The sequence below is a fragment of the Argiope bruennichi genome, chromosome X2 (genome assembly GCF_947563725.1).
Source record: "Argiope bruennichi chromosome X2, qqArgBrue1.1, whole genome shotgun sequence".
NCBI lineage: Eukaryota > Metazoa > Arthropoda > Arachnida > Araneae > Araneidae > Argiope > Argiope bruennichi.
In genome coordinates, this window is record NC_079163.1 from 57494125 (window position 1) to 57618166 (window position 124042).

The 124042-nt window shown below is 29.4% G+C and overlaps 2 protein-coding genes across 2 annotated transcripts; one reads left to right on the plus strand and one right to left on the minus strand.

Moving 5' to 3' along the window:
* Positions 1–6084: 6084 nt before the first annotated feature.
* Positions 6085–99264, minus strand: LOC129959990 (ubiquitin carboxyl-terminal hydrolase 33-like). The gene is made up of 21 exons (XM_056072954.1): positions 99137–99264; positions 98686–98836; positions 78699–78815; positions 78412–78607; positions 77023–77092; positions 65278–65391; positions 60080–60158; positions 58155–58919; positions 56361–56530; positions 50291–50441; positions 50089–50203; positions 49652–49717; positions 48174–48300; positions 41883–41952; positions 23682–23787; positions 21762–21843; positions 19646–19754; positions 16938–17037; positions 13846–13914; positions 13506–13769; positions 6085–8953 (listed from the first exon to the last, which is right to left on the minus strand). Exons 2-21 carry the CDS (start codon positions 98764–98766, stop codon positions 8844–8846), a joined length of 2961 nt encoding a protein of 986 aa, XP_055928929.1. The 5' UTR covers positions 98767–98836; positions 99137–99264; the 3' UTR covers positions 6085–8843.
* A 14028-nt stretch (positions 99265–113292) lies between these two features.
* On the plus strand, positions 113293–119727 carry LOC129960824 (uncharacterized). The gene is made up of 3 exons (XM_056074486.1): positions 113293–113745; positions 115739–115912; positions 118247–119727. Exons 1-3 carry the CDS (start codon positions 113616–113618, stop codon positions 118399–118401), a joined length of 459 nt encoding a protein of 152 aa, XP_055930461.1. The 5' UTR covers positions 113293–113615; the 3' UTR covers positions 118402–119727.
* Positions 119728–124042: the final 4315 nt, after the last annotated feature.

Consider the following 124042-nt stretch of genomic DNA (forward strand, 5'->3'; position numbering starts at 1 on the left):
GACAAAGAAATCGGATATGCTCCGTTCAATTGTCTAGAACATCGCACAGAATGTCTATCTACCGGTATTATCCGTAGAAGCTTCAACTTGTGCAGGGGTTGCTTCCATAAGATTTCGAGATTTGATACCGATTCGTACTTTAGTTTGTTGCTCTCTTTGAGACTGATTCAGAACGGCCAAGGTGCACTTTCATTTGGATGGTTTGATGAATACTCATTCACAACTACCGAATTCGGGAACCAGAAAATCCATGTTCAATTTTACATTCATTTCAATTTTCATGTTTATTTTCAATTCACACGAGAAAGTAAACATTATCTAGATAAATACTTCTGATATGTTTGTTCTCAAATTACTCTTAAACAAATGAATTCTTTAATTCTGAAGATAGAACAAATAAGTTAAATACTAATTTTTGTTTTATATAAAGTCACAGTTTGCTTGTTGGATATTTCATTAAAACATTGAAAATGAACATAAATGTGAACTAAAAACTTTTTATTACAAAAAAAGTTTTCCTAAAGGGAGCGAGGAAGTTGTTCCGAAATGAAAAATCCGGGTTGCCTGCAGGTATCCCGAGGCCGCAGATACGGCAATCCTTGGGGATTTGGCGCAAGAGATGAAAGCCAGATGCCTTCGTTGAACCCTTTTACTACTGATTCGGACCAGTCGGCAGTGCATATTCTATTCCGTAGTTTTTGTTTTTAATGAGGGGTGCAGGATTGTAAGCAAAGTCATTCTCGGTAATAACTCGTTTTACATCCTATACCTCTCATTTGAAACCAAAACCGGCTTCTGGGATAGAATATGCATTACCGGTTGGGTCGGATCAGTAGTGAAAGGGTTAAAGATCTGGAATGTTTCGTCGAATGTTGAAGTTTGGATTGAATTGGAGAGAGAGCTGACAAAAGTTGTTCTCCCGGCACAGTCTCGGTGTTTTTGCTTATCCAGTTAATGGATAAGCGAAACTCTCTATTGTTGAAATGTCATGTCATATAAAATAGTTCCCTAGACATCATGAACCCCTCATTGGGAATTATTCAAACGTTTTATGTACATAGTGTAATTAAATTCTTTATTCTAGATATTAGCTGTACGTACTTGTGTGCTTCAAACTTAATTTCAATATGTTACAGGATTTTTTTTTTTTTTAACTTTTTAATTTCCAAAGAAGCCAAAGTGTTTTCATAGAGTTGTTATGAAAACACTTTGTGTGAATATTGAATGAAATTCTGTAGTTGGAAGTGAATGTCTAGATGCAATATTTAGAAAAATAATCACTTATTCCACTTTTTTGGAACTCCCTGTATTCACTAAATCTTCAAGCATTTTGGAAAATAAATAGCTACTAGAAAATAAATAGCTAAAATAAATCTTTTGGGAAAAAAAATAGCTACTAGAAAATAAATAGCTAAAATAAATCTTTTGGAAAAAAAATAGCTAAAATAAATAGCTAATAGTAACTCATGTACGAGTAGAAAAATATAGCTAGCAAAGATTTCCGAACTTGAATTTTGTGTGTTGCTCCATTATAGATATTAAATGAGATACTAAAAATCAATTTTGTATCTTCACAATAAAAATTTATTAAGCAATATATAACAATAAAATGACAGGTTAAATAAAATTTCACAGCCTTTTACAACTTTCAGCAACAATAACTCGCCAATTAAATATTCTGACAATTACAGGCTTAATCTATTCTTACACAAATGCGGATTCAGCAGATTAATATAAGCAGAATCAAAATACTTTAAAGAAAAAATATAAGATTCTTAAAGTATAAAAACTAGGTAAAATTTATTTATTTTAAAATTAATAGATCTTACTAGAGGCTAGGTATTCAAAAACACAATATTAAAAAGTTTTAGCGAAAGAAATGATTTGTATTTATAATCCCTTGAAATACTAATTTTTTTTTTTCACTTTCAAATCAAATGAGACATTTTTGTTTATATAATTTTTTTATTCACGCAAGAATCAAAAATACTTTAGATATTGATACAATTTTTGCCACTCCGATTAATAATTGGGGATTTTCTTTAATTTCTTCCGTTTACTAATTAATAAAAAAGGATGAATTAATAATAACTATTAAATACATAAAACGATCGGGTGATCCAAGTGATAGCACTACTTTCAATGCCAAATATATATATATATTATAAAAATTTCATCTATCAGATTACTTTTTCCCCTCAAAATGCCTTAAAAATTATTTCTGGTTAGAAAATATCTATGACATCATGGATATGTTATGAGTTTACAGCGAATGCAGTTTTTAAAACATGCTGTATCACGACAATCTATGTAAGTTATGAAAATAAAAAGAAGCACAGGATATTATTTAATAGCACACATTCTATTTATTTAATAGTACACAAATAGTTTCAGTGTGAACAAGTATTTAATGCCTTTATAGTTCTTGGTGAAATAAGTAGAGAAAGAAAAATGACATGTATGATATAATAATAATTACTGATTTTTTTGGAAAATTAGTAGACAGATCTTTCAACATTTGTTTTCAGATAATTAAAATTTATCCAAAATAACTTTATTCTCGGACATATCCCATGAAATTATTAGCTTCCTCTTATTTAATAAGCATGCAATATTATTCAGTTATATCAGCAGTATTATTCTAAGCAAAATTATTCAGTTATATATCACAGGCATAACTTAAATTCTAAACTACATTCAAAAGAATGCAATATGAAGTATTTCGAATATTTAGTGCTGAGCAGGGTGCTTTTGAAAACCCCTGATTTATATCCAATCACAGTAAGTTTAACATTTTATTTCATTTATCCAATTGAAGTGCTAAACTATTCTAAAATTAAAATCATGTTTAGTAATATGATTTTTCTCAACTTCAAATGTAACTTCTAATTCTTCTAACTTCAAATTCAACTTCAATGTAAATTTTAATATATTATAAATTATTTGAGATTCTGTAGGTCTCTAAATGCCCACATATAGAAATATAGTATTTTCCAAGAAATTTACACGAATTTACAAATTGATAAAATTCTGAATAGTGTTAAATCTCCCATTGCTTTAAAATTTACTTTAAAAACTCAATCAAACTTCCTACAAATTTCACTTGAAACTGTGTTGCATTTAATAAAATATAGCATATTTAATATTAATTTTAATAATTAACTTACAATACTTGGGGGATGTAGGGCTCAATTTGGCATTTTTATTACTGGCAAAATTTTAATGAAGCTCAAAATCAAAATTCTAAGTCAACTAAGCAATATTAACATGTTGCAAAATGCAATACTGATTTTTGATGAATTTCTTTTCCGCCTTAAGATTTCTCTGTCTAGACCTCTAAAAACAATCCAGATTTATTGTGCCATTTTCTCTTCTGTTTAGCAACTAATATCCACAGGATTAAAATTTCTGTGTTTCATATTGTGTTGTAAAATCATATATATGTACCAAAATGTTAACTATAAATGCTTTTAAAAACACGAAATGACATTCGTCTCAACTTGCAAAATCGAATCCTGACATGATGGCACTTGGGACTAATAAAAAAAATAAAATAAAAATAAGATCAAACAGCACTAATAGGATCAAATAGGACTTAGACCAAAATAGCAACAAAGTGTCCCTTTACATTAGGAGCTCTGAGTGCATTGATCTCTTAAAAAAAATCTTTATGATGCCGAAATATTATTTGTTCGCAAGACTCGTAACAGTGAGAAAGTATAGCATAATTCATGCCAGTGACAAACATTTATATATTGAATAAGGTGAATTGTATTGTCAATACATAGAAAATTCAAACAATTCTAAAACAAGGAGTCAAGACACCTTTGTACAAATGATATAGAAATATATCTACTGCAATAAAAAAAGAACAAATCTGAAATTTTTTACAGATAACTTTGTAAAAAATTTGAATGCTTAAGACAGAGGCACACGAAAATCGTTTAATTTCGCACAATACCATCAGAATGATTCTTCAGCAATTAATTGAACACAACAAAATTCAAAATAAATGTCAGTTTTGTCTTTTGCAGTTCAAACGCTTTTTAAAGATTATAATTTTACTATCGTCAAGGACAGATATAATGCCTTTAACTGAAGAATACTTATCTACCATTCTTAGATATATAAAATTAGTAATTTGATTGTGGGATGGATACTAAAAGTTTTCAGATAGAAACTTTGATCATGAAGGGTGAGCAACTGTTCTCCAAATTTTATAACAAAGGAATTAAAAACACTTCTTAACATTGAACCAGGATAGTCAAGAAATCAATATTTTAGTTTAAAATATTAAGAAACAAAACCAAAGCTCTAAAAAACAGAAAGCATAAATCTTGTCTCCATTTTTTTAATGTTTATAAAAGCCATATTTTTGAGACCGGTGTAATCAACAATACTATCTTGATGTGACCTGTATTTTGGAAGTTCAGGGAAAGAAAGTTTAATCTGAACAATCATATTTTATCAAATATTTCATTGCATTGACTTTACTTAAGAATATTAAATTACAATATAATTATAATAAGAGCTGTAAAAGAACTAGTACAGGAAATGCTAAGTAATAAAGCATAATTTTTAAGGTAAATTTTTAATCTTTAAATAATTTAACAGCAAACAAAAACAAAACAAAAAAAACCCAATAATGCACTAACTTAGGTGAAATTTCATAACAAAATGGACATTAAAGAGCATAAAAGGTATTGTCATGAACTTCCTATTGTATACCCAGAACCGGCCTTTAGTTAATTTTTTCCAACAGGAGTATTACAAAAAAATGTACTCATATAAAACAAAATCAGTATCGGTTTATTTTTAGATTATTACATTTAGGATTTTTTCATGTTTTAAATTAGTTAGCTGACCCATGTTTTTTCTTTTTTTTTACCGCCAGTAGTTTTATGGTCAAATGCAGCAGTGAAAAGAGAGAGAGAGCACATCAAGTACCACAGTTACCTGCATACTTTCTTTCATATCTGGTGCAGGTCCTCAGCAGCCCTAAAAAAATCTGCACTGAAGATGTTGTGTGTTTGTAACATAAAAGTTATTGCTATTTTTTTTTATTTGGTTTGGAAAAGGCGCAAGAAATTTTAGCAACTCTCTACATGAGCAAATTCTTCCTTTTGTCTCTCTCTCTCTCACACACACACACATACATACATTATTGGGGGCATACTGTCTTACGTGTAAAGGGCCTCACTTACCGTCCAGCAAGCTAGTAAAATAATTAGTCGGTAATTTAAAGATGCCTTCGAATTGCAACGTTTGTGAAAAAGGGGTTCGAAGTAGATGGATCTTAATAGATTTATGGGAGAAATAGGTACTTGACTAATTTGATATGTTTTTAATTTTAATTTGTCGGCGATTCGATTTGAATTCTTATTAATACTTGAATTTCTTATTAAAACAAAGCTAAAATACCATCTGCAAAACAAATTTATTTTATTTGAAGTCAAGTCTATAAATGATAGTTTTTCTTCAATTTCTGAGTCATTTTCATTAGTTAAATATAGCCATATTGTATGCCTATAGTAATCATGAATAAATAACTTTTTAAGGCCTATAATTTCTTTGCGCAGGGCATCCATTAAAAAAACACTACTATTCTCTTTACTTTACTTATTAATAATTTAAGTAAGTTTACTATTATAAATTATTATCAGTAAATATTATTTCATTGTTCTTGAAAATTTCATGGTTTATTTACGCAATATTATTTATAAAAACTGTTAAATATAATGAATGAAACGCTCTTTGTCTATTTAAGTTTAAAAATAATCATTTTCTCTTGCTGCATTTTTAGTGGAAGTTTTTCTTAATTCAAATTATTGGATAAATCAAGTTTTAGTGGCAGCTTCAAATTAGTCAAACTCCGCTCTTTTCATTATTTTGCAATATTTGCTCACAAAATTATGATTTGTTTTATTAGATCTGTAAATATATGTAGATATAAACTAGCATTGAATGTTCACAAAATAAATAAAAAGAAGGAAAGGTATCTTAACTATTGGGATAAGAAATAAAAGGTTTTTTTTTTTTTTTTTTTTTTTTTTTTTTTTTTTTTTACATTCATTCGAATGCCATAGACGTAATAATGACGAATGAAAATTCAAGTTGAGTTGAATTTTGAAACAGTTATTTTCTTTCATTTTTAACATCAAGATCTTTACTTTTTATCCTTTATAATAACTCTGATAGTGAATTTGGAAAAACATATATAATAATAATTAACGATTAGTAGAAAAAAAATCATATTTTTTAGTTCACAAATAAATGTGCTTTTTATGAAATTTATTTTATATTCTGGATGAAAGTTGGCTGAGAACCAGATACTATCGAAAATTGTTTCCAACTAGACCCCACACCTAAAAAAGCCGGCCCTGAGTATAACAGAATAAATTGGATGTCCATCTTTTTAAGCCAATTCTTGAATTTAGAATAAAAGTTTTATTATTACGTCCATCAATCAATTAATTATTTATCTTTAAAATGTCCATATTTTCATTAAAATGGGAATTTAAAAGCTAATGAAAAAACAAAACCTTATTAAAATAACAATAAAATTCCGATTAAAAATCTATCAAGATATAAACATATCAACAGTGCACAAGGCAATAATACCTTATAAGACAAAAATAATGCATTTTAACATTCATAAACAATAAAATATATGAATATGAAAAAATTAAATTTCGTGCTTGCGATCTTAGGCATAAAACAAATATTTCTCTGCTCTGAGCCTTTTTGTTTTCACATCACAAGAAATGTTTTCTTTAAAATGAATAAGAAATTTCGACGGAATAGCTTCTTAACACTTTTTGTCAATATAAATTTCGCCACACTTTGTAGTTTTAAAAATAATGTACACATACAGATTTTTTTGTAACATTTTTAATCAATAATTGGCACAAGTAAATCTGAAAAACAATTACACTGAGGAATAATAAGACTTTGTTATTAAAAATCGCGTTGTAAAACTTATTTTCATTTACACCGAAAACTGGGTTCACTGGTTTAATTTTTTTAAAGCCATTCTAAGTTAATAACATGGACAAAAATCAAGTTCATGAGAGAGAAAACTTATTTTTAGGGGTGTATTGAGAAAACAATTTATACCTACATTAAAATGTATTAACTAATAAAAAACAATTTTAACAAAAAAATAAATAAATAAATAAAGTGAATATTTAGTTTTATACAAAAATAAATTAAAGATGAAACAAACCATTTAAATGAAAAATATACAAATAATAAAACATGTCTCCAAAAAACAGTGTAATAAAAATGATTACACTTTTACATTATTAATCCGTTCATTATGTAATTTAGCATATGTGTAAAGAGTATTTTACAACTGAGTTGGACAGAAGCGTATGAAATGAGTAAAATTTTATGAAACTATGCTGTTTGACAAAATGATCAACAACAGATGATTCCATAATAAGTGGACAGAGCCGGATTATTAAATAGGCAACTGCTCAATGGCCCAACAACTTCAGAGTGCCCCCGAAGCTTCGTTACTTTTTATGGTATTTTCAAAATAATTTTGTATTTTACTGAGGTCATACCCTTGAACTTATTCAAATTAAAATGTCGGTTGAATTTTGGAATATTATTCTATTAAATTTTTAATTAATTGCCTTCTGTAAATTTTAAATTATGTAATTTTAGAATTAAAAAAATAGGATCCTATAATTAGATAAAATTTTGACAATGTTAAAAATTAATTATTTTTATTTCATATAAAATTACTTTTAAATCTTGCATTTTTTATACCTGAAATATTAAAATCAAATCTCTAAAAAATGATCTACAATTTAATGCTTTACTATTTGAGTTTGTAAAAATTTGCTACTTAAAACTGCTGAAACAGAAATTAAATTAAAATCAATAAAAATATATCTAGCTTTGGAAATTGGGGAATGGGAAGTCCGGCACTGTAAGTGAATTAAACAAAAATTTCCCTAACAAGCAGGAAGAAAAACCGAGTCACTACATTTAAAAAGGAATGTTCAAATTAAATGTTTTCACAGTAGTGCAAGTAATAGCAAAAACACAGTCCCAAGTGAACAGGAAACTGACACATCAATAAAATACATATGTAACAATTGATGAAATTGTATAATAATGGGTGTCCCGGAATTAACGCAAGATTTGAATTTGCCACCAATCGTACAGTAAAGTGTTGTCAACCCTATTAAAAAATTACTATTTCAAGGCTGATAGTTTAGGGTTAGTAAAATGGAGCGTTACACGATAGAACAACGTGCTTTCACTGTTGAACAATATTTTAAAAATAATGAAAATATGGTGGCCACAGTTTGAAAATTTGTGAATTGGCCCCCTAGATCGTGTGATTTTACAACATTGGATTTCTTTTTATGGGGTTATTCGTAGTCAAAGGTCTACGCCAACAAGCAAGCATTTAAGCAGGAGATGCAATGCTGCATCAATGAAATTCAGCCACATTTCTGCAAAATGGTCATAGAAAATTTCGACAAAAGATGTATGTGCCAGCAAAGCAATGGAGACGAGACCATTTTTCCTATGTGTTATTCCATACATAACCCTATCCTGTGCACTTTACGATTCAATAAAAAAAAAAAAAAAAATTAAAGAGAAAAAAAAACTGTGTTTTTTTATTTAATTTAAAACTTGCGTAACACATTGTCCTATCGTGTAATACTCCATTTTTACAAACCCTAAACTATCAGCTGTCAATTTTTTTTTTAATACGGTTGCCAACACTTTACTGCACAAATGTTGGCAATTTCAAATCTTGAGTTAATTTTGAGACACCCTTTATACACACACTCATCTTCAATAAAAAAATCTGTACATTTTTATATATTGGTATGCTTCAACGATGTAGAAACAGTCTCTTCTGAGCTCACAACTTCTTTCAATTCAGTAGAGACCGACCTTCTGCAACACTCTTGATCTGTAGAGCAACCTATTAATCAACCATGCAAGATTATCAGAATGAATAATAATCTGCTACATAAAATACAAATAATCATAAAAAGATTAAAATAAATATTGCTATCCATATGTAGCTTATTTTGATTTCCTCTTTCACGAAATATTCATTTAAGTAAAAAGTTATTAAATTCAAATACAATATAAGTACTAAATCATGACTTCAATTTGGAAAATCGGAAGAAGCCTTCAACAAAAACTTGCTAAATTCTTATCTCATTAAATATTGAGCTGAGACAAGACCGGATTATTAATAAGCATTGTAGGCAACGTCCTAGGTCTCCCCGCCCTCCCAAACTTCAGGGATGAGGAGACCACAACATTTTTTTGCAATCTTTTGATAGTTATTTAATTTCATGATATCATTTAATAATAAAGACCATGCAATGGAATTTATTCAAATTCAAATCAAGAATTGTTAAGGTTAACTTTGGAACATTATTCTAGTAACATTTCTATAATTACCATTTCCAAATTTTATAAAATGTTATTTCATAATTTTTAAGTTTTTTTATAATTTAAAAAATGTTTGATCCTATTATTAAATGTGTCTTTAGAGTATGTGAAGAAAAGTAGAGTCATTTTTTCCCCTGCTTTGTCCAGGATTATTTTTTAATTTCATTTGTGCATTTTTTTTATATGTGATATACTGAAATCAACTTTTTAGAAAGTGACCTGCAACTAAACGTTTTAACTAGATTTTTTCAGTTTATCAAAATTTGCTACTTAACGCTTCTTACATAAAAATTAAATGAAAATGGAGAAAAAAAAAATTTAGTTTATAAAGTTTATAGGGAAAATGGGTCCTCGTATTTTGTCTTGCCTAAGGGCTTCTAGAAGGTTTAAGCCAATCCTGGGCTGAGGAAACGTTTCTTTATATATTATTGTAAAATTAAAAATATTATTTTTTATATTTTAAGTAATATATTTATTACAAAATAAAGGATTATTTTATCCATAGCATTTTTCAATTTTTTTAAATAACCATAATTCCTATAATTAAAAAGTTCTCAGATTTTTCATCAAAATTCTAAATTAAATAATTTCCTCAAACTTGCTTTAATAATAGTAATGCTTCACTAAGAGAATACTGCAAAGAACAAACCATTTGATATTGTGGGCTGAGCTACATTTTACGGTACAACAATTATAAAAGGCAATGCGGTGCTAAAGATACGACTTTAATAATCTATAAGTAAAATTTTAAAACACTTGTCATTGAGTTGAATGGAAAATAAAATGTATCTAAAAAAATAAGATGATCATAAAACAAGTGAAATATCCGAAGAAATTACAAAGAGCATGTCGAAACGACTTAACATTACCAGCGGGAATGTCTCCCCGAAACTTTCTCGCATACAACCCAATAAAGTTATCCTTCTATTCTGCATAAAATCGTAGAACTTAGGTATGGCATTGGCGAAAATATAATACAAAAAATATAGATCTTTGAATAATAATTTTGAATCTACTGTCGGGTATTTATTTTGGACGTTTTTTTCCCTACTGATTAAAATCAAAATTTGGCACAGAACTGATCACATACGCAATTTCACTGATTTAAGCAATTACGCTTATAAGTTGTTGGACTTGCATATATGCAGAAGTACAAAACGACATACGGTCAACCCTTTGACAGATTTGGTTCAAAAGTTGACAAGGATCTATATTTTAGATGGTAAACTTATGTACAAAATTTTATTCATCTAGCCCTGGAATGATTATTTTTTTATTTAATACGATAAAAATCTATAACTTTGGGCTTAAGTCCATATACTAAATTTCATCCATCTAACTCAAAGCGTTTATGAGTTACCGTGTTCACAGATAAAGAGACAGGCATAATGCCATAAATGTGTTCTCCGAACTTAGAGAAATCTAAAACATGGTGATTCGTCGAAATCTTCAGTTTGAATTCTTTGACAATTACAATACTTTCTCTATACTTTATATGCAGGAAAGTAAAAAGCTAAGTCAATAAATAATACATTTTAGGAAAAGGATAAAAATAAATAAAATTACAAATCACTGTAAAGCCAAAACAACAAAAAACAGATTTTAACTAAAAACGCTACAGTTATATTATCAGTACAAATACAGGGTGATTCAAACTAAAGTATCTCTGTTTGGGACGCCTTGGCGAGAGAACTAGTCGACGTAATGCCTTCATATTTGGAGGATATACATTTCAGGCCATGGAAAATTGATTGGAACAATAATAATAAAAATTAGTTTAAAAAAGGGCCACTAGGTGAAATGTGAAGCTGCGATTAGTTTAAGGCAATGAATATGAAACATGACACCAACAATAAAGGTCAGAATACGAGTTATCTGTAATAGACTCCAATATTGCATAACTAACACACAAATTTCGCTAGCTATACTCTGTTTCACCCTAACTTGGCAGCATTGTAAAAGGTAGAAAATGTGACGCTCCGCGTTGGGAAAGAGTTCCCCATCAATTCCGATTTTAAAATAGTTAAAATGCTCAGAAATTTATCAAATAATATCATAAATTACAGAAATCCTTTTTCTATAAGTATGTATTTAAAATTATTCTCAAGTTAGAAGTGCTTATCTGTTAAGTATTTTGTAAATTAAGCGAACGAATAAAGCTAAAAGATTGAGATAATGAATTCCACTTTGGCTAGGACCGGTCTTCAAGGTCAAATATTTGGCGCGCTTTTCTGTTACGTCTCCGCCAACTCAGCTTCATTCAGTTCGCAACCATTATAATCTTTCGTACTTTTTTTATTCTCGCTTTTTTACCAGCTGATATTTTTGATACTATTAATCACATTAGTAGTTATTAGTTTTGATTGTTGAATATTTATTCGGTTCGTTATTTTTATTCACTTCTAAAATCTCTGAAAAAGAGAAAGTGTTATCACCGACTGCGCTGCGTACACCTTCAAGATGAGTGAAACCAACAAAAAGTGCAGCATGCAGAAACATATTAAACGTTTATTCTCGACTCCGAGGAAACCCTCAAGATTCTATCAATCAAATTGTCGATAAAGTTTCGAACCCCTGGAAAGAAATGACCAGGCTCAGTAGGTAAACATTCAGGTCTTGTAAAATATGATGATTTTACATTATCCTATATTTGACGAAAAATCCATGCATATTTTCGTAGAAATGAGATCCCAAAATTAGATAAAGTTTTAAAAGATGTGAACGATGATACAGATATCTTTTCGAAAAACATTAGCCGAACTACGCTTTACCGAATATTGAAAGATTTAGGGTTTTCTTTTGAGAAACGATGAAACGAAATGAAATAACATTAATGATTTATTAAAATAATGCATCAATAATACTGAAAAAATAATGAAAATAAGGAAACAATTAAATCTCTGATAAAGTGATAATATAATAAAGTAAATAAATATTTACTATTTGGCGAAAAATTTGCGAGATAAAGTTTCGCCAGCGATCTGCATTTCTAGTAACTTTGTACTTTAAAGTAACCCAGTTCCCCTGACAACGACTGTGATTCGACATGCCTAGAATATACACTACTGTCAAGTTAGGGTGAAACAGAGTATAGATGAAAATTCGAATGTCTGACGTTGCGAGCTGACAGGAGAAAAAAAAAAAAAATATTGCATCACAGGTGAACAGAAGTTCGTTCATAATAGATAAAAAGCTGGGCGTACAGGTTCCGAACATTCTTAGGCGACGACGATGGTGCTCTCTTTGCCGGACGTACGTTGTTACGAAAGTCATTTTATTAAAACAGCAATAACGCTGCCAAAGCGCTTCGCTAGCAACCGAGGGCAGAAATCGTTGCGTACGAGTCCAATAACACTTTGCGCTCTGCGGCGGATGATCAAACGTTTCGAGGAAACAGACAACTTTATTGTTAATACAGGCCGTGGACGTACAACACGGATACCACAGTGATTAACGACATCGCAACCTCTATCGCTGTGCAAGCCATTTCGAACTCAGGGGACATCTAGTGCTCGAGCAGTATCAAGGCACATGGAGTTACCATACACTACAGTTTGGAGGTGCATGTGGATAGCACTCGAAACACTGATTTGTTTAAGATCCATCGCTAGTAAGAGTTAAAATCTGCCGAAAACGATGTGCGTGAAACGTTCGCTTTAACTTCGCAACCTCTGTCGTTTAGCAACAATGCTGAGGAGGTACAGAGCCAATTAAGACAAATTTCGTATAGTGGATGATCAGAACCAATCTTTAAAAAATTAATATAAAATCAGGCAATAAAAATCAAACGCAACCGATTTCTAAACTGAACAGATTTTTCAATCTTTTAAATTATCTTTTTCTAGAATACGCACTTCTCAATATAAAGCACTCAGATTACTTAAAAGCATTTATTGAAACCTCGAAATGTTACACATGTAACAATTTTATTCTACCCCATGCAATTCATATTAAATCTTCTCACAACTTCATTCTAAGGACATGAAAAAAAAAATTTAAAAATACATTACAGTAAAAACATTTCAACATATAGGAATGATAGAAAAAAGAAAATTACAAAATATTCTTACTACATGAAACTTTATTTGAAGATGAGCATGTTGATGAGTGACTGTGACTAGATAAATTAACTTTCGAACTTGAATGCACTTCAGCATTTTGCACGTAACTAGATGCAGATTTACCATGAGTTTCGCTACTCATAAGTGAAGAAAACTGAGGGCAGCTGTTGGAATTTAGTTTTGCATTTGACTGAAGGGTAACATCTGGGCCGCCACCATAAATGCTGTGTAAATATCGGTACATTTCCTCAGATACGCTGCAGTAATCAGAAGCTAAAAGAAAGAAAAAAAAAATTAAATAAACGAAAAATTTCTGAATTGGCAAATAAGCAAGGAGAAAAATTCTCACCATGTTTTAATACGGGTTGATTATTTTTCAAATAACATATGGTACTATTATCAATGGGCCCTGGCAGTTCTACAAATAAAAAGGAAAACATGAGATGAGAATTTAGCATCAATGATTATATTAAAATTAATAGGAGCTAATATATGTTTAAAAATAATCACAGAATGTATAAGAATTATATAAGCAATCACACTGAAGTTGAATACCTTTTCGAAAGCATAATTTATTATATAGCAAACAAATCAATTTCTCTTGCTTTCAATTCAAACTGGTTCTGAACCCATCTCCTTTTTTATTTGGAATTTCAAATGTAAGAGTTATCATTTCGATTTTAATAAATTAAAGCATAACATATTCTATCTATTTTAACTCTTTATATATCAACGGTATTTAAAAAAAAATAAAGCTTAAATCATGTTGATATCTTCATAATATAACGTAGATATCAGTTAAAGGCAGAAATTAAAATTTTTTAGTTTAAAGCTTTTTCCTCTTTTCTCGGCTTATTCGGCACCAAAACTCATCTAGAAGTAAAAATAAAATTGAAAAACTGATCGAAATAATTCAGTAAATAAAAGAAAAAATTCAAATTTTATACCACTGCTTTTAAAAGCTATATAATTTACAGTGATCTAACAGATTTAGGCATAAAATCACTAAAATGTTCACATAATAATAAGACATATATATCCGAGAACTGCAGCACCTCCAGCTTTTTCCAATTTATAAATTTTTTTAATATTTAAATTTATCAACAAATGAATACTGGTTTGTGAAATGAATACTTGTTTTTCTTTTAGTCTTTTACGAAAACTACTGTAGAAAAGGATTCCCTTACTTACAACCTTGTGAAGAATATGTTATGAAAATATATATAAAAAAGAAGCTCTTATCAACCAGTTCTGATATCTTCCCACTGCATATGTGCAAAAAAAGAATTGTTTTATTTCTAGTATGTCTTTCAGCCCAGTCCCATGGTCATCAAGAACATGGCTTTAAATGCTTTTCCACAGAGACACCCCAAAACAAATAAGAAAATAAAGGCAAATTAATAATAATAAAAAAAAAATGAATTTAAAAGTTTTTTGACTATAGATAAAGAAATTTTTTTCTAATCCATTTCTTTTTTTTTTTCCAGTTGAAAATTTTTATTTACAAATGTTGAAAAAGCACATAAAAGTCATTTTCAAAATTTAGGCTGCCGAAATACTATTCCATACGATCCTATTTGGAATCACGATGCAAAATATAGGCCTCAGAATAAAATGTGGGCTTCAAGGAACACAGGGCCTAGTCAAGAAATCTTTCAGTTAAAAATCTTTTACAAAATCTAAATTAGAACTAAAGAAGATTTAAAAAAAAAAAAAAAAAAATTATTATTTTATTTATGTTAAAAATTAATCTATTTAAATTTAAAACAAAGCTCTTACTTTTCTTCTAACTCATAAACATGATTTAATTTCATTCTAAAAGGCTATGAAAGTATATAGGTAAAGATTATAACAAAATTGAAATGCAAGAAAAATGTGTGTTCACTTGCAAAGAAATTTTTCTTCAATTGAAGATAAGAGAAATTTTATATGACGCATACTCCGGTTGACTAGTCAACTGTTATAAAATGCGTAGTTTATTATTATAATGCAAATTTTGAACTTTTGGTAAGTTTTTGAAACTACTTCACTGTAAATCTTTTCCCTATCAAATGTAGATACAATCGAGTTCGACAAAGGTCAAGTGAGGTCTTGGTTAACAGCAAATTAATAGAAACATGGAACAGACAAATGCGATTTTTTTTCTTCATCTTTTCAGAATTTTATTGATGTGATCTTAACATCGAATTTGCAGGCTGTCAAGAAAGGTATCACCATCAAGTATATGACATTTTGAATAAGATGAAAATATATATCGAAATTCCCCAAATTCATATTCGGATCTCTTTATACAACGAAACATGATATTCTGCATTTACAGTACTGAAATGTTTTTATCATTCTTTAATCAATCTTTTACAAGAAATTACTTAACATAACAAAGAAAAATAAACGTTGTTGTTTTACGAAAATAGCGTTTTACACGAGCATGTGAAACAGTTTTGTCAATGCACTAGCATACACATAGACAGATGAAATTTAGTGCATGGCCTTTTAGATAAAATTTATTAAACGTAAATCAATCTGTATGTCTGTAAGCGCGTAAATGAATATAGCCCATAAAGACAGAGAGCTATTTGTATGAAATTCGATATGTAGCTCTATTACACTACATCTGTTTCAAATTTTGTCAAAGAACTGACTGCATGCCAATTTATTGATTATTTTTTATGTGAATATGATAAGCAAGATGAATGATAATTTTTACTTCAAAATTATAATTCTTTACCATATCCATCCATTAGGCAGAATGTGAACATGATGACACAATAAATGAAATTTGATACCAAAACGGCAAATGAATTGGCCCAAAATGCATACTCAGTTCTCTTGATTATACAAGGCCAAACATAAGATTGTATAAGCATTCGAGAAACTTGAATGTTAAGACAGATAATGTATTTTAGCCATTAAGAAATCCAGCACAGATGGATATTGAATTACGAGCCGCCACCAACATTGTCATAGGATTCGCCTCCTATGACAGTGAATATCTTAACACAGAATGAAAGTAACACGACTTTAATGTCTGTAATAATTCGATGCTTAAAAATACTTTATTGAAGAAATTATAATCATGGAGTTATGCATAAGAAATTTAATAAGAACTAAACTGCAGCTTAAAAAATCTTTTTTTGAAGGAAACTCTGTACATTAATTAGCGAATTTCTGATAAATGAAATCTCCATTTCCAATTTCTCATTTCTAATACAAAGTTAAATGTCTCTATTCCCAATTAATGCAGAGATTTATATAACACGCAATCTAATAGAGTAAAAATATGATATTTTAAAGAATACCTTCAAACATACTTTATTAATTAAATTTTTATTTGATCATTTACTATCACTACGGCTCAAATAGGTATTCCTCATATAAAGCTACAATAACTTTTTTACAATACTCCCAAATAGTAGAATAAGTACAGAAAAGTATTCTTACCTCCTCCTTTGCAAACGAAATTCTCCCAAACCTTAAACCAATTCATACTTATTGCATAAATAACAGATGGATTTTCTAAGCGTTGGAATGCAGCATTCATCTGAAATTTAAATCACAAGACATTTTTTTTAAGAGAGGAAATTCAATCCTGTATTGAAATAACAGCAACAAGAAAATGAACAAAGGAAAAAAAATATCAAGGAGATTTATCAAGTATGTTTAGCTAATATATAAAAATCTTCTATCACTTTATATGAAAATAGACTCTCGATTAGTCAGAATGAATCCGGATAAACCATTATATGCAGGAAATTGAAAGAGCTGATAGTATTTTTTTAAAAAAATTAACGTTTTATTATTGTTTGAAATAATAAACTTGTGTACTTTGTCCTTTCTATAGTCTTTTGCTGAATTGTGTAGTATAGAATTAATTTTTCCACATAGTTCTTGGTTTTTTAAGTAATCAAGAAGTAGACATAACACAGGCATGGAACAAAAAAAGCTGAATTTCGTAAATAAGGAATCATGCTAAATATTAATATCGAAAAGTAAAAAAAGTTTGCTTAAATTGAAGAACAAAATAAATGGATTTGTACAAAAAGTGCTTGGGATATTAATGATACTGGAGGATTATTATTTAAAAGAAAATTAATAAATGAAAAATGAATTATTTAGTTAAAAGGTTTTTAAAAATAAAAACTACAGGAAAAACTATGGAAGAAAAAAAACAAAGCCAAGAGATACATGTCGTTAAAAAAATACGTTAATGCAAAAACCTTTTTATTAATAAATTATTTTTAATTTCTTTATCTTTTATTTTTTGAAGTAACAGTTTAAGCTTTCTTTTATGCTTCAGTCCACTATTTCCCTCCATTTCCAAAACTTTTTTTATTACTCTCGTTCTCTGAGCCTTATTTCACCCCCCCCCCTCTATTTTCTCACTATCTTCATTCTGGTAGCATCAACTAAATAGTCTTAAATTTTTGCTCAAGCGATATAATACTATAATTAGAAATAATATTATAACGATAGCTCAAAGATCAGTTTATTTAGCAAGGCAAGGCACCTATGACCCCTATGACTATAGGAATAACCACAAGTTGGTCAACATTGATCCCCATGAGTATCAATGGGCTACATTATGCGGGCAAATTTCAAGAAAATGAAATATGTATAGCTTTGCAATTTAAATACTTCTTTTTAAAGTTATACTCATCATTGATGTAACGAAACTTTGCACAAAAGATGCAAGTTAAATCACAAGACCTTATATTTTAGATTGTTCAAAATTTAAAACGACGCAAAGAGTTTGAAATATATGCTTAAAATACATATTTCAATCTTTTTGCATTGCTTAACAAAGATGCACGTATACCTTAACTCAAGTTTCTCTAATACTATATTAGAACCGAATTTAAGAATTAGATGTTTTGTACCAAGAATTGCCAAGTTTTCCTTATTATGAGTCAATTGTTGATCTTGAAACTTTTTAGGTATTTCTCTAAAGGAGCATTAAGTAGTTCTCCACACAAAATAATTCCTCAGAATGAATTTAATTGGGGCCTTTTTCTAGCTATGATGACACCATCCATCACTGGATTCAAATGAAAACACTATGCCTTCTTGTGTTGATGCTATCCAGACCATATGGACTAGTTACTACCAGAGACATCTTGAATATGAAGACTCACAAAGTTATCTAGTGATGTGATCCTATGCACATTAAACACTTAATTGCAAATTCACCAGCCGATTGTTACATTGGGAACTATAATACTTCACCTACTAATATAGAAGAGGGATTGAAGATAGAACCTAGTATTCCCTTTCCCAGTTTGCAAAACACGTTAATATATGAGGACGGTTCCAAGAGAAACTGGAAGTAAAAATAGCAATAACAACTTTTAAATGAGGATCTTTTCTAACTAAAAAAAGAAACTAAAGAAAACATTTTGTCATGGGATTCCAAGACCATGAAGCCTGACGTAATAAATTACATCTCTGGATATATAATTTTAAGGAAAAGAACTATTTAAAATGTTGATTATTGACAAATGTAAAATTTAATGACTTTTCTCACCTCAGCCCCATCCTTTGGACAGTTCCAACAAATTTCTGTTTTTTATGAAACCTCATGATCTCTCCCCCAGATACATCATCGGTTGTCACCTACTCCCTTTCCATCATTTTTGAGAGAAATAAAAATATTACTTCAGTGTATATATACGGTGGAGAAATCCTAGACAGAATCTTCCAGTTACAAATTGCTGCACCAATTCTGCGAACTTTTATTTAACACGAAAGTTTATGTTTTTTTGATACATCAGCAGTGCTCGCCTGTTCCCCCTTTTATTCTCAAGAGAACGTTCTTTCATAATGCATTGCATATAGGAAACATTTTTATCATACTTAAAATTAATTTGTTGGAGAGAATATAGATATCAAGTTATGAAAAAAATTAATTGAAATAAAAGGAATTTAATATTCCCAGTAAACCAGACGGCTGCTAAAGGTGGCTAGTTATTAAATGTGAAAATGTAAAAGTAAACCGCCCCCTTAATATAAGAAACTAAATATAATTCTAATCCTAAAAAACGTAAATTATTGTTCAAACATAAGGATTATACAATATAGAAATTATAATACCAACTAAGTACAGCATTCAAATTTCAAAATTATATTGAGTTTGTCTCCATGTATAAACTTACAGCAGTAAACTCTTCTCGCTCCGTTTTTCTCTTTTCACTAATATTATTCTGTTCCGACTGACATATTGGACATATATATAAATGAGTACAAGGTGGGCCACCACTAAACCTAAAAAAAAAAAAAAAAAAAAAAAAAAAATCAAAAATCTTTTAAGATTTTTAGAGAACAGCAATTTTTCCAAGAAATATTACATGTAAAAATTCAAAACAATTAATTAATCACATCAGTGTAATATATAGTTAATCAATGTTTTAAATCCCCATGATACTGTTGTAATTTTCTACTTTTTTTAAATCGAAATATTTGTACTGAAATAACTCTTCAAAGTCACTCAAAAATAATCTTCCTACTACAATGGACTCAGGAGTGCGTTCTAGTGTGCTAAATGAAACAAAATTACGGTAACAGTGATTTCAGGTCATATACTTGACATGTTAAATAATTTTTAGTACCCAAATTTGCAAAAAATGATGTTGGAAACCAATTATAAATGGAACAAATAAAATACTATTCATTCATGGGATCAAAAGATGACAGGTTGTGCATTAACATTATTTAGTTATCTGATCATCATGACTACACAATACGAAAAAGCTTTACTAGCGAAAGTAGTTTACTAAAACAAAAGAACACTAATACTCTAAAAGAGTTCTGCTAAAGGAAACACAAACAGATATAATGTCTTCGCCTGATCTATGCAATATAATGAAATAAAATACAAAATATGGAGAAATAGGTCAACTTGGTATTTCGTCAGGTAATGGAAGAAGTTGTCACACTGCATTGGTAAAAGCCAACTGTCATTTGCCACATTATAATGTGAGTGTACTAGCTATATCTCATAGCTAGTATACTCACACTAGCTATATCTCATACTGCAAACGTGCCCATTATAAATTGGAATAATCATGCATTGGATTTTGTAGTTTTATTCTTACAAGATCAAGTGTATTTAACAACAGCTAGAGGAAGATTCAAGAGATTAATAAATCTTTAGTGCTTGAGCTCCTTGATCAAATGGCAGTTGATGTCACATGACTATGGGGCATTCTATGGGTTATTAAAGCTTACTTTTGCATCAGTGACCAAGTTAACATCTACAGTCGAAGTTGCAAAAAGAAAATCCCGAAGTCATCAAAAAATAAAATCTTGCAACCTAAAAAGGTAACAATATAGTGGAGATTTTGCAGCTTGTTCATCCTATGGCTGCTACTTTGTTTTCTGTCCCTCCTTTTTTAACTGGAATTTGAACTTATTCTGCTATTGAACAATAGCATCAAGCTAAAAGTAGTGATATTATTTAAGCCTGCAGCTTCCGTTTAGAACATTCATGCAAGATAGCACATCTCAGCATACTGATTTCTTGTATAATTTTTGGGACATCATTTTAGATTCACTAGTGATTAACTGCACTGTACAACAAATCTTGGTCTCCTCACTTGCCAGACATAATCTATATAACTTCCAGTTTCAGAATCTTATAAAGGGTAAAGTCTACTGCTCATGATCTGCACTTGTAAAAGATCTGAAGGAAAAGACTCATCACCATGTTTTGAATATTCAAACAGGAACAGCATTTTGTAGTGGAAAGTATTGTTTTGCATCAGGAACACATATGAACTTTTAAATGTGCTATAGTGTCCCCTACTCATGAATTTTTGTAGTTTTTTCAACATAATAAATGATATGTGCATCATTTTAAATTATCAATAGTATCCATTTGCTGCATTTCTATTATATTACAGATTAACTATTAAAATTTCAGAAAGATTTATGTTGACTTAAAAAATATAAGGGATTTTCTCAAATAATTTTTATAGGAATATTATTTTAATATATTTGTCTAGTTAAGGCTCCCACAGCAAAAAGGAGCAAAACCCCCGTAAAGATTATAAAAGGCAGAATAAAAAACATTAAACAGCAAAGAATTGTTATGATAATTGATCCGCATGATTTCAAAAAATAAAATTTTATATTATTTCTTGTTACTTAACTGTTGTATTAGAACTATAATAGTCTATTTAAAACAAAATTATTCTTATTCCACTTAGTTAACCGCCAAATGGATGAAATTCCATGCATATAACAGGTTATTTTAAAAATAAAATTACTCACGTGTCATAAAGATACTCCCACACAGCTTGAGGCAATACTGTACATAATTCATCAGCATATGCAGCTTTTTGGGGAGGAACTCCTAGAGGTAATTTAAAAATATTGAATTAACAGGAATTTTTTTTCCAAAAATGAATAAACATTTGAAAAAATAGCTGATATTATTTTAAAATTGACAATTGCCTGATAAGAGTTCTGTAGAAATTCTTACATATTTTTTTAAATCTGAATGCAGTCAGAACATAGATGTAAATGCAAACATTTGAATGCTGCACTTGTGCTCCAAGAAATAATTTGCCGACGTAAACTAACAGAAAACTCCTATAATATCGCCAATAAAGTCAAATAATGATGAGGACAAAGCATTGCAATTATTTGTACACTCTAACAGCATGAGTAATGTAGTTTTTATGATGGTCTTTCTCTTCTATAAGATACACAATGTATTGCAAGGTTAAATTGACACAGCACATATGACATATCGTTTGTCAGCGTTTGATGCTGCTTAACATTAATTTTTTTTTTTTCAAATGCGAGACAATAGTAGTATTGTTTTATTAATAGATTATTACATTTCTCACTTTAATCTTTGGATGGCTTCCACCAACTAGGCACTAAGGTGCTTGATTATGTACAGTCCATCAAAAAGATATCTGAAGACTTCTTAGTGCTCGTAATCTATACAAGTTAAATTCAAGGATCATATGTCATTTAACTTGGAACTATGTATTTTTCACACACACACACACAAGCACTTTCTATATAACTTTGCTCTACGAAAGATTAAAATTCATTTTTTTTTTTGTTAGGAGTGATGAAACAGAATTAAATAAGAATAAAAAAATGCAAAGGTGGATTTCAGACCAGGTAGCTGCCTAGGAACCACCAGATTGAAAGAGGGGGGGCACAAGCAGGGGGATTCAAAAAATTTTATTTCCTTATTGACAAATTAATTATTTTGTAAAAAAATATAGATTCTAACAACAAAATATTGCGATCATATCAAAACTTCATTAAGTATTATTGGTCCGACTCACTGCTTTCAATTAATTATTAAGATTATTTATTAACCCTGAACCTTTGATTCAATAATATTGAATACAAACATGGACGCCGGGCAGTCTAGTGTCAAAATAAATAAACAGAAACAAATACAACTTCACACACACAAAAAAAGATAACCTTAAAAAAATCATTACTATGTTACAAATGCGTTGAAATGTGAAATTCAGGTTATTAAAAGAGGGGCCCCCTAATATACACTGCCGCATAATACCAAAATTAAATAAATAACAGTATTCTCATGACATGCGGTTTAAAATAATTGACAATTCTGAACATGTTAAGCAATTAATATTAATAAAATAAGCTTAAATTAAAGAATTCTTCGAGCATCTAAACAAATAAAAGATAGATGTTTATTTTATGAAGTATTCCTTTACATTTGAAACACAAAGCATAACGCTGTTGATTTGCATGGTCAATCTTCCACCAAACAATATCATTTTGAAATTTCTTTTTATACTTAATCTCTATTTTTACATTAAAATTTTTTAAATAAGAACCATTAATTTTCCTAAATCTTTTTATGTAAATATTTTAAGTTTTTATTTCATTATTTAAAAAAAAACATTTTGTCAAAGTCTAATCACACTGCATTATCCATACACAAGGAATTGTTTTTGTATTTTATTCAATATTTTTTAAGTTGGGTATGAAAGAGTCAAGGAAAAATATGTGCCTTTCAAAAGGAGTGAAAGAAGGTCACACTATTAAAAGACCATAATGCTAAATACAAACTTATTGAATTCAAATCATATTATTTCACTAGCATTCAAAAATGAGACTTTAATTAGCATGCCAAAGAGAAAACTTGAAGAAAGTGATATATATAAACAATAATGAAAAGTAAAATTTTACCTCCATGAATGCACAGAAAATCTGTATTAGTAATAGGCCCAGGCTCAGCAAAATTATTGAATTTATTGATCCACTGTTTGGAAATGTGAAACTTGAGCAGACCATGCTGAAAAATAAATTAAAATTCTATAATAAAGCTACGAGAGAAAATTTCCTAAGAAAAATAGCTACTATGAAATAAACTTTTATTTATTTTTATATGCAATATAGTTTTTAAGATCAAACAGATCTATTTTCTTTTATAGTAGAAAATTCTCTATTGACAGAACTCCTCAGTATCTTTGTTTCTAGATTGTGAAACAAAAAAGTCCAATTTGAATTCAAAAAGAAGTATTGTAAGACCTGGAAAATCTGCATTTTTTAAGTAAATCATCACTACTAAGCAACGTCTTAGTTAAATTGAAGCATTACTTCTTATTACAATTCTTGACAAGTATAATTACTCACTTAAGCTAGTAGTTATAGAAATATGGCTGTTCAGTGATGATTGCCAATGACACCAATGGAAATCCAACCTTTCTTCAGGATATCAGAACAGGGTAGATCGGTCAAAGGAGTATTTCTTTAAATCTTTAATGTTTGTATGTGCATCTTTGAGATCACTTTTTTTTTTTTTTTTTTTTGCGTTTGATGTAATGCTTGCCGGTGTAGTGGTTCTGAAGAGAGCATCCACCATGAGTTTGAGTAATGATTAATAACAATGCAGTCTATTAATTTAAGAGTAAGGAGTCCACTTATATACCTAATTTAACTATTAATTCTATAAATGCCGAGATATGAATTTATAACTTTCTTTGACATTCTGGATGATAATCATGTGGATAATCTTCGAGTTTCAGTCAAAGTTGAATTATCATTGCAAGAGGTGAGTGACTAACATTACAGCAGCAATTGTAACTGTACGATGTGATTTTTTTTAATAAAACGCCAGTGAAGCGAGTTGTAAAAATATTATCACCGCATTTAAAAATGTTTAGAGAAGAAAAAGATCACTTTAGGGCTTGCTTCAGAACAGAATTAAATATTGACGATAAAAACAGTTTGTAGCTTATTATCGAGTTTATTAAAAACTTTGAAATGCAATGGGGAATTTCGAAATACGTAGAGTAAGTAGCTGGCTAGAAACGCAAGGCTGAGAATGGATAGCAAGCAGGTCGATTAAAAAAATTGTTTTCGTAATCGCCAAATAAAAAAAAATTATAAAAAAATTCTATGAATGATAAAATATTAAGATAATAACACTTTATCAAGTATAACTGGTTTAGTTCCCAACTGTTTCATCATGTACACTTAGTTATTAGAATATTTATCAAACCAAACATCTATTTTAATAATACTGTACAACAATGTGGATGCCAGGCAGTCTGGAATCATAATAGATAAATGAAAAAAAATAAAATATATTAACCTAAAATAAAACGTTAACATGATAAAACTACGCCGAAACATGAAACTAAATTGACCATTTTATTGAAATAAGCCTCATTCCATTACTTAGGGCCATAACTAAACCACTGCTGAAATATTGAGATAGTAAACGAAATTGACGATTTAGTAATTGAGAGGGGAGGGAAAGAAAGAGCGAGACATGATCTGTTTGAAGTTGAAAAATTAAAATTGGAGTTCGAACTAACGAAGGCTCTGCTGTTTTCCGGGTTCTTGAAATACGAGACCCATTTACCTTTATGAGTTACATGTACACGGTGCATAGACATTTATAGGAATAATATGATATCATTATCGACAGGTAAGCATCTGCTTTTACATCCCAGAAGACACAGTAAACGAAATTCTCATTAAATTCCACACACATTCAGCTATATGTAAAAATTCAGAATCCCGGTCGAATGGAACACTTTCATGCAGTCATCTGGCGACAATTTTAGAGTAAAAAAACACTTCTTTATAAAATATTATAATATACAAAATTCTTTTATCATTTAAAATATTTTTAAATGAAATGAGAATGTCAATTGGACAATTAGGCTATTTTAAAAAGGAATGAATCAGACGAATTTCAAAACCACCAATAAAATTCCTTACTTCAAAATCGCCAGCATTTACTTTACTACTTATTAAATGTGAATAAAATAATAGAAATTGAAGGTAGCATTGCATGGAAACGAAAGTGGTATAATTGAAAAGGAGCAAAATTTGAATTTTAAGATGGCATAAAAAATATTTCTTGTAGAATAATTTGCTTCGAAATAATTGTAAAAAAAAAAAAAATCTGGCATAGCTGCAGGTAATTTCTAATTTATGAATACATAATTAACTTTTTCGCTGTCAAAAGTTGACAATATTCTTTTTCTTGTCTAAAATAAGTGTGCAAAGTTAGGGTTATTTCGGCGCATTTGTTTAGAAGATTCGTAACATATACACATAGCTACAATGACTTTTTTACTGAATTTTTGAAAATGACCATAGTATAAATTAAGAATTGTACTGATTTCCGATTTATCGGAAAAAACATTCGATACTTTGAAAAATATATTTTTCGACATCAGTTTAAAAAAAAATATCGATTTACCGGTATTGTGACCATGAATGATGATGGTTCAAGATGAATCGCGATGCAGTAAACCGATGCTAAAAATTAATTTTCGGCTTCGTTTCGGTTAGTGTTTATTTTTGTTGCTCTTCATTGCTTTCCACCTTTGTACATAATTTTTGTCAATATTTCTATAAATACTGCCAAATTTTTATATATAAAAACATTTCCTTCAAGCGTGCATTATGAAATCAATAGTTTTTTCTTCCCTAAACTGAAAGATACCACAACGAGATTTCTATTTAAATATAATTAAAAAATTATCTTTTATTTTCAGATATAATTACAATTTAATCAAATTTCTTATGGTTCATATATTTAAAAATTCGAAATATCTCCCAGAAATAATAGTAAAGCAGTTTTACAATAATTTTTAATATCTTCCTGAATTAAGTTTAAAAATCAATAAAAAAATTACAAATCAATCTGTTTGGAAACAGATGTTAAACATTTCTTAATTTTAAATATATTTCATAGCATTTATCCAATTAATTAATTACGATATCCGACCCAAAGAAGTTATTAAGCAAGATATTAATTATTATTATCATTAAAAATATACTTATTTAAATTTGAAATTCAGAGCAGATATGCTTAACGAAGTATTAGAACATTGCCATCATTTTCCAAGCATTTTTTTTTGTTTGTTTAATTCTATCCATACAAGTTTTTATAATTCTAAATTTCGTAACACATTTCAAAAATTAACATACATTTTAAAGTATGAAACTAAATTTCTCATCAAATCATCAAATTTGATTTAAACGGAAGTCCCTTTTTCATTTTTGTTCTAATGATTTTTAATGACTGAAAAAAAATCTTAATTTACTATAATAAATTTTTTTAACATTTTAGCATCAAAATTGACATTTTTCATCTTTATATTTTTGCTCCAGACAGACAAGGGGAAGGAGGCCACAACCCAATATATAATCATTCTTATTAAATAAACATCCTTTTAACTTCTTATTAAATGAACATTCTAAGTACAAAATTCTTTAGTTAGGAATACGAATATTATAACTTACTGTAACACAATGCCTTATTAACAATTAAATATAGCCGCGATTTGGAGAGTGACTTCCACGGGAAGTGGGAAAAAAAAAAAAAAAAAAAAAAAAAAACGTTTTGCTTAAAATTAGTATCACCGATAAATTCTGAATTTTGTGTTTAAGATATGAACAAATATAAAAAGAGCAGCACAAAATTGAAATTTTCAGTACAGCATTGTAGTTAAATTTTTAATATATATATACGTTTAATGTTATTATGTTATTTCAAACAACCTGGAATAAAAAATGCGACAGCTTTTGATGTCTTTCAGATCTTCCTGCAATAATGCACTGAAAGGAAGTGCCATCTTTTTTAATGGAAGACAGAATTGCAATGCGAAAGCTTAATCCTCAACCATAAAATCATTTCCACACATATAACAAATGATATGCACTTGCTCTAACAAGGTTTTTTTTTTTTTTTTTTTTTTGCACAGATGGAAAACTAAAACTTTATGTAAATGCCCCTTTTTATGAATGGAAATCCCTTCTCCTCCACCTTAAGGGGCACAAGAATGGACAACGGGAAAGAATCCCTCCTAAAGCGCTGACTATTAGTGGCTCTCGGAAATTCCTTCAAAGTTCGAGTGCTTAGTCAGTCTTGATAGAACTTCCGATAATTAGAGTCTTCAATAATAATCAAATTTCCGATAATGATCGAATTTTCATGACTATCAAGAATCATTCAAGCCAATATTTTACTACAGGATTTCAAGGCGATATTTTTTATATCAGTAGAAATTCTGATAGTATCCTTTTTAATCCGCATACTCTTCTGTAGTATAGTATAGCGCTATATTTCTAAAAACGTATAATTTTTCTAGTTTTGTATCTTTAGAAAATACTCTTCTAAAATTTTATACTATATTTCTTTATTAAATTGTTTTATTTTGTATTTGAGTTAAAGGTTATTTTTAATGGGCAGATATTTATTACACCGTTTATTTCAGTCTATATGATTGGAATGTATGCACTTTTTTCAAATTTTCATGCAGTAAAAATGTTTTCTTTTCCTCCCTTCTTTCAGTCATTTGTTTTTATTTTCAAACATACAGTATTGTGAACTGATTTTAAAAAATCTTACATTCAACTGACTTAAGAAAATTTCTAGTCGCATTTTTATTTTTCTGTTTTTAAGATAAAGATTATTTTAGTGATAATTTTTCAATCTATAACTGTTTGTTATATAACTCTTTTACATTTCATTCCCCCTCTACATTTTAAATTTTCATATTTTATTTTAATTTTCAATTTTTCATTTCATTTTAAATTTTATAACATGCCAAAATGTTGATAAAATAATTTGAAATAACAAACAGAAAATTAGATAGAAATAATCAGACTGAATTTTAACATTCAGAAATATAGTGATTTATTTGAGTATTGGTCATTTTTTTCATTGAGTTTATACTAACGATAATATAAAATGGCGTGTTTTTCTTTTATTTGACTATGATGTTTCATACAAGAACGAACTTTGGTAGATCTTTTCTAAAATTTTTAATGTGTCGCATCATTCTTCCATAAATAAACTTATACTCTATAATACTTGTTATTCATGTTTTACTCATATCGGAATTACTATTTTTCGTGTACCTTTGTTTTTTGAAATAATAAATTATATGCCTCTTTAATTTGGAATACTTAATTTACCTATTTTAAAATTCTAGTGCATATTTAAATGAAATCTGACAATAATACTGTTGAAAAAAGGATAAAAATTTATGTAATCCATATACAGAATTAATTTTTCAAGACATTAAATTTTTGAATTCGAGTTTTATTAAAAACTACTTAATATTATCTGTTAAAGGCATTATTATATCGTTTTCTTTCTTTCTCTTCTTTCTTTGATGAAAATGAAAGAAATAGACGTTTTATAAATCAGCAGTAATAAAGGTAAAATTTTACACATTAATACGTTACGGGGAAGGGGAGAAGCGGACTCCGGAATATGGTAAATTGTACAATTGCTTCGACATCAACACACTTTATTTAAGGGGATCTAAGACAATTATTTTCTAATTATTTTTATTGAAAAAAAACACGAACATATTTAATTATATAAAATGAAAATTAATTTTATTTGGAGGCGTTCAAATTTAGATTAGTCAATATTTTAAGAGATGCTATTTATAACAGCAATAAATGAATAACGGAATAAAGATATATCAATATATGTTGGACGATACATCTCGACGATGAAGTTCGGTCATGGCCCAGCCCCAGTAGAGATATACACAAATGCAATTTTTTAAAATTAAGAATGCCCTTTTTCTCTTATCTAACACAAATCTTTATTAATTTTCTTTTTAGAATGGTATATAAGAATTCATCAGTTGCACATTTTCTTTGCATGTTCAAACTTTTTTTTTACAAAATAAATAAACAAATAATTATTAAAAAAAATTTGAAACATCGCAATTTATAACAAAAGGAATGTTAATTTTAATTTTCATATTAACTATCGACTTAATATTTTTGAATGCAAGAAATTCTTCATGAATATTTCTGAAAAATAAATCTATAACAAAGAAGGAATGCATAATTATTTGAAATCCCACAGGATGAAATTTCTGAAAACACACAAACAAGAAACTTTGAGAAGACATATTATTCTTAGGATATATTTCATGGATTAGTTACATCATAACAAAAAAAAATTATTTAATTTAACAGCTTTTATAAAATCTATATTAACTACTGTTTTTCTATTTTGGTAAGAAAAAAATCACGTGGATAATCTTTGTTAAAACTGATAAGTTTTACAATAGTTACGTATGGGACTGCAAGGAGGCATTTTTTTTTTTATTATTATTATTATTTTGAGAACATTAAAACACTAATCGCTATCGACGATAAAATATTCCCTGCTGCCACAGCTATACCAGAAAATGATCTTTACATGGATGATGTACTATTATTCGCCTTTGATTAGTTAGAAACTGCAAAATGGTTCCAACCAGAATTACTTGACTTACTATAGCATGAAGATATGCAGTGGCGGATTTCCAGCTGAGCAGACCAGGCATATGCATAGAGCCGCTGGCCTCAGGGGGAGGGCGCAGCAGGCAGGTCGATTAAAGAAATGTTATTACCTAGTTACCAAATAAATAAATTTGTAAAAAATTAAAATTTTATGAGTAATAAAATATTAAAACAATATTAACAATTTGTGAACTAAAATGGGCCAGTATTTTATTTATTCCATTATGGTCACTTACAGGGCGTCCTGAAATATACGATGATATTCAAAAATGTATAACAGGAAAACGGTTAAAGTAAAAAAAAAAAAAAAATATCTAGCAGCAAATTTATGCGACAAGTCATGCAATTTTTTTCGCATTTTTTCTGTTTTAGTTCAAAAAGTTGTCGATAGATAGCGCTGCGACTCCCTTTCATCGTTTTCCCCGCATGTACAACATCAAAATTCGCAGCTACTGTTTCGACTTTAAAAGGGGTGTTCTGCGACTGGACGAGCAATAGACAGCTGAACAGCAGATTTTGTAGGAAGAAAGTTTTGGAGGAAAGGATTTTTCTTGTATTGGAATTCCGCCATTTTGGGGGGAGAGTATTATTGGAACAAGAAGCTTTCAGTGCAAATTCCAAATTGCTAAGGGTCCGCAGTCGAACAGAATAAAGCAATTGCACGAGATATTCAAACGAACAGGTACTGTTGCGGATGAAAAAGTAATAGTTAAAAATAATTAAATTGAAAGATTGCACTTCATTTTAAGTTTGGATAAAAAAAAAAATTCCCAAAATAACGATATAATTTCAAAATATCAGTACGTTATATAACTATCAAAAACTAATTTAAAATTGAATAATCATTTGAATTTATATTTCTTACGTCCATAAATATAAGTTATATTTCTATATTATAATTAGTAATACATTCAACATATTTTTTTTAGACTGGGAATAAATTGTTAATGACCCCCCACCCGGTACCACCACTATTTTTAGATCTAGTCCGTCAGTCATCAGTCTTTCTTTCAGTCATCGTCTGAAAGAAAACAAAACACTAGGTATTTCTTGGAATTCTAAAATGGTCTCTTATTACTTCAAAGTAATGAAGAATGAACTTAATAAGACAAAACTATCAATATTAACAAGCAGGGCTGGCCCTGGAAATCTCTTCCCAAATAAAAACTAAATCAAAGTGCCACTTATTAATATCTTTCAAGTAAACGTCAAGGCATGTCTAGCCGGATTATCTTTAAATATTCTATACACTGTTCTTAGAGTAACATCTACTTTCCATTCAGTAGATTTATGTTCATATTGAAAAGCTCAAAGGATTATGGCAGTCTATATGCACCTAGATATAAAATTTTAGTCATTTTCACGGGGAAGTTCTTTGACACGTTTTACATTTGGTCCATCTATACAAATTTATGAATGCAACTGTATGTCCTAACTATATAACTTCTTCACGAAACGATAAAACTTTAAGATTCTTAAACATAAAGCAGTGGTATGATTTTAAAATATTGAATTCCAATATCTTACAATAAGATCCATTTGGTATTTTTGTGAAATGAGGTTTAAAGCTTTTTCATAGCGTATTACAACCTTTTTATCGTTTAAAGATTTCTTAAGAGACAATTGAAAACGGAGCTAATCTGTAATAAATAATGCATGATATTTTTGTACGACTTAAAGTATATTTTATTTTTTTAGTTATTTCATTGTCATTGAATATATATGAAAATATTTCCGATATATGAGTGAATGCATTTAAGGATGAATGTGACACAGCCAAGTTTCAATGCCCATAAAAGTTCAGCCTTAAAAGTTATTGCTCTTGAACTAAACAGTTCGAAATCGGCTTATTTTTGGATATCAAATTTGACGTTTTCGGACTTGTCATATCTTATCCTGCATTCCATTAAGATACAAAGTTCAATATTCATTACTTTTTCCCACAGGTAAGCAATTTTGTATGTTTTTTTTTTTCTTTTAGAACGCCAATAAGTACCTGATTTCCCATATTACTTAAGCTTATTATCTTCTGACAACGGGAGCCTATTCAGCAAAGTCAGAATTCATATTTTTATCGGTCCCATTTTAATTAAATACGAATTTTTACAGTTCATATACTAAAAAACCCATTAATAACCAAATAATAAACAAACCAATCAACAAACTCACGTGTGAGTGACTAAACACCGCGCTGCTTCCGCAAATTGAATGTTGCGCTTCTCGCTAGAGAAATTTATTCTATTCTTTAACACGGTTATAACAGTCTCGCACATCATTAGTTGCAATCCGGGAACCTCATGGAAAGAGAACAAATGTTTCTGAAATCGTCATCTGTACAGAAAAATGGGGGTGGGAGTAGAAAAGGGACGAGTTTCCCCGAATAAACAGTTGTTTCGTGTTTGGTGCTGTAGGCTACAATCTTAAACCTTGAAATGTTCAGTGATCGGCTTTTTTTATATGGAAGAAAAAGTAACAAAGAAACAAAATTCTTTTTATTTTCCCAGGTTTTATGAAAATTTTCACATCTGAATGTTTTTTTAAATGAATTTTTAAATTCTAAGTATTTTCCCGGTTTTTCTGGTGCTGTGGCAACCCTGTGGCTTATTTTATCATCTTCTGCCGCATAAAACTCTGCCATTTTAGGGTGAAAAGTGCATTTTAGGAAAAGCAAGCAAACGCCTGTAAATTCTGTTTGGAGTTAATATTAAGTTTTATTGTGAAATTAAAACCGCTTGTGATAGGTGAAAGCAAAATGTCATCCTCCTTTAAAAATGTTAAATCTCTTCCAGTTGAAAATCGATCAAATACAAAAAGTTACAACGATTTGGGAAAGATATATTCGTTGACGCGATTCTCAGTTTTTGCGTCAAAAAAGAAATGTTACCATTATTGTCGATAATTATACCATCCACAATCAACCCGAAAATTTAAAAGTGATTGAAACTGTCTTTCTTTCCCCATCTTCAAATGTAACTGCACTTCTTCAGCTTTAAATCAAAGGATAATTCGTGATTCTAAGTAAAAAAAAAAAAATGCTTGAAAAGCATTTTATAAAAGCACTGGATAGGCATGAAAAGAGTAACGGTTTTAGATGGGATTAACTATGCATACAAAAGTTGAAGACGCAGAATCAGAAGAAACCCTTAACGAATGCATCATAAACCCGGAACCATTAGAGACTTTGCTGCAAATCGTAAATGAAAAAGGGTGCAGCGGCAATGACGTTAATGTCTTTGTGAACATTTATAACTACAACGCAATCTGCTCACAAGCGATTGTAAAAGCTTTCACGTCTGAAATTTTAGATGAAAAAATAGTTCAAGTACAGATAGCGATGTTGAGCATATTGATCAAAGCCTACCCAACAAGACAGAAACAAACAAAGACCTGGTGAAAATTCGACAGTAATTTATATATGTTCAAGGAAAAGGAGATAAAGAATTTAAAGCCTGAAGTACATTAAAAAAAGTTATTTCTAGTAAGCAGCATCTTCACCAAACAATCCTGTTGGATTATTTTCATGTACCAAAGTAATTAAAATAAAATAAAATGTAGTAACCATAAAAAGTGGTTTATTTTCCACTCATTCATTTGCATGTATTGTTTTCTTGAAAATCTTGTTTTTACCACCAAATCTTATAAAAATTCATGAAAATATTTCAGCTCTCCCCTTTTTTTTTTTATAAATTCCCATTTCGGGTAAGTCGTCAAAAATATTTGGTCCCTTGAGTGATTGCTTAACCCTTTGACTACACATTTATTTGAACCGACTTTAATATTTGAAGCGCATTTAATTTTTTGAACATGTGAAGGCAGTAGCTTTTACGTAAGAATTAATTTATTTCTTATTATTCAGAATATATACTTCTGCATGATAATGAGATAACTAATTAGAATTACAAAAAAAAAAAAAATCAAACAAATAGGGAACGTTTTGATACGTCAAATGTACCCAAAGGGTTAACAAGATTTTAGTGCATGTTTGAAGATTAAACCGAACATATCAGAAAAATTTAAAAACATAAATTAAATATTTGCATTACAAGAGTAGTTATGATAATTTTAGCCAGATACAGGAACACAGATACATGAAACAAAGGAGCTGACTGCAGCAGCAGATAGTAAATACAGACCATAATTTTCATCCCGAACATTAAGCTATTAGGTTCGTGTTCAAACGCTAGAAAGTCAGTTTAGCAGCTTCTTTGGAAAAATAAGGCTGCTCCTTGATGTTACAACTGTATAATTAAGTTTTTATTGCCTTTAATGTTATAGACATCATAAGAAATTTATTAAAAAATACAGCCAATCAGAAAATATAGTGACTGGTCACTCATCAAAGACTATTGGAGCTTGATCTGAATAAGTAGTTTCCTCCCCCCTCCCCATTTCTGAACAAAACGCAGCGTCAGAAAAGAACAGTGCCGATGTCAAAGATACAAAGGGAACATACTAAAGGAACAGAGGGTCAGTGGAAACACGTTTAATGGGATGATGACGCTAAGAAATCATTATTTGGAAGTGATGGGAGAAAATTCCTGAGCTGTTGAATCGGACAAGTGCATCTAGACTGTATTAAAGTGGCAGCAAAGAACAATACAAATGTTATGATGAAAGCTTTTATATCAAATGCCTTATTCTAGCATTTATGGTTTGTCTTCATATCGCAGAACGCACCTTAAGTGCTAGTGAGTCCACTGACGTCATTCTAACACAAAAACTTCCATTTTCAATCAGGGAACTATTTCCAGATAAAAAAAACCATTATTTTACCAATACGATTCAGCTCCTTGTCACTTAACACTGAAATGCAAACAGTAGTTCTCATACAGAATGTCAGAATTTCTGAGATCGCTGGGATAAACAATGCATCAATGCTGGGAATCTAAACAAATGCATCGAATAAAAAAAAAAAAAAAAAAAAAAAAAAATTGAAGTTATAATTGCCTTGTGGCATCCCATAATAAAGAAAGAGGATTTTGCAAGCTTTTGTAGGATCAATAAAACACTGCAATTGCAATTTTCACACATTTTTCATTAAATAGACACACTTTGGGCAGAGCAATAAATGACGTAACATTTTTTAATATATGTCTGACTGCAATTTTGATCACTGGGATAAAAATAAAATTTCTTTAACATTTATATTGAAAATATGCTTATTGCCGATTAAAAAATTACACAATATATATTGTGTAGAAATGTAGTATAGAAATGTTATATATGTGTAGAAATGTATTTATCATTTTGTTTGTTACATTGACATAAAAATCTTTTTTTTTTCCATTTGTAGATAAGTGCGATACTGATAACTAATTTGAATTTATGTACAAGAATTTATATCTTTATTTTAAACTAAATATTGAACAATTAATTGAATGTAAACATATTAGGGGCTGGTGGTGTGTTTAGTGATGATGACTAATGTCATGTTATTTTATATCACAGAATATAGTCTTTATGATACAAGAAGTAAAATGTTGGACTCCTGCGATTAGTCAAAAGAGTATCTGCAGGACATTTTTTTTCACTGCTTTTTTATGATGTAATTTTTACTTCCTGTTTTCCTGCATAAATGAAATAAAAATTATTCGATCAGAACTTTAGTTTTGATCTTTTATTTTGAAAGCATATTTTAATTTTTTAATATATAAAAGTTGCATTTGGTTTAAAGAATTTTTTTAAATGATCTGCAACCACACCGCTTAGCCAAGCTTCCCTTTTTTTCCAGAAACATACAAAAAAATCCTTTTCTTTAGATCGATCGTGATTTATAATCATGTTTTCACTACGTTGTAAAATCTCCCTGGCAAGCTTTAAATTCTTGTCCTTATTTTTTTACAAACACTGCGCCTCCTGTTCTCATTTAATATTGATGTGCGCTGGCATGCTACACGTTAATATTTTAAAATTTTGTAAATAACTTTTCCTTAATAAATTAATAATCATATTTTTATATTACTGAGGAAATATTATTCAAGGATCACATTTTTTTAAAGTATACACTTAATAAATAGGACAAATATATTTGCATAAGAAAAAAAGTTAAAACAATAGTATTCTTTATAGAAATACCATGTTGCTGTTAATTCCAGAATTTTAAGATTATTAAAAGGATTATTTCTTTTACAACATTCAGAGTGGATACAATGAGGCATTATTAGCTGCAAATACTTCAATTACTTGATAACTTGTTTCTGGATATGTTCTTTATACTATGCAAATAATTACTGTCTTTATTTTATAAAGAATGAAATGATATCTCAATAAAAGACGTATTTTCCAGTTCAAAACAGAACTCGGTTCATTTTTATAATGAACATTTTTTTTTTTTTTATGAACAAATTTCATCAGAAAATTCTTGCAATAAAAAGAATTGTCTATTTAGTCAATTATCTGAGGTTCTTTCTTTCTTTCTTTTTAATGTATGTGATCAAACCCAGAAGTGCCCATGGACACGAATATGTTTCTTTCTTTCCTTGAATTCAGCATTGTTTTTAAAGAATTGTATTGGTCAATGCATTTATTTTTCTGTTAGTTCATCCTTACTTGTTTCAATACGATTTTAATGATCATTTACAATTTGAATGTTCTTGATCATAAAGCAGTTATGAGATCGGAAGCTTTAAATTTTCTTTTAACTTTTTTATTTTGTATCTGGCAATATATCTAAGCGGAAATGTCGATTTTAGCGTTTTTGGAATCGACTTTTAACACTATGATCGATTAATTTTCTTTACTGTAAATTTATTCATTTTATAATTCATCAAATCATTTATTTTACTTCTCAGTGTTTTTGTATGGCAGAATTTATTACTTTATGAAGTTAAGTGTTCTTTTTTTTTTTTCCTTTTCTTTTTGTCCCAATCCTTATCATGTCTATTTCTGCCTGCTAAATGATCATTACATTTTTCAAATTGAATTTAGTAACTACTTTTTTATTTCAATGTTCGTGAACATTATAGATAAAGAAGATCCCACTGCAAGGAAACAAAATTTTTAATGTTACTATATAATTACATCTAAAGTGTACTACATAATTATATATTTCTTAAGCATGCTGCCAATGTGTGTGAGATTTTTTCACTACAACTACGTTAGTTAATCCGTGACAAGCATATCTCAGGTATTGAAACAGGATAACAGTCAATTTAGAAGGGTACAATTTTTAGCTATTTCATAGTATAGTTGGAAGAAACTGTCTAAATAAATAGACAAATAAAAATTAAATGAATACAACGCAAAATGACAGGAATTCAGATTTACTGAAGCATTGGTATCATTAAATAGTATCGAACCCCTAATAGAAGGATGGAACTCGTTTTTTCAGTCCTGAAAGTCAGGATAATACAAGTGGTTATGTGTCTACATAATCGCAAACCTCAGGTGGAAATACGCCACTGGTAATCATTCGCTACTACATTGGAAATAAAATTAAAGAACAAGGTAAAAATAATTATGAGTGATGAATTCATTATCGCCACCTACTTAAGTAGAAATATCGTTTCCATTCTGATGTCATGCCCAGACATGTTTGCATAATATGGATTCAATGTTAAATTTATATTATTATTTTACTAGTCACTTTTGGTGACCAGCTGGCTCATTTCAGGTTGCATTTAAATTTGATTAAATCTGATATGCACAACTTGATCCCTCATTAGATTGTGCTTCATTTGCTAGTGTTCCCACTTTATTTAATACCTCCGGGCATTATAAAAAATGTCGGCTACTTACCATAACGATTGTTAAAATTAATCTACTATGTTTGGAAAAAAGGCGATTCAACAAAAAAACATGGCAAGCAAAATATCACGGAATTTTTATAGAAATATATACCAGAGGGGGAAAATACTATTTTAAGTACAAAGATACTTTGTCATGAAGGGAAAACATAGATGTTTAGGTCTGGAAGTACACATTATCATAATATTTCTTGTATAAATTAAGTTTTATCCGAGTATAAATATGTAAGAAACAAAGATCTGAACTTTTCCTGCCATTTGTTGTTTTTATGATTTATCAGAAACTGTACCATCTTTATAATAATCTTTATAATATAAGAGTAATAAACAGAGGTTGGCTACAATTTGCAAAGAAGCTACTTAATTAGAAACCACTTACCATGAAAGATTAATGTTAATGTAAGAAGGATTAAAATAATTGTATACAAATATTATTATACAAATGTAATCAGTAACTACATCCATATCTATGAATTATTTTCCTTTAGTGCTACTAACATAATATTCTCAGAAATTAAAGTTTTTGATGGTACGATAATAAGAGAAAATATTATGTCATTTATCTTTGTTTTAAAATCATTTTTTTAATCTGCACTAAATTTTATCTGTTTTTAGCAGTAACTATAAATATTTATTAACCCCCTTAGTGACGGTGGTACGCGGAAACAAGTGCTCCTACAAGTGCTCCTTTATATTCATAGGCAGTGTTTCGTTCTTTATCTTGCTTCGAGCAAACTACGCATATTCTAAGTTTTTGATCATCTATTTTTACTCTAAATAATTTAATATTTTATTACTGTCATCGGAAATATCCATAGATTTATCATTATTAAATTTACATACACCCCCCCCCCTCCTCGGAAAGGTAAGCGGTGTAGTAGCCATGACTGCACAAATGAAACTGAGAGGAAAAAAATCCTTACCAGAATAACATCCTACCCCAAATTTGATATTTTCAAAAATCTTATTGTTTCACAGGAACTTTCCCAACCTTTATCTGACCTCGGAGAGATAGTAATGTATGAGATAAACCATTTATTAAAAACATGGAATAGTAACACTATCTAACAGAAATCACTGCATTCCGAAAGCCAGAAATAAGGATGTGGCATTCGCCTCAGGAGAATCCAGCGATGACGCACTTACGAGCGTTCATCTCGAGGAGATTAATGTGAGTCTACATTCGTATACAAATGAGCTTCTCAATAACACGTAGGGGTGAAAATGTGTAGAAAATGTCGAAAAGCGGAAATTTTTAGATGCTATTTAATTAAATTTAACTAGTTTTTTTAAATTTATCTATTTAAATAGAAGTCAAAATAAAAATAATCCAGGGCAAAAATTTAAAAAATGCATATCGCTTGACAAATCTGAGAAGTCAAATCACTTTATTCTTACCAAATATGGACGACCATATCATAAAATGAAATCTAAAATAACTGAAAGATTATAAATTCTTCAGGAGACAACTGTTTTAAATCAATTTTTTAAAAATATGATCTACATTTAAATTAATATTGAGACTTAAATTCGAAGCTTGAGGTCAAAGTCCCACTTCTTTTTGAGAAGGTCTAGTCACTTTATCGTATTTAAAGTAAAAAAAAAAAACGTAAGTACAGAGTATTCATAAATAACTTTTCCTGCTGTTCACATTTATTTCATATGCAAGCTCTAAAGGCACGGAAGATAAATCCATCAAAAAAAAAAAAAAATAGAGATTTTGTTGCAGGTTGAATGAAAATAGATTGGTAAATACAATGAAAATATCAGGTAAATACATAAAACCTATTTCGATATATGAGATCGTAACTACCATAGCATTCAAGGTATAAAATTTTGATAAGGGTATTTTGAGGTATGCATTCTTTTACGATTACAAAAACAAAATTTCAAAAGGCAACAAAAGCTTTTTTGTTGTTGTAATTGTTGGAAAGCGTTTGCCATAGCAAAAAACATTAAATAGCGTAGGAATGGTACCTGCCGAACGAAAATCAACACCTGCTAATCAGACTAAGAAGAAAAGAGAAAACAATTGTGGTGTGCCTCCCAGAGACTGTGAAGATCAACAGATTCCTTTCGGCATGGTGCGTACTTTGGTTCTAGAAGGTTGCCACTCAAAACTGGAAAAACATTCCCTGTACGTATATTCAAGATGAGGATATTAAGCTTATTATTTTCTAACCAATCAAGCAGTACGCAACAAATGGATTTTGCGGAACTCATCAAATTCATTCAGCAAATTCAGGAATGATTTTTTTATCCGTCTAATTCGTATTAAATACGGATTTTGAGCAGCTCATTGTTTTAAAAATAGTCCTTAATCTGCTTTGAATAAACTGAGTTTTTCATATAATAAACAAAATAATCAATAAAATCAAGTAAGGTCAACCACCGCGCTGCTTCCGCAGACTGAATATGCAAGCCAGAAAACCGTTTATATTCTTTCATGCAGTTACAGAAGTCTCGTACATGCTCATTAGCTGCAATTCGGGAATTTCATGGACAAAGAACAACAGTTTCGTAAATTTTTCTCAAAATATTTCTCTTACTCAATCCATGAGGCAAAATATTTCTCTTACTCAAATATATGCACCTCTTTATCTTTTCAAAAATATTAAAGCATGTTCGCAAACACAGATACCACTATCAGAGAACATATGTGAAAATATTTCCAATGTATCATTGAATGTATTAAAGGACAAATGTGACGCAACAAGTTTGAATGAAAGTTCAGTTTTATATGATTGTTCTTGAACTAAAAGTTTCGAATTTTCGGACATCAAATTTGACGTTTTCAAGTTGACATATTATCTTCTCCAGTATTCCTTTCAGATACAAAGTTCAATATCAATTAAAAAAAAAAATAGTAAGCAGCTTTCTCTATTTTCGTGTTTTGGCATGACTAAAAAGTGCTTGTTTTCCCATATTATTTAAACTTATTCTCTTCTTACAAAGCAGTACACAGCAAACGGATTTTGCGAAGCTTCTCTAACCCATTCAGCAAAGACAGGGATGATATATTTATCCATCCAATCCGTACTAAATACGGTTTTTGAACAACTCACTGTTTAAACAATTTTCGAATCTACACTGAATAAGCTCACAATATTTCAGATAATAAACTATTCAACAAATCCATGTGTGAGTAACTAAATACTACAGCAATGTTTCCACACATTAAATGTTACTCTTCCCGCCACAGAAATTTATTCTGTTCTCTCATGCAATTACAGCATTCATATTAGCTGCAATCCAGGAATCTCATGGAAAAAGGTTTCTAAAATCGAAATTCGACTGATTTAAACAGAAAAGAGTAGGAGGAGCGAGTAGAAAAGGAGAGAATTTCCACAGTCGCGAATGGTATCTCGTTATCGAAGCTATGACTACGATCTTTTATTCTTGCAAAGTTTAGAGATCGGCATTTTTTTTTTTTTTAGTTGAAAAAAAGGAATTAAAAAACTTAAATTTCCAAATACTTTCCCTGTTTTTTAGAAATTTTTTATATTCTTTTATTTTCCTGGTGCAGTGGCAACGCTGAAGATTTTTAGAAGGGCATATAATATGGGCTCGCACTTTTTCCAACAAAATGGTCACTACAACATTAATATAGAATTTATATTATGTTTAAATGGTTTTTTAAGGGAATAATATCTTTCCTCCCAGATAACTCATAGATTATGAAAAATAGTCGGTCACGTAATTTTTTTTTACAAAGAAAGGGGGGGGGAGGAGGTTGAAATGCGGAAGCAAGCACTCAAAAACGTCAGTATCAATTCATTTTTAATGATACCGAAATGCTATAACTATGGAATGGTGTAATAAAACTTTTGAAAATATGAAAATAAAATCTCAAAAATAATCTTACTTCATTTCGACTACGCTCCATAAGCTCAACAGCACACTGGCGCTTCTTAATCATCTCATCTCCACTTTTTCTATATACAAAAATCAAAAGTATTTTAAATTTAGAAATAAATCTCTCATAACTTATTTAATGTCAAATTATGATATTTTAAATATTTCCAGAAAAGTAAACAATTATAAACAGAGACAGTTAAATGAAAAAAACAAGAAGATTTCTTTATTATAACTTGACTATTCTAAAAAATATCTAATAATAAATCTAGTAACTAGTCACCAATAATATCCCTGCCTAGTAGAAACGAAAAGAAAATACAAATAATAAGGATAACATTTTAAAATATCTACAGGAATATCAGAGTTGGTGAATATCCAAAAGAATTAAATATCAAAAATAGGAATAAAAAGCATTCATTCATAGATGCACCCCATAAAATGATAACTGAAGGTTTTCCTTCCTTCTTTATGAAAAATTTATTAAATCAGCTCATCCAACAAGAGGGGGAAAAAATCTACATTAGAGAGTCATTTACTAATGTTTGATCAATTTAAAATTTTCAGTAAGAGGTTAAAAATTTTGATCTTTAATGCTGTGCCAGTTCACAGATGTTGAATTTAGGATGTGTGGATTCTATATGTAACTGTCTAGTTGAAAAGATGACTTTACACAGACACTGAGTTCTGTCGTTACATGAAAGATGAAAAACATATCAACAGAATTCAAGCTAGAACATGAATTTTGATGGCATACATTGCAAGAATTACCCAATATCCTAAAGCAGATTCCATTGAAACATAAAAATGTAGAATTCGAAAAATACAAGCTATCTATACTGGACATGAGACATTTTCCCTATTATTTTGTTTATTAAATCCTTAGGGAATTTGCCTGTTGAAACCACTGAGAATATCTTGTACAAATATTTTTGGTATGTGCTAAGAACAAAAAGTCGATTCCGTTAAGAAATGTTGAAACAGAACAACAGGCCTTTTCTTCACAATTTCTAGACCTTTGCACATCCTCCCTGAAAATGATTTAGATTAGAAAATGATATAGGCGACATGCTGCCATCAATATATACAAAGAAATCTCAGAAGGTTAATTTGCTCTTGCACAACAGAGCACTGTAATGGATTATCTAAGTATTAAGCAGATGTATAACGCATATTTACAGATGCTTTGTCGCATTCAACTGCCAAGACTCCATAGTCATATTTAATTCCCAGAAGAAATCAGTGAATGATTGTTCAGTGCATTCAGACATACCAAATTTGATACAATATAACTCAAGAAGCCTAACCCGGTTTCATTATCAATAAAATATACATGGAATTCAAGAATGCATTTTCAATATATTTTCCATCCATTTTCGATATGATTAAAATTTTATTTTGTTGACCCATCGAAATATAAAGCAGGTATTTGAAGGAATTTATCTTCTTCTGTGATCAATTTTGGAGAAACCTTGCATTTTCGGTGAAGCTTATTTTTATTAATTTCTGAAGTATGAGAAAGCATGAAGCAATAGTTATCTCAGCCGTGCCTGAAACTCATATCATATGTTTTTGAAATTAAAGTGCAGTTTATCATATTACTAACAGCAGTAGACTTATCGACAGGAGTCTCCAAGACTGCAGATTGCTACATTAGCTGGGAGGCATTGTCACAGTCCGATTAACTAGAATCACATGGAGTCGTCAAATAAAGCTTCATTATGAAACTGGGACAATTGCTGTAGCATTTTTCTTTACAAAGCCCTTTTATTCACTGTAATCATATCTACAATCCCACTCATGATTCTTCTAGTGGTTCGTTGGTTGATTAGAAAGTGGGAAATACATTCATTGATGCTCTATTTGTAGGATGAAATGTCACATGATATATCGTTGATACAACCCAACTCGTCTAATTTCTTTTTTAGTATTTTACGGTAAGAATATAAAAGATTTTTGCAACATTGTTTTAGTCAGGAGTTTTCATTACTAGCAAGTTAGGAAATGAAAACCCTTGACTATATCTTCAAATTCTGCAAAAGTGTTAAGGATGTTAGCAAGTAAAATAGATTTAGTTTCGAAAGCAGAGAATGCTTCGATCAAAAGATTGTACACTTTTTTTTATATAAATTTTGCAATCATTGTCAATATTTTTCAATTCTTTCTGTGAAAGAAGATAATCATAGAACAATTTCTTCGTGCCTTCGTACCTATGAATTCTAAATACTCTTAGTCTCAAAGCTTATCTTGGTGTTAGCTGGGACTTAAGAATCATATCAAAGGACATTGACCATCCTTAATGCAAAGCGAAAGATCCCTTTGAATTATCTCTTGCAGGTTAGCGAAGTGCTAGAATACCAGGTGAATCAGTACACCAGGAACCAGCTGTGCACCATTTGTATATATGAATTTTAACATATTAGGTCACCATGTACAGCCAACAAGTGGGATTTTTAAAATTCCTGAAAAGCAAACTTATTTGTCATCCAGGATGCGAAGGGGGGAAAAACACCAAAGGCAGAAATTCTGGGAAAGTATGAGCCTAAAACAGACCAGATTACTAGGATAACAAACGGTCATAACACCACCTGGTGATGTGCCCGCCCCTGAGGAATATAAACAAGAGTAAAAGTCTGACAGTGGATTCCTTGTTCAAGGAATAATCAGAGATAAGTAATATCTACTACGTCCGATTTGATGAAGATCAATATAATAAAAGTCATAAGTTTTCCAATAAGAAAATTTTTATGTTGAATATGGAGACATTTGTAGTTACTCTAAGCTTAATGCAGTTAAAATATTGTAAGCTCTTATTTAAAAAACAAAAAGGTTTATATGAATGATGTTCTAGCTTCTGCAAATATAATGTTGAAAGTTACGATATAAATATAATATCCTAAAATAATAACACACAAAAAAAGCATTTGCTCCAGCAGGTTAAGATCTTGCACATAAAAACAAAATGCATGTTCGTGATTAACTAAAAGTATCATTGTGAACTGGGTTTATTTCAGGAACATACTCTTCCTTGCAAAACCACAGATCATAGAGCCACAACCCATTTTAGAGATGACAGCATATCTGTAGATTTGGGATATAAAAACTGATTCTGCATCTTACAAACTGTAGTTGAAAAATCTGTCTGTCCAGAATTTAAGAATTCATTCATATTTTACATTGCATGCTATATTGGCAATCTGTAGAATTGCTCTAATTCCATTTTTTTTTGATACAATAAACCTTAACTGTTGACATTCATCAAAAATTTCTGTTTCTGAAGTATGTCAAACATTATCCACCTTATCAACCTACTATCAGTCAAACCTCGCCTAACCAGCACCTCTCACAAGGAGTAATTTGTGTAGCGAACACCTCCTATAACAAGTAAAACAAAATGTAAATACTCCCTTAACGAGTGATGAAGAGACACTGGGGTTAAGGAGAAAAGTTAATGCTGTTTTGAAAAACAAGTGACGAAGAGACATTGTGACTTCACAGCCAGAATATTGTCTGCTTCCCTTAACTATCTGTCTGTGTTTAATACTTGTTTGTTGATGCAGTTTTTTCTTTTCAAATTAAAAGCAGAATTGAAAAATATAAATTGAAGCATCAAAAAATGCGAGACATTTTGGTAAGCGTCATGGTTTCACAGTTCCATATTTGAGAAGTATTTCAATAGCATGCAAGCACAAATATAAACATGATTAAGGGCTGCATTATATGTCATAGCAAGATTTTGTGGAGGAGATTTCGTCCGGAATGGAGGAGATATAGAATAGCATCAGCCTACCAGTGAAAGGAAGAAGGTGCTGAAAGCGCGGAAATTGCTACACAGTAGATTGTGAAAAATCACTTTATTTAGACAGTACCTATGTCCACAATAAATTTATATAACGTAATACTGTCTCATTTTCATCAAAATTTGAAGCACAGGGCGAAAACTAATGTTTTCATACAACTTTCTCGATAAAAAGCCATTCATTATAAATTATCTTATTGTTAATCTGTGCGAATATTCTTTCAGGAATGGCACACATTGATCCTATGGAAAAAAACTGTTTCACTTAACAAGCAATATACTGGGGCAAATAATATTCGTCAAGCGAAGTTCCACTATATTTGGATGTTTATGTTACAGCAAAAGGCAACTGTAACAGGAATATCTATATCCTTTATTTCTGCAATGAGAAAATTTAGTTATATTCATGTATACTTGCAGATATAGTTTCTATCAGCAAGTCGTCAAATAAAAGGTTTTAATTGATCTGGATTCATAACCAATTCCTTAAGAAGTGTTTTTCAATAATAAACGGAAAGTATTTAGAAAAATTATCTATCCAGCAGAAATATAATATCAGTCATTATATTGTATCTGAAATCTTGATGTCAGTGATTTGAAAACCCATAAAAGTTTGATTCGAATTTGGGTTCCTACGACCCTAGTCATCTTGAAGGTTTATAAGGGATTACTGATTCAATTACTGATGCAGGATTTTTCAGCCTCGGAATTCATCTAAGTGCCAAGGACCGTTATGCTGAAGGTCATTTCCAAAACTGATCACTTTTAGTGCCAATCTCCAGAAGTTGACTACATAGTCTTAAACTAACAGATTAACCACTTAAATGACTAATTTACTAGTTGACCACAGTGTTCAACCACAAGAACAAGACCACACTGTTCAACCCACCTAAAGGAGTTAAACACATTGCAAACACATGGGAGTTTTAATTCACGATAAAAAGCAAGCACGCAGTAGGGCAGTAATTCTAACAGAGAGACCATCTCTGATGAAGGAAAAGGAAAAAAAAAAAAAAAAAAAGATGAGGGGGGATGCAAGCTTCAAAAGACACCAAATTACTAGGGTACCTCAGGATTGAGATGATTGTCACATCTGATGAAAATATGTCTTCGAAAGTTCTGTAAAGTGGAAGCAAAACTATGCCAAGCTGTTGGAAAAATTAACAAAAGCAGGAAAATGTTACTTTGCTACTTAATGTAATAGCTTCCTAAGCAAAAAGTAGTGAACCAAAATACAGACAATTTTAATTACAGACAGATACAGACAGACATACTTACAGACAGACATACTAACCCTTTTTAATGAGGAAAAGATAACAATAAATGCTTTTCAAATTTAAAATAAAAAAAATGCAAGAGAGTCAGCAAAATTCATTCACATAAGGCACCATTATTCAGATAATAACGAACACATTCATATTCAGATACTTATAACTTTTTTAATACTTCAAGGATATAAAACAAAAACTTATGTTATTGCAATGTTAAAATAAGTAGATTCAAACTGCTGCAATACAATTTCTGTCAACATTTTATGAATACAGATGCTATTGGAGGGAAAAAAAAAAAAAAATGCTGCCCTTAGGTCAGGATATAATATATGCTTAGTAAACTTTAATATTTTGATAAATGGATTCACTGGCAGACAATAAATTTTTCTCTATTTTCAAAACTGATACGGGTATAATGCAATCTGATGGTAATGATAATCATTTCCTCAAATCTATTAAATATACTTACAATGGTTTAAAAAGAAATTTAAAAAGTTTTTAAAAAGCAAAATATATTACTTTTTTTAAGTGCAATATAAAAAAAAATCTGGAGATCAAAGCACAACATGAGGCGCTAATTTAAATATTCTGTGTAAACTAAAAAATAAATAGCATTTGTTACATTTAATTTTAAATGTTTAAGATTTTTTCTTTTGATATTCATTTTATTGATATTCTTCACGATATTATTTTCAATACCTCATAATTTTAATTTTGACCTTATATATTTTTCAAATTATATTTCACAATTACAAACACATACAAAAAAAAGTTCAATTTTTAAAAGCTTCGGTTATTATTATCATTATTATTTTTTTTACTTCTTAGTCATTCATATATTTTAAAATTCATTATTATGATATCTATGATGGAATCTAACAATTAATTTTTCTCAAATTCTTTGTAGATCTCATGTTGCATCAAAACTAAACAAAATCAAGTGATTAAAAATTAAGTTGAGAAAACATTAAGTGATTGTACTGATAATAATAACACGCAACTGCACAGAATTTTATAACTCCAAAAGATCAGGAAATGAGCGAAAAAAACGATATTTTTTTAATAAACGATATAAATTCCAACATTGCAAAAACACGAAAATAATAAAATAAAAGCAGCAGTATTAATTACAAACATTTATATATTTCAAACTCTAAAAAATCATTTGAAATTTATGAATTCAAATTGAGAAAAATTCTTTTGAATAATATTTATATGCATGCAATCTTACCGATAAAATAGCACATAAGCTTCACAGTGTCTAACCATTTCAGCATCTACAGCTGTCACATACTGATCATCAAATTCATACCATTGATCATTCAGATAATTAAGGCAATAAGCTGTGTAATGTCCAGCTAAAATGAAACTCATAGGTTAAGTTGGATATTATATATGAAAATGTTAAATGAAAATAGGAGATAATTTATACCATATGTACTATATTACCTAAGTTGTATACAATACTATTCGTATAATAAATTCATAATAAAAGTAGTAATGCTAAGGAAAAAAATTTCTACTAGCACAATATTAGAGAAATATTTAATTTTTTCCATGTATAAAAAAATGATTCGAAAAGCAATTGAAAGAAGATGCTTATATATTGTACTGAGATATTTTAAGGAAATCGGGCTAAAAATAGACTCCTAGTTGGAAATGGATTTGTCCTTCGATCTTGGCAGCATGCTATCGAAAGTTGGTGATTAAATTTTTTTGCAAGAAAATGAATCCACAGCCAATACAATGCGTAACTTCCGGAAAGGACTAAAAGCTTAAAAAAAAAAAAAAAAAAAAAAAAAAAAAAAAATCCAATTTCGTTGGATAGGATGTTGAATTTAGTGCGACATTTCGAAGAAACTGTGAATTGGGAGAATCGTCCAAGAAGTGTCAGACCATCCTCTTGGACGAGGATCACGTTCATTTTGTAAGTGTTATGGAGGAATTAGCAGCTGAAACATCAATAGTAGTGCTCCTAAAGCTAGGAGAATAACGGGGATTTCCGGAATCGTAGATTCAATATATTCTGTATGAAATCTTCGATCTGTATCCATACAAGTTACAGGCACTTCTTCAGTTATTACTAGCAGATACAGATAAAAGATTAAACTAGACATATTATTTATAGAGAGAACAGATACTTCAAAGTCGCTCGTACAAATGGGACATGATCTACAATGATCGCTGACCGTCATGCGAATAAAATAACTCTCATTACATGGTGATGTCTATACGGAAAACAAACGTATCTGGTCGACTGCCCTTAGCTGTAACAGACGTAGCGAACGCATCACACATGTCAAACACTATATGGTGGTGGTCGTCCTGAAAACTTTCTTATTTAAAAATAAATGAGGAGTATCGTGTTATTGTAATCCGTTTCATTGCCTGTTTCAGTGTACTGATTTGCATAAAACGTCTCAGTATGACGGGTGAGTGCCCTCTGTCAATTACTTAAGGAATCAATATTTTTATACATGGAATAAAAAATTAGCCGTCTTTTTGATTATATACATGCAAATCAAAAAAATTTCCGAAGATTATGTCTTTTATTATGAATGTTTAAAGTTTGCGTGAATTCATGACGCACCCTATACATAGTAGTTTCATTTTTCATAATTATATTATTGCAAAACTTCTTCAAAAATCATAGATGGAATATATTATCTTAAAAAGAAAAACAATTTTATTAAAAGTAAATGCACTTACATCCGGCTGTTCCATGATGACAAATCACAGATGCCAAATCATAAGATGTAACTCCTCGAGGATAAGCTATTACAAAAATTAAATATTAAAAATTTAGCACATATCATAGAAATTAAATATTGTTAAAGTTAATACAGAAATTGAAGGAACGCCCAATAATTTGAAATAAATAGAAATTCAAAATTAGATAAAAGCACAAGATTTAATAAATCTGCTTACAAAAATAGCTTCTTCCTGAATATTTTTAAGATTTCTATTTCATTTTACAAACATTTAGCTGTGTGATGTAAATGTACAGACTTTAAACATTTTCATTTCCCAAAGTAAGATTTTATATGAATTACTACCCTCATAATAGAAATACATGCTACTGGTACTTGAATGAAATATTGATATCGAATGTTTACCAATCAACTAAAAAAAAATTCTATACTTACATTTATGGAGAAATGGAGACATATCTAAGCCTTCCAATGGGAAAGATACATAACTACCGATTTTCGAAGAAAACATCACTTCATGTCGAAAACGTTTCAGATGAATGCACAAAACCTACAGAGAGGGAGAAAAGAATGACAAGACACTATAAATACAGAAAATAACAGGCATCAAAAATAAGTAGCAGGAAAGTGTTGCAACCTCTGGAAGTTCTATCACTTTTGAATATTTTATTCCATTCCTAAGTTTTTTGCATTTTTCACAGCTGTACATATTATCACCTTTCAATTCGTCTGCAGAAAAAAAGGCAGCAAGACAGTCTTGTAACGTAACTGAAGGTCCCCAGAACCAGCTAAAAAATTAAAAATAAATAAATAAGACACATAAGTAATAAATAATTAGGAAAAAAGGATTTTATTATGCAAAAGGGTTGACAATTTTGATTTTCTGACACAGTGTTGAGCATGTACTTTAACCCCTAGTTTTCAACCTGATGATTGACTGCATGCTACCAGGTGTAATATATATATATATATATATATATATATATATATATATATATATATACACACACAAATACAAATTTAAATTATATATTTGTTACAATCTGAGCCCAAAATCAGCACTTACTTAAAAGTGACTGAGAAACACAGATACACCGCTTTCCAAAAATTAGAACATCTTCAAAGTTACGAAAATTGATTTTTTTTTATAAGTTCCTATTAAACTAATGTTTAAAACAATTTTTAATACTAAACAATTTTAAAAGTAAATTTGCTATAAATAAATGACAATACTCCATTATATGATCAATAATTCAATATATACAGTTGTTTAAGGAAAGAGGTTTTAAAAAATATCTACACAAGCACAATCGTTGTGCATTTAATTCACATTCCAACTGAAATTTATCATCAATACAACTTCACATCGTGAAACAATAGTCTTGAAAATATGCACTTTTAATATAAGTTAAATTTTGGACAATAGTTAGTTATCAGGCACAAATCAATAGTTTCAAGCTTTATTTAAGACATACAATTGATCAAAGACTATGTTGTGTTTATTGTCATCTTTCCACTCAGTAATTTAAGCCTTTTTCAAAAGTTGCTATAATCCCAAGAGACCAACATTGGTCGTCTGCTGGGCCAGGAAGAGGGTTGGTTGCCAGATCTGTACTTTCAAACTTTCTTATTGTCACTGTTTAGAAAACAGGGAATGCTGCAGGGGTTTAAATTTTCCGTATTTTCAGCATTTAAACTAAAGCTGATGCTATCTAAGGGAAAAATAACTCATAACTGTGCACTGAGATTACTTACTTCGAAAAGTTGTTTGGCAAAGAAATTTGTATTTTGCAGGCATTGCTAAAAATCATTTGACATACTTACAAGCACATTATGGCTTAAATGTTCTGCAATATTTTATGGATATCCTTTTGTTAAGACTAGGGATGATGAACATCAAAACTACACATTACATTTGAAAACAAAGTACATTTGACAAATTTGCAATCATCACTTAAAATCATCTTTAGCTCAAATTTTCGAAAACTTCTCAAGAACAATTTTTAGAAAATAAAAACAACGTGTGTTTGCAGATTAAAAAAAAAAAAAAAAAAAAAAGTCCAGCAAAAAAAACCAAATTATATCAGATTGTAGAATATGCAGATGTACTAATTTTTGAAACTGCTGGTTTTATTGGATCTCAGTATGTCTTATACTCCAACATTATTCAAATGCAAATGCAGGTGAATGATTTTGTACATTCACCTTTTTAATGGGGATGATATATGAAAAGTGCATCATTTCCTCAGGGGAATGCAAAATACTGAAGATAAAAACCAACACCTAGAAGAAAAATATATAAATATTCACAGTCTTGAAATATACCACGGAGTGAGTGGCTACAGCAGGCGAAGCTTTTTTTTTTTTATTATTATTATTATTTACAAGAAAATAGCCTCAGAGACTGAATGACTCAAGCTACCAACTTTCAATCCAGTCAACAATAAAAATAAGATCCAACTTAGTATGTTTACCTCCAATCGTGGATGTAAGAAACCTGCATGCTTGGAGTTATCTTCTGATACAGAAAAGATTAGAAAATGAAAAAAAAAAAAAAGTCAGAAGTGGCCTAGGTATCTGCCCGATTGGGCCTCTCCCCTGCAAGACGGAATGAAATGCAGTACATGATGTGCTTCCTCTTAAATAATATTTTGCAGATGTGACAAAGGATGCCAGAAAATAGGTCTTATAACTTATTCCTCTTTAATTGTTTCTTGAGAGAAGCTTATAAAAACTTGTCAGACATCACTAATTTTGAGGACAATATTGATGATAAACATACTAATAACAATAAACGAATTTTCAAATGAAAATAACTCATATTCATATTTACATCTACAACTGGATGTAGAGGACAAAGAGAAGCAGTCAAAACTTAATGTTGTCAGCCAAAGAGTGTGAACAGCATATATTATTACTTTTGACTAATAACTACCCCAAATTCTAGCTTTTGTCCTAAAAAAATTAGCACATATCTTTTAAGACTACAATATTTTCAATTGCTTTCAGACGTAAAAATTTTAAGTTGTAATCATAATGAATGCCAACTGGAAAATAAATGTAAGGCGAGTGTGTTTGTGCAGATAATTTCTGTACAAAATGCATATCATGAAAAGTTGATCAAATGCATACCCTGAAATGTTGATTGTATAAACGACTATTTTGCGCCATATTGTGGAAAACTAAATTATCTTTTAAATAGTTCTCTACGAGATTCGTTATATCGTTGTATAGGCCAAATTAGCAAAAAATTTATGAAGTCACAATTTTCACAACTCTTTGTGAAATTCAGAGTTTTTGGAAGCTTGTATCTATACAGAGTTTTGGTTTCATATTATAACAAATTAATTTTAGTTTAGATTTGTAGTGTTTTTTTTTTTTAACTAAACATTTAAAAACTATTCTTAAGAAAGGCAAAGGGGATTTTTTTTTCAACATTAGGCAGCATGTGGGCATGCACCAAGGTTGATATTTTTTTTTTTTCAAGTAACACTAACAACTTATCAGAAAATCAAAATTACATGACATTTTGTATATCAAAATGCACGTCTAACAAAAAAAAGAAAAAAAAAAAAAACTGAACATTTCTTATTGCTCATAATTTTATAAGCTAAATAATAAATTTCAAGGGAAATATGCCAATCAGTTTAGAAATACATCTTTAAAAAATTACAAACTGCATTAGTTCCAAATTTTTCAATTACTATCCCCTGTTTTCCGTCTTTTAAATGATATTTGCATAATGAGAAATTCCTAAATAAAAAATGTTAGGTAAGTGATTCAAAGTAATTAAAAATATACAAGAAAAGTTTAGAATATGCAAATTGGTCACTTTGTTAATAGTTTCCTTTGTTCAAGATTTTATTTCAATTGTTAATAAGTAACTCTGTTCTAAGAAATGTTAAGGTTTTTTTTAAATACAGTTTACTGTTAGGGCAATAAAACATGACAAATTAAGAAACAGATGCATTTTTTGTTTGCATATTAAAATTTAAACAAATAAACGGTGGATTAACGATATTTTAGAGGCATACTATCAAAAATAATAAAAAATTCCAAATAATTGCAGCAATTAACATTAAATGAAACAAGCATACACCAAAAAATTTTTTGAAGCAACTTAAAGAAAGACCCCAAAAACCTTTTAGTCCCAATTCTGCCCAAAAATATTTTAAAGAATCTTAAGACATTTTTTAAAGTTAATGTCTTTTTACTAGGAAGACTATTAAATAATAATAATTGCTGAATTATTAGTAACTTTAATTTCATTTTAAAAAAGGATTTCATCAAAATCTAGTGACACCATATTTACTCACTAACAAGAAATTCTTATCATTACATTCAATTATTGAATTAAATTTTTATCATTACATTAATCAATAGCATTAAATTCAATATCTATTTATTCATGTATTCAATATTATTAAATTTGTACTTTGTACAAAATTTTTTCTTAATGTGCTCTTTTTCATTTATATATCAAAGATTTAAAAAAATATTTCTACAAGACTAATAGAATGTTCTTTTACTAATTCAAATACAATTTCACGTAGAATCTTACACATATAAATGTTTCCCTCACCTCTATATTTATCTTAAAAACAAAACAAATCCAATGCAAAGCTGAAAGATGCGCTTTGTTTTCATTCCGTTTTAGTGAACTAACATGACAGAGAATTCCTTAATAAAGTTGAGAAGCTCTGCAGAGAAAATGAACTTTTAACAAATAAAGCTGTTCTTTCCGCAGCTTTCGTTTATTGCTACATAGCCGAATTGATTTCCCCGAAACCATTCTCGTACTTTCTAATAAAAGTGCTATTCCCCTAACCTCCTGCAAATAACTGCGGCGATTTTCTTTTTAGGCAATTAATTGCTAGAATGTGGTAAACTATAACTGTAGTAACAAGAGCAAATATCAAATTTCATTTATTTAAGTCACACCGTTAATGAATTATTGTGTTTATATGCACGCAAAAGTACAGGTCAAGAAATCGCCAATCCCTTCAGAGATTCGATATCAAATTTAATATAGATCTACACTGTAGATGCTAAACCTGAGCACCTAATTATATCTACATAGCTCTTCACGTTATTTAGTTACAGTGTTCACTTAAACACTCAGACGCACAGGTTTCCTCTCTGAATGGATTTCATTTAATAGATAATCTAATGTAATAATTTAATAGATTTCATAGAAATCTATAAATTAGGTGAAAAATAAAACCACATATCAAATTTCATTCGTATAATTCAAAGTGTTTTTGAGTTATCGTGTTCAGGGACGGATCAGAATGCAGAGACTTAATTCAAAAAATGCGTTCATAGAAATTCAGGGAGATCTGAAACAAATATTCCTGAAAAACTGAAGCTTAATTTTTTTTTTCTATTATAATACTTACTCTTTTTATATCTTGTATACGAGAAAGTAAAAAGCACTGGACGGATATGGATAAAATTTGGAACAGTGATGTTTTAGACCTTACTCCTTTGGTTGACATAAAAAAATTTTGTGCATTTCAATTCAGAAAAAAATTATAACTTCCTAATTCAAATATTAATGAAAAATTAATTTCAAATTTTTTGAAATATATTGGGGAAAAAACCCCACCTTATTTAACATTATAAATTTCAAATGTTTATAACTCACCAACTATTTACTCACAATTACAAATTTTAATATTAAAGCTATTTTAATCTCGAGAATTCTGCTATATATTCGAAACCGAATGTTGCTAGTTGAAAAAATTGAATTTTAGTAAATATAAATTTGAATACCACCCGTTGGATGAAAAAAATCACATTTGAGAACATACTTACAATTTTATTGCACGATAATTAGTTCCGGAATAACGAAAAGTGCTCGGATAATTTTTTTGATAGACTATACCATTTTACCGGACTACAATGATTAACTCAAAATATAGCAAGAAAAGTATTTTTATATTACACTTTTTAATTTCATCTGCAATTAAACTAAAAATAATTACTATTTATAAAGAAAAACAACGGTCATATTCGATATTTTATATTTTTAAATCTAAGTACGTCAACGTAAAATGCTATTTTATGTTGACGTACTTAAAATACTATTTTACGTTGACGTATTTCATATAATACGTAATTTACGAATTATATGAAAGTCGGACAATTTTCTGATGATCAGAAAATTTTGCAATCAAAAAGTAATAATCCTACATAATAGATTAATGGTATTTTCTTTCTTTTTGAATATTCTATTAACTGATTATGTAATAAAGATTAGCTATAATTGCTTAAAAGCTCAATCTTATAGTTTTTCTAAGATTATTAACTATAAAACTACAGATATTTCATAGTAAATATATATTTCATACAGAAAAATATTTATTATTATTTCGTAAAATATTTATTTAGTACAGTATATCCGAAACCTTCAGATTAAATTTCCAAAAGAATTCTTTGTAACTATAAAAGTCCATGATTAAAACTTTAATTGCTGATAGATACTAGGTATTATTATAACTCATATTTTATTTTAAAGTCATGTTAATGAAATTTTTAGCACATAGATGTTAAATTGATCAAGAGTAAAATTTAGCTTAATAATTTTTGGTACTTGCGTAAATTTACTAATTTCCTAAAAATTCACTAATCTATATCCTTCTGCCACTGATTCACTCATTAGTTACATATTTATTTATTTTTATATTAAGTAAATATCACAATACCTCAAAACCCAACCAAAAAAATTATTGAACCATCCTTGATGACTATAAACATCTGTACATGTTCCACCACTTTTTTGATGGCTTCCTTGTGATGCATGAAGCATATGCAAATGGTCTCTATTAGGAATAGGTAATGACAAATCTTGAAATGTTTCTTTTGTAGTTGAAACCTTTTGGAAATAGAGGTAAAATAAATAATTAAAAAAAACACAAAACATTTTAATACCTAATCCAAAGATATTTTAGTGTGCAAAAGCAAATTAAATTATATAAATCAAAAACGTTTAAATAAATTTCTCTAACAATTAGATGAACTCCTCTCCAAAAGTTAAGAATCGACCCGTTTTTTTCTTCTTACATCCGTTTGAAGAGGAAGTAAAGAGTATGGAGACAACTAATAGTTTGTGTAAAAAATTTGAGATACATTGATGGGGGGGGGGAAATGCAGAAATTAGAAACAAAAAAAGTCAAAACTTTTTTTAGTGAGTAAAGGTTTTATGTTAATAATATCTCTTTCACATAAGACCCTTTTTAAAATTGCACATGTTTTTGAATAATGATTATTTTCAATTTTGAGTATGAAACTGACATTGATTATGTCCAAGGAAAATTATTCGTCAAAAGTGCTTATCATAAGCAGATGCTGCAGGTGGAATAAGGTCTACAGACTTTGGAATTGATTCCAACAAGAAATTCTAATTACAAGGAAATCTGCTTCATGTCGGATACTTGTAACAACTCATCTCATGAACATTATCTGCTTCCTTCAGTCCAAAGGAGAAATGCTATCATGCCCCTACACAAACGCTACATTTTTCAGCAACTGCAAGAATATTTTACAATATAATAAAAAGAAACCATTATGTATGTCCATATGATGCACACAGACCATTTGTGTATGCTTCTTTTATCCTGCTTCAGACATTTGTGTAATTAAAATGGATTGAAAAAACAACAGTGATCGGTACTCTTTATTTACTTTAGAAAATTAATAAAATAACTCGCACCCTGATTCTAGAAATAATAAGGGGCCACGTACAACCAGTCTCACATTAGAGTTTGAGAGAACTGCAGAGGTTGAACCACGGTTTAGGTTAGAATGTCTTTGGGTGGCCACACTGACATGCATAAGCACCAGGGAGGATCTCAGACTGGAGTAGTATATCAAAATTAGAGCTGTGGTCCATATGTAAGGTCTCTATGTCGGCTTCAAGTAAATGGATGATAATGACCAGCCTCATTATACCATCTTTATCACCCAACAACTAGAGAAGCTGCGTTTGGAAAAAAATGGACAGGCAATTTGATCCTTAGATATTAATCTTATCAAAAACTGTTGAACAATCCAAAGAAGACCAGAATTTTCCTCCTGGAATTGTACCTCAACTTGGAAACAGGTTTGCTCCATATATAATCCTATCTTCCCATTCAGACGATAGATAACTTAAAACTTAGCATGGAAGACAATGCCAAGAGTGAATTTCAACTAGAGGAAGAAATATCTATTATTTAATACCCAGCCTATCATTCAATAATAATTTTCATTTTTTCGCTATTCTCTATCAACCAGCTTTAGAGAAGTATGGGAGTTCTGAATTTGTAACTCATGATATATTTACAATGTTATAATAAATTGAATAATAAATAATTCATCAAGATAACATGTGCAAATAAGAACTAGAAAACGGGTGGTTACTTTTGGAGTGGAGTGTAAAATCAGTTTTGCAAATCTTTATGAGATTAATCTTCTTGAATAATAGAAACAATTATACAATACAGTTTGGTAAAACCTACCGTGTCACAAGTCAGACACTGTACAGAACTCAGAAGTTTTCCATCAAAGATATCAGATATTATGCTTCGAAACTGAACACTTTTTTGTTTAGAAGCATTATAAATGGAATTCATTAATGCATGCGGATTCATATGCTTTAATTGAGGTCTTTGATTAGTAACACAAGATTCTTTGTTCCATGAAGAGGTGCCTGATTGACCAACCTGAGGAGTTGCATGTTTTTCTTCATGATAGTACTCGCATCTGATCGTCTCACAACCGTCTGGAATATCTTTAGACATGCAAACATCTTTAGCAAGTAAAGAAATATCACAATTTGCAGAAGATTGCTTTTCTTTAGCTGCTGCTAACACATCACCTTTACTTTGTACATTTATATCAGATACATGAGCTGAAATCATAGAGCAATGGATAGAAGGTTGAATACAACTTGTATTATATTTATTAGATTTAAAAGAGAGATGAGCTGTAGCTGTTGATAAAGCATCAACTGCATGTATAGATTCAATGTTACAATCCTGAGAATCAACCCCTTCATCAACACATGACGCCTTTTCACTACTTAAACCAGAATCACAAGTTTCATAATCAGCATCAGATTGACTAGAATCTTCAGAAGCTGGAATTCCAGAATCAGCACGAGCACTGTCGAGTTCTTCATGGCTATCAGGAGAAACGGTAGAAACAGCAGACATTTCAACAATTGGTTCTTTCAGTTCTTCATGTAACTGATCCATAAAACATCTTAGAAATTCTTGAGCATCCTACAATTATGATCAAAAGTTAATTTGACAATGAAATTTCATAAATGTATTTACAGAAAAAAAATTCAAATTCAATTAAAGAGAAACTTAAAAAAATATTAATATTTTCCAGTTTTAATAGAAATGTTTCAGAAATTCGATACTTACATTTCTGAATAATTAATATGCATAAACAAGAAATCAGTATATTTATTGAAAAGACACCCCCCCCCCAATTTAGATATACATATATAAAATGCTGGAAATTCTAAAAATACTAGCACTTCAAGGCAATAGTTTTTAAAAAAATTACAAACAAATAAAAAGAACAACAAAAAAAATTAAATAAATAAATAAAATAAAATAAAACAAATAGTTGCATGTTTCTTAGGAAAAAATATATATACCTTCAGTTAAAAAGTAAAATAAAATCATATCAATGTGATACAACTGCAATAAATAATTTAAAAGTTCTCATATACTCACAGAAATTTAAAGAAAAAATGTTAATGAATGTTAAGAAAAACTTATTTATTGTCTGATAATTGAATTCATGAATGGAAGACAACACAATAAACATTTGCAAATTCGTACTTTGGAAAGCCCCCCCCCCCTCCACACACACTACCGTACCCTATGTAATGTACTTCCTTTCAACAAGCGCAAGATTATCTAGATATTTCTAATAAACTATGCAACCAGTAAATTCAGGTTTATATATTATTGCTATTGTCTGACTGACTAGGGAAATTCACAGCCCGGCAAATTTTGTATTAGAAAATTTAAATTTTTTTTGAAAAAGTTTATTATTTTCTAAATTAAAATTTTAAACTTACATTAAATTTGTTTTTATACATGAGATACTTAAATCAATTCTCATGAAGGTAAATCAGATTAAAATGTTTTAATATTATAAGTCATGATATGTCATAATATTTTAAATTAAAAACTGCAATTCAATTAAAAGCTGATAAAAATTAAATTAAAATAATAATAAAAAAAATACTTGGTTTTGAAAACTGTGATGAGAAAAGGAGCCCCAAACACGCATTGCTTATGGACCCTTGTATGTTTGTCAAATCTGGCCTACAAGTCTACAATTGTCTAATCCGGCACTGGATTTGACAACTGTACATAGATAGATTATTCATAATAGAAACAAAATATATTACAATACTTACTTGCTGGGTATATCCACGGAAAACAGGGCACACAATTTTAATTCCATATGCAATTCCAGAGGGAACAACGTAACTTGGCCTAAAAATATTCACATAAAAATATCAAACAATCAAATATTTAAAAATTAAATGAGTAGAGAAAACTGTTGGAAATTTTTTATTATTATTTCTTTTTGTATAAGAATACTTAATTTAGATTTAGATACTTCAAGATGAATCAATTCCTCACAAAGGAATAAAACCTATATATGCTTAAAAAATTAAATTTAAAAAGGAGTAGCATTTAAGAGATTCCAAAAGTGCTCTTCAAAATATCAAACTTTTAAAAAAGTTTAATAAAATTCAACAATATTTCGCAAATCCTCAAAATATTTGTTACTAATTAACAGAGATTTTCCTGCAGAAAAATATCAATGATATTTTTCTAAAAATTTCTTTCACAATTCTTGAACTGGCAGTAAAAATTAAAAAAGTTTCACCATCTACAAATGCATTAGTCATAATTTTCCCTTCTAGATCTTCGATTAACCATACACCAACCATTTAAAAATTCCAATTATAATGCCTTAACAATGCAAATGTTTGCCACTTAAAGACATTTATAATAGAATTTCCCTTCTTATTCTCAATTTTTACTTAAATTCCTTTTATGTGCATATTTGCCCTTTATCATTTTAAATTTTTTGGTTACAAGCTTGTCAACAATGACTACTACTAATTAAAAATGTAAACATGTATTGTTTTGCTCTAATGTTACAGTAAAATTTATAACACTAACATTCACACTGCGTTTCATGTATATTCATACACACGTTTTTATGAGTGCACTTCAAGGGTGACTTGAGAAATAAATTCCATTATTTACTAAAAAGCTTCATTATTACAATATATATATATATATATATATATATAAAATTCTAATCTGAATAATATTTTCCATAATTGAAAGAGCTTTCATTTAACTCCACAATTTTCTATTAGAAATAACGTTATTTCTTCGTTTGAAAACATCATGCAAGCCTGGATGAACTGGTTCAAAAAATTTATTTTTTGGTAATCTTTTAATGTGTTATGAATTGAAAAGTTGTACAATAGAGATATGAAATCAATATTTTTTTTAATGTGTGTAGAATATCCCCCCTCCAATAAAAAAAAGCAAAACCAATTTTAGAATAATTGAAATTTGTCGAAGATAAAGCAACATATATTTTTTATATTAATAATTCAGCAATAACTTGCTAAACAAAATTATAAAGCTAATATATATCATGGGAAGCAATTTGATATCCAGATTTTTAACAGGTAGAGAGACAATTATATGTAGTCCTGCCTTGAAGAAACTTGAGAACTATTTTGGGACAGCCTCCAAAATTTTAAACCATCGTCAGATGACAAGGAAAACACTTCAGTTAACATCCCCATACCAAACTTTTACACCAAATCACCAGAAGGTCATAATCCAGAATAATAATCTTATAAAAGTTGTCCGAGAATAATAAAAATAAACAAACTTTCTTTTCATTTTTCATATAAAACCCCACATAGGTTGGCTCACTGTTTCCACTCTTAACAGTTAGTTTTTTCTCTCTTTATGATGATGTTATTACAGATCCCATCACAACAAGCATTAAAACATAGCAGTCTTTTTTGACGCATCTGTACAGGGTTAATTTCCCGATTAATTTCTATCTCTTTCTGTATTCATCCTGGTTATTCTGTTTACCTCTTTGAAAACGAATATTCCTGGATGAGAGTAGAGAAAGTAAAGAGAACAAGAATTCCATTCTCCTTCTTCATGTCCTAATTTTAGGCTACAGGACATCACCCACCAAAATTGCTAGTTAGCTACCTAATGAGACCCCCCCCCTTTTCAAGCTTCCACAGACACTTTACATTTTTATACCATTTAATTCAGTATTTATGTTTATTATATGAATATTTTGAATCCCACGTTTATTATTCTCGTAACCAATTGTTTTATATAAATCATAATCATATTGATATTTTGAGATCAGTTTACTAATTTACTCCTAAGCTGATAACTTTGGCGAGTCCAATTTCCTACATTACAGAACACTGTATGTAAGCATACCCTAGAGACAATTCTTACCAAGTAAGACGATGAGCCGAGTTTCGACAAAAAATGTATCCTTTACATTATATGCTTTATTAATCTTATTATTGTGGATTATTTAAGTTAGCATAATATTTTTACAACTTTTAATTATCTCTTAAAACCGCAACCTCCATGTTGTAATTATTCTAAAATTGCTGTAAAGGTAATGGAAACTTAGGTATGACTTTTAATATACATTTAAATTAAGACCTCTTACTCAGGCATCATTGTAAGGTAGGATTGTGTGTCAAAGAGCTCCAACACACTTCTATGTTTTGGAGTGAAGGAAATTGTAGATATCGCTTAACTAAATTATAACTTAATTTCCGATTTGTTACCTTAAATTAACTCATGTCACTTTATTCTAAATGTCCTCTTATTTTTTGATTACAAACAAAACCTTTTTTATTTAATTATTTCTAACATGCACTCTAAAATAATTGCTTAAACTTTAGTTCTCATGCTCCAAACAACGGGATAAAAATTCCTAACACCAACAGCATATCTTCCATAGATACCAGTTCCTGAATCGTCGTGTGTCAAAGAAATCCTTATAAGGATCTCTTAGTAAAAGAACAGGAAAGGCTTGCTAAGACTTTCCTATTGTGTCTCGATGTAGACATATGTGTTTCATTGCTCCGCCCTAAGTACAAATCATGTCCTCATATGGATAAATAAATTAAAGTTAATTCCAAATTTGTATTCTTTTCCGCCACGCATCTGCAAAATCATATAATCAACCAAATGATATAAAATGTTATCTCAAGTTTTGATTATTGTTTATAAACAAAAGGTGGGAAGATGTTAAAGAAGAAAGTTTATTTTTACTATATTGCTCGTTTCATTATTTTCAATTTTTAGAGTATGAAGTATACAAAGGCAAAATATTCTAATTGTCTAAAATTTCGAAGTCAAGATTTTAATGAATTTCCACGTTTCAGACCTCCCTGAATCTCAAAAATATATATTAGAAATTTTGTCTTCAGGTCTGTCTGTGAATACAATTAACTTTAAAAACTATTAGGGCTAATGAATACAATTTGGAATATGATCTACTCCAAATTTGTAGATTTCTATCAAATTTCAAACAAAATCCATTTAGAGGAAGTTTAACTGTCCGGGTCTGACAATAACTACAAAATGAAGAGAGCTAGATGGATAAATTTTGGTATACAGATTTAACATTTAAAACGTGCATACGTATAAGTTGTGGGCAAATAAAAAGGAGACAACAGTTATATGTAGAGAAATTTTAATTATAGTTATAATTCATGTAGAACAGTACGACTATAAATATTGACACTGAAACTTAGCTCAGTAAATAGGAAGGTAGCGAATGGTTTCAGTCTAGAAATTCCTGGCTTGCTGACGAATTCAGATGCTTCGGCACCCACTATGCATTAACATTGCCATAGCCATGCTTTTTGTGGATATGTAATGCACAGTTCCTTTGCGTATCAACAGTACAACAGTAATTTCAAGTGTGATCATTCAACGATTCTGCCATGTGTGGTCCTCAAAGTTGAAATTGTTGCACTATTGATCACAATGTGTACCTTCCCAGGACGTGGCAAGTCCTTGTTTACGCATCCCGCCTCATAACGCCGACACCACAAGAATATGGTATACTGTTCTCCGATCACCTTCTTCATCCTGCTATAAATTCGTGAAATATGCTCCCCTTCTGAGCGAAGAAACTGAATAACTGCACAGTGCACTGATTTGAAAGACTCCATTACACAATAAACTGAGTAAACAACTGTTGAGAAATGAGAATATTGATGCGAAGCCGTTAACTATGCAAGTGCAAATGAGAATACCCCCATGCCATCAATCGGCTAACACATTAACTTGCTAGGATTTGACACAACGTCACTACAGCTAATCTCTGATCTGGCACATTTTATATCACATTATGAAATCCGTTGACAGTCTATCGGTATTCACTTTCACGCGCATGAAAATGTTATAATAGAAAGATGCAATTACTCAAATATATGAAATTTGGTATGCGATCTTCTGTCTACAATTGTAGTCCAGAGTCAAACTTTGGCTTTAAGTGGTAGGGAAAAAAGCGCCCAAATTACTAATTCGGTTATCTCATATTTGTGTATTAATCGAAATCCAAGGATTAGTCGCCCTCCCCCCCCAAAAAAAATCGTGAAAGATTACATTCACATTTAACAGTAGTTACATTTTCTTAACTACTGTTTACCAATGGAATATGATTACGAATACACAAGTGCATTTATTAGACGATATGAAGAAAATATTAATATTGATACCAATCTGAACTTTTTTAAAAAAACCCAGAGCTTTAATAATGACTTTTAACCATCATTTTGTGTATTCTTCCGAAATTCTTAGGTGCTTTCTTTTATTCCTCTTCATAATGTACTGAATATAAGTTCAGAAGTCTTATGTTTCTTTGTTTTGTTTACGTTAATTCGATGCCAAAACAAAGAGAAGACTGACTACAAAAAAAAAAAAAAAAAAAAAAGCGCCCATTTATTTTTGAGCACAGAGTTTAGTAAATTCCGTTTGAATTATGTAAGAAACATAAGATAATTGGAAAGTAAAATTAAATTATGAAGAAAAAATTTTCTAATTTTACTTTTTAAAAATTAGAAAAAGGGTCAGAAAGCGGTAAAAAGTCATTAAAAATCGTTTTGAAGATAAATATCCATAAGAGCTTTAAAATATAGAAAATATCAAAAGATAAAGATTGCTTCCGAATTCAATCCATTTCATCTTAAACATTTGAAAGTAAAACATTTCAAAACGTCAGCACTTTGATTTTAAAACTTGAATAATTGGTGGCATATATTAAATGGAAATAGTTTGGGAAAATGCATTGATTTCTTTGACAAACGTAAAAAGAAAGGTGAAAAGTAAATATCCTATAAATAGGACAATGGAAATTCAAAGGTTAATTATTAATTATATTTATACAGTACAAAATTAATTAAGAATAACTAACTAAAGAGTACAAGTTATTTGCAGATACAGAGATGAAAAATGCAAAATAAGCATAACAATTTCGTTACTCGAATATTAGAACTGATTTTTTAAAACATCTTACCTTTTCCTGTGCCACATTTCTTTCATAAGTCTCATATAGCTTTTAGCCAAACCAGGTTTTTTGTCAGAACGAACAAAAGAACCACATTCAAGGAAGAAATTGGTCAGTTGAGGACTACAATTAGATTTTAAAAAAATATTGTTTAAAATTCTATTATTTATAAAAAGGTGTAAGAACATTAAACCCGTACATAATGCACAATTAATTCTAGTTGTGAAAAATCTTAATGATTTTTTTATGTAAATAAAGGCTGTTAATTTTGAAAAAATTAGAATTCAAGCAAAAACTTCTGAAATCTAAAATTTTTGCCTACTTTTGAAGCTATATTTAAATTTCATACAAAAGAATAAAAGAAATAAGAATAAAAGTGTTGGCTTCTAATATCATGCTTCAAACAAATGGTGTTTTTGAGGACCAATATAAGATGCATATGGCAGGTGAGGCAATACTTCTCATCTAAAGGCTTGCAACATTGCCTTGATAGCAAAGTTGACTGACCTAAAACCCTTTGGCATATTCTGGATGTTTTTGTATTAAGGCTTGGTTTAAATACATAGTGATTTATTACAGTAATTTTTAAACATGAATCTTCTACTAATAATGCTCCCAGTATTGCCATCTCAAGCATCTGGTATGCCATATGAAAGTCAGTGTTTCATTAAGCATTTAAATCAATATCTGCAACCTCTTTGATGAAGCATGCTTACCGTAAACTTCCAAATCAGATATCGAATTCCAGTCAATTTTCTTAAAATAATAAATAAAATTCTGTCAATACAGGGACAAAAAAAAAAAAAAAAAAAAAAAAAAAAATCACATTTGAGAATTGAAACTATAAAAAGGCAAGACATCGCAAGTGAATACAACTGGCAAGAAATTTTCAACAAGGAGACAATCGAAAATCATTTTTGAAAACCTAACATCTAAACATTGCTAATATCAAAGCACTTTGATTACAGAAACTGTTTACTATAACGAGGCAAACTATCTTATTTGAATTACTTTTATATCTTTGATAGTAAAGAAGTTATGACAAAATGAGAACCTCATCCCTCCAAACATTTCCATCCCATATAGCCAGTATTACAGTTTTGTTCTTCCAGATGGCGCAATTGAGCATCGTCTTGTATTGGATGTAAGAAATTAAAGGAAAGGTAAGAAGGCAAATGAATGTATGGTTGGAAGTCGCCGGAATAACCTAATAATTTACGCCCAAAGCAAATTTACTAAATATAATGTATATAATTTCAATTAACTATATATATATATATATATATATATATATATATATAATCATGGATAAGCTATCAATGATTGTTGAAAAAAGAAGCAGTGCTAGAAAGAGTGTCACGAAGTTAGTCACCAAAGTTCAAACTTTAGATGAAGAAACTGAGTTTCTTCAACTACTTGAAAAGAAAGAAGAAATTTTGAAAAAATATGATTTAGAGGTTTAAGATTTCATAACTGGTATAGATAAATTTAAAAGTGAATTAAATAGCCCAGAAAAATATGATAAAATATTAATTGCTAAAATAAAATTGAAAAATAAAATTAAGCAGTTCACAGAAAAAAAAAAAAAAAAAAAACTTTTCAAGAATCCCATTTCAGCCTTAACAAATCTAATGTACCTGAAAATTCTGTTTTGTCTTTAAATTTGCCAAAATTCGAAATGGGCAAGCGATTCTCTTTCTTAAATAAAAATTCAATATCTCAAATTATTGCTTTCAGGCTTCGAAAATCCTGCTGACTTTACTATGAGAGGTGAATCTACGAGGAAATTCTCCGTCCAATAGAGAGAATTCTAATGAATTCTCTCTATTGGACGGAGGCACCATGGTTGTCTAAGATGGTACAACTGTGGCCTGTTCAATGTTTGCCAAATCCCTCGGATGAAATTCGTGGTGAAAAGACAATTTCACCAGAACTATAGCAAACTGCAACAGTCAACACAGTGGTAGCTGTTGATAATGGTAATTACAGTATTTCCGACTATATTGATATCAATAAACATAGCAATCTTGGTAAACTTTTGGGTGTGACCGCTTCATCGAGAAGGTTTGTTCACAATGATTCTGATTCATTAAAATCAAGCGGCCCTCTTTGTACTTCAGAATTTCAAGAATTCTTGCGTTTTTGGATCAAGCCTACAAAACGCAAGGGCATTAGACTTGAAATTAATCAGCTACTCTCTAAGGTTATTATATTTAAAGGATCTTGTGTATATATAATCTGAATCTTGAGATTGATAACCAGCAGTTATAGCAATTAAAAGGTCAGTTACAGTTCTATAATGAGGCTGTGAAGGCCAAGCATCCTTGGATTCTTCCAAACAATGATAAATTTGTGAAATTGCTAATATCGGAAGTTCATGTCAAAATGTGCCATTTAGATATTGACGGTATCCCAACACACTTACGAGAACAATTTTGAATTGTCAAGAGTAGACAGTTCATAAAAAAAGTACTCAATGATTGTATTATAAGTGAACAAACATTACACAGTGAAAGCTGGGAACCAGGTAGTAGCTCCACTACCTCCTGATAAAATTCAAGAACATTTTCCTTTTGATATGGCAAGTGTGAATTTTGCAGGACATTTTTTTGTGCATGATTCTAATACTACATGTTATTTAATAATATTAACTTGTACTGTCACTAAGGCAATTCATTCGGAATTAGTTCTTAATACAACTACTGATTAATTTTTATTAGATTTTAGAAGATTCCTTTCTCGCAGAGGTTTATACTCTATATTACATTCTGATTATGCAAAAACTTTTTTAAAGAAAAATAGCGATTTAAGAAAATGGTGGAATTGTAGCAATAATCCTGAAGTTAAAAATATTTGCTTTTAAAGGTATTCTTTGGAAATTTATTGCTGAAAAGAGGCCTTGGTGGGGAAGTTTCTGGGAAAGACAGACATGTACAATTAGAAATTGTTTAAAGAAAATTATTGGTAAATCATCTCTTTATCTTAAGTAATTCCAAACTGTATTTTTAAAAATTGAAGATTCTAGATTCTTCATGATTAATTCTAGGCCTTTCACGTATCTGTACAACGAACCCCAGGAATCCTCTACACTCAATCCTTCTTATTTTCCAGTAGGGAAAAGATGAATGTCTTTACATGTTAGTCAATCTAAATTTGAGAATTTAAATGTTAGTAAGAATTGTTGGTAAAAAGATTTAAATGCCAGCAAATTCTTTTAAATCGTTTATGGAACAGGTGGAGGAAGGAATATTTACTTAATTTACGATCAGTTTATATCTCTCCACAACTAGGTAAGATTTCATCATTTAAGGCGAATTAATTAATGATGAAAGATATCCCATGAACATGTGGATGATGGGCAGAGTTTTAGAACTGTATCCGGGATGAGATGGAAACGTTCGTTCTTTTTTCATTAAAACTTCTTAAGGTAACATAAAACGATCAGTGTAACTTACTTATAATCTTGAAATAAATCCATAATTATACAAATTTACGTGAAATGCAGTATGCTAATTTTTTCTTTGGGATTGGTATTGTAATTTGTTTGATATGCAAAATTGCTACATAAGATTTTATAATGATTTAATTGATGTTTGATAGTATTCTTTGTATTTTCTACTGTATAAATTTTAATTGCAGTTTAAGATAAGTGAACTCATGCGAGTTCAGGTAGGGAGTGTTGCAGATTTCCGTTCCTCCAGACAGCGCTGCTAAGTGTCGTCTCGTATTGGATGTAAGCCTTGCTTGACTTGTGTGGTAGGCAACGGAACGTAAGATAGGAAGGCACCAGAGTAGCCTAATAATTTACTCTCAAAGCAAATTTACTGTACATAATGTGTTAAGAATTATTCTTCTTCCGAAAGAGGGCGCTGCGTCGCCTCCAAAATAATCTAGATTATTATACTCTGTTTCACCCTAACTTGGCAGTATTGTAAAAGGTAGAAAATGTGACGCTCCGCGTTGGGAAAGAGTTCTCCATCAATTCCGACTTTATAATAGTTAAAATGCGCGGAAATTTATCAAATAATATCATAAATTACAGAAATCCTTTTTTTATCAGTATGTATTTAAAATTATTCTCAAGTTAGAAGTGCTTATCTGTTAAGTATTTTGTAAATAAAGCGAACGAATATAACTAAAAGATTAACATAATGAATTCCACTTTGGCTAGAACCGGTCTTCAAGGTCACATATTTGGCGCGCTTTTCTTTCACGTCTCCGCCAACTCAGCTTCATTCAGTTCGCAACCGTTATCATCATTCGTACTTTTTTATTCTCGCTTTTTTACCAGCTGATATTTTTGATACTATTAATCGCATTAGTAGTTATTAGTTTTGATTGTTGAATATTTATTCGATTCTTCATTTTTATTCACTTCTAAAATGTCTGAAAAAGAGAAAGTGTTATAACCGACTACACTGTGCACACCTTCAAGACGAGTGAAACCAACAAAAAGTGCAGCATGCAGAAACATATTAAATGTTTATTCTCGATTCCGAGAAGAAAACCCTCAAGATTCTATCAACCAAATCGTCGATAAAGTTTCGCATCTTACTAGTTTTTCGCAAAGAGCAGTTTTCCATTTGAAAAAAGCATCCAATCCTTTAAGTGCAGTCCTTTAAATGCATCCAGTCCTTTATGTAACCATGGAAAGAAACGACCAGGCTCAGTAGGTAAACATTCGGGTCTTGTAAAATATGATGATTTTACATTATCCTATATTTGACGAAAAATCCATGCATTTTTTCGTAGAAATGAGATCCCAAAATTAGATAAAGTTTTAAAAGATGTGAACGATGATAGAGATATCTTTTCGAAAAACATTAGCCGAACTACGCTTTACAGAATATTGAAAGATTTAAGGTTTTCTTTTGAGAAACGATGAAACGAAATGAAATAACATTAATGAATTATTAAAATGTATTGAAAAAATAATGAAAATAAGGAAACAATTAATTCTCCGAAAAAGTGATAATATAATAAAGTAAATAAATATTTACTATTTGGCGAAAAATTTGCGAGATAAAGTTTCGCCAGCGATTTGCATTTCTAGTAACTTTGTACTTTAAAGTAACCCAGTTCCCCTGATAACGACTGTGATTCGGCTTGCCTAGAATATACACTACTGCCAAGTTAGGGTGAAACAGAGTATAGAAATGTATCATTCGTGTGTGTGTGTCAGTGATGACTAAAATAAAAGCCGTTAACGGAAATGGTGTTTTCTGTTCTTCCCTCGGTAGTTGTTGGGGGGGGGAGTTTTGGTTTCTTATAACTTAATTGTAAATACATTTTTTGGTGTTAGAAGTGGGATGTGTTGAGTGTGGTGTTTTTTCTGTTGTTTGCATTTGAATTTTGAGCTTGTCGTGGTATAATTTGTTGTTTTGGTTTGTGAATTTTAATTGTGTTTTTTAGAGGTTACTGGTCAAATTTATATGGTGATATTTTGAGCGTCGGTTTGTCGGGTAGATTTTAGAGGTTTTATTGATAATATTTTTGTGTAATAAGTGCAGAAAATGTCGTTTGGTAATTTGAGGAAGGACGAATTGAGGTTAGTTGCGGAGGAGATTGGTTTGGTTGTTGTGGAGGACCTAAAATTGATTTGAAAAAATTAATCGAAAAAAGCGAGGTATTTAAGAAAGAATCAGATTTTGTACAGGGCGTAATTGATAATATAATCGAGGATAAAAAAATTAAAGAAGGAAAAGGAAAATGAGATAAAAGAAAATGAGGCAAGGAGGTTGGAAATGGAACTAGTAAAATTGGCGCAATTAGAAAGACAGTTGGAGTTGCAAAATGGGTTGAATGGTTCAGTCCAAGGTGATTTAGATGCATCAAATCAAAATGTTGAGAATTTGACTAAAAGTATCAAAACGTTGACCATTCCTGTACCTACTAGAGTCCTTTAATTTGTTCTTCCAGTCGTTGGAAAAAGCGTTTAAAACCAAAAACGTGCCAGAAAGCGGAGATCTTATTAAATATGTTAGGAGAAAGGATTTCAAATTTATTGGTTTATGTAACTGAGGAAAACATTGCGAATTACGATAAACTTAAAGCTATTGTTTAGAAGGAATTTCAGCCCACCCCCCAGGAATGTTTGGATCAGTTTCGCAACTCGAAAAAATTTCCAACAGAGAATTATGTGCAATACTCATCTCGATTGAGTTCTAATTTTGAATATTACTGTAGCTTGAGAGCAGTTGAGGATTTTAAATCGTTATGTCAATTGATAGTTTCTGATAAACTATATAGTGAACTTGATTGCGAGTTAAGAACTCATGTGGCGGTAAAGAAGGGTGAGTCCTGGTTTAGACCTCAGGTTTTGGACAGGGAATGTGATATTTATTTGGCTTCAAAGGATAAACAAAAAGTACAGTCTACGTCAACAAGACCATATTCAGATGTTGGAGGTGGGAGAAGTCAAGTGTCTTTGGCTAACAAACACCGTAATTATAACAATAAAACTGTATCTAATGTATATCTATCTAGTGTGAGGAATGTGAAGTGTAGATTTTGCAACACTGGGATCCATCTGTTATCTAATTGTATCAGGTTTAAAAGACTTTCAGTGAACGATAAAGTAAGCTTTGTAAAAGGTAATAATTTGTGCTTCAAGTGCTTTTCTTCGAAATGTTGGGCGAGAACTTGCAAATCGAGAAATTGTTTCTGTGGTGGTCCGCATTACACGCTTATTCATTATAAAAGAGATGGCAATGAGGGTAAAAGCATGCAGCCTGATACTGCAACAAGTACGCAGTGCAATTCATCTATAACTAGTACAGATGTACCTACAGTTCTTTTGTTTACATGCAGTGTTTATGCTAGTAATTTGGAATTAAATTTGAGTAAAATGATAAGAATTTTGTGAGATAATGGTAGCGAAAGAAGTTGGTATACGATATCATTGGCTAATTGCTTAAAATTGAAATCGATTCGGAAAGAAAGGTTGTCTGTTTTTTCTTTTGGTTCTGTCGAGCCTGTGGAGAGAACATATGACGTCGGAGTAATAACTCTCACCAGCCGAAATGACCCTGATCAGCTAATTTTTGTAGAAGTATTAATAGCCGGTACAATAACTACAGCTCCTGTGGCTATTCCCAACGCAGATGTCCTAAAAGGTATGCAGTTGCGAGGCTTAAATCTTGTCGACACGTGTGATAACAAGGCGAAAATTGAGATTTTGGTTGGAGGGGATGTATTTCGGCAGATAATAAATGTATCTCACTTTCAGAAATAAAATAACACGGTGACCTGTGTTCCTACTATTTTTGGGTTCGCATTACAGGGTACAAAGAGGAAGTAGTGGTCCTTGTTCAGCAAATTTTTTAGCGCCTGCGTCAGATGTTCAGGTACGATGGGACTTGGAAACGTTGGGCATCAGAGATGAGACTGAAATGAGTATAACCGATAGGGAATTGTTAGACCAAATTAATAGGGACCTAGAATTTAAAAATGGAAGATATGAGGCCAAGTTGTTGTGGAGGACTGATCCCAGCGAATTGGAGAACAACTTTAATCTGGCCAAGAGGCAATTCGACGAATTGAAAAAGGGGTTCAATAAAAATGAATGGATAGCTAGTGCTTATGGCGAAACAATTCAGGAAACTAATGGAATAATTAAAGAATGTGGTAGGGATAGGAATGAATATTTCATGCCTCATAGAGCAGTGGTCAGAGCGGATAAGGAAACAACTAAAGTTCGCATGGTTTTCAATTGTGGCTCCAAATCTGGACAAAACTTGTCACTTAACGATTGTTTAGAGGCTGGTCCGAATTTGAATCCTAGCATTCTTGAGGTAATAATGAAATTTAGAAGATTGAAGGTTGCACTTCATGGGGACATAGAAAAGGTATTTTTAATGATAGGTATGGCTCCTGAAGATCATAAATTTTTGAAATTTCTTTGGAATGAGGTAGCGATTATGAAGACTATAGGATTATGCAGATGACTAGATTACCCTTCGGATGCAAAACTTCTCCGTTTATTTTGAGTGCAGTTATTAAACATCACATTGCAAAATTCGAAGCCGAAAGACCTGATTCAGTGTTAATGCTAAATTCTGGTTTATATATAAATGATTTGTATTTTGGTGCGGATAGTATGATGGAAACGTTTACGTTATCATCAGATGCTGTGACAATTTTGAGAAGTGGTGGGTTTAAGTTGAGAAAATTAAGGTCCAACAATAGTGACTTGAGAGCTTTGTGGGTCAAAAACGGATTTTGTGAGAGTGAAGGAGAAGGCGTTGAGTTGAAAGTGCTGGGGCTAATTTGGAATCCCAACAAAGATGTTTTGTCGTTGGAAGCGAAAGGGTTGGTGGATAGTTTAAGAGGTTTGGACAATACTAAGCGTTGTGCTTTACAGACTGCAGCGAGAATTTTCGATGCTGTGGAATTGATTGCACCCATTGTAGTAAGAATTATGTGTTTATTACAAGAGATCTGGGAAAGAGGTATGAACTGGAATGATGATTTACTAGAGGATTTGCGACTTAAGTGGATTACATGGTGTAACGAAATTAGGGCGTTGAAGGAAATAGTTATTCCTAGGAATTGTTTATAGGATTGTGGGAAAGGATTGGCAGAAATTCATATATTTTGCGAAGCATCGCTCAGGGCCTACGGCGCAACATCCTATACAAGATATGTTGATAACACTGGAAAATGTAGAGTGTCCTTTTTGATGTCAAAAAATAGAGTAGCTCCACTTAAAACATTAACATTACCTAGGTTGGAATTAATAGCTGCTGTGATAGGGGTTAGACTTGCGAAATTTCTAGAAGGTATTTATTATAAAATTGTTGGGAAATTCATGTTTTGGACAGATTCTCAGATAGTGTTGTATTGGATTAGAGGAAATGCCAAGAGGTGGAAGCAGTTAGAGGCGAATCGTGTTGCAGAGGTGCAGGAAAAATCGAATCCGAATGATTGGTTTTATTGTCCATCGGCAGAAAACCCAGCAGATTTGCTCACTAGAGGAGTTTTTGTTGAAAATTTGATATCCAGTCAAAAATGGTGGTACGGGCCCAACTGGTTATTGCAGAATTGTAATTATTGGCCGGAAAAATCAGTCAAGCAATCGCAGGATGTGGGTAATTCAGAAATATTGAGGGAGCAAAAGGCAGATTCGGTTGTTTGTTTTGTAGTTAAGGTGGATGTTATCGAGGAGCTTTGGAATAAAATTTCAGTTTGGAGTAGATTTCAAAGTGTGGTTGCTTGGCGTTTGAAATTCGTGGGAAATTGTAGAGAAAATATGGTTTCGATACCGTATTTGGAATGTTTGGATTTGAAAGAGTCGCATGATAGGATTATACATTTGGTTCAGAAGGTTGCATTTTCGACTGAAACTTCCGTACTAGAGAAAGGAAATGTGTTGAGTGCAGGTAAATTGATTCAGCTTAATCCATTTTTGGATAGTAAAGGACTTCTCAGGGTTGGGAGAAGAATTGGAAACTCCAGTTTGCCAGCGAGTGTAAAGCATCCTTTGATATTACCAAAACAGCATCCAGTAACAACTATGATTATAAGACTGTATCATTTAAACTATCTTCATGCAGGAGTTCAATCAGTTCATTCTGCAATTAGACAGGTCTATTGGATTTTGGGAGCCAGATCATCCATAAGAAAAATCGTGAGAAACTGTGTCATCTGTGCGCGGTTTCGTGCAGAATTCTCGAGGCAAATAATGGCCGACTTGCCTGCGTCCCGTGTCATACCAGGTAGAGCGTTTCTGAAAGCCGGTAGATTTTTGTGGACCATTTTTGATCACTCCTCGTCGTGGAAGAGGTGCGAGACCCGTGAAGATGTATGTCTGCATCTTCGTTTGTTTCATCACGAAAGCGGTTCACCTGGAGCTCGTCAGTGACCTGAGTACTGATGCGTTTCTTGCATCTTTCAAGCGCTTCGTTGGACGCAGAGGGAAACCCGCCGAGATATTCACTGATTGTGGGACCAATTTCATCGGGGCTAAACATGTGCTGAAACTATGGAATTCGCAGGCGATTGGTCGGTATTTGGCCAACGAAGATGTTGTCTGGAGAACAAATGTTCTATTGGCCCCACATTTCAGCGGACTCGGGGAGGCATGTGTGAAATCGATGAAGTATCATTTGAAACGAGTAATAGGATGTCAAATCCTGACTAATGAAGAGTTTTCAACCGTTCTAGTGGAGACCGAGAAAGTACTAAACTCCAGATCATTGGTTGCTGCGTCGGATGATCCCGATGATTCTTCAGTGTTTACGCCTGGCCATTTCCTTATAGAGTCAGAATTACAGAAAATCCCGGAACCTGATCTGACGGATCAAAAGATCTCGATTCGCGATAGACTAAAATTGATGTCAAATTTCACAGTCTTTTTGGAGATTCTGGTCCAAAGATTATTTAACCCAATTGCAAGTGAGAAACAAGTGGAAAACTTGTGCAAATTTAAAGGTCAATGATTTGGTGTTGATAAGAGACGACAATCTACCTCCAATAAAGTGGAAAATGGCAAGAGTCTTAGAGACCTTTGAGGGAACTGATAACTACGTTAGAGCAGTTAATCTAAAAACTGCAAATGAAGGGTTAAAAAGACCAATCCATAAACTCGTCAAACTTCTTATTGACATTACTTGATTCATTTTTCTGTATTTTTTTGTATTTTAATATATTTTAATGTATGTTCAATCCATTTTAGTAATCTGTTTAATTATAATTGTTTGACCTTTTGATGATATTCGTCATCGGGGGCCAGTGTTAAGAATTATTCTTTTTCCGAAAGAGGGCGCTGCGTCGGCACCCAAATAATCCCGATTTTTAGAAATGTATCATTCGAGTGTGTGTGTGTGTGTGTGTGTGTGTGTGTGTGTGTGTGTGTCAGTGATGACTAAAATAAAAGCCGTTAACGGAAATGCTGTTTTCTGTTCTTACCTCGGTAGTTGTTGGGGTGAGTTGTGGTTTTGGTTTCTTATAACTTAATTGCAAATACATAATGCATATAATTTCAAGCAACTTTTAAAAATAAATGATTTAAAAAACAATTATAAATTCATGATCCACTGGACCACATGTGCAACAGCCTGGATGGCTGATCTATAAATTTGGTTGAAATTTATGTAATCTCTGCAATGTACCAAGTGCCGCCTAACGTCAAATCTAATCCAAATTATTCTAGTCATTGCAGTCACAAGTTAACATGGGTGAAGCATTACATACACAAAATAAAAACTTTTAAATGAGGGGTGGTTCTGAGTTCTAAAGACTATTAAGAGAAATTTTGTAGAAATTTTCCCAATATCATGAGAAGCATTGCAATAAATAGTATTCCTATATGGGGAAACTACCTAAATGCCTAGTTAAAACTTTTAACAAATATTACTTTGGCACAAAACTATCCATATGAAATAAATTGTATTATATACCATTCAATCAAATATCAAATAAAAAAAATATTTACAATACTGTTATAAACAATATTTTTATTGTTAAGCAGTAGTACTACTGCTATTAGCAAATAGAAACTACTTTCACATGGCCCAGTCAATTTTTTTCCCAGTAAAAAAAGGACAACAGTGTCAAGTAAATCTTTCGATTTATTTCATTTTAAGAGGGATGTAAGAGTATTATTATATATGTCAACCCTGAAAAATCAAATTGAGGTCGCTGAATATCACCGAGTCTATTACTTATGCTTCAAGAGTTAAACCATTATCCAAATAGCAAGAAATGATGAAAAAAGCAAATACAATATTATATATCAAAGTCAATGTACTATACCAGTTTGACAAGGCTTGTATAGCAGAGTTCATGTAGCATGTATTTCCCAAATTTTGTAGACCAGTTAAACCTATGAAAATCAAAAGAGTTTAATTAATAAAGTTACTTTAAAATACATATCAGCATAATAATATTATTTTTTAAAGAATTGGTTGTGAATGTTAGTAAAGACAAACTAAAAATTAATTTCAACAACAGAAGCAAAGTTATTTAAACTAACAGCATAAAACATATACCCAAGAAAAAAATTTCTGTAAAAAAATTTACACCTCTAGGTTTACTTAAGTGGCATTCATTTTAATTTTATAAATTTCTCTTACAAAGGAATTATAATCGATTCCAATCAAGCTTCAATATACAATACGAGCTATGAGTCAAAAATAAAAGCACATCTATGCCAGATTCTTAAGAGGAGTTGTGAGAAGATGTGAAAATGAAATTAATTGTTTGTAAATACATACATACAATCATGAGGTGAAAATAAACTAGCTTCATTCTGCCTTCTTTCATGTGTAGGAAAAAACATTTTGAATGAAGTAACACTTAAAGATTTTGTGTCTAAAATCTTCATAAAGGGTTTTCTAGCATACAAGACTATAAAAAATTACATATGTTTAAACTTTCATTAAAATATTCTACAGCAACATGATGTTATAAGTAGATTTTGTGTGATCTAGAATTACTTCAAAACAGCCTCAAACCAAAAAAAGTGCGAGACATTTAAGGTTGCAGGGTACAGGACTATATTTATTCCGTGAAAGACATAGCCAGAGCAAGGATAATAACTAAGAATACATAACAAAAATGAAATAACTAAATTAATTAATAAACAAGCCTACACTGGAGTCAAGAGATAGAAATTAAAAAGGCAGAAAACATACATAGCAAGAATAAAACAATACCCAACAGGCTGTATAACAACATCAAACAACACATTAATATTTTAAATTTAATCAATTTACTAAATTAGAGAATCAAAACAAAGGATAGCATGAGCACCAAAAACAAACAGCCACCATACTTCAAACGATAAAATTACACAAATATCCAAATAAAGAAACAATGTCTTAAAGTCAGGGGCAAAAGACATAAAAGTAGCATTTACAAAGAAAATTAACGGAAGAAGCAGGCAAAGCCTCTTGAAAAAGCTGAGCTGCGCGCTTTAAAATTGTTAGAGTATTTGGTTGGGTATAATCGAAATTATTCATTTTGAGCTATTTCAACGAGATGAAACGATATTAAAACTTAAATAAAACAATTAATAACAACCCCAAAATGAAATACATGCACTAAGGAATTCAGCTACATACGCTAAATTATACCTAAAAAATTAACTTGTATATTTTGATTCATTAAAGATAATTTTTCAAAAATACTGCATTACATTACCTTTTGGTTTTAAGTTTTCTTCACCGTCACAGTCATCTTCAGAATCAGAATCTTGTTTTTTGAGAATGAGAGGATGAGTTGGTAACATGCCCGGAAGGGGAGGGTCATTATTTTCCAAGAAAACTTCACACTCACAAAGCAAACAATAAACTCGCAATGATGTTAAATTTAAAAACAAAGAATGTTCTCGGGATTTCTAAAATCGAAAGGCAAAAAAATTAGCATTAAAAAATTATTTGCTGCTTTAAACATATAAGGCAATCGAGTATTAAAATAGTATACATCACCTGGAAATGTTTGACACAATGATTGTTGCCAGATTCATTACAGCCAACATACAAGCAATCTCTATGCAAACACACCCACAGGTGTGGACCTTCCCTCTGACATGTATCGCAATGTGACTAAAAAGAAAACGACTATATTTATAAAAAACTGTAAATACATTGATCTCAAACTTAAATATTTTATTACAATGAAGAAGTTTTATTTTATCACTTCAAGATGCACTTAAAAAAAGTCACGTTTGTTAATAATGTCCAAATTGCTAACAATTTTAAAGCAGACTCCAGAAAGTAGCAGACCCTTAATAGAACTTTGATTGTTAATTCTGGAAATCCATTTTTTTTCTCTCAAAAAGGTATTATTTTAAAAACAATCAACTGAAATAAGAAAGACTTAATATAAATATAATTATGAAACACTTGTTAATCACTTCTAAGGGCTATTACATAAATTATATTACAAGAAAAATCTAATTCGAAGAACAAAATAAGACCTATTCTGCCAATTTAGGTATCCGCTTTCAAGGGTTGGCCAGTCAATTGAACCAAATATCAAGAAACAAAAATTTATTCAATAAACTAATGGAACGTATTAATGCTTGTTTGAGATAACATTCCATTTGATGGGACAGTGGCTGATGCACATTGTTTAGCATCTAAAACATAGATTCTAATCAAATTTTGAACGAAATCTGTCGAATGGTTGATCGTTTGTCGGTCTGTACTTTTGTATGCATGCAAACATAATTCATAAACGGAATGACTTAAATCAATGAAATTTGGTATATTATCTTGTGAAAACTGCAGCCCAATGTCAAATTTTGGTGTCAATCGGCCGAGAAAATTCGTCCAAAATATATATTATCATTATACACTCAGTAAAAATACTACATTCACACCAAAGATCTATATTTCGTAACTATCGTTCATACCAATACCATGCGGTATGCACGACCTTATCCAAAGCCCACAATTGCTGGGAAAGGGGATAAAAAAATTATTGGAGAGAATGCGAGAAAGTTTCGGGGAGAACAATGCCGCTTGTCTAAAAAAAATATTTAGCTTATTTGTAGCAAAATTAAATACCAAATCAACTAAATGAAAACGATTTTGTTCTTCTAGTCTTTTCAGTGACATAAGAGAAAAAGAGGTTTAAAAAGTACTGATTTTTTTTAACAAAAAAATAATAAATATGCAGAAAATATTGTTTAAACCTATATCAATGTTTGAAAATTGTACGAAACTAAATCGAAATAAAAACTAATAGATACAACTTCTTAGACTCGATTCATTGTGAATAAAATGTTAATAAATGGCTCCATCAATACTAAAGGGGTTTTATGAGAGAGAAGAGAAGAATACACATCGAGGAAATATCTTTTGAGTTAGATGTTGGTAAATGTTCTCGCCAGTATGATGTGGAGGGAAGCGCCGACTCACTTGATTACGATTGAAAATCGCACTGTAAATGCCTATTGATGTTCTCTATAAGTGTAAGAAATATTTTGTCATGCAACAAGTCGTCTTCATATTTAGAGAGGGTGGGTAGTGAGAAACTCCTGCAAAAATTAAGTACTTTTTAAGTATAGGGTTGTTATAATTAGAGACCCAATTTAGATCTCTCTAGAACCGATTCTGCCCATCGGATTTTGATGAAACTTGGTATATACGTTATATGGATGGACCATGGGGTAAAGATTTCTGTAATGGGAGAAAATAGTTCAAATTTTGATCTGCAGATGGCACTTTTTAAAAATTCCTAACAAAAATTAGTGAAACCTATAAAGAGACTTGTAGGCAGAGCCCGAAAATCATTCTGCGTACCTTTGTCATTGTTAATCATGCCCTTACCGAAGAAAGATTGAGCTTTACTGGTAAAACTGTTTTATCAAAACGACAGCAATAGCTTAGCTGCAGTGCGTGAATATCGTCGTTTAAAGGATTTGCGTAAAGGAACCATATCGAAGAATGGTTTGAAGATGTTTATGAAATTTGAAGAGACCGGAAACTTGGGTGTGCTGCTAGGTAATAGAGGGCGGAAACCTATTGCGAATGAAACTGTCGAACAAGTGATTACTGCTGTGGCTGAAAGAGCCTCCAGTTCCAGCTATTCTTCAGCAACTGCTCGATCGGTGTCACGTGAGTTGGCGATTCCGTGGTCGATAGTACGAAAAGTTATGCGATTCATTTTAAAATAGTATTCGTATAAGATCCACGTGGTACAAATGCTGCAACCTCAAACACACTATGAATTTGCTTGCCAATTTTTGTCGAGAAGGGAAGTTGATGACGCGTAGCCTTGGCAAATACTATAGTCAAATGAGACGTGAATAAACTGCATATGGAGTGCTTCATCTCCTAATATCCTGCACCAACAAACCACTGCATTCTGATTACGTGTCCGCATGGTGTAGATTTTTATCCTCAGGCCGTTTTTCTTTCAAACTCTTCCGACCTCAAGGTCTCAAAACGTGCTCTGTCACGAGTGCATGGTATAGGGAACTTCTTCAAACTATTCATTCCTGCTTTACAGGAATGGCAATGCTTACAGACCAATGCCTTCATGCAAGATAGAGAAACACCTCACATTGGATACCAAGCCAAAGAACTGCTTCGTGCTAACTTTGGCGAGAATCGTGTAGTATCCAGAGCGTTTCCGGATGCCTGGCCTCCTCGTTCACCCGATTCAAATCCCTGCAATTTCTGGTTCTGTGGATTCCTTAAAGACCGTGTTTATGGAGGAGGAATTAGGAGTTTACCTGAGTTGCAAGCCAGCATTACACGCCATATTGATGAAATTCCTCGAGTTTCTTCGCGCTATCATTGAACACGCTATAATGCGCTTTCAACATGTAATTGATGTCAATGGACCACACGTTGAGTACATTTTGTAACTGAATAAATTTTAATGATTCTGATAGATGTCCTTCTTCAGGCACCACAATTCCCCCTGGTGGTCAAAATTTGTACTATTTTTGATTCCAGAAATCTTTTCCTCATGGTCCATATAACGTATATACCAAGTTTCAGCAAAATCAGAAAGGCACAATGGGTTTCAGAGGAGTCTGAATAGAGTTACTTTAATTATAACCACCCTGTAACTTGAGCAAATTGCATGTAAATTGATTGCATCCTATGCTTAGAAGATACGTAAACTGCGCATTTTCTAAGCATAGAATGTTTTCTGTTTTATAATACATAGTTTTTAATAATGAATGACATTTCATAACAATGAATGTTTTTAGAAAAATAATTTTAAATGTTTATTATTTAGATTTTAATATTTCTGTATTTGCACAACGTCCGCTACTGTAAAACAAACAAATGGTGTCTTTTTGGTTTTGACAGAAACAAAAATGACCCAACAATCAATACCAAATTAAGTCAACTTTTATAAGATTAACTACAAAAGATCTGTGAACTTTTTTCAATATTTTTCAAAATCATCAAATTATCAGTTTATTTAGATGGATGGGTATTTCATTTCTGAGAACGCCGATAGTGATAGAAAAGCATATCATGGCCAAAAATACTGTATTTGATTTTTATACATGCAGCAACAAATAATATTCGACTTGGTTGGGATGTAAAGAGTAAATTTCCTCCTGCACTAACTCACTATTATTTAATAATTCTATTTGCAGTCTTATAAAGCTAAGAGCTAAAGCATTCCAAAATTGTTATCATAAGTTTGTACAATGAATGTTAAGAATGTACAATGAACGATAAAACAATGAATGTTCTAAATGATATTTAAGTAATTTTTTTAATAAAAAAAGCAAAAAAAAAAAAAAAAAAAAAAAAAAAAGCAGCGTTCAGAAATGGACAAACTTAAAAATAATAATAATAATAATCTTGTCGCTTTTTATTTCTAAAGTTTAGTCAAGGCCTGTTCTGAACACTTTAACGTTTAGAAAATTTAATAAAATCCTGATTTTTAGCCTATAAGCAAAACTTTTTCCTTAAAAAAAATTACAGAAAATCGTAACAGTATATTTTACGAAAAAATGAAAATGCTTTAGAAAGTCCTAATTTTCATAAATAATGGAAACAGACACATGAAAATTAAAAAAATAAAATAAAAATAACAGCTCTGCATTAGAAGCAAAGCGGAAATAAAACATAATAGTTGATGCATTTTTTAAAAGTATTTTTTTCTTAATCCAGTTCAAGACAATACATAACGTTGCTTCAAAATTTAACAGAACTCATCAAATGAAGAATGTTAATCAATGAACTGCTTTAAAATTTTTTGTTTAAATAAAAGCAATGAACGCTTTTTTGCTTTTCTTTTATCACGACATTAACAGCGGTAAAATAACATAACTCAATGATTTTATTTTGAATTTCATTATAATAAAAATCTCCATTACAAACAATGTCCAAAATTAATTTTTCAAAAATTACTAACACGAAAGACAAAAGTGAATTCTTCAAACAGAATATTTGTCACTAAAAAGCTTAAAAACTTTAAAGCGGTGTTAAAATAATTTTTGCGCAATAAAGTGCTTTGATGTCATGCTGAGATCACATTAAAATTCTGTTTTTATTTTTAAACTAAATTTCGAATTAAAATTTTGAAAAATACATTCTTAGTGGGTCTTTAATACCCAAATTTCATACTTTTAATTTCAAAGGTTTAAGCTGCGCGTTGATCAGGGCCAATCTTTATATGTAAAGAGAGATTGCTTTGGGAAAAAATTTCTATAAGAATTATAAAAAGAAAAAATCGTTATATGATAGAACCTAAACCCTGAAAAATAGGTTTAAAACCCTTTTTTTTTTTTTTTTTTTTTTTTTTTTATTTCTTTAAAACCTTTTAAGCACCAGATCCAGAAGGGCTTTTGTCCCCACCATAGTAAAAACAAAAATCTGCCGAGATTGGTCCAGTAGACAATTTTCAAATGAATGGACACATTTAAAAATCGCCGCGAAAGAAATCACGATCATTGAAAATTTCTGGTTTCAAGTTAATATCGTATCGTAGTAGATTTTACGCGATCGACTAATGTAATTACATACCGCAAATAATTATAGTTCAATATAGTACAGTAAAATCTCTCTAATAGTTCTTTCAAAGGATTTCTCCCAAATGGCAAATTAATGAGAATGATGATCGAATGTGTAATGTACTACAAAGAGGCTTTATTGTAAGTGATTTTAGAGCAGCTTCGCCCATTTTCGATACATCTTTGGTGCAAGAAATTCATCCTGTTGTATTCTTATTTTCTCTTGATTCCCTTGAAAAGGATAAATATCTATTTTTCAGATATAATTTAAATAAATTCTTCAACATCTAAAATACTAATTATTGAAGTTCAAACGTTTTTCGAATAGCAACAAGTATGATACTGTAAGCATTTTCTTACTGCCTCTTACGGATAATTATTTCAGTATTTCAATAAACCGCAATGCATTGTTCAAGAAAGAGGGTGAGGATCATTAAGGTGATTGCATATGTTGGAAAATGGCATTTTTCGACTATGTAGGCCGAAAAAAAAAAATCTTCTAATTTATCGAAAGTCGCTATAAAATGCAGTTTTTAACTTATTTTTTACCATTCTTCTTAATTTTTAAATCAGAAATAATAATTTTATGATGTTGCTTGAGCACAGTCATAAATTTTTGAACCAATTTTCTTATCTTTTGGATATTAATTGGCAACATCTTCACTTTCTCAAACATTTGTTCACATTGAAGATTTCATTTTGATTGCATGTGAATTTGCTCCCAAAATATGAAAAAAAAAAGGGGGGGGGGTACTGAGAGGAAAGATCTAGTTAACAGATTTCACTGAAAAATTACAAAATTGCTATTAAATTCCAATTTTGCATCAATCCTGATAAAAGTATGTAATCTGGAGTCATTATAGCCTTTTGTCATTATTGTTCAAGCATTAACATTTTCTGCATGGGTAATGTCCAGCAATAGACACTAGTTAAAGTGTCTATTGCTAGACAACAGGCGAAGGTACAGCGGAAAACATTTCTTGGAAAAGCCATTGGACTTATCTTAAAATATAATAAATATTATTAAAGCAACTTGCATGAAGTTTGATGATCAAAGGTTGCTAAAAAATCCCCTACATGGAATGACGCAAGATCCCAAAAGTTTAATGAGCGTGCCGTTTTATAGCAATGTTAGGCTATATGAGATGGACCTCGTAATTTTGAACTGTGGTTAGATGACAAGGAAGATATCTGAACTGGCACCCAACTTCCCAAACTATTGAACTGCATCATATCAGCGGGAGGGAATTTGACCCCGACGGATTAGACGTGCACCAGACCTTATTAAACGGCAGTTCTTCGGTGAAATTGGGTCTAGAATCTCGAACCCACTAGTGCTAAAACCGAGACCTTACCAAGAAGACACCGCAACGTGCAACATATCGCTGAAATCTTTACTGATTTTTGCTCTGAAATATAATTCCGAAACATTTAATTGGACTATTTTTAAGTTAATGAAGACGACCGGTATAATGGGTGTACTAAATAAATTGCCAATAAATACTGGTAGCAATACACAAAAGGATTTAACATTTTTTTTTATCAAGAACGTATTTGCAGTTCAAAAAGACACTCACTACCATTTACAAAAGTTCACAGAATAAAAATATGAGCTCAGCTCAAGAAAAAATCTTCAATGTATGAAGAAAAAGAAGATTTATCTTATAAATGGGGTGGATTGTAGACTTCAATTGTAGGCGGTTTTCAAATGTAAGTACTTTTTATGACACTCCGCACCCTTTTAGATTTACAAAAATTAAATCCCCCCCCCTTCAAATAGCGACATCCAAATTAGAATACATATCAAAATTCACCAAATTAAAACAATTTGAGTACATGTAATGTGTATTTTTAAATAAATAGTTAACGAGTTATAAACAACTGAAATTTCTAATGTTATATGAGAGTAATCGTTTGTTTCAATATATTTGAAGATATAATGAATCTTTCTCAATAATTCTAATTTTATATCAAAATAATAAACAAAAGACATGATTTTTTAAATATAAAAGTATGTCTTATGAATTAAAAAATAGTTAAAAAAATAAATTAAAATTTTTCAATAGAAACACACAAAAATTTTGAAGCCCACAAAAGGAGCAAGACCCAAACATCACTGTTCAAAATCTTATAGTTTTCCATCCAATAGTTTTTTAGGGTCTGCAGTAAAAATCAAAACCTTTCTGAACAATTGATTTTCATTTTATTGGGGGGAGGAGCATCTAAACCTTACAAAAGGATTCTTTGGCATGAATAAAAAAAATTGACTAAAATGGGGCGGAAAACCAAGCACGTCTTTCAATGCGTGCATGAACGTGAAGATGAGGAGGAGGGGAGATCAATGTGTGCAACAGATTCTATTCCATTTGAATTTCAGGAGAAATTTTGTTCAGGACAAATGGGAGCCGAATTGCTGACCGGATTTGTGAAATCTTTAATTAATGAAAAAGCACAGGAGCAAAATTCTGCACAAAGGAGGCATTTACATATTGTTAAATATATGAATGGATAAAATACAAAAGCAACTCCTGGTGGGTGGATAATGCAGTGTGTCACAAGATTTTGATAAAATCTTTTTTTTTTAATCAAGCAAAAGTTCAGTAATTTAATTGTTCTTTTTTAATCCTCTTTCTCGTAATAAAGTAAAGTATTGGTTGGAGACAAGCTACACTAATAAAGGAAAAATAAGTATCAGCTATTAATTTTCAGCAACTACAAACATTTTTTTTTTAATTTAATATTTAAACTTAAGTTTAAGCAGTTCATCTTAAATGCTATTGCTTCAGAATATTATTTATTTGTAATTAAATTTACAAGTAAAAGCATACACATCAAATTCTTATTTAGTTGGATTTCATTGCTCCTTCAAACTTAAAAGAGCAAAGATACTGTATTAATGACTGAAATGGAAACTTGGAAGGAGGGAAAGTATTAATTGAATAGCATATTTGCTATATTCGGATATGCTGAAACAGCCCTAAAGTTGTTGGGTTTTTTTCTAGTACATTTCAACTGATTTGTCTAAAATTTTATATTGAGATTTTTCATTATTCAAAATCGCTTTAAAAACAACAAAATTGGTGGTGGCCAATAGAAAATTTGAAGTTTATGCCAATATATTAAATGGTTCTTACGTGAATGCAGTCTGTATATTTTTAAAAGAGGGCCTACTTCCAAGCTGAATAAAATGTTTTCTGATATTTAGTTTTTATAGATTACGAACAATATGATGTGTCTGGATATTTCTGACTGACTGACAGTACGTAATAAACAGTATGTAGGTATGGTAATTTGATACTTGAAAACAGTTTGCTCATGGAACAAGAAGTTATACAAAAATTTAATTGAAACTAAATCAACCTATATCCCCAGTGAACCAGCAGGTCACCAATGACGGCTAGCATTTAATATAGTAATACAGAAAATAGTCTTCCCATTTTACAAGACCTGCACTGATATACTATAGCTCCTCAATCTAAGAAAAGAAAGTGGACGATGATTTAAAACATTAAAAAAATGCTTTTAAATTTAACACTAAAATTATCCTAATAATTAAAAATAGAATGCAGAAATAGTTTGGAGGCTATAGAAATACAAACCAAATAATAAGAGTTTCGTGAAATTTTGTTCATGAATACTCTGAAGTAGGAAAGGTTTTAGCGAAGGTTTTGCAAATGTTAATTACATAGATATCTTTTTATTAATTAAAAACTATGCTTCCATGCAGAGAAAAGTTTTTTTTTTAACTTAAGTGTTGCAATTCCAAGTGAATGAAAATATTATATATAACTCAAATTATTTCATTTATTAGCTTCTCCAAAATACCACATTCTCTAAACATTTTTAATAACCTGTAGAAAAAAATTAACTTTCAGATTTTTAAAAAGTCATTTGATACAACCTGTAATTTTTCGAGAAGTTACGAGGTGTAGATGTAACATATATTCTCATTTTAAGTACAAATAAACATGCAGATGATAAAAGGATTATCCATACATTATATATTTCATTTTAATATTTATTTAATTAACTTTGTATTACATTATACATTTACAGAAAAGCTTGGCACCAGGTTCACCACAATTAGATCTAAAAATATTTTCATTATTGAAAAACGCTGAATATATCAGCTAGTCTATACTTATAATAAAGCTCAATGTGTGTGTGTGTGTGTGTGTGTGTGTGTGTGTGTGTGTGTGTGTGTGTGTTGGCGCTCTACAGGCCAGACCGTTTGACATACAGCTACCAAATTTGGTACATGTATACCTTGGAGGTTGGGAATGTGCACCTGGGGTTTCTTTTTTCGAATTTTTAATTAGAATTTTAATTATTAATTAAAAACTAACTTTCCCGCCAAAAAAATCTTCCATTTTCCCCACCGCCAACTTTTCCGCCAAAAAAATCTTCCATTATCCCCAGCGCCAAACGAGAAAGGCTTCAGTTTTTTTTTCTCCCAACAGTAATGAGGCTAGGGTTAAAATTTTTCGGCGGATTATTTCAATCGGTTCTGTTTATTTTCTTAATGTTTGATGCATTTAAAATTAAACATTGTTAATGAATCAATCTTTCAGATTCATTCTGAAGTACTTTTGAATTAAAATAAAACAGAATAAAGGAAATTAAAAATTTCTAATCCGCATAGCGTTACCCCAACTGGCGTAGAAAAAAAATCACGTATTTGCGTTACGTAACCGGCGAAGAAAATTCACGCATGCGCATTCTGTTCTGATTGTTGCCATGACAACGTTATCAATGGATGATTTAAATTATTTTTGGGTTAGTTGCATGCTTTTGTAAGTAAATTGTACTTATGTTAGTTATATATATTTTGTATATGCTTATAGTTTTAAGTACATCGTTTTTTAAGTAGTTTTTTTAAAACCTGTTTTCAACCGTTTATTTTAAACGATTCGTTTTATTTTCTTAGTGTTTGATGCATTTAAATTTAAGCATTGTTAATGAATCGATCTGCTCATAATGAATCTAAGAAAATTTTGTTGACCAACTCTTGAGATATTACATAAATTTAAAAAGATATTCTTTAGTGCCCATAAAGTTTAAACGCTGAGTGACTCTATTTTCAGTAATCAGATTATAAAAAAATGCTTTGTTTCAGTAAAAAATATTATTATATTAATTGAAGATAAATTCTTTCCACTTTAATTTAAAGCATAAATTCTACGGGTGCTAACAGAAAATGAGAGAGATACATATTACGTTATGACTGAAAGCCTTTATAATATTATGAATGAATTATATGATAATCAAAATTTGAAGTTTTAAAATATTTTGATGAAAAAGCTATTAAAGTAGAAATTGCATAAAATATTTAATTATTAAAATTTTAACGAACATTAAGATTGGCGAACCGGCTGGTCGCCAAAGGCGGCTAGTTTGGAATAAATTGATACATTTCTCATTTTTCATAAAAATTGGATTTTTAGCTTAGCAGCAAAGGAAAGTATGTATATACAAATATGCAGTTTTATTGCTTAAGCAACTGTTAACTTAAGTGTCAGAAGATCTGACATTAATTTGTATATGATTGTGAAATAGAAGATAAACTCAAGAAGACTGATATGATGCGAGGATTAATTTAATAAACAGAACATTTTTTATAATTAATTTTACTAATAAATTTAAAAATAACTTTTACAGAAATAGAATTCTCACAATATGATATGTTCAACCGGACATGATGAAATTTTGAATTTAATTTACTTTTGCTGACTGAAAGTTTAATATAGAATATTTCACCTGATACATAAATTTTATCATATATTTATAATATATTACAATTATTTTACATATAAATAATATAAATACATATAAATATTTCATATAAATAATGTGAGCTGCCGTCATGCGATTTAGCTGAAAATTTTATGAAAACAGCTCACATACTAATAATGAATGCAAACATTTTAAAAACGGATGTTTTTTAGATTTTAACTGTTTTCTTTTTAAGAATTTTTAACAAGTGGTAAAGAAAACCATGCAATAATTTTATTTGAATTTTGTTAAGATAAAATTACACATTCATATTAATTTATTTTAGCCATATAAATGTTTTTTTTTAATGAAATAAGAAATAATAAATAAATTTCATAAGAAACTGCCAGTTTTCTTTATCTAAAAACACCTGCAGCTATAAATTTGTTTTTCAGAAATAAGATACGACTAATTAAATATGTAATTTTAAATTACCAAATCTGATTATATTAACCATTTGAATTATATATCATATAAAACATATTTTTTCATAAAAAATTTAACTTTTTTTTATTTTTAACAGCTTATTAATGTTAGTTCTTCCCTATGTTTGTTATTAATAGCATATGATCATTTATATTTTGGAATCATATTTGGTATATGATGTATATTTCATGTAAATGAAATATTTAGATGGTTGTTATAATTAGAAATAAGTATTTCTGCATTTCATAAGATGGCAATTTTACTTAGTTTCAACATAAAAAAGATTGCAGCAATTAATTCGTATTAATTAATTTGTAATGTAGATGAAACATGTATTTTATAACTAGCTATGCAATATGAAATAATAGTTATTTCATTTTTCTTTCAATGGAGCTGATTTGCGCTGACTGACGAATTTCTTATCTCATAAACAATTTAAGAGGGAAATGTTGCTTTCGGAAAGAAAGAAAATCTTTCTTAAATTATTATTATGAACGCAAAATTTTCTAAATATTTATTTTCAAAAATAAAACAAAAAAGTTTTTGAATATCTTAATATAAAAATTATGATTAAACATTCATAAAATATATTGATTGGCATCAAGGAAATAATAACAAATTTGTTTCTGTTTTTCTTTTCTCTCTTTTAAAATAAAAAAACCCAACTTTGCATCAAAGCTTATCCATAACATAAATACTTGGAAAGAAATCTCATTGCGCAAAATAGGGTTTCTGCATCATTAAGATCTCAAGAAGGTTTGCTTATATTTAAATTTTGACATAAAAGCAGCAAGATTTTCTCTACTCCCCCCCCCCCCTTTATAAATATTAAATAAAATCTTGAAAGAAATTTCCTCCTTCCTTAATTAAGAAATAGTGTTTTGTTTCAGATTTAAAATGCATTAAAATATCAATGCATTTCAAAGTTGAATTTGAGAAGAAATTCATTTCCAATAAAACTTTTTAAAAAATTAATTTTTTTTTTCCTCTGTAGTGCCATAATATTTTATGGTAAATAAATAATAAATCCTTAATGAGAATATTATGAAGAGATATAAAAATCCATTCTTATATATTTTATATAACAGTGCTAATATTTCATTCTGTTTTTTTAATACTTATGGTGCAGTAATCTAAATGAATCCGATTTTAAAGAAAAGAGGATTCACAACTAGTTACATATAAGTGCTGATGGATTATTTATAATTCCAATTGAAAAAATAACTATTTATTAACTTTCAAAGGAAATAAAGTGAAGCAAAAAACAGCGATACTGTGCAATATACTTGTACTGCTTACAATATCACTTACAAACATCACTTAATAAATTTTCGCAATCACCTGAGACTTTTATTTTTTTTTATGTATTACAAAAAGTTAAAAAGAGTTAATAGACAAAAATTTCATTCAGAATTCTTGATGTAAATATTATAATGCTTTAAAACTGACGAATTTTCCATGAATTACGAGATACAAAAATTGGTGAAATAGAACATTTGAACATATTATGCCAAATTTGATTTGTACTTACTACTTGCATAGTAAATGTTTAATAAGAAAAAAAAATTTCCAAACTTTGATCAAAATTTTGATCTAGCAAAAAACTAATTTTCTTTCTTTTCATTTTTTCCTCAGAATGATACTAATGGAAACAAAAAAGATACGAAAGGTTTAATAGAAAATACTAAACTTTTTACATCAGTAAAATAATTTTGAAAGTTATTTGGAAAATGCGATAGCTGATATATTTAAATATGAAATTTGTTACAATTAAATTCTTATTTCAATGATAAAGGTTGGACAAGAGGATGAATCTTTGAAAGTAAAGCATGAAACTGATTAATTTTATAAATTTTAATGCTGTTTAATAAAAAAATTTTTTAAAAAATTATGTATTTTTAGTGATTTATTGTCACATGGGTTAAAATAACTATAAATAGAAATTTCATCAAAATCAAATTTTATATGTAGTATCATTAATGTATTATTATATTCAGGATATTTTTAGGATATTCCAGAATTTTCTGCTTTTTCTAACATATAAGTTTGTCTGAAACAACCTAGCATTCAATGAATGTCATGTTGAAAATTTGCAGAAATACATCTACAGTAGAGTATATGATAGCAAAGAGACATTTGTAAGAATGTCCTTGTAAAAGTGTAATGATAAATTAATGAGATCATCAGCAAATTTGAAATAATAAATGAAAATTTGGAAAAAGCATTTTTTTTATATGAGATAAATTTTTAAAATTCCATTTAAGTGTGTGTTATATAGCAGGAAATAACTGTTGAAAGTTTAAAATAGATATTTTCATTATTTTTTGAAAATTCAACTCTGTTGGGAATAAAAACCAAGGTAATTGAAAAATGGCTACAACTATGTTATGTCAGTAGAAATCCGAGAAAAGAGAGGGAAAAAAACCGATCCTAAAAAAAATTCCTACAATTTCCAGTGTTGTCGTAATAAATATTTCAAAAATTTGTGAAAACTAATTTAAAAAAGAAAAATTCGTATAATTTAGTGATTGATTCTTAAGAAACTTAAAAAACTAAGGATTGTGAGTGTAATAATAATAGTAAAATGAATACAGGCTTGATAATTGAAATAAAATGTTAAATTAATTTTCACTGCTTCATTAAATTCACTGCTTTTTAAAATTTAATTTTGGATTTATGCTGGACTGTATTCTGTACATGATTAATGCCCACAAATAAGCAGGAGATTTTTGAACAAAATATAAATCAAACAAATCATATCTAAATATAGGAAAAATATTCTAATATAGACACTTTAATTTCTTCTAGATAGGATTCTTTGAATTAGGAAACAATTAAAAAAAATGTTTAAAGAATCCATGCAAAATATTTAGATGAAGATTAGTAAAATCAATTTTCAAGGTTGCTTAGTTGATGCAAGCATGCACTTGTTATCACTCCAAATAGCATTAATTTTGGTTTATATTCTATTTCACCTTGGTTTTATAGAAAAATGTGGTAAATATGAAAATATTTCATTTGGGACATTCAATTTATACATTTACCCTTTTTGGCATTCATAATTTAAAAAAGACGTACCTGATTAATTCTGAATTTACAATTCTATCAAAATGATTCTAACAATAGATTGTGTTGATGAATTGAAATGCCAAAAATGATTCAAAACAGATAGAAAGATATTACGGCAAAATCTTTAATGAAACAAAACTATATATAAATAAAAACAAACAAGTGAACAATACATTACTTTTTACAAAAGTGCTTTGCTTTATTTCATGGCAAAATTTAGATAACTTAGGTGCTTAAATATAAAATAAATAACAAAAATTGCTGTGGTCGAAATAAAATTAATATTGCTTAATAACTCACTAAAAATTGATTCTAGCCATTTGAAATTTTCAAAAAAATTTGTGAAAAATTCCTGAATTTTGAGTTCAAAATTGAAAGTCCCCACTGCTATTAATTGTAGGAACGCCCTTAAATGATATTCTAAAGCTTTCATATAAATGTCTTTATTCTAAAAGCTTGAATATACTTTAAAGTTTGTCAAAAAATAATCAAGGTATATCCTCTTCTATAAAATGACAAAGGCATAAATAGGTGAGGTTTCATCAATAAGGTGCAAAATTTTTACCTTTCAGCACAAAAGATTTAATCTCTAGAAAACAGAATATAGGAGACACAGATTTTGAAAATTAATGCGTTCAAAAAAAATTTATTTACATGAAATATTACTATTAAATTTTGCAGAAAAAGTGTAAATTTGAAACATAATTTTAATGCATTAATATTTTTAAATGTTTTTCTACATTTTTATATAATATTATTAATGAAAAGACAACTTGTAATATTTTTAAAAATGTCAAAATAAAGAAATATATATAATAATCAATTTAATTATAGAAAAATCTTAAAAGTTTTAGTTTGAAAAATTAAAACCTCTAAAATATTTTTCCTCTTTCCATGATGGGGTAGTTTTTTGAAAAATGGATTTGGATTATGTTTTAGTTTGGAACTACATATTGCGAAAACCAGAAAAAATCGGGGAGTGAAGAGTGGAGGGGGGAAAGTAGCCAGTCAATAAGATAACCAGATTGATAAGAAGAACATTCTCCCCACAGTAGTGATTGGCACCCCACAGCTGGGAAGGAAGGGGAGTGAAAATATCTGCTTTTTTTAACTCCCTCTTGCACGAGGCTGTTATTTTTTTTAAGTAATCTTTTGTCAAATAGAGATAAATTTTAGAGAAGCCATACTCAGAATAATTAACTGCCCAGAAAGTTAAAATTAAACAGTTTATGGTAAAAAATATTTACTAGATTCAGCTTATAGGTGAACTTTTTGAAGAATTCTCTTCCTCAACTTTTTCAGTATTTCAAAATGTAATCATCTTTATTAGGTGAAGGAAAAAAAAAAAAAATATAGATAAGCTTCTATTCCCATGATAAAACTTATTTTTCAAATTTGGACGCAATATCAGAAATTAAATGAGAGGGAAAGGTATAAATTCATCAATCTTTCAGCATATTTTTAGTGCAACTAGTTTTTTTCCAGGATAAAAAATATACTGTAGTTTATTATCTTCTGTAATGAATCTCTTCAGAATCAGTTAATGTAAATGATAAAGAAAATGCAATACATTCTTTTAAAATAAAAATTCTTAAGATTTCATTGTTTTTCGATACTGAATTACAAAATGATTTTTTAAAGAAATTGTACACTCCAAATTCAAAAGTTCAATGTATTTTAATGAAATATTTCTTTAATTTACCAAAAAATAATCCCCTTATCAAAAATGTACTTTCTCTGATGAATGATAGTTATGCAAAGTGTAACTATTCAAAAACAAGAAATTACCAAAGATTCTATTAATCACCATATTTATAGGATTGTGTGAAAAGTTCCATAGGATTATACAGATTTCACGATCCTTTGGAATTTTTTCCAAGGAATCGTGAAATAATCTGCGTAATTTGATGTACCTTTGAAAGAAATAAAAGCAATACAAGAGAATCAGGCATCGGGTTTTTCGACTAGGTAAAAAAAAAATTCTCACCATGCGTATAAAACTTGCCAAATTTCAACCACCTTCGATGGCTACAAGAAGTAGCACAAGGTGCTAATTTTGAAATTGTTGCCATCAGATGGCCATTAACTTAAAAAAAAAAAAAAAAAAAAAGGGCAATATGGCAGCCAAACAAGAGACATATAATGCAAAATTATTAATAATGAAAATTATGTCATTGATGGTAATAAAAAATTGAAAAAATGTTGGAATAAATCTAGTTATCTTAAAACTGACAAAAAATAGACAAGAAAAAGTTAATATAAAATTTAACAGAAATTAAAAGAAATGGAAATACAGAATAACTGCTTAATACAGAAAAAATAAAACACTAACCTCCTTTCTCCTAGTATTCATTCTTTGAAAAACTCATTTAGTCACAAAATTTTATTATTAATAGGAATTTCATTAAAAATCTATTTTTTACTTATCTCCCTTCACCCAAATTATAGACATACTCTCTTTGCTGCACTTAAACCAACTACCCTTTCAATCCGATAGTGTAATATAGTAAGCATTCTTTCCTTCACATATTCAAACTAGCACGAAATTCAGCTGTGGCTTACAAAGCAAAGCAAGAAGATACAATAGAAGAATTTAAGATAAATTCCTCCAGAAAGTAAGGAAAAACAGAATTACCTTTAGCATTAGCCAAGGATGTAAAAATGATAGATACTCTAAACCTGAAGCTATTAGTTAGGTGAAATAACCGACGAATGAAAACTAACCACTGCAATAAGTATAAATTCAGAATTTTTCGCTTTTAGGGTTATTAGGAAGCGCAAAAAGAAAGTTGCCAAATATGGTAATTTATCACCAACAAAAAGTTACAGCTTGACATGAATGTCTGCCATATACCCAATACTCATGTATGGCTGAAATAAATATACAATTAAACATTTTAAAAAAATAATAAACTGTAAATAATCTTTTATATCCTGTTTTCTTTTCTTTTTTTTGATATTTTTTAGTCATCTTATTTTTTATTAGGTTTTACAACATCATCCTTGTATCGAAAATATTTCCGGTTTGAAAGTCAGGAAATGTGGTCACTAACTGGAGATAAATTGAAATATATACATGAAAAGTTAATATTCAATTGATCAAAAAAATCATGCAATTGAAATACATTTTATCTTTTAACTCCTGCCTCTTTTAAATTAATTTATCTTTGCCTTAATTTTTATTCTCAGTTGTTTTTTTCCCAAAGTATTTTATTTCCACATAGTAACAAGGTTCAGAAATTGAGATGTAGAACACTTCAAAAATAAAAATTGTTTGCTAGTTCATACTGCTTAGTAATACTTTTCTCGCAAATGCATGTATCATTGGGCCATAAAGAATATGTTGCTATTATTGATTGCAATACCGGTATACCGAATACCGATATTTTGAGCCATTTGTACAATTTTGTAATACCGGTATTCACAAGTTTAAATACCGGTTTTTCGGTATTTACTAGAAATTTTTAAAATTGTCTCCACTATATGTTCAGGTATCGCGAATATAGCAATATAGTATACGTTTTTGTTTTTATGTCTCCCTAACGGGCGAAATTAATTAGCTAATTAATGGCTTAATTAATTGCTTAAATCTAAATTAGCGAAACATGGATTATCCCTGAAAGAAGATATTGTATCCATAACGACTGATGGAGCAACAATTATGAAAAAAGTTGGAAAGGTGATTGGTGCAAATCAGCAGTTGTACTATGCACATGGAATTCAATTAGGAGTAATAGATGTATTATACCAAAAATATAAAGAACAGAAGAATCCAAATATTGTGGATATAGAAACTTCGGATTCCAACTTTGAAAAGAGTAAGAGTGATATTGACAATGAAAATAATGACAATGTAATTGTTGAAGAAGATATTGCTAATGAGGATGAAATATTAACCTATCAAGAATAGCTTCCTATAATTTATAAAGTTCGAAAAATTATTAAAATATTTAAACGTTCCCCTATAAAAAGGATATATTACTAAAATACATACTAATTGAAAATAAAACAGAATATATGTTAATATTAGTTTCTAAAACACGTTGGAACAGTTTACTCCTAATGATGGAACGATTTTTGAAACTGAGAAATCCAATCCAAAAAGCAATAATTTATTTAAACCGATAAATTAATTTTTCAGATAGTGAATTCAACTTAATATTCAGAACTATATCAGCTCTACTTCCAATAAAACTGACTATTGAGGCATTATGTCGGAGAGATTCTAATTTATTAACAGCTAATGCAACAATAAATTTCATGTTGCAGTCACTGAAAGAACAGCACACATTAGTATCTGAAGAATTTTATATTACATTGAAAAATCGCACAGAAAAAAGGCATACCGAAATAGAAAATGTCTTATGGTATTTACATAATTCTAATGATTTTAAAAATGAAAATGAAAAGAAAATATCCAATTCAAATCTGATTAAGTTTAGAGTAAATTTTCTTAAAATTTTTTATCCACAAACCTATCCACATTCAGAAGAATTCGGTTCAATTATCGAAGATTATGATGTCACTAATGTCGATAGTGAAAAGGAATTGGCACTTGAACAAAAATTAGAATTGGCGATAAATAAAAAAAATTTCAATGAACCAAAGTACAATACAGAAATCAGCCATATCCAAAATCATCCAACAAGAAACCGATTTATTTGAAGATGAGGGATTTAGAGGTAAATACTTGGAAAAAGTATATCGCGCATTGCTAACAGTACAACCAACTAGCGTAGATGCCGAAAGAGCGTTTTCAACAGCTGGCAATTTTTACACAAAATTACTTTTCAGGCTTAATGACAGTACAATGGATGCATTATGTTTTTTTTTAGATCACATTTCAAAAATTTGCAATAGTACCACAAACTGAATAGTGATATTGACACTTTTTTTGCGATTTAAATAAATAAGATGTTTCTTTACTTTTTGGTAATTATATACTGTTATAATTTATAAGTTACAAATTATTTTTGTGATATTTACACTCTCTAACAAAACTGGCAAATAAAAAAAAAGAAACACCTGTGTTTTCTTTCTTTTCCCAAAATTTCTAATACCGGTATTAAGATTTAAAAAATACCGAATACCGGTATTGAAATTTTGGTCCGGTATTGCAATCCCTAGTTGCTATACATGACTTATCATACTTAGTTATCCATTTAGGATATATTACCAAAAACAGCCATGTGGTGATTAGCAATTGGTTTGTCAATGCAAAAGGTAAAAATTGACATGTTGATCATCCATGACTAAAGAAAAAACCTTATGACATATCGTAATATAAAATACATTTTTAAAAAAATTTGAACTCATTAGCTGATTACTTTAAAAAAATGTTTAAATGGTAAAAAAATTTAATATAACTTATTAATAATCTTATTAAAACAGTGAATTATTGTAAACATAAAGCATGAAAAATCTATAGAATAAATTAGCATTTGGAAATATAACTCAATTTATATACTGTAGACATTCACATATCAATGTCAAAAGCATTATAAAATGAAAAGATTACATCAAGAGAATAATCCAACCAACTTAATTCTAAAATAATTGATTTTTTAATAATTTAAATAGTATAACTTTTATTAATTTTAAATAATATAATTTCTAATTGAGATAAGATTGTTACATCGAATGAAACAATCCGATGTATCGTAATGAAATTTTTTTACGCAATACCGCAATTTTTTAAGGATCATGAAACATACCTCCTGCTTTTCAATAATATCCTCCTTGGTATAATCACCTACAATTCCTATATGGATACATCTAGACTTTGGGACGTTCATTTTTCTATAGTTGGTATTCAACTCATATCATGCACCGGAATGACAACTAAGATATTGAGGAACTTAATACCTGAAATTATTTTACAGTTAATGACGAAGTTCGAAATATGACAAAAGCAAATGAACAGAGAAGCAAGTAATGGAGAAAGCACTGTTTAGCATATATGTGCAATAAAACAATAAACAGTATATATTAAGTACAGGAGGAAACAAAATATACTAATGATCAAGTAAACAAAAAATATTGCGTCAATACTCGAAGTAAATTTCAATGATTTTAAAATAATAAATTAACAAAGGCTTCATCTGTTTATCCAAACTTGAGTGCGCAAATTTGAATAAAATTGGAGATACTTTTAAAGTGCCTTACCTTTTCAAAAAGTAATGATTCTCAGCCAGCCATGAGTATTACAGTTTACTCTGCGGAATGAACAGAATCACAACAGAATAATGTTGTTTTATGATGCCAACTCTGAAAACTAAAAGAAAATATTCGACGTTGATTTTAACGAATGGAACATTTATAATGGACCTTATGAACCGTTTGAGTTCGAGGCTACTCTCTTTCTCTTTAACATACATATATCTAAGCAGATGCATAATCCACGATTTTTTTTAATAATAAATATTTTTACTATTTTTACTTTTAAATATTTGTTCCAAATATCCGTTGTTTCAATCACACTTTTAATTAAAAATTATTTATTATTATATATAAATACATTAATTGTAATTAATACTTTATTGACTAATTTAAGTAGCGAGTGATTGACTTAATTTATCTATTTGAACTTACTTTTTAATTTTTGTTTCATGAAAACTACGTATTTAATTTATTTATTGAAATTAAGTATTTTCTGTAAAAGTTAAAGTTAAAAAAAAATGTCGATTCTTTAAAATTTTATTTAATTCTATATTCTGCCAAAAGTTGGCGCATTGCGGAATGAAAGCCATTTGAAGGTGACGTCACAGGAAATTAGAAATCATCTTTACGGGATAGTGATATTGTCAAGTGCAAAGTCGCTGATATTGGAAAGTCAAGGTCGCCAATACCATTCACAATTACAAACAGTTCACTGTGAATAATTCCAGTTTCAATTAGAGATGCATAATCCACGATTTTTTGAATAACAAATAATTTTGCTATTGTTATTTTTAAATATGCGTTCCAAATATCTGTTATTTCAATCATATTATTAATTAAAAAATATTAATTATTATTAAATATAAAATTTATTAATTGAAATTAATACTTAATTTACTATTTTAAGTAACGTGTGATTGAATTAATTTATCTATTTCAGCTTACTTTTTAATTCTTTTTTCAAAACTATTAATTTAATTTATTTATTGGAGTAAACCATTTGCGGAAAAGTTCAATTAAAAAAAGTCATTTCTTTAAAATTTTCACTTTAGTTCTATATTCTGCCAATAAATGGCGCCTGCAGAATGAAAGGAATGTATGCCATTAGATAGTCATGTCACAGGATCACAATGTCACAACGATCTTCATGGGATTGCGCATTCTCAAATGCGAATATCGGAAAGTCAGGCGGAAAGGTCACCATAGCGGAACGGTGACTTCACAATTATGAACCCTTTCCTGTGATAGATCCACTTTCAGTTAGAGATGACGAATATTTTACGAGTGGTTATTACGTAACCAATATCAAAAAGTCGCAAATACCAGTGATCAATACTTTTTAAAGAGGGGTGTGATTCAAATCCTTGATTAGGGATGACGAATATTTTCAGAGCGGTTATTACATAACCAATATCAAAAAGTCACAAATACAAGTGATCAATACTTTTCAAAGAGGGGTGTGATTCAAATCCTTGATAGAATCTTACTGATGATATTTCGATTACAGGTTTTCGATCACGATACAAAGTAACAATCGATACGATATCACTGAAATTTGCCGGAGCGGTGACTTTACTGGAAAGTAACAATCGATACGATCTGTCCAATGAAAGCTCTCGAAAGAAATCTGTGATTGGATTGAAAAGTGAACGGACCGGTTATTGGAATTATCGTATCGTATCATTGAATTGCATATCACTGAAATTTATTGGAGCGGTGATTTCACTGGAAAGTGCGAAAACACCTCTCCATTTCATGGGAGTGACCTTGACTTTCCGATATTCGCATTTGGCAATGCACTATTAAGATGTACCATAAAGATCATTTTTAATTTCTTGTGATATGACTTTGATTGCATACATTCTGTTTACTGCTAGTGCCATCTACCGGTAGAATGGAGAACTAAAGTAAACATTTTAAAGAAATCACATATATATTTAATTCAAATTTTTCAGAAAATGGTTTACTCCAATAAAGAAATTAAATAAATAGTTTTGAAAAAAATCAAATTTAAGAAGCAAGTTGAAATAGATAAATTAATTCGATCACACGTTAAATTAGTAAATTAAGTATTAATTACAATTAATAAATTTTATATTTAATACTAATTAAAAAATTTTAATGGGATCAATTCATGTGACGTAAAAGTCACATGTCATGAACTTCTGCTCATGGCATTTCAGTTTCATCCGCACCGCTTTCGTCGATTAGTCTGCCATAAACGTTCTCCGCCAAGTATGAAACGTATTTTTTGTTTACATTTGATGTTATAATTTTTGAGTCATTTTCCTTCCTCTTATTATGTGTTAAAAGAGGAAATACTGGTGTGCTGATGTATTCATACTTTAATGCGAAACACAAGAGTGACTGTCATGATAAAATGTTTTCTTATTTTCCTTTCAACAATCCTAACTTGGGTTGATAGCTTTGGTATAGATTTTTTCAAGTCTTCGAAGTCGGTGATATGCTCCTATCATTTTGAAGAATTCATTCAGTATGTGTCCATTTACTAAATATAGCTGTTCCAGTAATTTGTTAGAAAAACTCTTCGAAGAAAAAGAAATCGATAAATGATTTGCCGTTAAAAATAATCAATCAAAATAGTGAGTGCATTTCTAATTTACTTTATTCACATTTGATGAAATTTCTGATAATTTTGAATATGCTTAGAAGGTTTTTAAATGTTTCCATGAATATTACATTACATTTTTCTACAAAATCTTATCTAAATTTAATTAATGTAAGTAAACAAACTCCTATTGCAAAAATAACAACTGCTATAATGCTAAACTTAGGTGGAAGATACTAGTGGATATTACTAATTTTCAAATTACATTTGCAGATTTATGATTGATTCAAAGTGAATTTATATCAAACAACTTTTCTATTGTTAAAAATGAAATGTCAATAGTTTATTGTATTTAAACTGAAATTGACTGTTATCATAATATCATGTTATACCATTGTGCACCTCAGTGATTTCTGTTTTAATAAATACAGGTCTTTTCATTGAAAATCAATTTCCATATCAGCATTTATTATATAATTTTTATTCGCAGCCACTTCACTTTTGTTTCACTTTTATTTCCAATCACTTCACTCACTGCACGTTTCACTTTTTTTTTTTTTTCTATTTCTTTAACATATCAATTTTGAATTACAAAATTCTGTAAAAGCATAACAGTGTTTCTTTCAACTACTCTTTATATCATATTTAACTCACTCTCTCTTTCATATATATATCATGACCTTATTCTTGTTTATTAAATTTACTGTATTGTATGTTTTTGTTTATTTCATGATATTCATTCAATGTAATTTTAGCATTTAAAAAGAATTTCATAAATGTTCTGCTTTAAAAGTATATTGTTCAACATTATGTTTTTATTGGTGATAAAAAAAAACTGTTGTTTAGTATCTAGAATGTTTCTAATGAATAAAATTGATTTCATCATTTACATTGACATTCTTGTCATACTGTGTTTATATTATTTCTAAGTGTCTAGAAAAATAAATGTTGATAAATAGTAAATAGTTTTTCTTTTAGTTTTTTTGAATTAGTGAGTACATTGAAACATCCATTTGATCATATTTTTTCAAATAATTATGACATATATATATATATATATATATATATATATATATATATATATATATATATATATATATATATATATATATATATATATATTGTAATGTGTAAATAAAAATTATGAAAGCGTGATTTTGTTTGTTTTCCTTTTAATGATTTCTACAAATTAAAATGAAATTATTTATTCATAAGTTGCATAGATTTAAAAAAAGGTATCTATATCTTTTATATTTCATAATTTGAAATTGTAAACATAATTTATTCAATATATACTAATTTGAGTTTCATGTCCTTTCCTCTGAGCAAACGGAAAACATCAGTCTTAATATTTATAAAAGTAATTACATAAGAAAAAATGTAATAATTTTATTAGTAAGCTTTAAAATATTAACTTATCTAAGAATAATAACTATTTTTAAAAAGAACTAACTGGGGGAACTATATTCATAAGATTCAACATTCAATAATATTTAAATAATATATAAAAAAAGAACATATGTAATTTTTCTAAAACACTGCCATAGTCATTTGTCAAAATGTATCCTTCGGGTAAAAAGGGGGGGGGGAGGATATAGGAAAGGAAAGAATAAAGCGGCACCAAACGAATTAAAAAGCGATGTTAATTAATTATGCAAAAACAATAATTCCATTGAAAATACAAATTAAAATATTAATATAAGAAATAAAATTATATAACTAAGGGAATTTGGAGAAAATAATTCAAAATAATAACTTTAAAAAAAATCAGAAGTTTTTAATAATTGATCAGCTAGCGTAATATTTACTAAACAATGGTTTCATCAACGTTATCGGCAGACATCACGACATGCGCAGAACGGTTGAAAATTAAACAGAAGCGGTTTGTTTGGTACCTGACACGTGACTGTAAATTGATCCCATTAATAATATGAGACTTCACTGGAAAGTGTGAATTCATCACTCCACTTCATGGGAGTGACCTTGATTTTCCGACATTTGCATTTGACGATCCACTATTCCATAAAGATCATTTTTAATTGCTTGTGACATGGCTTTGATTGCATAAATTCTGTTTACTGCTGGCGCCATCTTTTGGTAGAATATAGAACTAAAGTAAACATTTTAAAGTAATGACATTAATTTTTAATTCAACTTTCTTAGAAAATGTTTTACTCCAATAAATAAATTAAATAAATAGTTTTAAAAAATATCAAACTTAAAAGTAATTTGAAATAAATAAATTAATTCAATCATACGTTACTTAAATTAGTAAATTAAGTATTAATTACAATTAATAAATTTTATATTTAATACTAATTAATAATTTTAATTAATAGCATGATTGAAATAACAGATATTTGGAACAAATATTTAAAAATAACAAAAGCAAAATTATTTGTTATTCAAAAAATCTTGGATTATGCATCTCTAGTCAATACGGGGGGGTTGTTCCTTTGTGGTTGTAGGTTGGAGGAAATCCATAACTCTTTTTATTCCTTTTCCACTTACAATATATCTGCCTATTGCAGACTTTAATATTTTACATTAATATCGTACATAAAGTGGAAATCGCTTGATTCCTTCGATGACTTGTTGGCGCATTAACCTAAGAAGGATCGATTAATTTTTAAGAATTATGAATATAATGTTTTTATTTTTTTTATTTTTTAATACCCAGTATAAAAATATCAATGGAATGGAACTTGAGATTCATTTTACTTGAATTTGTGCTTGGTGATTTTAATAATTCTGTATCACTTCTGCTGTTTTTGATAACGAAGCATTATCTGGTGTTTATCATTAGGTTCCACGTAATACACAAAAAAGAGGTCATATACTCCTTTTTTGTTCCATATATTTTGAAAATAAATTAAAAAATGTTGTCGTGTAAATATTTCTCATACAAAATGCATACTTTTATGGATGTGATTTCATAGAACGTTGTAAAAGAAACTATTTATTTCTTCTATACAATTAGAAAGAATCATTAGATGAATATATTATTCTAAGCATAGCTAATTTTATATACATTTTATTCTATATTCTTAAAATTATATTTTGAAAAAAATATAATTTTCTTTATAATGTCTGTTTTAAATTTAATTTTTAAAGTTGGATGATGTAATATATTTACGCATTGCTCTGAAATGCGATTCTTTTAGAATGGAATTTCTCCATTGTTTAACATCTGCTACATTGTTTACTACTTTTAGATTTCACAGATGGGGCAAAGATATTGTTTTCCCTTTCTGCAGATTTTCCGCTGAGTAGGAATGCTACTTAATCCCCGCCCATCCCAAAGCAGTGTCAGGATACTAGTTGCTTATTGCGTCGAGTTTTCACTTTCTGAGAAGATAGATACCTCTTTTTTTCTGAGAAAAATTGAAATTGCCTAGTAGTTTCAAAACACAGCAAATCTGTATGGAAATTGGAAATCGTTTTTCAATTGTTCCATATACCACTGCATAAAATGTACATAAAAAAACAAGTTTTAATTTTTGCTTTGATATGGGTCTAGTTGTTACAAATTAAATAAGTTCGATCCTTTGAATTTTTTAAAAATGTTTAAACTTATGAAAGCATTTTATTGCATTGAATTGTAAAATTATTCCTGGAAATTAGGTAGAAAAATTTAATTCCTGAAACAAAAACAAATATATTTGTATAATTTTTATATGGAATAGATTTATTTCTTGTTCTGCTGTTAAAATATTTGTATCTGTTTTTTTATGTGTACATTTTTAAAGATAGTAGAACTGATTTGATTTCATAGTATCGAAAAAACAGTATTGTTAAAATATTTTATAACTAATTATGAATTAAAATTTTAATTATTAACTGCTGGTTTTTCGTTAATTTTTATTAAACCACATTTCCTCATAATATTCACAAAAATGCTGCGAATAATATGTTTGCTTCTTGTAACCTTCAGAAAAATAAGATATTTACTCCATTTAAAATTCTTCATTTTTTTTTCATTAATAGTCTTATTCTACTACACTATTCTGAAGTTCACCATTAAAGGCCTTAGGGTTTGAACTTTTAACCAAATTTCTATATGGGTTAAATTTACTGCTTCATTGCCATTAAATGAAAGCATATATTTTTTTGTGTTCATAAAAATAAGGAAGTGACTAATTTGATTTTGCAATTTAAAAAATAACTAAGTAAGAATCTTATATGACGTACAACTGCATTAAAATTCAAAATTATAACAAACTTGCCATTGTACCCATATTTACTTGCTTTCCTTGCACTTACTTCTTCTATATGTAAGAGAAAGTAAAACAAATTTACGTCATACATTTTTTTATATTAAATTTTTTATGAGGTTTTAAGACCCCCAACTGATGAAAAGATTTCAGATAAATGACATTTTGAATCTGAAATTTGGAGCAAATATAAAATGATTGCTTGAAACTGATAACATACAACTGGCCATTGATGAAATATTCAGTTTCTAGGTTAATACTGGTTGTTAAGAGCTTAAGTTTTACTTTAATAGATTAAAAATCTCAAGAAGAGGTAAACTTAAGACACTTTTTTGTCAGATAATTGACCTTTGATTTAATACTGTATGTAAAATCACATGCAAACTTCTTAATATAAACTGCTATTGGAAATAGAATTTCGCAATTACAAATTCAGATAATCTATAAACCACAGTGAAGGATCTTCCACAGTTTAAAAAGCAACATGATAGTTGAAAAATACCTACGCCTATTTAAATAAGCACATATTTTGGAAATATTTCTGATTGTTCTTATATATTTGTTTTTGTAAAAATATTTGTGACTTCCGGCAAGTTTTAAGATTCACGTTCATACTGCTGCACTTTTAGAACATTATTGTTCAAATTTTCAATGTGCAGACCAAATTTCCAAAGCCAGTGCCTTAATTTTCAGCCAAAGTTCTGCAAAAAAAAAAAAAAAAAAAAGAAAAAAAAGTCTGATGTTTATATACTACGGCCGAAAATTCTGTATTCAGAAAAAGAAAAACTAACCAAAAATGTGAATTAGTATATATTAAAAAGTATGACTTTGATGTTTATATGACAGAGATTAAGTGCAAGAAGTTCGAAGTTTTCTCAAATATTAAAAAATGTACGCATAAAAAAGTGTAATTTATATATATATGAAATAAAACGTATTAAATAAAATTAAAAGAATTTCATTTTTGGAGAATCGATGTCTTCTTAAATGACATAGAAAAAATTAATCATGCACAATCTTCAAAACATGTCAGTTTTTCTGTAAGAATTAAGATTTAAAATGTGAAAGCTTTAGAAAAGTATTATTTCAAATGAAATTTTATCCAGATACTGTAAAGTATCTCCCTACTACTAATACTTTAAAGTAAGGAATTCCCCTCTGTTTTGCGAAGTGTGTTGAATTTGAAACAACGCTTCTTTCAAAATGCCGACTCATTGAAATCGGTTTGCTTGGGCAAAAAGATTACGGAAATTCAGCGGATATTTTGTGCCTGGGAGGTCAGTCCTTTATTCGTCATCTTCTCTTTACTCGGCCCTTTAGCACTTTTTATAACTCGACTTCTGGGAATAAACACTATCTGAAAAAAAGAATCAATATCTTTCATTCAAATAGGCAATTATTAAACATGTATTCTCTACACCACTCTTTCTGATGTTTGCAGTTTTATTTTGTTTTCGGCTCCTTACATCTTCTCAAATTTTTGTTTTAAATAAAAAATTGTAATCAGAATAATTTTATTTTATTGTTCACCATATTTTGAATTGATATTTTTTTTAAGAATCTCTTTTGAAAACTACTGCCGAATATATTTGATTCAATGATGTAAATTACTAGATGGCTAGTCTAGTAATTTACATTTAACAAAACTTTTAAAATTTTTGCTTATTTTTTAACTGTTGGTTAACCATGGTCTCCATCAATAACAAATTCTCAGAATGAAATATCCTTCAGCATCTATAATAGTTGAAGATTAGACTTGGAACTGAAGCAAAAGTTTATCAATGCCTCTAAAAATTTGCAAAGTATAGGAGACTAAATAAGAAACCACTTTTTTTAAAAAATTTTTTAGATTACTTTCAAATCTCAAAAACTGTGGAACTCCCCAACAGATATCTTAACACAGATATTTAGTTCATTATCTAAACAATAGTGCAAGTAAAGCATATACATAATTTCAATCAGTTACTTTAAACTGAATTCCAATTGTTGTTAATTGTTTTAGTCAATTGTGTGGAAAATTAAAAAAGTATCTATCAAATGAGGCAAGGTAATTTTTATTATTCTTACTGGAGAATTGAAACTCTGTAAAGTCAGATAAATTAATAAAACTTGCTGTGATTACCATATTTTGATTAGAAAAGCGTGTTAAATAGTACGGTACTATTATTCTTATAATTATACCTAATCAAACTTAAATGCATGTAAAAACATTGAATAATTTGCAAAGAAAATCCAGAAAAAAAATTAGTTAGATTTTTGTTTTGCATAACATTCCTTTCGGAGCAATTATAGTGCTTTATTTTCGATGTATGATGCAGCAACATTATATACAACGTGTGCAGTAAATTAGGGATTTGGAAAAAGTGGAAAATGACTTTTAGGAAACTGAGTTTTAAAAGAGAATTTTTTCATATTTCAGAATTTTAAAAATTATGTTTTTTCCCTTAATTTCATTAGAGAATTGTGTTGCATTTAAATTCATTAGAGAATTGCTTTAAATTTTAAAGTATTGAATTCGAAGCATTTCATTTAATTAATAAAAATTAATAAAGTTAATTGATAACAAATAATAAACTATTTGTAATTCTCTTCAAATAATACCCATTCTTTCTGGTGAACACCATTTTATTTTCGGACACATTTTATGTGCCTCTTCAAGTAGACTGATACAGATTAGGACACCACTCACAATTGGATGCCACGTCTAGGTCACAGAATCGTTCTTACACATTCTCAACGTTCAGATATAAAAAATATAGATGTTGTATTCGTTCAGATAGATGGTGTATCTGTTGAGTACAAAGTTTTGTTAATTCAACAAAACTTTGTACTCAACAGATACACCATCTATCGGCGTGAAGCTGTAACACTATTTATAAGTCCTAATTATTGTTAATAGAAACAGAGATACAAAAATAGAAAATATCCAAAATAATTTTTATCATTTTGAAACTTTGTGAGTGACAAGTTAAAAAGCAAAAAAAAAAAAAAAAAAAAAAAAAGTATATTTTTAGAGGTTTCAAATTTTCAAAACCAAGGGATTTCAACAGCTTTAAATCGATTTTGAGAATAATAACTTTAAACTAGATGTTAAAAAATTTATGTTTAAAAATAATCACCTCGTTATTAGATTAATAATATCGAATAATCATTTTAGGAATTGTAGAAAATAAATAAATTTAAAAAAAACTCTTATCTCTTAAGAGAGACTACTCAAACTGTTATTCAGAGATTTCATTAAAAAAATCATGAAAAATATCAACAATATTAAAATTTTTATGGAAAGAAAAGGTAGAGGCCACAAAATCCATGGCCATACAAAACTGATTTCCTTTACTTGTTTTAGAGTAGCAGTGTTCATTAGAAGAAATTCCATATTGAGAAGATATTAGTGAATTTTTAGGCGAATTTTTCCCCCTTCTCTTTTTTCGAAGCAAAATTCTTAATATAAAATTTCAGATAATTTGACAATTGCCTCAGTAATTATGCTTCAAGTATACAGTTTATTAAATCGGTGTGAAAGTGTCTCATTTTAAATCATTACATTATAAATTTTATTTTTGTTATGAAATATTTTTAAGGCATTTTTATCGGCTGTACATTTAGAATATAAGATTTCAAAGCATTCCGTTTGCACAAAATAATTTCCAAATATGAATTTAACGTAGCAAGCATAAAAGAATTTCAACGTCATTGTTTTGTTTTAATCTCTTATAATTTTCATTAATTAATAAGCAAAATTCTATTGCTACTTTCTTCCTTGCGGTGTTCTATAAAAGAAATTTCATTTTTTTTTCCCCATTTCAGATTCATTTTGAATTTCTTCATGAACAGTATGAAGTAACATAAATAATTCATATGCTTGAAAATTCATATTTATGTTGAAGCTTATAAACGAAACCAAAAATGATACAACGCGCATATTTTATTGCAACAACAGAGCCTTTACTCATCTTACCGGTCTGAGGCAATTTCAGGTTTTCAACAGATGTTCTCTGTTGGATTTCGAGTCTCTTGACGTGATTGATATGCCATTTCGTCAACAAATTCTGTCGGAATTCGGACGGATTGAACTCGGGAGGAAACGTTCACCTGACCAGATAAAACTTTTTTCAGTAAAAAATAAATAAATAAATAATAAAAAAACATGATATTTTGTGCTTTTTGTTATGATTGCCATCAGGAATGTTTTAACTTATTTTGTGCTTAAAAGATATATAAAAAAGATTTTTAGCTTTTATTAGTTAAAAAAATGAAAAAAACTCTTTTTTTATTAATCATTTATTGACACTGACTAAATCGGATATTTGAGGGGTAGAAATATTTTAGATGATATTCTTTTTCTGTTATTAAATTAAATCATATTAAATTAAATTATTGACTGATTTATTATTTTTGTTTGAATAATAGTTTTCAAACAATTTTATATTTTTGTATGAATAATAGTTTTTTATATTTTTGTATGAATAATAGTTTTCAGTTTTTAGTAATCCGTAGTTATTCAAAATTGGTAGTAGTTTTTTTCAAAATTATGTTTGTTTCGGCCTTAGATAGTTAAGATGAGCTACACGCGTGAAATTTTCTGGATTTTTTCAAAAATAACTAAACAAAATAGTTAATTAAATCAGTCCCGATAGTAAGGCACGTGAAACATAATTCCAATAAAGGTCTTTATTCCCCCATAAATAACCAAAATATTATTGCTCTATTAATAATTAAAACATAACAATTAATTAAATAATTATACCGAATTTCATGACGTTAGAGCTTTATGCGTTCGTCTAAACTAGTTTCAATTAATTTCAATCTTTCCCTTAAATTTACACATTATAATTGCTATTAAAAATTATGATATGGAGGTGTTCGTGATCACTTCGTCACACAGTGGAATTCCGAAGCATCATGACGTTGCTGTTGCCGTTGACGTAGTAATTTGTGTAGAAAAAACAAACATAGACAATATTAACGTATTTAACTCGCAGGATTTCTTAAACTTTCTTAATACTATACAAGAACCAAATCTGGGAATTACTTATATTATTTAACTTATATTTTAAATTAGGGTAATTTTATATGATATGTGAAACATATAAGAGTATCTAATAGGATGAGCTAGATTTTTATACTCTTAATGAAAAAGATATACCATAGATAGTGTCATTTTTATGAATACAACTATAACACTATAAAATTATATGTTCGACACGGGGAAAAAACACATTTTTTTAAAAAAAAATTATGTACATGCAATGTCATTTATGGGGATCTCAGTTGGATTATCTTGTTAAAGTGTAAGATATACAAACATAAGAGGTGATAATCTTTAAAAGCTTTTATGATTTTGATGAACAGTATTTTGAAAGTGTCGATTTATTTTGAATTTTTAAATTATTAATGTTGTTATATGTAATTATAAAATTTATATTAGTAAAATAATGTAAATTTTTTTGATTCCTAAAAGTATATAGTTTTGAGAGACACAAACACTGCATTTAGCTATGTCCTACACAATACCGATCTGCTAGACATTTTCTATGGAACATGTTTTTACAATCTACATTTAAAAAAAATGCAGCACTTATTTTAATATATAAGAATGTTAATTTGAAGGTATTTTAGCTTTGCTAATAAATATTTTATAATTAATGGAATTTTATTATTTTTAATATACTTTATGTTCGTTTCTCTTATTGAAAAATACAATTCCAATAAAAATAATATGTTGACATTACATCTAGAATATGCATGACTGGCAATCTAAAGGCGGGTTGCAACTCTTTTTCAGCAATTCATCTTTTTTTTTTTTTTTTTTTTTTTTTCTCTTCTTCCAGAAATTTCGATTCGATTTTCTGAAAAATCTTCAGTTTATTTATATGCTAAGACTCAGTAAAAATTATTATTATTATTATTATTATTTTGCAAATTTATGAAATTATATTTTCGAGTCTAATGATTTCATTTCTCTTTTATATACCTCTAGAACACTTTGTAGAATGGTGTGTGTGTGGGGGGGAGAGGGGGGAGAGTAGAAGAAATTTTATTTAAATTGGTAATTTATTTAACTTTATTTAAATTAAATATATTTTAAAGAAAATCAGTTTATTGCAAAAAGAATAAATAAATATTTTTAATGCGAACATAATAATTTTTTCATGTTAAATCCCGAAATTCATTAAATTTTAATAAACGAAGCATTTTTTCTTTTCCTCATTGCCAACTATTATAGTGATGATATGTAAACAAAAATATTGATATATACGTTATGGCAGCATTCAGATTTTCAGTTATACATTTAATTTGCATTCGGATGGATTTCTGTACATCAGACAAGATGTTTCTAAAAATCTTTGAAGAGAAATTTATCATTGGCAATTTATTTAAAATATCACTTTTATTTTTAAAAGAGCTAGAAAATAAGCCATGAATCTGTTAAAAAAAATTGGGAAATCCTTCAGAGCAGCGGAATTTGCATGCTAATCGAGAATAGAAAATTTAACTTTGCGAATATCAAATCGTTTCAATTATTGAAAAATATTAAATGTATGATAGTAATTTTAGCGTTTATATCCATTTAAGGATCTCATATATGAAATTTGTTTCAAGCATTGAATATCTGTAGAAATTTCTTTAAAAAAGTAAATATTTTTCTGTGAAGACTTGAGTGCGGAAGAAATCTTGTTTTCATACAATGAAACAAGCCTTGTATTGCTTCCAGTGATGGTCATTATCATGAAATAGGATTGTGAGAGCTCCGAGCTAACTCTGTGAAATGGGAGGCTCTCTGCATGTGATGAATTAAATCCTGACACTCGCCACAACTATTTGTGGGAGGTCTTTTCCTGGAACGTGCATCAATGTGTAAGGGATTTTCCCTATGCATGAATGAATTCTTGTTCGAGAGCTTCAATTGGACAGATCGTATTAATTGTTACTTTCTACCGTGACCCAAGGACTGTAATCGAAATAGCACCTGTAAGATCATGTCAAGTATTTGAATCACACCTCTCTTTGAAAAGATCACAGGTATTTGTGACTTTTTGATATTGGTTACGTAACAGCAATTCGTAAAATATTCGTTATCCCTAGATGTCATGTACTGATCCCCTTTGATCTCTTGGATAAAAAGGCCTTGCCTATTCCTCACCACAAAGATTAAATGACAGTTGAACAATTTCTAAAATTCAAAGTGATATGACGTCATATGAGCGTATTTATTGCCATGCAAAAAATTTTATACTTCATTTCCTGTACAATGTACTCCTTTTCTATGATATTTCACAAATTATTTCTATATTCTCATCTGTGATTGGTTTCATGCTTAAAACCTTTTCATCATTAGTAAAATTTTAATCATTATATTTCATTCTTAATGCATAATTTAATGAAGAATTATTTTACTCTTCAGCATTTTAAATCACGAGCTACTAGAAAACTATCTGATTGGTCAATACTAATCGCCCAAGTGAATCAAACACCGCAAGTTCAATACTCATCGCATGTGTTTGTGTAGTTTAGTTTATAATATATCGATAAGATTTCGTCGGGCCGTGCGATGTTAAAAATTGGGATGTTAAATTTCATACGGCTGTATAATTTAAATGAAGATTAATTAATAATTATTTATATCGCATTCTCTTATTTTTATTAATATTTCAAACTCTTGATATGTTTTAAAGTTTGAAAGAAAGAAAAAAAAAAAACTATGTATAAAACTTGTTCATATATTTTTACTGGATTATCATTAATATGTTGCCCATTAGGAATTGCTGCATTTGTTTATTTTCTATTTTATGTGTCTAACGTTAATGCTGCATTTTGGAGTGCTCTCTTTGGTAAGCATTTAATTTTATCCAACCGATGTTGAATCTTGATTCTTATCTTGTTCAAAATCGCATATATTTTAACAAATTTGTATGCCTTTTTTTAATGGTATTCAATAATTCCTTTTTTTTTTCTTTGATACTGTATGTGTTTAATTGATTTAAAATATATATACATATAGCCAAATATTGATGGGTAATTTACGAGATTAATTCATTTCAACTTTCTCCCTTTCTTATTTTTTGAAATGCTGCAAACAATGAGTTTGAAATGAATAAATGCATACATGCATTTCCGAATTGTTGCATAAATCACTAATTAAAAGATCCAGAGATAAGGCATAATTATAATTAAGTTGAAACACAGTCTGTTGTAGTTAAAAAAAAAGATTAAGTTTTCATAATAAAGATAAGTGCTGAATGTTTTCTAGGAGGGAATGTCATATTGAGGCCTTTTTTGTTTCTTGCCAGTTTTTCCACAGGTTAATATTGTTACAAATGAAATCTTTGTACCATTAGTTTTTAAAATAAAATATTTCTATTATGTCTTGCATTTTTCTATAGGTGATTATGGTAATTGAATTTAAGTCTGATTATAAATGCTAGGAAATATAATAATATGATGTAGATAAATAGTATAAAAGTTTGACAGCATGTATTATATTTAATGGAGGAAAGTGAAAGAGAGAAGGAAGGAAGGCATTGGAATAGTTTATCTGTTAAATATTGTCCATTTTGAATAAGCATTATAATTGTTTGCAGTCAAGCTTATGCTTCATTTAAGTTCTTAAGAAAACAAAAAAATACAACGCATTAAAAAAAAAAATCCCAACTGAATTAGAATTTCAATTTCAAAGTGAAATTATATTATATAAATTCTCTATCTTTAAATCCCTTTTTTAAATCTCTTATATTATTAAAATTGTTGAGGAATTTATTTGAAAGGATAAAACTGAAAATTTGTGTAAAATCTTTATTTTCAAAATCTAAATGGTAATATTTGTATTGGCAATTCAAAAATAAGAGGTGTAGGGATTCTATTTCTGAAAATTGAAGTTAAAAGAAAGAGACTTATACTTTTGACAGTGCTTCTAGAGATGTAAGAAATGATTTGCTTTATATCTTGTAAGATTAAAACTAACATTTCCTTACTAATTATTTAATGCTAAATTTCTTAAACTATGAATTGTGACCTAAAGTAAGATTAAGTAGGAAAATATTCAAGTCTCGAATACTCTTGTGAGGTCTTTTTAATTTTTCAGCATGAACATTTTTGATAAGATGCAGTATTGCATAACAATTCATTGCCTTATAGTGCCCAAATTTAACTCTGAAATATTTTATTATTGTGATGTGAAATTGTTATGAATTAACTTTTTTAAAGATCTTTAATTTACAAATTCCTGCTTTGATACTTTATTTCCTCAGTTATTTTAAAGATTAATTTGATTTTGATTTCTTAATAACATTATATTTTATTGTTCTTTTATTTTTCATAATATTATAACTCGATATATTCATTATATATCAGTTGAAAATATTTTGCAATTTATTAAACTATATTTAATAAATTTTTCAAAGTTTTTATTGAATAAAAAAGTGGTCATTTTCATAATATCTTTACTTTTAAGCTCACAAAACTGAATGGCTTATAAATGGTATCTATGAAAGTGTAAAATATTAGAACAGAGTTTAAAAGAATTCTTCTGTTCAAAATTTACCTTCTTTTTTTTATGTTGTCTGTAAATTTTCTAATGTATGAAAAAGTACTATTTTTTGGCAAGAAAATTTCATTACTATATTAATATTTTTCTGATAAATTTTTTTATTGGTGTATTTTTTTTTCAAATTTTTCGAAAAGTTACAATTTGATTTGGAAAGCTTAAAAATTATATTGAAATAATAATTGTAGAATTTTTTAAATCATATCTTAGAGTTGAAAATATAAATTGTGTAAAGATTTTAGATTAGAATTAAGATTTATGTCTTATGTTTCTTATTTCAGCTATATTATCTGCATGCTCACTTCATCTTTTTATTCTCTTTTTGAGGAGAACTATAAATAATTGGTATCAAGAAAACCATTTAGATAGTATAGCATCATTTGGTTTAGTTGTTTTTCTTTTGTCTAATGTGGCTTTGGGTGTATATTTGGCACTAGCTATTACTAGGCATCAGAGTAAGTAATGAATTTCAATATTGTTTTTATATTTTGAGTTTATATAAATATGGAACGTTTCATAAAACTCTAAGGTAATGAAAGGGCATAGTTTAAAATTTATAATGGAAACAATCACAGAAGTTTCATACTATTTTAAAAAAAACTCTGATCAAGGTAACGAACAAAAGGGAACTTATGTATTGCACTTTTGTGACAAACTTCAAATCTAAAATTTTTGTGTCGCCTTTTTCTTAATATCTCGCAATCCATAATGACAAATGCATGTGTGATCTTTCCTTGGAGCTATTTAGTGAAATCCTGAATTGAAGTTATTAAACTTTTTTCTGTATTTATCAGATTTTTTAGTTGCATCCATCTGAAACCCTAGAAGAAGTAATGCAACATTCTATATATTCTTATTGCTTTATATAATCTTTATTTTAAAAATAACAGGAATATTATACAGTAATTTATTATTTTTTAATCTAAATTCTTTCTGATTATATTAGAAAGACCACTATTGTCTTCTTTTTATTTTGATTAAAACAATTTTTTTATGAACGTTATCAAAATTAATTTAAAAATCTAAATCCTGATGCTAACTTAAATACTTTATATTCTAGAATTCATGGCTGATGTGCATTGAAAAAATTAGCTATGGATAACAGACATTATAATCTAAATTGGTAGCAATATGTAACTTTCTTGCATTTGTTACTTTACCTGAAATGTCTGTGAAATAGAAATAGTTTGACTACTATTGTACTATGGTTAAAATTTTTGGTGATAAAATAGTTATATTGATATTAATTTCTTTAATATGCTGAAGGTGCTAGTTAATGAATAACTTGAGGTAATAGATCATACAATGACGATGTTGAATAATATGTTACTCTTGGTTATTTGCAGTTCTGTGACCATAATGATGAATAAGTGGGGAAAAAATTGACAGAAGAAAATTTGGTTATTGTAATTAAATGAAAAATAAAATTTGATAGATCGTAAATAATTTATAAACTCCCAAAGATTTGTAAAAATAATTCGCATAGGAACAATCGTATCTCTGTCTTCTTTCTTTGTTGTTTTTATATTCCTGTGATCATAAAATTTAAGATAAGCAGAAAAATATTTGATGAGAAAGGAATTTTGAATAGAAAAAAAAAGTTATTGCTTAAAAATAATTATTGCTCCTTTTTAAAGTTAAAGTTAATCAATTAAAAAGGTTTAAAAGTTATTGCTCCTTTTTATTGAGTTTTTAATTATTACAATTTGTTGCTTAAAATCAAACATTTGTGACAAAACCCTAATTTTTCAGCACTAAATAAACTTGATCTGGTTCTGTTTATTTATTTAAACTAAGCACGCTATAACAATGACTCCATTTACAAAGTGCACGAGCCAAAACACATACAAAAAACAAAAGCTACGAAACAGATTAAAATACGCACATAAAAAACTAACAGCATAGAATAAAAAATTATGAAGTTCAAAACAGTATTTTAACACCTAAAAAAAGGCAAACACCTTAACAATTAAAATAAAAACACACAAGTACAAAAATGCCCAAAATGCATTGAGGCACCAAATAACCTGTCATCCATTATCATTATCTCCTCTACTACATTTTATATTATATTTTATTCACAAAAGGGGAATTACAATGTTTTGATTTTATAAGACTAAGAATGATCTTTCAGTTAATGCTATTTATGCTGAAATTTAAAATATCAACATGTTTTTTTTAATGTCATAAAAACTTATTTATGATGGGATGCTTTCATGGTATTTTTGATACTTTTAGGTGACCCAAAAGTGCTTAACAAAATCCTGTATTTTGAATTAGCATACATTTATAAGATAAGTCCATAAGCTGTCCATTTCCTGAATAATTTTTTTTATTCATTTAGATTTTTAAAAAATTCATTTTAAATAGTTTATTCTCTGAAAGTTATTTTTAACTCACTCAAAAGATGACCGAGGTTAATATCTACCTTTAAAGAGTAATTTAGTTTAATGACTTTACTGGTGGTAAAATGGCAGATAAAAGAAAGTATTTTTGAGCTGTACTGCAATTCCCCCCTTATTTCATCTACTATAGAAGTTTTATCTTTTTGATATTTAAAATATTAAGTTTTGAGTAAGAAGGGTTTTATTTTCTAGATGACTGGAAATGTTATGAAATTTTAAATGTATTGGAATTTTAAATTGGAATTTATTCTTGGAATTTTAAAGAGCATATGTTGTCATCATTTGAAAATATAATTGTTTGTTTTTATGGTACAGATTTTACTTGTTATTTATTTTCATAGATTATTTATACTATACTTTTGTAATATAACTTTATTTTTGCAGAATTTCATTTGGAAGATTTTAACTACTTTTCTGCAGCTTCTTGTTCTGCTCTTACAAGCTTATGGGCATTAATTCTTTTTATCTCTGCTTTATTATATCGAAAATATATGCAGAAGAACCCACCACTTCTACAGAGATATAGATTTTATTCATGAATTGAGTTTTAAGTGTTAATGATATTTGTTTTGTGACTATATTTTGAACAATTTTTTTTAAATTATATTTTATAACTTCTGTTAATGTTGAGTAAAATTTAAAAAAATTTCCTTATAAAATTTTAAATGAGGTGTAATAATTAAGATGATAAATAAGATGAAGTTTTTATTTTTTTGAGAATTTTATGTAATACGCTTAAGATGTATGATATATTTTCTTTTTTTATTATTTTTTATTACTTCTACAAGGGGATTGCCTGTTTATGTTATATAACATATTAGCATGTGTTGTAAAGAAGGGCTTTCTCACTGAAATTGCATAATTGTAATTACTGAAGTAAAGGAAGAAAAAAATGTTTAAACAAAGTGTGCAATTAATATGTATTTTTGATACTGGCCAATATTTATTTTGTGTCATTTAACATTCCAAAACCTATTTAGCATCATCAAAGTATAATCATTTTCATTCATGTAGTTAATTTAAAAATAAATGTAGTTACCTTTTAAAGTGAGACACATCAGTTTAATTACAAGATAACTGAAATTTCAGATTTACTCTCAAGTATTGAAAGACTTTCATATAGAAATCCAATGTAATAGAAAAGCAAAGTATTCCATATGTATTTTCCAATTATGGACCTTTTCTCTAGTCAGATGTATTTTCAATTGTTTTTAATTCTCTTTTTTAAATGATGAGCAATTAGTAAAATTGTTTACATTCAGAGAAATTTGTTTTATTCTTCTAAAATGTTTTGAATGCTGTTATTACTGCATTCATTTTTTTAGACTGTGATAAATACTACTTAAATAATGAATAAATGCAACTAAAATAGCTTATAGAATTATAAGTGATTTTAATTTTTGGAAGTCTTGTAGTTTGATTTTAATGTAATACACAATTTTCTTTTTAATGTTATATGAATTGTTTTATGATGTTCCCATTGTCAAAATTATTTGATTTCTTGCATTAAAATTGCTTTACTAGACTATTTTCATTAACTCTGTTATAAACTTGCCACTCTCTCTTCTAGTGATATATTAATTAATCACACATTCAGACAAACTGCTTTCCATTTTAGGTTAAATGAAAGGTATTTCTATGTAAATTTGTCATAAACGGTTCTGTGTAGCTAACAGAACATTTTTAGGATATTGATAAAACAGCTTTGTTGATGAGTAGAATTTTTCACTCAGCTAAAGTTTTAAATGAAATGTTATTTTTGTATTATAAAAGCTATTTTTCCTTAAGTAAGCATTACTTATGCCATGTTTATAATAAAAATGTATTTTTAGAAAGAATAAAATTTACTTTTACATAGTTTTCAATCTTGTCTTTCATTATTATTTTTTAAACACATCTAAATCACTTGATTATTTGTAGAATCGAACATGATTGCTTTTATATATAAAATTAAATCTCTGTAAGGTGAGAAGGCTAGGTTTTACATGGAGTTTGCTGTTTCTTTTTTGGTTGTTAATTATATTTTACATGTTTTTTGAATGCTTCTTTAAAGTCTCTTAATTGTCAACAGGAGTTATTTCCTCAGATTTTTTAACCTCAGTCCAAGTGCAGCTATTTTTAAAAAAATAATTATTGTGCATTTAATTCTCAGTGAAAAAAAAATTGTTGCCCTAACTTCTATATTTTATTTATTTATTTTTACTTTTAAACTTTTCAACTGCCTTCTGCAAGTCATATCATGTGCACGCACACACACGCTATCCAAAAGTTTTTTTTTTAACAGAGAAAACTTATAGTCATTCTGCATTTAGTAAAAAAAACAAAAACAAAAAAAAACACATTTTTGTAACCTTTTAATTCCACGTTGGAAAGTTTAAAAAAATCTATATATATTATTTCAACTTTTGTTTGCACTGAATGGAAAGCAAAGTACATCAGTTTCCAAAAATCAAGCAACAAATTTAAAACTGATATTTAAAGGTTGCAAGCAAATAGCGCGAAACTTGATGGTAATGTTTATTTTAATACATGTAATTTAAAAGCACAAAATGTTATAAAGTAGCTGTTGCTTAATGTGATCTTTTAAGAATTTTGATAATATTAATTGATTAATAACAACCGAACAGGTCAAAATAAACTATATTTTTATCATATAAAAGAGGAAAGAAGAAGAAAAACTCTCTTATTTCAGGTCTGTTTAATTTATTTCTAAAATACTAATTAAAAATTTATTAATTGTTGCTTATGTTGACAATTATTCCTTACGGATTAACATATATTATTCGTACTTAAATAATAAGTACGAACATATATAAGTTTACAATATATATTAAATTGCTGAACGATTGGGATTTCAAAATATGAAATACTTGATTCATTTTAGTGTTCATTGGAAAGTTTTCTTCATCCCATTTGTTTCTGTCTAATAAACTATCAACTAACTAACTAAAGGAGCCATCAAAGTTTATTGCTTAGTTTTGCTCACAAAAAGTCCAAGATTTCTCAATTTTATAAAGAGGCAGTGAAATTTTTAACTGCGCCGCAGCGTTACGTAGAGTAATTTTAGTTAAATTCTGAACAAGTATGAAGTTTGAAGTTTTGTCTTTAACAGTCAAATCAGTTTTTTTATTAATTCAATTTGCTATCTTAGGTAACAGTGGTTTACAGCTGTTTAATAGATTTCAAGTCAGACCTTGCAGTGTAACTGCCGCTTTAAATCAATTCAGACTAGTATACTAGTATACGCACTAGTATAGACAAAAGAAAGTGAACTCCAACCCGTGAGAAAAATGACTCGCGTATGCTTCCTTACAAGTGGAACAAGAAACTCCAGGGATGTCAATCATTAGTACTGGCTGAAAATGAAGGATTGGTCTGTTTTCCATTTCAAAATTAATAATTTTAAATAACGTTACGATCAAACTAAACGAATATTTTTTGTATGTTTAAATATCTTAGTACAGAACCAAAGGTTTTTGCTAATATAAAGCGAATGATAACAGTAAGCACGATCAAATTAAGTGGCATCCACCATACATAGTATTTATATTTTTGATATTAACATGAACATAAATGGAAGCAACATTGGATATACAGATTAAATGCAAAGAAATTTCTCAGTACTGAATATGGTCACCCAGAACAGCAATACAGGTCTGACAACATTGTCTTCTGCTGTTTATGATGGTGTCAATGAGTTGCTGAGGAAAAGCTATTTTAAGCTCATAAAGGGCTTGAGGAGGGGGTTGGAGGTCGGCAAGATTCGCGCCTCCCGAGATGCGAAAAATACTTGCTCAATGGGATTAAGATTGGTAAAAGATGGTAGCTATTCCATTTGGACTATAATTTCTTCTCCAGAAAGTTTGTGCAGAAGGAGAGAAACCTAAGGGCGGGTATTATCTGCTTTCAAAACAAAGATATTACCAACTGTGCCAGCATATAGGTAGACAATGGGATTTAGTATATCATCACTGGAACAGGCATTATCTTATCGTTTTTTAACATTGTTCCATGTGGCAACATATACTGATCTGTTCCACATGCAACAGATCTTTATCTTTTGGTCTATTGCTGGTTTGTACGTTCATATAACCTTAGCCCAAAATGCCTAACAACGTTGTTACTATATCTTCACGATATTGACCAACATTTAAAATTAACAACTTCATGGAAATATCGTACAGTATCTTGTGGTAACAGAGAAAGATGTTCTTTTCCTGCAAGAACATTGCCTCCTGTTTAAGTGCCACTTTCACGTCTATTGGATAGAAATGTGGATCTTTTACTTTTCTCCTACTGTAAACACACCGAGAATCATGTAAAGCAAGGCCATACTCATCAGTGAACAGAACAGACCAGTGATTTTCAGTGCAATTTTTATGACTATATGCCAGATTCGAAAATTTTCTACTATGGCGGGAGTAAATATTGTGTGTTTCGCATTTACTGGTCAACTAATATAGACCTCCTACATGCAGCCTTCTACTCATTGTCGTGGCTGATTCTATCCTTTTTGTGGTATAAATGAGTGCGGATCTAAAGTGAGGTGGAGCTGCAATCCGGTTTCAATGTGCATTAAGTTTTAATTACCGGTCATCTGAAGAAGTAATAATTCTTGATCTACTTTCATTAGGTCTTTGAGAAGCTGAATCAATAGATAATCAGTTATAAACTAGTTTCACAATAAGCTCATTGCGAAATGGTTTACATTTAGCCACCTTGCAATGTCAGACTGTCATTGATCTGCTATTAATCAACCGATGGCTCTTGGCAAATGCCATTTCGAGTGCATTTTGCACATTGACTATCTCGAAATAGTTTAATATACCGTCACCTCATTGAACCATCGTTTCTCATAAATAGTTGATTTCAAGTTGTATCTTATTTATGTAAATCATCGTATGTCGTTACATCGTATCATATTTACGTTTTATCGTATCATTGCATCATATCATATTTATGCATTATCATATCGTATCATATTCAGGTATTTTGCATATTGTTAGTCTATGCAACTAGCTTTTATTTGTATTATATCCAAATTTCTAAAATTGCAAACGGCTTGTAGCCGCTTTCTCATGATTTTTTGAATTTTTTTGCTTAATTTTTAAAAATTACCGTTTTTAAGTACCGTTCACCATTGCCGTGCAATGCATTCATAGCTTTATCCAAGGTCCAAAATTTTATGCATAGGAAGGAGGATAAGACTCATATTGGAGAAAATGCGAAGCAGTTTTCGGGAGACTACTCCCGCAGATGTCTAATTTTTTTCTGTTGAATGAATGCGAAGCAAAAGATTATTCTGATTCAGAAGCTGTTTTATTAACACTAGCTTAATATGCAATGGAAGTAAGATGATTCTATCTGTCTATGAATGCGAAGCAAAAGATTATTCTGATTCAGAAGCTGTTTTATTAACACTAGCTTAATATGCAGTGGAAGTAAGATGATTCTATCTAGTTCAACTGAAGGCCTATGAATGACATTTCTATCATACTCTCTCCTTGGAATTATGTCTGTATGTCTGTTCGTTGTCCGTATGTGAATACGAAAACTAAAAAAAAGTTTTAAGTTAGATGGATGCAACTCGGCATATGGTCGCTATTCCACATTTGTGAATTTCTATCAAATTTTGAACGCAATCCATTCAAAAGAAATTTGTCTGTCCGGCTGTCCGATTATAAGTTAACACGATAATTATAAAGGGAAGAGAGCTAGATATATAAAATTTAAGTACATAGATTTAATATCTGAAATGTAGATATGTGTCAATTTTTTAACAAAATCCTTCAAAGAATTAACTGTCTGTCAGTCTGTACTTTTACAAGCATATAAATGCGAAAACTCAAAAACGCAGTGACTTAAATATATGGAATTTAATTTGTGATTTTGTGATAGCAACTATAATTCTGTGTCCAATTTTGGTTTAATCAGTCTGAAAAGGGACGCCCAAAATATACATTCGGTTTTCTGATATTTTTTGTTTAAACCGAATCCAAGCGATTAATCGACAAAAAATCACCCAAGATCGTATGCTAATAGGCGTTTTCGTAACTAACAGCACACAAGTATATTTATTAGAGAGCATGCGAGAAAGTTTCTGGAGACCACTTGGTTTTCGACAATTTTTGTTCTTTAAAATCATACAAAAACATAGATTTCAAAATAGTATGGCAAAAG

Bases quoted from the DNA above. Each gene is read 5' to 3' on its own strand.
- LOC129959990 (XM_056072954.1), bottom strand. From the start codon at position 98,766: ATGAACGTCCCAAAGTCTAGATGTATCCATATAGGAATTGTAGGTGAT. The intron at 78,816-98,685 runs GTATGTTTCATG...TTTTCTTTTTAG, and splicing joins ATATTATTGAAAAGCAGGAG to TCACATTGCGATACATGTCA. The intron at 19,755-21,761 runs GTGAGTAATTTT...TTTTTTTTTTAG, and splicing joins TGGGAGTATCTTTATGACAC to GTTTAGTGGTGGCCCACCTT.
- LOC129960824 (XM_056074486.1), top strand. From the start codon at position 113,616: ATGTATAAAACTTGTTCATATATTTTTACTGGATTATCATTAATATGT. The intron at 113,746-115,738 runs GTAAGCATTTAA...TTCTTATTTCAG, and splicing joins ATTTTGGAGTGCTCTCTTTG to CTATATTATCTGCATGCTCA. The intron at 115,913-118,246 runs GTAAGTAATGAA...TTATTTTTGCAG, and splicing joins AGCTATTACTAGGCATCAGA to AATTTCATTTGGAAGATTTT.